The sequence below is a fragment of the Camelus ferus genome, chromosome 14, assembly GCF_009834535.1.
Source record: "Camelus ferus isolate YT-003-E chromosome 14, BCGSAC_Cfer_1.0, whole genome shotgun sequence".
NCBI lineage: Eukaryota > Metazoa > Chordata > Mammalia > Artiodactyla > Camelidae > Camelus > Camelus ferus.
Window position 1 is genome coordinate 3,247,618 of NC_045709.1, and position 122,639 is coordinate 3,370,256.

The 122,639-nt window shown below is 41.0% G+C and overlaps 2 protein-coding genes across 2 annotated transcripts; one reads left to right on the top strand and one right to left on the bottom strand.

The window, feature by feature from the left end:
• Positions 1-45,760: 45,760 nt before the first annotated feature.
• Positions 45,761-71,062, top strand: CNMD (chondromodulin). The gene is given in 8 exon segments (XM_032496034.1): positions 45,761-45,979; positions 46,413-46,454; positions 46,456-46,554; positions 51,620-51,760; positions 58,187-58,300; positions 62,139-62,292; positions 66,243-66,418; positions 69,837-71,062. Coding segments are annotated over 8 exon segments (1,095 nt in total). The 5' UTR covers positions 45,761-45,826; the 3' UTR covers positions 70,053-71,062.
• Positions 71,063-83,747: 12,685 nt separating this feature from the next.
• On the bottom strand, positions 83,748-121,393 carry SUGT1 (SGT1 homolog, MIS12 kinetochore complex assembly cochaperone). Its single transcript, XM_032496035.1, has 13 exons — positions 121,144-121,393; positions 120,985-121,042; positions 114,742-114,832; positions 113,988-114,057; positions 113,202-113,272; positions 110,778-110,831; positions 110,364-110,380; positions 109,542-109,576; positions 107,697-107,793; positions 106,292-106,399; positions 95,230-95,320; positions 91,534-91,715; positions 83,748-84,306 (listed from the first exon to the last, which is right to left on the bottom strand). The coding sequence occupies exons 1-13, from the start codon at positions 121,179-121,181 to the stop codon at positions 84,205-84,207; spliced, it is 1,014 nt and encodes a 337-aa protein (XP_032351926.1). The 5' UTR covers positions 121,182-121,393; the 3' UTR covers positions 83,748-84,204.
• Positions 121,394-122,639: the final 1,246 nt, after the last annotated feature.

Sequence of the window (122,639 nt, forward strand, 5' to 3'; positions counted from 1 at the left end):
GGTTCTAATCTGTAATCTCGTCTTTCCTCTCCTCCCTTCCCCCAACCTTCCTCCCCCTCCTTCTTCTCTCTCCTTCTCAGTATTTTTCGCCCATGTTGACAACAGGCTGGGCACTGTACCTGACACTGGGGATGTAAATGAAGAAGGTTGTTCCTGCCCTTGAGGAACTTACAGCCACTGGGAAAAGAAGACACACAAGAAATTCAAATACAGTGATGGGAAGCACAGAGCACCCCAGAAAAACCCAAGAGAGATGCCCTAGTCAGACAATGAGGTGCAGCACGAGAGAAGGCCCCCAGGGAAGGTGCCAGCCTGAGGGGGCTCTGGAAGGACTAGCCTGCACTCAGTGCTCTAAGCACAGGGCTCCAAGGCTCCGAAGCAGAGGTGCAACCAGGAAGATGCTCGGTGCCCTCAGCCCAACCTCCAAGGCGAGACAGGAGCCAAGCTCAGTCAAAAGCAGCAGTGCCAGACACCCTCATCAGCCTGGCTGAAAAGTTCTAGAAGCAAGCTCCAAGGTGTCTGAAGTGGCAGCCCCACCCTGCAGGAAGGCAAGAGCAGGCGAGGCAGCAGAATCAACCTCCAGACAGCTCCTCTTCCACCTGGAAGGGGTACCTGAAACCTCACCACTGGAATTTCATTCTTTGGACTCTAGAAGACTTGCCTCCTTGTTAAAGGGCAAAGTTGCCTGGAAAGCCCTGGCCTCACGTTAAGTAAGAGAAGGTGCAACCTGAAGAGGTGAGCAGCTGATAGCAGCTTCCTGTGAGGCCCCAGGGAGGTCAAAGATGCCTGGGAAGGTCCTTGGAGGAGAATAGGAAGCAGGGCAGAGTGGATGGAAGCAGGAGTATACCTTTGTGGGGGGGACAGGTAATAGTTCAGTGGGAGACTGTGTGCTTAGCATCACGAGGTCCTGGGTTCAATCCCCAGAACCTCCACTTTAAACAATAAAAAAGAAATATATCTTTGGAAGCCGAACGAAGCCAAGATGGAAAAGAGGCATTTTGTTTTTCTTCTATAATTTCAGGAGGCGTGGGTGGCATTTGTAGTTCTCTCCTTCTCTCCATCTGAAGCGAATGCAGACACTTAGGGCTCACTGCTTCAGCGCACTTCATCCTGCAGACTTTATGCAGTGCCCACAGTGTGCCGGGCTCTGAGCCAGGGGCTGGGGGCTGGGGCAGGAGTAGTTTGTCAGGAGGGCTCCTTCCTGCCCTCTTATCACTTGGTGGGGTTGAAGAGCCCTCACTGGGACCCGGATCAAAGATCCACAGCCATGGAGGATGCCCCACAGACAGGGTCCCTCCAGATGACCTCTCCCAGAGACCACGCCGAGAATGCCCACCAGAGAGGGCTGGACAGCCAGGGGTCCGTCAGCACTCAGCACTTTGTCAATAGCCTCACCTGAAGCCCAGTGCCTACCGGTTAGACAAATAAACCACAGGGGAAATGAACATTATAGCAGCAACCTGCCGAGCCTCTGAATCTGTCACTTAAATGTAGAGCTTTCAGCTATAATTGAACATCCTACTGAGACTATTATGAAGAGGAGGAGGAGGAGGTGTCGAAGTTGTGGCTTAGGAGGGCGGAGGAAAATAAATTTCCCTTCAAAACTAGTCAATAACAATGCCTTTGTGTTAAAAGGATGGAGTGCTGGACCGGTCGCTGCCGAGGGAAACAATACATCCAGGGCACTTAGGAGGTAGCTGAGCCACTGCCCCGGCTGCCGTTATGCTGTGCGAGTCCAGAGGAGAGCTGAGAGCCCCGGAATCTGGAAAAGTACCACTGCATCTGGAAAAACTTGAAAAGAAGCTGCCTGGGAGATGGTTGTAAGCATATTACTACAAGAAATAAAAGAAGAAAAAGAGGGAAGGGAGGAACAGAGGAAGGGAAGAGGGAAAGACGGAAGGAAGGATGCTCCACATCGTAAGTCGTCAGGGAAATGCAAATTAAAACAACAGTGAGATATCACTACACACCTACTGGAATGGCAAAAATTCGGGTCACTGACAACACAAAAAACTGGCGAGGACATGGAGCAATGGGAACTCTCACTCATCGCTGGTGGGACTGCAAAATGGTGCAGCCACTCTGGAAGACATCTTGGTGGTTTCTTACAAAACTGAACACATTCTTCCCATATAATCTGGCAATTGTGCTCCTTGGTGTTTACCCAGAGGAGATGAAAACTTATGTCTACACAGAACCTGCACATGGATGTTTATAGCAAGCTTTATTCATGATTGCCAGAACTTGGAAGCAACAAGATGCCCTTCCATAGGTGAATGGACAATGTGGCCCATGCAGACAATGGAATATATCCAGCACTAAACAGGAATGAGCTGTCAAGCCATGAAAAGGAACAATAAAGACATATGACTAAGTGAAAGAAGCCAATCTGAAAAGGCTACATACTGTATGATTCCAACTACATGACTTTCTGGAAAAGGCAAGCCTATGGAGACAGTAAAAAGAGTAGGGACTGGATGGGAGGGGAGCAATGAAGAGGTGGAACAGAGAGGATTTTCTAAGGCAGTGAAAATACTCTGCCTGGTACCGTAATGATGTCATTATAGATTTGTCCAAATCTCTAGAGCGTACAACACCAAGAGTGAGCCCTAGGGCAAACCAAGGACGTTGGGGGATTATGACGTGTCAATCGAGATGTATCAGTGGTAACAGATGTCCCACCCCGACAGGGGATGTTGATAATGAGGGAGGCTATGCATGTGTGGAAGCAGGAGGTTGATGGAAATCTGTGTACCTTCCTCTTAGTTTAGCTATGAACCTAAAACTGCTCTAAAAAATAAAGCCTTTTTTGAAAAAAAATGGAAGGAAGGGAGGAGAAAAGAAAAACTCTCAATAGAATGGAGCATCAAAAACTCCATTTACAAGCCCTGAGAAGATCACAGTGTAAGGGGATAATTTTGTGAAGATCAAATCCTTTTAGGTTAATCACACCCGGCCTCCGGGGAGTTCAGGGGGGAGCAGGGACGCCTTGCCTTCTAGAATGAGAGAGGCTCGTCAAAGCAGCCCATCCCTCTGGAAAGGCAGTTCAACGTGAAGACAGGAGGCGGCTATGGTGCCTGGATTACTATTATCAGTGGACTGAATTGCCTTTGAGAGATTGTTCTCCTGACTAAGACACATTACACTGAGGGAGTGAATTGTTTCTCCAAATTCCTTCTTTAGAGAAACAGGGCTCCTTAGATTTTAAGAGACCTAGTGAGAGGGTCTGATAGATACCTCAGCAGGCAGGCTCACTGCATCCTAATCTTCACAGAGAACCGATGTGTGCATTAGACGTCTGACCTTGTGAGAAGTCTGACTTTGTGGGAAATTTGTGGTGACTGTCTTCAGAGAGGATCAAACAACATTGTACATTTCACATCAACTTTTCTCCTGGGAGCACCAGGCAAGGGCCACTTTTGTGCCCGTCCAGAGTCACTGCCTTTCAAGGGATGAGATCAGACCCTGAAACCCTTCAAGAATCATGGTCCAGGGGGTGGGAAGGAATAAATTGGGAGTTTGAGATTTGCAGATATTAACTAATGTGTATAAAATAGGTAAACAACAAATTCATACTGTATAGCACAGGGAACTATATTCAATATCTTGTAGTAACCTACAGTGAAAATGAATATAAAAACAAATATATGTATGTTCATGTATGACTGAAGCATTATATTGTACACCAGAAATTGACACAGCATTGTAAACTGACTAGACTTCAATCAAAATATATATATATTTTTTAAAAAAAGGGATCACGGTCCAACCCAAGCCAAGAGGAGTGGTGGCCACCTTCAACCCTCCTGCGAGGAAATCTGAGCGGCTCAGAACACTGCCTCCAGCCATCATGACAGAAATACAACTGTTTGTAGCTTGCACACCACTCAAGTCTTAATTCTCACCTACTATTACACCTCATTGATCCCCTAAGTTGTCAGGGGATGAGGCGTTCCGGAGGCATGAATGTGCCTTGTCATTTCGGCTTACCCCCCTTAAAGCACTGAATCATAAAAGACAAACATGGAGACTGGCTGTCACGCATACTTTCCTGCTGAAATACACAGAGTCCATTTCATACTTGAAATTTTATGATTCAGGCCATCATCTTGAATGAGCATCACATTGTGTGGTTGTAATTCATACGTGGTAGCTAATAAAAAGTTAAAAGTGGTGGTGATGTTTGCCTGTCTGGCTGATGCTTTCATGTAAATAACTTGATTTCTGAGGCATTACATGTGATTAAATTCTTTGCTGTCTGTCTGCTTCCAGCTTATCAGGGTTCATGAAGGAAGCGTTAAAAAGCCCTGGCTTACGTAAGAAGCTCCGTGACAGGGATTAGAGACAGTGTTGGTTGTTAGTTTCTAGCATAGTTCTGACTAAGGAGACCTGAATAAATGCTCTTTTATATAATGATGAAGGTGGCCATGGTAGGGAGGGACAGTAAGTATATATCGGTATATTTCAGTTAAGATGCTTTGGTGTCAGCAACAGAAACCGACTCTGAGTAACTTAAGCCAGAAAAGGATGTATGGAAAGAATTCCTAGTGGGTCCCAGTGTTGAAGTTGGTGCTGAAAAGCCCAGCCCATGAAGGACTGAACCAGGACTGGTCCAGCAAACTCTACATCACAGACATTCCCTGACTCCCTCTAGTCACCTCCAGTGCCTGTGTGCCACCACTCAGGAGCCAGTTCTTGGGAAGAGATGATCTAACTGGCCCATCTGAGGTCATGGATCTATCCCTGTGGCCAAGTGGGTAGAATCCTGTTATTGGCAGCTCCATAAAAACCACAGAGAATGAAGAAGGGGCATTTCCTCCGAAGAAAGGAATGTTGGGTGGACAAAAAGAGACGTCCACTAGAGACAGCTTCACCAACCCGATCACAAAGTTGCACTGTCTAGTGTCTAGTTGCTCCTGGTTTCATATGAGTGTGGCTTCCTGTCCCAAGAGTTTGCCTCTGCCTGTTCTTCCCTGAGAGAGAATGCACCCACTCTGTGCCCTAATCTTGAGTCTGTGAATGGAAGATTTTGCAGATGTGATTAAGGTAACAAACTGTAAAAGGCAGAAATTAGCCTGGATTATCCAGGTGTGCTTAATGTAATCACATGAATCAGGTGAAGCAGAAGGAGAAGTTGGAGAAATTCTAAACATGATTGGGACTCTGTCCCCTGTGGTTGAAGGGGAGAACCACATGGAAAATGTGAGAAGGAATTTAAGCAGCCTCTAGCAAGTTTCTCTTGTAAAGAACAGCCTCTGGCTGACAGTTGGCAAGGACACAGGGACCTCAGTCCTACAACCACAAGGAACTTAATTTAGCCAACAACCTGAATGAGCCTAGAAGTGGGTTCATACCCAGAGCTTCCAAAAAGGAGCTTGCTGATCCCATGTTTCATCACTATTGTACCCGAACTTCTGAGCTACAGAACTACACAATAATAAGTTTGTGTTGTTTTAAGCCACTAAATTTGTGGCTTAAAATCTGGCAGCTATTGAAAATCAATATAGAAGTCATGCAGATGTTTCGCCTACCGCAGCATTCATACCTACAACGTATGACTTTTTTGCTGACTATCTGGGGGTTTAAGCTCTCTGGGCCTATAAAGCTGGCCGTAGTTTTCCATGTTCAGCAATAACAACAGCAAAAAAGAAAAAAAAAAAGCAAAGGATTTATTGAGTACCTATCATGTGTTAGGTAATTTATAGCCATTACAGCATTTAATCTGTGCTATATACACACACACACACATATACATATATATATATACGTACATACATATATATACACACATATATACATATACATACATACATATGTATATATACATTTGTTTACAGATTCTAAAAAACTCTCCATATCATCGCATCCTAGAACATGGGGAGAGTAGTAAGATGCCTGCTTTACTGGAATTTTCTAAGGATTGAATAAGATACAATGAGGCTGTATAACTCACCCAAATTCACACAAATAGTAAGAGATAGACCCCGTTCTGCCTGACCCAAACCCGTGATCTTTCTACCTCAACAGCACCACTGTGAAACCGCCCAAGACAACAGGTAGCTAAACTGACAGCCAGTATCACTTCATGGCCTCAAGATTCTCCAGTGTCTCAGATGCATGGGGCAGTGGGCTGAGAGCCAGAACAGGAGTCTCCTGGCCAGGTCTCCATCCATCTACTGATCTGTGTGGGGCTGAGGAACACATTGAAAGTTGCAGCCAGGTCTCAATTCTCTTTGGTTGTCAGTGTCCCCTCTTTTGGGTCTCCCCATGCACACAGTAATTTCCAGGAACACATGGAGAATTTCTCTCAGCCTCTCTGTAGCACTCTTTCTTTCCAGGATATTCCCCCATTAAATTTCTGGCAGGCCCACTGCTCGCTCCAACCAAAAATGAAATCTCAGGCTAGCAAAATTGATTTTCTTTTTTTGTTCCCAGTGGAGTCCTCCACTTTTGGCCAGCAAAAACACAGGTTCACACACACACACACACACACACACACACCCCAAACGGAGTCTGTCCTTTCTGGAAGCAAAGTTGCACATTTTCATGGGCAGCCCTTCACTTTTACAAGGGCAGTTCTGGCCAGTCTAGCCGGCGGAAGGGCAAGGAAGCAGCTCCAGGCCAGGTGGCCACAGACTCCTGCTGTGCTTCCCCTAAACTCCAGCACTTTTTCAAGAATAAAAGCTTCTCAGTTTGTTGTCTGCTTTGGTCACTTTACAGTGCTTCGAAATGGTTTTTCTGGACAATTTTTCCAGTTTTATGCTTGTTTAGTGGAGAGGAATCACCTGGCACCTGGGCCACCATCGCCAAAAGTCCCTCCAGCAATCTTCTCTCAAGACGTTGCCATGGAGACCCCTGGGGAGAGCAGCGGTGGGAGCCCCGCCTCTAACGCCCCTCCTTTTGCTCCAACCCAGAGCAGCCCCAAAACTGCTCTAAATAGGCAAAGGTCTCTGCCCTTCAGAACCATCTCCCAGAAACTCTTTCTCTTCCCACATTTCCCAGCTCCGCCCTCGGGTAGGCAAAACCGAGTCAGAATTTTACCTCTTGAATTTCTTTCTGTCATATGCATGTTTTCTAATCTCAGAAAACCTTTGAGTCTGGCTGCTGAAGCTGCGGCTCTGACTGTCACTCTGTTTTTCATCGCAGTTAATGAACCATAACTGCCCCCAAATACTTAGGCTTTCAGAATGTTGGGGCCAACGTTCCCACTTGGATATCAATTTACCATCGCATTTATATGAAAGAACAAGAAAGAGCTTTGTGTGGGGTTTTTTTTTTTCTTTTTTCTTTTTTTTCTTATTCAAGCCTCATTCCTTGTAGCTGAGAGCTTAGCTTTGGACCATTTGAGAGATGGGACCAGGATGTTTTAGCCTGCTGCTTTTTATTTTTGTTAAGTTATCCCTATATTACTATATTCCTTTTGGAACTCTCAGAAAATAAAGGAAAACAGCAGCCCCCCAGGGCAAAGACTTGAAAGTCATCTAGTAAGGTGGTGGCGCTATTGCAAAGTGTACACGAATCTAAATGTGATCCAATCATTATTTGTGGGTGAATAAATAATATAAGTCCAACCACTTTTCAAATGCATGAACATCTCCTTTGCAAAGTGCTAGTATGTTTACAGGAGCTATTAAGACTGTCTATCTTCTCTAACTTTGGATTATCTATGTATATATATATAGAGAGAGAGAGAAAGAGAGAGAGAGAGAGAGTCTACAGCTTCTATGTCATACTGGAAGTAGGGGAGGTCTCTGAGATTTATTGATGTTAGAAAGTATTCCTCTCTCTCTCAAAAAGACTGGGAAACACTGCTCCAGGGAAACTGGATCTCAAGCAAAACAGCATCTCTTCCCCCTTTTGGCCTAAAGGGACAATACCAGGGGCCGGGCCGTGTGTCTCTCCACCACCCCCACCGGCGGATCCTCATGACGTTGGCCCGCTGTTGGGTGCGGTGCCCTGGTGGAACAGGCAAAATGCTGTCAGCGTCTACTCTGAGGTCGGCCACTGACTGGCTAAAATATCTGGGGTCTTTCACTTCCTTTTCATGGGCCTCCATCTCCTCATCTATAAAATGATTATCATAAAATACTGGCAAAAACCCTTGCGAGCCCAGCCTTTATTTATTTATTTATTGTTGGGTTTTTTTTGGGGGGGGGGAGTAGTTAGGTTTGTTTGTTTATTTATTTATTTTAATTTAACGGAGATACTGGGGATCGAACCCAGGACCTCATGCATGTTAAGCATGTGCTCTACCTTCCCCCGACTTAGCCATTCTTTGACTTAATGCATTGTAACTCTAGGCACCTTGCACATGTCTTCCTGCTCACAAACTCCAACGCGGCCTTTTACAGATAATTGTATTTCCCAGCTACATGCCAACAACCTCTTCATTTGGCTACTGATCATTAAAAATTTAAAAAGGGTGCAAGTGGCTGACAGCATCAGGCTTAGGTTAAGGAACACACATGGACACTTACCTGTCCCAATAACAGCCACCATTTACCAAGCGCTTGCTATGTGTCAGACACACTGATAAGCACTTTCTGTGCATTAAATTATTTGAGCCACACAACAACCCTCTGAGGTATCCTGTTACTTATCTCCCTTTACAGGTTAAAAAAAAAAAAAAAAACCCAGACCCTTCTCTGGTCTGATTCTGCATCGTCGTTGTATCTTTTAGATCAATCTTCCCCTTGCAGAGAAATAGGAATGTATTTGTTCTTAAAATATAATTCATAAACACATAAGCCATTACCATGTGGGTCTCCATCATGAAGCCCAGCAAGATTCAGGGGAGAAAATGAAAGGCTCATTTAGCTAGTACCATTTAATATTTCCTTCTCTGAGACAAACATTAAGTGTCTGTGTAATTATCCTTAAGTCTCACTGGGAGCAGGGAAGAATTCAGTGGATTCAAAGTTTGCCACCCCTTTTCATTACTTTCTTAAAAGGAGAACACATAAACAGTGGGGAAGGCTTAAACTGGACAAAGTCTTGGCAGCTAGAGGCCTTCAATGATAAGAGACATTGTGACTCTGCTTCTGAGTCAATCAACCCCATCTGTAACCCTTTTGTTAAATGTCTCACCAGTTCCCAAGCCAAAAAAACTGGGCTCACCCTATGTACCCTAAATTAGAGCAAATATAAGCAAACTGATAATGCACAGGGTGGGTGACATCACCATGAAAAGCCATCCTCTATATAGAAGTCTTGTATATATAATATTTGTATGACTATAGATTGGTGCAACTTTGGAAAGCAACATGACAAATCTAAACATCAGTTCTCAGCAAAGCCGCTCCTAAATGTCTAACCCTAGAAAATACATCAATTAAAACAGGAAGAGTCATACAGGCAAACGTCCATTGCAGCATTATCTACAATAGGAAAATACTTGAACCAGTGTAAGTGTACACACACACAAATAGTTTTTCCAATATTCATTGAACACCTCTTGTGTGCCAGACACTATGCTAGACTCCAAGGTGAATATGAGTCTCCTAGAGGATTGTGCCAAACGTAAGGGTATTTTGGCTTGGTTTGGTTTGGTTTGGTTTGGTCTGTTTATTTTGAACAATGTATACATCTCTTTCTGTTTCTCCTGTATATCATGGTGTTGGAAGGTTGGGCACTCCATGGCATCCAGGATCCTGGATGTGATTTGCATTCTGCCAACAAGGAGTGTGTGCATGAGATTTGGGAGGCAGAAGGGAGGTGAGAGAGGACCTCTTATTCTTCCTCCAGCACCAGTAGTGGACACAATGGGCTTTGTCAGATGTAAGTATTTGCAGCAATCAGTGAAACTCTTACTGTTGGGGGAGAATAGGTTCTTGCCTCGCGCAGGAGAGAATTCAAGAGCAAGGCATGGTAAAGTGAAAGCAAGGATATTTAGGGAGATGCACACTCTAGAGATAGAGTGCGGGCCATCTCAGAAGTTGAGAGAGAGAGAGAGAGAGAGAGAGAGTCTTCAAGGTGCAGAGTTGTTAGGTTTTATGTGCTTGGTAATTTCATATGTTAATGAGTAGGATTATTCCAACTACTCTGGAAAAGGGGCAGGGATTTCCAGGAATCAAGCCCTGTTCACTTTTTGGCCTTTTATGGTCAGCCTAGGTACTGTCATGGCAACTGTGGGTGTGCTGTGAAGCTCAAGGTCTACTGGAAGTCAAATCTTCTGCCATCTTGGTTCTAACCAGTTTGTTCTGTCCTCAGTTACTGTGTCATTCCTTCAGTTGTTGTGCCCTGCCCCCTTCCCTCCTATTTCATCACCAATCATCTAGCTAGGTGTTGTGGAGCAGCTGGAACTGAAAGGGAGCAGGACCCTGTACCCCCTCCCCTGCCTCGTTTATAGAAAAGCTGAAGTCTCCCAGGCCTCCGTGAGTCACAGAAGAGCAGTTGATTAAGACAGGCCTGCAGCCATTGGGGGATGGCAACGACTCTGACCAGCAACCTCAACAGTTAACTGAGATTACTCCCCTATTTCCCTTTAAAACTTTCATGGCTGAGCAGAATCTTTAGAGATGGTTTTTTGAGGGGGATGCTCGGTCCACCAGATTGCAGGCATTCTGGTTAAAAGCAGCTTTCCTTTTTGTTCCTAAGGCTGTTGCCCCCAGGATCTTACCCCTGCCCCTCCCTCAAAATAGAAACCAATTACTCTTATCTAAGTCTGAGGAGGCAACTGCAGAGAAGAAACCAGAACTGGCGAAAACCCACTCAGTCCAAGACGGTGGAGGGTTTGACTTTTAGTGGACTTGAGCCTCACTATATGCTCATTGTAATACATTAACATGCTAAATGGCACACCTACCAGCACCATGACAGTTGACAGTTGCCATGACAACCACCGGAAAAGCCCACACCAGGACTGAAAAACTTGAACAAGGACTGACCGGCTCCACCACACCCTGAATGAGGACATGATGGTGGAAGCCTCTCATAAAAGTCTATGTGGCCTGACCTGGGCTGGAGCTGTCCCTACCGCCCGTCTTAGCTGACAGCTCTTCCTCACTCTAGTGCTTTTCTTCCCTTCTCCCTTCTTGAGCACTTTCCTTCCATTTCCCCTTCTGAGCAATAAAGCAGCCATTCACTTTGCCCCTCTACCTCTGCTGTGCGAATTCTTTCACAGCTGGCGGCAAGAACCCACACTTTGGTGGGCTTCCTAATTTAGGGGTCCCTCCATCTGCTAACCATTAGGACCATTAGCAGCATTTTCTTGCATTTTTCTGACCTCTGCCCTGAGCAGTTCTTCCAGACTCTCTGAAGGCCAGCAGTGAATCTGAAAGTCAAGAAAACCCATCCCCCATACCCGCACCCCTGCTGGTGATTCGCCCCTCCAGACTTGGCTTTGTAAGCCTCTAATCCCCTGTGTTTAAATCCCTTTCTGATTAAAATACCTAGAGTAATATATATTTTCCTTGATCCTTAACTTATTGCAGGGAAACTACACTCTAGAACGGCACTCCTCCGTAGAAAAACAGTATTACATGCAAGACACGCGTAATTTGAATTTTTCTAGTAACCATATTTTTTAAAAAGTAAAAATAAACAGGTAAAATCATTTCATAATATATTTTATTTAACCCAATATATCCAAAATATTATCATCTCAATGTGTAATCGATATAAAATATGAATTAGATCATCTACTTTTTGCATGAAGCCTTCAAGATACAGTGTGTTTTTTATATGGAAAGCGCTGTTCAGTTGAGACTAGCCACATTGCAAGCATTTAATAGCTACAAGTGTCCCCTATTTATAACATAGGTCTATGTAAGATACTAGGACCCAAATGAGAGCAGATTATTGTGCCGCTGTTTGAATGAAACTTGGGGCTTGACAGAGGACTGTGTTTCTGCTACCAGGACTGGCTCATCTCCCCACCTGGTCCATCAGGTGTCTGTCAAATGAGATTGGGTTCTCACCCAGGTTGAATCCAAGGCAGCCTTTTGGATGAGGAAGAATGGGAGCTCTGTAAGTGCATCCAAAACAACACAGGAAATTTCACCAGGAAATGAGGGGCCAGGACCGGGGTGCTGGGAGGGCTCTGCCTTGGGCTGGGGGAGGAATGGGGCCGTTCTTGAGCTCTCTGCTGAGACAGCAGACACACTGGCGTGAGCACCTCCAACCTGCCCACTGGGAACGGGTGATATGACAGAGAGAGTCAGCAAGACTTGTCTGAAGAGATGTTGAGCTGGCCATATAAGCCCAGAACAAGAACCTTATTTATAGGCACGTCCAACAGCATGAGCAATAGAAGCTCAGCTGTGGAGGCCGGATCTTGCCAACAGTGAATCTGAATCAGGGAGGGAAAAAAAAAAAAAAAAAAAAGATATCAGGATGGATTCTGGAAAGAGCCACAGTTACCAACGTCAGGCCAAGCCACCACAGGTGCATGTAAACTGTGGAGAGCAACTGATGACCCAGCCCCCAGAAACAGGTTAGAAACCAGGGCGAGTGTGGACGGAGCTGGGTGTGCGTGCCCGCCCTGAGGTTGGGTCGGGCTGTGCCCTGTGGCTGCAGGGAGCTCTTTCTGCCAGTTGCCTTTGCACTGTTTCATCCCAAGAGACCCATGCACAACTTCTGACACATCACAATAATAACTAATAGCTTACTTGTGAGTTCTTACTACGTGCCAGGCACTGTGCAAAGAACTTTGCACACAGGGTCCCGATTTATCCTCCCTAAAGCCCTATGAGGAAAGTACTGTTATTATCCCATTTTACAGATAAGAAAACTGAGGGTCTCAGACCTTTACCTGAGGACATATACTTGTTGAATGCTGACAGTGCAATTCAAGCTTTAAAATATGAACACGGAGCCTTGAGCCAAATCACTACACTCTGGCGCTTTAGTCGGAGTTTGCTGACTTGACTTTAACTGGAAAAGGAAAGATGTGAAGATGGGGCATGGGGTGGTGGTAAACAGCCAAAGCCCAATTTTGCCCAACTCACAAATACTGTGTTCGGGTTGGACCTGGGCAGGGGACAACGAGACGCAGCAAGAGTGACACTGACAACGGGAACTGTGGCAGGCCACCCACGGCAGCACGTTCCAGAAATGACCGTCTGTGCCCACAGCGACCTGGGCTGGGGGGCAGGGCTGGCAAGCGCCGCGCCACTTCGGAGGAAAAGGAGCCCTTCTCAGGTAAGAGAAGGTGCTGTTGCCATGGCGACCACGAAACCTTGGCCCAATCCCCAGGCAGTAGCTGGCGTTTTCAGAAAAAGAAAATGAATCAGAGTCTCTCTGGGCCACTGCAGCCGTCCACAAAGGGACAGTGTCTCTGTCGGACTCGAAGTCTCAACAGATGAACCGCAAAGGCCCGGAGGCTGAGGGGGCGCCCGGGCGGAGGAGAAGCGTCCTTTCATACCTGACAGTACCGCGGCCTCAGCTCAGCACGGATTTGCCAGGGAGCCGCCAGGATAAACACAGCACACCTCTCCCGGGGTCCGCATTCCAGTCGTGGGCCTCCCGCAGCTGCAGTCAGCCTGCACAATGCTGGCTTTTTCCCTACCAGTCAACCCTCGTTTCCCCAACCAAGTGCAGCCCTGGCCTCTTCTCTACACAGCCCCGCTCAGTTCTGCCTGCAGCTCAGAATATCCCTAACAGCCTCCAGTTGAAACGGAAGCCAGTTGTAATTCCTCCCCAGTGATGGTTCCCACCTTCTATAAGAATTCCAGCCAGCATGGGGAGTCAGGATGCTACCACCCTGTTCCCCAGTGGTACCTGTCACCCCCACTGCCCAGGCATATACGTGCACTGTAGACACACGGAGAAGGGTATTCTCAAGTCCTACCCTCAGGAAACCCACCACGGCCACCATGCTATTCCAGGACACGGCCACCACCCAGCTACTATACAAACCAGGCCCTGTGGTGAGGGGCCTGCAAAAGTACTTAACGCCCAGAATGGAAAACAAAACAAAACAAAACAAAAATAAACCAAAAGAAAAAACCAAAACCCAATTAAAAATCCTACCCAAATCCTAAAGCTTCCTGTACCTAAGAAGGGGTCTAAAAGAGTTCACTAATCATCTAGTTAGAACATGTTGACAGTAGGTTTCATAATCCTTTATTTTTACATTTATATTTTAAGTTCATGCAGACATTATTGAAGCATTAAACAGAATTTTAAATAGATGATTTATCTCATTTTTGGATCCCAGTGGGGTAAACTGTTTTCATTTGTCTGCGCTCAACTGCTGTTGCCTTTTAATCTTTCCAGAGAACACTGACTATGGTATCTCATCTGAAGTTTAATTAAGCACACAAGAAGAGTAGGCATTCTTAGCCCCGTTCCATAAAAGAAGCCCAGATGACATCACCAAGGTCAGGAGCTCAGCTGTTCTCTCAAGGTCAAGACCTGAGCACAATCTTAGCAAGTCTAGGGCTCTGTCCAACTTTCCAGAGTAGCGTTTGTATCAGCAGGGCTCCTGTCCTGGACTGAACCGAGGCCTGAATGGATTAGAAAGATAGGTTTCCTTTCATAACCAGTAACAGTGATTGCCTCGAGGAAGGGGAACTTGGTGGCTGGAGCCTGAGGTAAGAGAGACTTCCTTTTCACTGCCTTTGAACTGTGTACCATATGCATGAACCAACTCTTCAGAAAATAACTAACATTTAACTTGAAATGTTAGCTTAAATGTAATTTAAATTTTAAATGTAATTTTAAACTTCCTTTTATAAATCGATTTTATCCTGTCCCCAAATTAATGGAATTGAAACATATGTTGTGAATATTGTGATCCTTAAGTCTGGTTAGAGCCGTGCCTGGAAGGACCCATAGCCAAGCTCAAACAGAAGAGACTGGAACAAGAGATACTGGACTCATAGTGACCCTTCTACACCTGTTAACGAGTCCAAACTCATTGTGTTCGGCCACAGGCCAACAAAATTGGGAGACGAGGTGTTGGGGCAAGGCATAATGACTTTACTCGGAAAGCCAGCAGACCGAGATGATGGGGGACTAATGCCTTAGAAAACTATTTTCTCCAAGTCAAAATTTAGGTTCCTTTTATACTAAAAATGGGAGGGGGTGTGGTTGTTTGTTGTAAACTTCCTGGGGTCAGAATCTTTTGTTCTTGCAGCTGTCCATGTGGGTCAGGTCATGGTGTCCCTGTAAACCTCCAACAAGACAAAGGTTATTTTCTATTCTGCAACTTTTATCTCTATATGAATGGGAAAATGTTATACCCTTAAAGGTCAGAGCCTTGAGAATGGTCTATATTGTATATTTCAGGCTAGAGGCAACATTCTTTTACAAAAGGTGCAGAACAGGAGTGGCTAAGCACAGACAACAGAGCACAGGGTTAGATCAGAGGAACAGATGTAATATGGAGCCAGATTTGTTCTTCCCTATTACATACCTAAAGGGTGCATAGTTCAGTGGAAATTAAATAGCCAGCTCCTGATTATCTGTGTTAGTGAAGGAAAGAAAGTCCTCGGGTAGGTAGTTTAAATGTAAGTGCAGATTAAAAGTTATATTTAATTTATATTCAGCATTGGAATGTGTTTGTACAGTTTGGAATAGGAATCCGTTTCATTCCATGAACCCACAACACTGCAAAGTAAAAAACCCCAAAACTCTGAAATATTGGCTCACTGTCCATATTGCCCCCTCTGTATCTATCAGAATGTGTTTGGCTGCAGGAAACAGAAGATTGACTGAAGCTGACTTAAACAATGAGGAAATTACTGTCTCACAAAATAGAGACCACAGGTCAGAGTCTCATGGTTTGCTGATCTAGAAGCCCCGCAAGGTCATCAAGGTCCCGCCCCTCTGCTCTGCTTTTCTCCGTCGCATCTTCCTCCTCAGGCTCATAGCAATGTGGTGGCAGGACTTCCAGCCATCTTCTCCAGACACGACAAGGTCAAGGGGAGAAAGTGGAACCAGCTTTCCACAGAACAAGGAAACCTCTCCTTGAATATTCTCACCCCAGACATCACCGCAGGCCTCACTTCATCACATGCCATTCCAGAACCAATCACTAGCAGGGGAATAGGATCAATGTAATGGGCTTAGACTAATCAGGGGGAGGAGTGGATGCCGGCCTGTCAAACACAGCATCCAGTGCATATACCATCGTTCTCCTGAGAAAACCCTTCCTGCAGCCACTTTGTGAGAGGCATGATAAGGGAATGGACTGAGGTTTTGGCTCACATTGAGTATCAGTTTACATAGAGACGCCTCCCTCCCACCTCCTTCCTTTTGGATTTACTCCTGCTGAGGAATAGTGAGGAGCTAGCTGCGTATTTTAGTTTCAAGGTCCTACCACCTGTGTGCTATATGTGATAGCAATAAGTATAAACAAAGATAATGCTCACATCACTAAAAGACAACTTAAACTGAGTAAGTGGGAGTTCAGTAAGCCATTAAAAACAAGATTCACCACAAGGAAACACAAGAAGCAGCCAGCTCATGTTCAAGGTGAATGTGTCTCTTAAGATGGATATTGTGTTCATTACTGTCATTTCCAGAAATCTACCTGAGCCAAACATATTTTTCAAGGCTAATGAAATGTGTCAGGTGAAGTGTGTGGGATACAGGTGTCAGGGAAGAGTTTCACTGACTCAAAGGTTCCTTGTGCAGAGGTCTCTCCCTTGGCTACTGCCCTCTCCCCAGCAGCTCAGAAGTGGACACTCAGGGAGCGTTCTCATTAAAGGCATACAATTCCACGGGAGAGGGATGGATTGATGTCACTAACTTGCTGCAATAATAACCACCTCTGCGGCACAAAGCCCCAGTTGGAGGTTGAGAAGAGAATTGCCAACAAGCAATTTGTACGGAGCAGCTAAGAAATAAAATACAGTGTCAGATGGGCCTCTGAAAACCAGTGTGGGATCTGTTCCTTTTTTTTTTTTTTTTTTTCTGGAAAGAAACAGAAGGTACAGCCACTGGCTACATTTATTTTTGGAGCAGGGAGAAAGGGAAAGAAGAGGAATATATAGAGAAAGATGTAGACATATGGATTGATCTGATTCAACCCTGAAGAAAAACACGTATCTCAGCGTGTCAGGGTTAAGAAGGGCCACATACTTGTGACCTTACCATCGGAACCATATGGTTTAGTCTCGGTTTTCCATAGCAGAAAGAGCAAGAATGCTGGGATGGGATCATTCTGGAATCAAAAACTGAAAAATATAAATACCTGATTTCGTCTTACACAGCTACACTGCATTCTAGAGCAGCACTTCTCAAGATTTGCTGTTGTATGAATCCCCTGGGGACCCCAAATGCAGATTCTGACTCAGAAGATCTAGAATGAGGCCAGAGATTCTGCATTTTTAACAAGTTCCCAGGTGATGCTGACGCTACCAGCCTGGGACCCCGTTTTGAGCAGCCAGTTTCTAAGGTATCGATGATAGGACGTCAGGTTTATTGAGTTAACAGTAGGTGTGGTTTTAATGTGGTTTTAAGATGTATAAATGTTAAGACAGGAAGGAACCTTTAAAAAAGTCAGAGAAGACTGTTTAATATCCAGAGTATATAAATAACTCCTGCAACTCAACAACAACAAATTTTAAAATGGGCAAAACTTGAACAGACATTTCTCCGAAAACGACATATAGATGGCCAATAAGCCGTGAAAATATATTGAACATGACTAATCATTCGGAAAATGCAAATCAAAACCACAACGAAACACCACTTCACATGTATTAGGATATGTGTTACCAAAAAAGGAGAAAATATCAAATATCAGCAAGGATGTGGGGAATTGGAACTCTTGAGCTTTGCTCTCAGGAATGTAAAATGGTGCAGCCTCTATGGAAAACATATGGCAGTTCCTCAAAAAATGAAACACAGAGAGAGGATGCTAGGAAAATGGCGAGGTAAGAGTCACCAGGAATTTGTCTCTTCACCTGGACAGCAACTGCACTGGCAGAATCTACCTGATATAACTGTTTTGGAACTCTGGCATCTATTGAAGGCTTGCAGCTTCCAGGGGCAGACTTGGATGGTAAATCGCAGTTCATTTCAGTCCATTTCAGCTTTTAACATAGTAGCAGCTACCTATCCTTCAACCTCCTGCTGCAGACAGCTGTGCATGTGTTTCTGGAGCAGCTTGGGCACAGCTTGCTGGTGTCAGAGTGCACAAATAGGACCCTGTCCTCCAAATATCAGAGATCTGTGCTCTGCTCACTGCTGCTTCTGATCACAGAGGTGCAGATAAAGAGACAGGCAGCCTTTGTTGTTGCACCTCCTTCCACTGTTGTAAGCCCCTCCCCATCCAACTAAAGAGAACAGGGAATTTAAAGGGCCAACACTCTACCCCCACCTCCCTCATTTCTCTCTTTTTCCCTGTTTGGGAGCAGGTCATTCAACACTAGATTGTTCAAAAACAAACTCACATATGGGGAAAATTAGAAAGTAACTCCAGAGAACAGTCAGAAAAGACCTGAAAAGGCCTTTACTTTACACTTCAGGCTGATTCTTCACACAGAGACAGCCGCAATAACACAAAAAACAGTAACAAAGAACAACAAACTCTGGGGAAAGGGGAGAATTTGATTTCTAGACTTACCACATTATTAGGGTCAAATGTCCAGTTTTCAGGGAAAAAAAATCACAATAAATGCAAAGAAACACAAATATATGGCTCATTGAGAGAGAAAAAATTCAACAGAAATTTTCCTGAAACAGACTTGATGACAGATCTGCTAAACAAAGATGTTAAATGTTGCCTTTAAAATGCTCAAAAAACTAATGGCAGATTGTGAAGAAAGTAAAAAAATAAAAATAAAAATAAAAAAGATGTATGAATAAACTAGAAATATCAGAAAATAAATAAAAACCTAAAAAGAAACCAAAAAGAAATTCTGAAGCTGAATAACTCAATAATTAAAATGAAAAATTCACTAGAGCTATTCAAAGGCAGATCTAAGGGGGCAGAAAAACTAGCAAACTTAAGTTTGGACACGAGGCTGAGGAACATAAAGAAAAAAGATTGAAGAAAAGTGAACAGAGCCTAAGGGACAAGTTGAATATCAGCAAGCAGATATACACAGTTTGTACAATATACACATTGTAGAAGTTCCAGAAGGAGAAAAGAGAAAGGGGCAGAGAAAATATGTGAAGAAATAACAACAGAAAATTTCCCAAATTTGATGAAAGACTTGAATATAAACCAACAAGCTCAATGAACTCCCAGTAAGATGAGCTCAAAGAAACCCACATTGAAACACAAAATCAAACTTTCAAAAACAATGAGAGAATCTTGAAAGCAGCAAGTGAAAAGCAAATCATTACAAACAAAGGCTCCTCTATAGAATTATCAGCAGATTTCTTATCAGAAACTTTGCAACTGAGAAGACTGTAGGCTGATATATTCAAAGTGCAAAAAGAAATTTTAAAATTGTCAATCAAGAATCCTATATCAAGCAAAACTGTTCTTCAAAAGTAAAGGAGAAATTAAGACATTCTCAGATAAACAAAAGCTGAGAGAGTGCATTTACCACTAAAACTATCCTGCAAGAAATGTTCAAGGGAGTCTTGCAAGGTGAAATGAAAGGACACTAGAGAGTAACTCAAACTCTGTTAACAAAGGTTTGTAACTACACTTTTTGTTTTCTACATAATTTAATAGGCTGATACATTTAAAGAAATGTATCAACCAATGACTAACAATTACTTTAACTAACAATTTTTTTAACATTTTTGTTTAGTAGATCTGTCATCAAGTCTGTTTCAGGAACAATTTCTGTTGATTTTTTCCCTCTGAATGAGCCATGTATATATGATTTTTTTTGTTGAAAACTAGACATTGGGGGTCCACTTGGGGAGTCAACTGTACCCCATGGCTTCACTGAAAAAGTCTAGCAAATATTTAAACAAGAATAAACACGAATTCTTCTCAAATTTTTCCCCAAATAATTGAAGAAAGGAATATACTTCTTAACTCGTTCTATGAGGCCAGCATTAACCTGATACCAGAAAGCAAAGACCCTACAGAAAAAAATAGAAAACTATAGGCCAATATCCCTTGTGAACATTGATGCAATAATCCTCACAAAATACAGGCAAATCAAATTCAGCAGCATATTATTCAGCCTCAAAAAGGAAGGAAAGCCTGCAATATGCTATGACATGGGTGAACCTTGAGGACATTATGCTAAGTGAAATAAACCAGTCACAAAAAGGCAAAAAATAAAGTATGATTTCACTTATATGAGGTACACAGAGTAGTCAAATGCATAGAGACAAAAAAGTAAGATGGTATTTTCCAAGGGCTAGAGACATGGGGGAGTGTGAAGTTAGTATTTCATGGGTACAGAGTTTCAGTTTAGGAAGATGGAAAACTTGTGGAAATGGATGATGATGACAGTTACACAACAATGTGAATGTACTTAATGCCACTGAACTGTACAACTAAAAGTAGTTAAAATAGTAAATTTTATGTTGTATGTATTTTTACCACAGGGGGAAAAAAGTCAGCCAACTTAACTCCCTGGTTTCATATATGAAGAAAGTAAGATGAAAGATTACTGTAAATGATGAAGCAGAGAGACGCAGCTAGCTGGTGATGGAACCAGATGGAATCCTGCGACCTAACTCCCAACTCCACGGTCTTAACCTCAGAGCTCTGGTTCTGTGCTGTTGGGGAATGATGCACAGATGCAAAATTGGGTAGTGAAGAGAGAAGAGGAAACTTAGATTCTACGCGTAATTCTGCCATTGCTGGCTGTGATGCTTGAGAGGAATCCTTGACTTTCCTGGGATTAGTCCTCTTATCGGTAAAATGTAGAGGTTGAAGACATTCTCATCAGTAAAATGCAGAGATGGTCTTCCAAAATATTTTGCTTGAAATACTGGTCTCAAGAGATATCTGTAGGGGGAAAATATGGTTTTGTAGTCAAATATTTGGGAAATGCTGCAGACTGAATCTTCCTCTTGGATAGTCACACAAAAAAATTAGCATGTTAAAGGCTCTGGAAAGTACTGTAGTAAAGAAATCTGTTCATTTTTCCTTTACCCAGCTATTTTACTTTGGGCTACTTTGAGCTCCCGAAGCAGATGCTGAGATAAGGATTTGAGTGCAAGTAGTTGGTTTGGGAAGTGAAGGGAAACAAACTTAGGAAATTGAGAAGTAAGACAGGGAAGGGATGGCAGGCTTGAAGGATGCATTATTAAGCTAGCTGCTACTGGGGGCAACTGGACCTCAGTCCCACTGGGGAAATTGCAAGAGCCAATGTAGAGCACACATTGTAATAGGGAAGAACAAATCTGGCTCCATATGACATCTGTTCCTTTAGCTCTCACCCTGTGCTGTTTCCTGTGCTTAGTCATGCTGGTTCTACGCCTTCTGTAAAAGAATGGTGCTTATAGCCTGAAATATACAGGCTAGACCATTCTCAAGGCTCTGACCTTTAGAGGTATAATACTTTTCCATTCATATAAAGATAAAAAGTTGCAGAACAGAGAATAACATTTGTCTTGTTGGAGATTTACCTGAACATTGTGATCTGACCTATGTGAACAGCTGCAAGAACAAAGGATTCTGATCCCAAGATGTTTGCAACAACCAACCACACCCTCTCCCCTTTATAGTGTAAAAGAAGTCTGAATTCTGACTTGGGGAAGATGGTTCTCCAGGACATTAGTCCCCCATCTTCTCGGTCTGCCAGCTTTCAGAATAAAGTCATTATTCCTTACCCCAACACCTCGTCTCCTAATTTATTGGCCTGTCGTGCTACGAGCAGAATCAGCTTGGACTTGATATAACGTCTCAGTTACCCTACCTGAGGGGCGAGATTGTTGAGATGTTTATAGACCAACTCTCACCAGTTACAGTTTCAAGACTGCTGGGAGTCAGTCTGTTGTGCTAAAACCAGCCGGGCACCAGCAGACTCTGTGACATTCAGCATTTCCCAAATTTACTTTGCCATAGAACACCTCCTTCCTTATTTCTGAGCACCTAAAATTATCCTACAGAACTCTGGGAAACTGGACATCTTCTCTGATCCCATCTGATTCTAATGTTCTAACGTATTCTGATTTTTAAGTTACTTAAAAATAACTTACGATGCCTGTTCAGAGCTGAGTTACCATCTGGTCCTAAGCGTTGACCCTCTTCTCACATGCTAGGCAAGCCTGGCCTCCTGCGAGGGCCAGTGGAGAGACGGACTCCATCCAGGCTGAACAGCTGGGAAATCTCAGAGATGGGCTCTGCGCTCCTGGTCCCCGTTGTCCCTCCGATGCATGGATGTCTGTTTCTCAGGCTTTCCTCCCAAAGGTGCCTGGAGAAAGCAAGCAATCTCATCCTTTGAAACAGAGTTCTCACCTAGGTTCCCAAGTTTGCATTATTTGATTTTTTTTTTCCAGTAGCAACCTGTCCACCTGAACTATTTACTTGTGTTCAAAAAAAGAACTCTTATCTGAGACTGTGGAAAATCTGAGGTCAGAGATCACTCCCTCAGGTCTAATATCATAACTGTTTGTATCAAAGAAAAGAAGGAAGAAGGACAGATTCTTAACAAAGAAACTTGGTCAATCCCTCCGGACAAATGGGCTGTCTTTAAAGAAACACACTTATAAACAGTCAGCCCATCCAACACCACTGTCAACGTTCAACTTCACAGTCAGGCAGCCTGAAGGCTTGCTCTGGGTGGAAAAAATTACACTGGCCTTGGTTCAAGCCTCCTCACTCTCTTTAGCTGACAAGTCTTAAAAAGAAATCAAGAACCAGAAAGAACTAGAGGTTTGCCCATTTTTTCTTCACATTCAGAGGCTTTACTGCTCCTAGGATTCATCCTAAGTTCTGTTTCCTCCCTGCACAGATATATCAATAATTGTCCAATTATACACACACCTGAATTGTATTTACAAAATGTGAGTGTAAATTACCTGGCAAGTCAATTCACTCAGTTCATCCAAGAGCCTGGGGCCATGCTGAGGGGTGAGGAGAGAACAGAGTAGAAGCTGCGGATCTGCTGTTTCTGTGGGCAAAAAAAGTCAGATGTCGGTTATTTAATGTGTTTCAACCTCATACAAAAATGAATGACACAATGATACAAATGAACTTATTTACAGACCCGAAATAGACTTTCAGACAGAGAAAAAACAAACTATAGTTACCATAGGGAAAAGGGTTAGGTAGGGATAAATTAGGAGTTTGGGATTAACATACACATACTATTATATATAAAATGGGTAAACAACAAGGACCTACTGTATAGCACAGGGAGCTATATTCAATGTCTTGTAATAACCTACAATGGAAAATAATCTGAAAAAGAATATATATATGTATATATATAAATATATGTGTGTGTGTGTGTGTGTATAGGCATATAACAGGATCACCTAAACTAACACAACATTGTAAATCAACTATACTTCAATAAAAATCTTTTTTAAAAATCTAAAAAACAATGGCACAAATGCTGGGTTCAAGGAGTTGATGGTTCAGGAGGAAAGAACCATCATATTGATGTTAAACAACCAAAATGTAAACAACAGCTTAAAAAGGTACAAGCAGTGTGCTGAGGGACTGGGGGGCTGATGGGAGTAACTGGGGAGATGCCCTAAGGAAGCAGAGTTTTTGCCTTTTGTTAAAAAAGAAATTAAACATTACAGAAATATTGAAAAACCATAATGTTCCCCATTAGTCCTCCCCTCCAAAGGTAATTCATGTTACCAATAGTTTTGTGCACTCTAAGCTTTGCTTTTATTTGTTTTTATTCTTTAAGAAAATTTGTTGTTATAACCCATATTGATTTACAACGTGTTTTTCTTTCGCATAACCATACATGGTAAACACCTTCCTGTTCTATTTCAATCTCGTTCTTTTTCAAACTGTGCCCGATACCTCATTGTGAGGAGTTATCATAATTTTGTTCAGTCTCCCCTGTGAATGAACATTTAGGTTGTTCTCACTTGTGTTGGTGTTGAGAGAGAAGGGAACGCCCTCAGATGCAGAGAATTTCAGAGGCAAAGTGTGCAGAGAGCAGCAATCTTTACTGTAGAACCTGAGCCCTGGATGTGCAAAGGCTTCCTCGTGGTATGTGGGCGCAGATGGCTCAAAGGGAATTAAGTTTTCAGTGTCCTCCATTTCCATGCAGACTCTTTCCTAGAATTAATCTGCCTGAGACTGTATCCAAAAATCCTGGCAGTTTTCCTTCCCTACCTCCCCTTTCACAAGCACCTATCTCCCATTTTTAGCTATTACCTTCTACTTCTTCTTGTTACCCATTCCCTAAGTGCATATATTTTCCATGTTGGGGCATGATTTTGCCCAGAGGGGTTTCTTGCCAGACTGCCGTAGTGAGAGCAAGAAAAGGATAGGCTTGTAAATGTCGAGACACCAGGAGAAGCTTTCTGACATCCTGGGTGTGGTGAAAAATAGCCAGATGAGGCTTTTATTCCACTCCATCTGATTGGTGTATCAGAAGGGATCCCAACACACAGTGCGCTATATTCTGTGATCCATGGGAGGTTATCAAAAATGACTTTTTTAATGAATTGTTTAGGCTACATTGTGCCTTGAGAAAAATGGCTCCGTATTCAAAAAAAAATATTTTTCTCATTTTTTAAAAAAGGCAATTTCAGTAGCTAAATATTTGAATGTAGTTAAATATTTATAGATTCACAGCGTTAAATATTCAGGTTACCTCTAGTAGGCAGATGTCTCCCATCCTCCAACACAGCCTCAGAGATTCATGTATCTCTCATTACCTGCTTCTTTAGTTATTCTTCTTAGCCCTTTCAAGCCATCAAATTGCTCCAGCAACCAGGACATTTTTATCAACTCCTGTTAATTAAAAGGCTTGGCTTCCAGTGCTCCGTGCCTAGGGCCAGAATTAGTCTAGAACTATAACCTTCCCTTTAGCTTAGTCCTTCCCCCACCCCATCCCTGTTTCCACCCTCACCATCAGCACCAGCCATCCCTAGCTCCCGCCCTCTGCTACCTTTTCCTTCTGAAACTCTCTTTTCCTCTCCATCTGGAAAAGGCAAAGGCAGCTGCCCTTGTGAGTCTGCTTTGTTCACAGAAGCCAGAAGACACAATGAGGGACTCTCTGAGGACTGTCCTATAAACCTTGTGGTTTGGGTCCAAAGTAATAGGACTGATATTTGGCATCCGCTTAATTACTTTGTATGATCATGTGTGACCCAGATCAGGCCCCTCCCACTCCTTCATCCTTCCTGTTACTCATCTCTCATCCTTTTTTAAAGTTGTCTCTCAGAGAGAAAAAGATGCCATGCCACAATGTGCTGCCCAACACCCAGAGCTGTTGATTCCAAGCCCTGAGGTCCCGGAAACTACCCTGGTTCCTTCCAAATCTCTTCAATTATGCAAACCTATGTCCTTCCTGTAAGTCCCTTTTTAAAAACTAAGCTGATTTGAGCTCAATTTCGGTTCACACACGGCATGCTGTGATTATCATGAACATGGGTGCAAACAGAAACTTCTATTTCTTTATCATCGCACTGTTAGATGATCTCAGGGATCTCAGTTTTAGCTTCCCACAAAATAAGGCGCCTCCAAGATGCACTACACGCCAGGAACGCACAAATGGACCGGGTGCTCACCCACCAGAATCCATGGACATTTTTTGAGTGCCTGATGGAAGTCGCCGCCCTCAGGAGCTTGCTCTCCAAAGAGGGCACTCACCACTGACTCTGGCATCTGTCATAAGAGAGGAACAGGAGACTTGCCATGCTGGTTCAAAATGGGAGCAATGAAAGGCTTTTGTGACGGGGCAGGAAAGGCTTTGTGACGGAGAAGCCATTGTAGCCGGGTCCTGAAGGATGGCTAGAAGGTTCCAGCAGGTGAAGACCATGAGAAAAACGTTCCAGCCAGAGGACTTCAGAAGCAACCAAGGGCAGGGCAAGCTTCCAGAACAGCAAGTACCCCATCTGGCCGAAATACTGGGCGTGTGAGAGTGAACTGAGAAAGAAAAGGCAGGAGGGGAAGGTGGGGCCGCACGATGTCTGGGGTCTGCCCCGCAGAAAGCCAAGGCTGTCCTCTGAATTTAATAGACAATGGGAAGACATCACAAAATGTTTCTGAGCCAGGGAATGACGTGGTCTGAGCACCCTTTCAGAAGATTAATCTGGTAGCATTACGTGGGGTGATTTCAGAGGCAGAGAGAACGGGGGCAGAGAAACTAGAAACTAGTAAGAAGGCAGATGCAATCATCTCAGGCAGGAGGTAAAGAGGAACTGAAAGAGGACGTGGAGACGAGAAGGGAGGAACTGATGGATGGGCAAGACACCGCAGAGGTAGAAAGCTGACAGGATTTGACAACTCAGAGTTTGAAATCCTTCACAAGTATGTGTATCGTTTTTATCTGGTGTTGCTCAAGGTAGTCAAGATTTGCGGGCCATCTGTCATTGATGCTAAGAAGAAAGTCAGATTTTTCTCCCCATGAGAAGCAGGTTGTTGGAATCCCGGAGACCCCAAACTCACAGGACTGTGTAGCAGGGGAACGTGACAGGCGGGCATTACCAGGACCAGTCGCCTACTTAGTACAAGGTATGGACCACATCGGGCTCCTGTACCCCCAGCTCCTCCCTAAATGGAGCACCTGACTAGGTACCAGAGTGATCAAGACGTTCCTGAGTCGTCCGGGGGTCCAGTGGGGCTGCCTTGTACCTGGAGACAAACCTGCTTCAGAGCTCCACCTGAACCAGGCTCAGGGCTCAGGGCTCAGGGCAGAGACAGAGCATGAGCCCTAGGGAACAGGAAGGAGGTCTGTTTGTCACCCTCATCCCCAGCACCCAGCACGGAGGCTGGTAGGTGGTAGAAGCAGAGTAAATAGATGGAGTGATTAATAACTGAATGAATTAAGCTACACAAACAATAGAAAGATCATGGCTTCCAGGGGTTTGGGGAGACAGAGGGAGGGAGGAATGAATAGATGGAGCACAAAGGACTTTTAGGGCAATGAAATTATTCTGTAGGATACTGTAGTGGTGGCTACATGTCATTATGCATTTGTCAAAGCCCATAGAATGTACAACACCAATAGTGAACCCTAATGTAAACTATGGACTTTGGCTGATAATAATGAGCCCATGTTGGTTCATCAGTTCTACCAAATACGCCACACTGATAAGGGATGTTGAGGGTAGGGGAGTATATGTGTATGGGTGGGGAGGGCTATGTGTGGACTCTCTATTTTCTGCTCAATTCTGTTGTGAACCTGAAACTGCTCTAAAAAAATAAAGTCTATTTAAAAAATAAATAAAAATTAAAATAAAACAAATTAAGGATTTCTAAAATGTCCACGCATTCTCCAGAGGCCCCAGCAGCTGCCACTCCTCTCCACCCACCAGCATTGTAGCAGCCCCCTGCTCCTCTCTGAAGCGCCCCAGAAAAACTGAGCTCCCCCTGCTCTGGCCGCAGCCTGAGAAGTGGCACCGTGTGACCCCAGGTCCAGCGGATAGGAGAGGCAGGTGGCAGGTGATGGGGAGGGAGACGGGGACCCAACAGACACACACATCCAACACTCCACCAACCAGGAAGGTTAACAGTGGTTCTCTCAAGAGTAGACAGAGGAACAGAATACATTAAATAATCATTTTTTAATTTAAGTCGGTAAAGCATTTGGGAATATCAACAGCGTGAACCACTCTCGCAGCCAAATAACATCCGAGGCTCCCACCCCAGTGACTGCCTGTGTCTCAACACTTGTTTCCTTCCTTACCGTCTCTCTGTTGCTTCAAGCCATGATTTGATGAATCTCTGCATCGAAAAAAAAAAAAAAACAACTTATTAAAATGATGCTGTCAAACTGTTGTAATTTTACTTCGTCTTGCTTTCAGCTATTTTTTTTTAAAAAAGTTCCCTCCCCAACCCCAGAGCTTTAAGCTGAGAAACAATGCCTGGCGTGGGTCCTTCTGCTTCTTTCTTGCACAAACAAGTGTCTCCTATATATTGGGGTCTACAAAGGTCCAGAGGGCAAAATCTCTTATTGTGCCCTGGTCCTCTGACTACATGAGGGTGATCACTAGCCGTTTTGAGATTAAGAAATTACAGCGATAAGAATTCTGCCACAAACACCTCAGGTCTATACATGATTATATATATATATATATATATATATATATATATATATATATATATATATATCTGTTATTTTTCTAAATATATATTTTAATATATATTAAATATATTTATATATTTATTATATATTATTATAATATATACTATATATTTATACACATATTTAAGCAAAAGGCCTTGACCTCTGTTGGGTTGTGGTCATGCCAATGACCTTGGTCCAGCCGATGAGCTGAATAGAATAAATTCAGGATCCTACTCGATCCTGGACAGTGGAAGGAACAGGGCCTGCCAATCCCTTGCAGGTGGGAGGGGGCCGTTATCAAGGGGTGGTGATGTCCTCCCTGGAGAGTACGTGGTCCCTGGTGAGCCTCAGCCCTTGTCACTGATGAAACTAAAAGTACCCAAAGGTAGGGACCAGCCTCAAAAATAAGCTGGTGAAAGCCCCTCTGGGAAATCATGCCAGCGGATGCTGGGGTAAGAAACAAAAGTTTTGGGAGCCCGGCAAGCAGTCCCGGCCAAGCGAATTGGTGGCAGAATTCAGTGGAATTAAGATAAGGAATCCGCAGTCTGCAGTCACATCCATCTCCTCAAGTCTTGTGTTTCTGTGTTGTTTAGTTGGGATTTATTTCTCCATGCATTTCTTAATATGATTCCTTGGGGCGAAGTCCAACCTCACTTCAGCTGAATGAAGGGAGGAAAGGATGCAGACAAAGCTGGACCAAGTCACCAGCAGGGATCAGGCCACTCCCTAGCGACCCAGAGGATGATGGCCATGAAAGCAGCTCAGATGGAAGCAGGGTGGGGAGAAAAGTGAACCATAAAAGCTGGAGGTTAGAGCCCTGTGCCCCTGCTCTCTCTCACGCAGTCAGTTCCTTGAGTCTCTAGCCTTCATTACCTGCACTGAAGATTACATGAGCTGGGGAGTAGGGAGGGAGGAGTGTTCTGAGCAGGATTTTGCATCCAGACAGATTGAGCTCAAGGACTCAGCTCTGCCATACTTGGCTAAGTGACCTTGGACATGACAGTGAATTTCTCCAAGCTTCAATTCTTTTCATTTGTTAAAAATGAATAACAGTAGTTGCTGGAATTTAATGAGATAATATATGTAAAAGCTGAATGGGATTTTATTGCTCAGTCAACCCATCACCCCACCTCCTCTGGGAAGAGTACCCGTTCTCTTTCAGGGAACTACCTTCCCCCTACACCTTCCCTATGGCATCCACATGGGAGTTACTATCTTTTTACATGACCTTGTCAGCAGTGACTGACCAAGAGGTAATCACTCCTCCCAAGTTATGCCAGGCACAGTAGACAGCCCGTAACTACAGTCATTGGTCCAGGGATGGGCATGTGTCCTAAGCAAGTCATTGGGATGCTCTCAGAGGAACAGGGGGTGCAGATGTTCGAGTCCCTGGCTCCAGTCACCCTGCCCTTCTGTGGTCTGGCTATATGCTAATTTGAATTGTGTTTGTGTCATGTGCAACCAAAAGAATCCCGTATAAGTCGGAAGTGGGGTGTTTAAAGTGACAGACTCTAAAATGTGGACCGGGTTAAGGTCAGTACGGTAGTTTTAACACATGTCTGCATGTTCTCGACCATCCTTCCATCAAGAGATGGAATCTGTTGCCTCCCCGTGACACCAGGCCGGCCTTGATGACTGTCTCAATGGAGAGAATGTGGTGGAAAGAACCACAGAGCTTCTGCCAGTTTCTCTTGGGACACCGGTCCTGGGAGTCTTTCGCTGCCATGTGAGAGGTTCAGATCCCCGAGGCTGCTATATGGAAGACCGCGAGGAGAGTTGTCCGCGGAGCCCTACCAGTTCCAGCCCCGGCGGCGAGAGCCGTCCCAGCCCAGGAAACCCCTGGTGGGATGGCGATGCCTTTGAGGGGACCCCAGCCCCAGCCACTGTCTGAGACCATGGGTCAGGATCGCCTCACTGAGCCCAGTCAGCCCCCAGATTCGTGAGTGAAATAAGTGGTTGTTATTGTTTTAACCACTGTTTGGGGGTGGTTTGTTGCCTGGCAACAGATAAGGAGAACAGCAAATGGAAGGCGGGCAGGATCCTCTCGTTTTGTCACTGGTGGGAAGCAGTGAAGCTGTTTGTTCATCGATTACCTGCCGTGTCTAGGGACTCGGCCCACTGAGACTGCAGCCCTGGGGACTTGGGTAAGCTGAGAAAGAGTAAATGTTCATATTCCCTGTAAATTACAGGATTATACGAAGCTACATCTGGAACTGATGAAAAGGAGCAGACATCACCAAAGATGTGCAATTGTGGAAGGGTGTATAGTAGTTGGACATGAATTTGGAAACTTTCAAACATGTTTGAAATAAGCATGTTTGCAGTTTTGCACAAGATAATTGCATTATATTGTACAAAGCATTTTTGGAAACGTCTCAGAAGGAGTGTGTGTGTGTGTGTGTGTGCGTGCACACGTGCACGTGTGTACACGCACACCCAGGTACTGAACTGCCGGAGCTGTGGACTGTAATCGATCTGTTTTTCTCTTTACCCAGCACTCCTCCTTTCTTCTGAGAACACCCCCCTCTCCCTCCTCGCTTAGAAGGATCAACCCTCCCCCTCCTCCTCCACTATAGGATCTGAAGCTGCATCGCCATCTTCTCAGAATACCCACCTCACTAACATGATTGATCACAAGGTAGAAACTTGGCCCAAGCCGTTCACCCCCAGACCTTTCCCAGCATTGTTCATACTTGAGCCAGGATGGAAATAGTAGGGTTGAAGGGAGAGACCCCTCCTTTCTAGACTTGAATCTGTAAAGGTGTAAGACCAAACCCAACAATGGAAATGATTCTAGCCTCATGACGAATTATGTCAACACAGAGAAAAGAATTAACGACAGACTAGGGAGCCCTGTAGGGTGATGGAATCCCTGCCTTTTCCATCATTTATTTGTATCGGCCAAAAATTCACAGCAAGGCTGTTTGATTCAGTCATCTGCAACCAACAGATCTTCAATGCCATTCCAGGAATGTAGAAAGCAGTCAATAAATGTTTTTCACACTTAGCTATTTTCCACTGCTGTGCTTCTAGCAAGAAGGAGAGAAGTCAACTGTGCATGAGAAAATTGTTCAAGGCCACACTCCACTGGCACTCAGTGAGCCACCAAGTCGGCTCACCTCATCACCCTCCTGGGAGCCCTTAAAAGGTAGGAAGGCCCAGATCCCACCCCAGGGCCCTGCATGAGCATTTTTAGAGATGGGGCCTCAATGCCTGGATATTGTTAAAATTCCATGGGTAGATTTCTGATCACATTAAACACAGGTGTTTATCTCCGCATCCTCTTAAAAACTGATGAAATGACAGCAAAAGAATTAAAGAGCTAAAAATATACAAAAGACAAAAACAAAACAAAAGAGCCAACAGCAGATGAGAACTGTCAGTGACATTCTGCAACATGGAAACTACATGGAGAGTCAAAAACAAAAGCTGAGTCTAAGTGCCGGCTGGGGAAGGCAACCAGAGGCAAGCCTGTTGGAACCCAGGACCTTAGAAAGGCTCAGGAGTTAATAATACTAGGTAGCCCTGAGGGCAGAGGCACAAAGTAGGGCTGCAAAGAGGAGGATGACAGGTTGGGAAGTCCATGTAAGAAGCAGTTTGTGCCCCAGGTGCCTGCCGGGTCCATGCACCCAAGTAACGGCTCTTCCCCTGCCAGGCAGAAGATGAGGTTTGCTCTGGGAGGATTAGCAAGCCAGGGGTGGGAGTCTGGGGCTTAGGCACAGGTAAGGACAAGGTAAGGTGCATTTAAGAAAAGGAGAATTTTTAAAGGATACTGCAGGCTGCAGGAACAGAACCTCCTGCCCCCTTCCCTTCTTGCTCCCCGAATGCTGGAACTAAATTTAAACTCTCAAAACAAGAGTATAGAGAGGATATAGAGAGGATTCCTCCCCGAGAAAACTGACGGACCCAAAGGAAAAAACCCCAGATAAAAACATTTGAGCATCCCCGACAAAAAGCCAAGTACCCATCCATTGACGGCAGCAGCTCATAGCCCTGCCCACGTGCATGGAACTTTTATTTATCTTCTCAGGGCCTCACACTTAAGTCTCAGTGACAGCCAAGGATCCCAGACAAGTGGGGAAAAACAGGAAAAGAGAGACCAAAACCAATATATGGGACAAAGGAACTTGGAAGAAATTAAGATGATGCAAGGAACAGAAGATGACTTCTTTAAAAACTGTAATTCATATTTTCACAGATGTAAGAGAAGGTGTGACATCAGTGAAACTAGAATACAATGCTAGTTTTAAGCATCATTTGAGAACAAGAATAAAAGAAGTGGAAGATATACTTGGGAAAATTTCACAGAAATTGGAATTTTTTAATGGGAAATAAAAAAAGACGAATGATCATTCAAAGGATATTCTGAGAAGTGAAAACATAGGGAAAGAAACTGACCCCAAAAAAGTACAAGAAAAGTTCTTAGAACTAAAGGGTACACATATCCCTTTTATGATGCTGTACAAGGTGGAAAACTCAATCCCAAAACCCAAAAAAACACTGGGTGACTGCTAATCTTATCTTGTAAGATTGTAAGTATCTACAATACTTACATTCACAGGAAGTGCATGCGAATAATGAAACAGCAGTACTTACTGAGGGCTTGCTGTATGCCAGGCACTTGCTGTGTTTTCTGTATCTCGTTTAATTTTCATGGCAACCCTACGAAGTAAACACTATTCTTTTTCCCACTTGCAGATGAAAAACCCGACTCAAATAAGTTAAGTGACTTTGAAAGCTATGATTCAACCCAAGACTGCCTGTCCTTCTGAACATTATGTTCTTCTGCCTCTTGTCTGTTAATGCCAATTGTGTATATGTGCACATGCACACGTGCACACACACACACACACACACAGATCTTTACCTATACCATCTCTTGCTCTCATTACTTGGGTAGCTGCTAACAAGTCTTATTATTTGCTTTGGGGGGGGTTGTTATCTTACTTTTCAAAAAGACTCAGTCTTTTGTGTCAATTTACATTCTCAATTTTTAACTGAATTGGCCACGTTCTGTGTTTCATTGGGGAGAAATGTGAAAAATAGAGCAGTCCTTGGGTTTGGCATATCAGTTCAGATGGCCTTTTAACCTCCCAGTCATTCTTTGGAAGTCAAAAATCCTCTAGAAAGGAAACATCTTTTTTGTTCTGTTTGCTGAGGAAGGACTTTGCAGGGACAGAGGAGATTGCCAGTGCTGGTGTCTCACATTCCCTGTGAAATGCAAAGGCCAGCTTGGGAGCCAATATTGATAGATCTTGGCTTAGGCATAAGACCGCCTTTTACCAGGGAAATGTTTTATTTGAAATTGCAAAGATAATGGCAACAGGGTCTGTCTTTGGATTTTTTTTCTAAAGAAAGAATATATATTCAGCTGGGCTGAGCCAACCCTCTCCGAATAAAGGCAATGACAAACTTTCAAGATATGTTGGCTCTTATGTGAACACTATCCTACATTGGCACTGAAAAGCATGGAAAAGCTCATAAAATACCTCAAAGTCTACATGCTTGCACAGCAAGAAGAGGACTTTCTTCAGAAGATACACTTTTATGCAATTTCTTATGTTCCATCTGTCCATCAAGGTGTGCCTGTTTCCTCCCTCTCTGCAAAGATTCTGCATAACCAATGTCCAACTTCTAGCAGAGGTCACCTCTTCTGATTCTTTATATATATATATATATATATATATATACACACACACATACATACATATACATATATATGTGTGTGTGTATATATATAATACTTTTTAAAAAATGGAGATACTGGAGATTGAACCCAAGACCTCATGCATGCTAAGCACGTGCTCTACCACTGAGCTACACCCAACCCCCATCTCTTCTGAGTCTTAAAGGATGAAAAGAGCAGTGAGAAAATTAGGGTTGGCTCTGGGCCAATATGTGCCTGCTGTATACTGCTGAAGCAGACAATTAGATTAGAAAACAGGGAACAGAACTACCAAAAGGAGAAAAGGCGGATACAATGGATGGGCCAACCTTCAAGAGTGGGTTGTCCCGTGAAGTATAGAAAACAACTCCTTGGTAACACAAGAACTTTATTTTCTTAAGCCACCAAATTATGATTATGCTATTGACTACATAAGGGATTATTAGAATCTTGGAAATCACCCATAGATCAAATTAAACAAATGGCAACATTCAACGAGGAATAGAAATCATTCAATCACTCCCCAATAGACAACATCCAAGGCTTTTCACTCAGATATCTTTAAATTAAGTTTTCTAAGTTGCTGAACCAGTATTTTGCCACTTATCCAGGTTTTTCACATTATTTCATTTTGAAATTTAAGATAACTTTATGGAGTGGGTAGACCTGAGATTACTCTCCCCATTTACAAAGAAGAAAACTAAGGTTCAGGAAAGCTAAGAGATTTGCCCAAGTTTCCACCATTAGCAAGAATAATAGCTAAATTAGTATAGTCCTTTACAAGACCCCCAAACATTTGCAAATACATCATATTCCGTGGAATACTCTTAACACTTCTGTGAGAATAATGTTACCAGTAGGCTCATTTCTCAGAGGTAAACTGAGGCTCTAAGGGGTGAGAAGGTTTTCACAGTTGCTCACATTGGTCCATATAAAACCCACATCTCAAATTCGAAATCTCATCCTCTTTCCGCTTGAGTTCAAACCCAGCTCTATTGACTACAAATCCACTGCACTTTCTGCTAAGCCATATGCCCTTGAAGAAGATGGAGAAATAAGTCCACTTTCTCCTTGACTAGCAATTGTGGATCCAGATATTTTGAGAGCCTTAGCATCCTTGGGCTCTATGTTCACTCTTGCAGCTCAGGGCATATTGGAGCAATAGTCTACTCAGCTGTCAATTTAAACTGATTTACAAATGGAAGATGCCTAGGATTGTAGAAGTCTTAATACGCCTTCGTATAACACAGTATTTGGCATTTTAGATTCAGCTAAGGAAGTCCATGGCTGTAGAATAGCTAAGTGTGTCTTGGGACGCCATCACTAAGCCCTGGACCAGACCAATGTACTTGAAATGAAAAGGGGTAAGTAACATAATTTCAAAAACATCATACTCCAGTGGTCATCTACAAAATACTCAGTTGTCCTGTGTACCCTAGATACCTCTTCTTCAGACTAGTCTAAATTGGGGTCCAGTAGGGAAACAAGAGTGCATCTATGAACAAAGCCCAAAGGTTATTAGTCTTAAATTGGCATTCTGTCACTTCCCTTAGTTTCTCATTCAGAGTTAACTTTATTTTAGCATCGATTTGGGTGTCTTATCTAATTTCATTTTTCAAGCAAAATTTAAAGACTGCCATTTCCACACACTTGCACCCCAGGAGAAACAGCTTTGGTGACAACTTTTTTTATTAAAGTTCCTCATGACCGAACAATAGCACTTCATTCATCTGAATTGCAAGACAAGGTTGTCAGAAAATCTGTAAGCCGTCTCCACCCAAATCCCCCAAGTGCTGTGAATAGCGCCTCTGTCCTACTTCTTTGCACAAAACTGGGCTCAGTGGGTTTCATAAAACCAATCCTGAGATGCCATAAATGCCCAGTGGGTTTTGTGTTGACTCGGAAAATACCGTATGCCATATTTAATCTTTTCGTGCAATGTGGTCCTTCGTTCTGTTTCCACTTTCCTGAAATATTAGAAGTTTCTTGTGTGCTCAGGGTCCATGTTGAGGAATCAAATTGACTGACTGCTTTTATAAGTTTTATACAAAATAATAAGTACTACTTTCCTTTCAACATTTTTACTTTCCTAAACAAAGTGAAGGCAAGGTGGGAAAAGGAAAACTTAATATTGGGTTGCAATATCCTCAGTTTTTCTATTTTAGCTTATCGAGGACTTGTATAACTATGAAAAGAGTCTTTGAATTAAAGCTGAATCTCGGTGTCAATGGAAATCTTGGTCCCAAGAGAACTGCTGGGGATTCAACACAGAAAGTAGTTCACATGACATAGGTAGCTGGCACAAGTCTGAGAAGCCTTAGTGACTAGGAAAGCTCCTCTTTGAATTGCAGCGTGAAAGGCTGATCCAGGCTGCAGACAGGATCTTGACTTAAGAAAGGTAGGGCAGGCACCCACAGCGAGTCTCAGATTACGCATGTGATTTTTTTGCAATTGAGAAAAAAGTTTGGAGCCTTTTGACTGCGCACATTTGATTTTTGGTACAGGTGCTTCCAGGAGAGGCCAGATTTTCGCCATCTGTAAATTGGCAGCAACTCCCAGCTTTGTGTTGTAGTCTGTGTTAGTAGCAGTTTTCTGTTGCTCATGCACTTGGTATGGTCCTTTAAATCCGTATGGAAAACTCACTTCTCTTATGCTTCCGGGTGCGTAAGCCCACCAGCTTGCTACTGTGTCTCTGTCGTGTGTCTGCATTTAATTTAGCACCTACTACATGCCTGCTCCCCTCCGTGGGCACAGCCACCTTCAGGGATAGTTTTTGTGTGTTTTTTTTTTAATGCTTATTTTTTATTGTAGTGGAATCAATTTACAATGTTAGTTTCAAGTGTACAGCAAAGCGATTCAGTTATACATATGCGTATGTACATGTATATTCAGATTCTTTTCCATTACAGCTCATTGTAATGGAATGAGCTCATTGTAATGGAACTGTATTCAATTACAAGAAATTGAATATAGATCCCCGTGCTAGACAGTGGGTCTTTGTTGTTTATCTATTATATATATAGTAATGTGTATCTATTAATCTCAAGCTCCTCAGGGATAGGTTCTGATGTCCCAGTTTCACAATGAGCAAAGAGAGGTTCAGACAGATCAGAAGGAACTCAGACACAGTCACAAAGCTTGTCAGTGGGAGAACGGGGATTTGCCCCCAGGGCTCCCTGACTGCCAAGCCTGGTCTGTCCATTCCAGTGCACTGTTTCCTTAAGGATGTGACAGGTCTGCATGGAGCAAGTGCAGGCCTGTGAACAACCAAGGGCCTCGGCCACGTGCGTATAAAGATCACATGGATGATGAGTGAGGCTCTTGGCTTCAGCAAGTCTTCGAGATCATCTAGTCCAAACTTCCACCCCAATCAGCAATTACCTGTAGAGCAGTCCAGGTAAACGGTTCCCCAGCTTGTACTTGAGTTGTTTTCAAATGGGGAAGAAAAAAAAAGGTGGTAAATGGCTGTGGTTACGATCACATTGACGTATATAAATATTCACCCAGTGTTTGAGTTTCTGCAGCAACGTTCTATTTGGGAACAATTGTGCAAACAGCCGTGCTCAGGTGGGATCAGAGTATTCCCACCAGCAGAGTCAGGCCCCCGGGAGAGACCCAGCAGTGAGGTGTAATCAGGAACTGCTGTTCTTGTTGCTGTTTATATGCCTGCCTGGGACGGACGATCTTGAGAAAGTGGTCCCCCAAAGGGCAGAACAGCATCCTTTTGAAACTGCACAAATGACATGAAAAACAAGACAAGTTCAAAGAGCAGAGGAATCCCACACAGTCCCACCAGCCGAATTAATCACCTGTTTTCATTCTCCTGGTTTTCTGCTAGTCCTTGCCACATGTTAGCACGATTTTTAGAGTCATAATGAGGTATACGTGCAATTTGCTATTCCGCTTTTTCTGCTTCACATTATATCATGAGCATTTTCTGTTGCTACACAGCCTGCCTGATTATAATTTTTAGTGACTGCGTGGTAGTCCATCAAACTGACACACATAATCCACTTAACTACTCACTCTTCAGTTGTTTCTAGTTTTTCTTTATCTAAATTACTCCACAATGATCATCTTCACTTTTATTGACTTTTCCTCCTTCTTTTGGATTCTCTCCTTAGAGTCAAAAATGATATGCTCGACTCACAGATATAGTGGTGACAAGGTGGGGGGGAGTGAGGCTGTAAAGGGGTGAAGGAGAGGGAGATACAAACTGCTGGGTGTAAGATAGGCTCAGGGATGTATTGTACAACACGGGGAATATTGCCAATATTTTGTAATAACTGTAAATGGAAAGTAACCTTTAAAATTATATAAGAATAAAAAAATGTAATGAAAACAAATTGATCTGCTGTTTAAAAAATAAAGTCAGTGCAAAGGGATTCTGTGTTGAATTTTGTGACATACAACAGATCCCAGTCCTTAGCAGAATTTACATCAGGTGTGGTTTTTTTCCACATAGTATTTAGGTGTCTAATCACTTTGTATTGTAGACAGATAAAATGCTGCTCTCAATGAGTTTACTTTTCTAAAAGAAAGTACAAAGTTTTTTTTTTTTTTTTTGGAAAAAAGGAGTAAAACAATTTTTAACTCTTCGCCCTGAAGAAGGGTTTTTTAAAAAATCTTTTTTATCTTTCTCTTTTTCAAGTCTGTTTTATGATGTTCTCCACAATGTGGTACTCAGGAAAGGGCCCTGGGCTAGCGAGTCAGAGGAGAGTCCTGGTCATTGCTAGGTGGTCATTGGGAGTCACTTGATCCAGCCAAGCCTCAGTTTATCTGTCTGCAAAATGGGGGTGATGATGGCTGTCCTGCCTATTCCTTCAAGAGTCACTAATTCTGTCATGGGGGTCCCACCCTTCTGATCTCATCCGGACCTAATTACTTCCCAAAGACCCTACTTCTAAATACCATTATATGGGGGTGCTGAGCTTCAACATAGGAACCTGGTGGCAGGGAGGGGCACACAATATTCAATTCATAGCAAAGCATGGGAGAACAGAGCACTAAGAGAAATGGACCCAAATGGGAGGCTGATGGGATGCAGAGCACCAAGAACAAGGAGATGTCTGTAGACGGTGACTGAGACTGGGAATCCTGGCCACTTTCTCGAGCTGAACAGCTTGAACAGATCACTGACTTTGCTCCACCACAATTGCCTCCTCTAAAATGAAGACTCATCTGTTCATTCGCCAGATATTTTACTGTGTAGTTACCATGTGCAAGTGTTGGGGATAAAAAGGTGGACAAGACAGGCCCAGTCCCTGCCCTTGGGAAGCGTACATGCCCTAGGGAAGCACACCTCCCCACGGGAAGGTGACTGTCCCGTGGGGTCGCTCTGAGTAGTGCATGGTGTAACCTACATGGCCTGGTGTTCTAGAGCTGTTAGCAGCTGTCATCATCTGTCCCACCACTTTTCCCTGGGTTGGTCCTGTTAAGACACTGTACGAATAGAACAAATGAATAGAAATCAGGGGCGTTAACCCAGAGGTCCATTCATCCGTCGCCTCTGTCTTTGCTGCTGTGGATAGAACTTCCAGGGTCACCACCGCACTGTTCGTGTCACTAGGTAGCCAATACCTGAGCCGCTTAACCATCCTCTGGGCTCCCTTCTCCAGTGAGTCCAGAAGGGCATTGCTTATTTAGGAAATGACATGTTCCGGGTTATTAATACATTCTAAATATTAAAATTTCAGTTGCAGCACTGGGAAAATCATGGCAGGATTATCATTTAGGGAGGCCAGGTGGCTAATGAATGCTCGGTGCCCGGGAGTATCTTGATTCCTCTGCCCCTCTCTCCCAATTAACAAAAGCGCTGATGATCTCGGGGCCGTTTCTGGCCAGCTGGGATAAATCAGCCCGCTGGCAGCTGCCCAAGTGATGTATTTTAAGGGCACAGGCCATGTGGCTCTCTATTGCAAAGCAATTGGGGTCACTGTGTTTGCATATGGATTAACTTGCTGTGCAGGGAGCCTACCCACTTACAGTGCCCACTGTGGGTTGCCACGCAGTCGCTCCTCAGCAATGACAAAGAAGGAGGCAGGCCGAAAGACCCTTCAGGATGCCCCACCTTCATTTCTCTCCATCCCTGTTTTCATTCCTTTCAGCAAAGAGAATTCCATTGGCTTCGTCCGTCTAGTTTCACAGCCCCTGTTCTTAGAAGGGATTTCCCACCATTGATGGAAAAATATCTCTGGATGAGAATGGATGGAGGATGTAAAGAACCATATGGATGGGACCTGAAACTTATCAGCTCAGCTCATTTTCCTTAGTGATTCCAAGGCAAGGTACGTTAAAGTTATAGTCATTTTAAATAAACTGTTAATTGGATGAGCTGTTCCCTGGGGGGAATCCCAGGGCAAATCACAGTGAATGGGCTCAGGTGGTAATTGCTCTGTTGTAAGCAGGGTCTAAAAGCTCCTGAATATTCTGTCTCCGTTCTCCTGAGCAATTATATGCGACACAGAGGAGAGGACTAACTTACTCCCTATTCAACCGCTCAATAAACATTGTTACCAGTGACCTACCATGTTCGACACACAACGCTAAGCATTGGAAGGGTCCAAAGATGTACGAGATAGTTCCCGGCAGGCCAGGAGCTTGCTACCTTATAAGAAGGATGAGGAATTCACAAAATAACTGCAACCCAAGGTCGTATAGTTTAGGTGCCAATTGCTCTGTGGTCCTTGTGATCTGTGATCATAGGTCCTGGATTTCCTGGGCTAGTCACACTTCATTTTCTACGTCAGTATCCTCATAAATCACTGAAGTACTCCAGTAGGCAGCATTCAAACCACATTTCTCAGACTACCTTTCTTATCTGGGAGCAAGGCAAAAATCCTCTGTCAAGCCACAAGTTCTAGTTTTTCGCTAAAAATGATGGTCCCCGAACACAGGCGTAGCTCCTACCATAAGGTGAGTGACCAACCATTCATAATCCTGCAAAGGCAATTAACAAGGAGCAGGAGGCTTTCCAGCAAGGGTTTCTGAACTATGACTTGGCAAATGTTCTCCATGGTCCTCACACAGCTTCTCTTCTCATTAATTAATTAACTATGCATCTAGACAATGGATACACGGGGAATAAGACCCAGTCCTGATCCCCCAGAAGCTTTCACAACATTCTTTGTGTGTGTGCGTGCGTGGTTGGGGAACAGACAGATAACTCAGCAAGGAGGCAACTGGAGAGACGGCCAGAGCCTCATTTTGCTTTAAAGGAGGTTGGAATGAGAGCCATTGCTGGGTTCTAAGCAGAGGCGTGAGGGGATGTGGGTTGCACTTTAGAGAAGTTGATCTCACTGGGCGTGTAAGGAGGTTGAAGGGGGCACGGTGGAAGGGAGGCAGGCAGACACTGAGGGCCTTCTGACATCATCATCCCAGGGATTCCTGCCACATAAAGCTCCGTCAAGGGGGAGTTTCAGTTCCGGAGAGTGGAAAGGTGAGATGGAGCCAACAAGCCAAGAAATAGCCACCTAGAGGGGTGCAGCGGCGGGCTCCAGCTCCAATTACTCATACATGGTTCCATATCTGTACACTCTTAACGCTTTCTGTACACTCTGGCCTCCACATGAGGAGAAGGAGGCAGCTTAGGGATGAGTAGTTAAAGGTAACTTGAAAATGAACCTATGTGCACCGACAAAAATTAAATAGGCTCAGAACTGGTTAAACTAAAGGGAAGAAATTCTTCTTTGGTAATCCCAAAAGGCAGATAATAAATTAACCTCTGGTAGTAAGCATTGGAACGCAACTTTCTTTTATTCTTCCAGCATACCTGCCATCTATGCAATGTTTTTTTTTAATAGACTTTATTTTTTTAGAGCAGTTTCAGGTTTACAGCAGAATTGAGCAGGAAATACATGCCATGTTTTTTTATTTTGCCAATATACAAAAATTCCCTGCACGAACTCCAAATTGGCTGGACAGCAGAAAGTAGGGAAAAAAAAGCAAACAGAACCCATGAGGCAGGTCACTAGCATGAGCGTAGAGGGACTCTGGAATAAGGCACAGAGAGTTAACTGCCTGTGACAGCCGTGCAAAGATACCCCCTCGGCCCCCCTAATTGTGAACATCAGTGTCGCCATTAGAAAGTTCTAGAGAGGTGCCAGCTGCCTGAGGCAACTGTGTGTTAGTGACACCATGGAATCCCCTCTTTTTTCCCTCCATTTTTATTGAGAAATAATTAACATACGTCAGTGTATAAGTTTATGGCGAATAGTCTACGGCCATACCACCCTGAAAGCGCCCGATCTCGTCTGATCTCGGAAGCTAAGCAGGGTCAGGCCTGGTTAGTTCTTGGATGGGAGTTTATGGTGAATAATATGATGGTCTGATTTACATGTATTGTGAAATGATTACCACCATAGGTTGAGCCAACATCCATCTTCTGATACAGATGCAATATAAAAAAACAGAAGAAAAGGAAAAGAGGAAAAAACCATTCCTCCTTGTGAAGAGAATTCTTAGGATTTACTCTCTTAGCTTTTCTATATACCATATACCAGTGTTAGCCATAGTCATCACATCACACCCCTGGTATTTATTTATCATGTAAGTGGAAGTTTGTACGTTTTGACCACCTTCCTCCAATTCTCCCTCCTTCATCCTCTGCCTCTAGTAACCACAAAGCTGATCTCTTTTTCTATTTTTGTTTTTTTGTTTGTTTTGTTTTCTTTTAGATTCTGCATATGACAGCATACAGTATTTGTCTTTCTCTGATGACTTATTTCACTTAGCATAATGCCTTCAAGGTTGATTCACATTGTCAGAAATGGTAGAATTTCCCCTTTTATGGCTGAATAATATTCCATTGTATATACATACCACATTTTCTTTATCCATTCATCCATTGATGAAACTTAGGTTGCTTCCATATGATGCCTATTGTAAATAAGGCTGCAATGAACATGGTGATGTAGATATTTTTTGAGTCAGTATTTTTGTTTCCTTTTAGAATCTCCTCTTTTATCTTTAACCACTTGCCCCTAAGCTGCCACCTTTTCCTCACCTAAATGCCAGAGTGTACAGAAAGTGGTAGTGATAGAAAACTTGTATAAAAGTCGCTACAACAATAGTGCTAATCTAGGATCTCTGCATAACTCCTCCATCCCTCTCCTGGAAGAGGGAGGCTCTGCATGCATTCCCTGGAGACAAGAAGCTGTTTCTGGTTCTCCACTGTCCATTCCAGGACTTGGTCTCACCCTCTTGGAACAAAGTCTTTGCTTCTGATGTTAGTGCATCCATTCACACCATTTTTACTCCCTCACCCCTGGCTAGGGAGTTCCATGCAGAACATTCTCCCACTTTCCTTAACAATTTCTGCAACTCCCTCCTAGTATTTCTTTCTATCACATCCCTACCATGCCTACTGCAACTTTAAAATCACTCCAACCTCAATATCCTTAACTGCTAGAATTGTCATCATCTCCAACCCTCTATGTTACCAACTCCACACTTCAGACCACATTTCTATGCAGAACCAATCCATCTCTAAGATCTCATCTTCTGTGTTCTCCCTCTCTGATTATCACCTCCATAGCTCTTCCCTCTCCTGCCCCATCAGGCCATCACCATCCCCCAACTCCTTCTCTAATCTCCAAGTTCATCAGCCCCTCCCCACTTCAAGGACCTCCCTTTCCAGCCCACACCCTAGAATCACTTAGCCCCTGACCGCCTGCCTTTCCCAAGACCATCTTCAATACCCAATTATGATGGTTAATTTTCTTGAGTTTTATTGAAGTGTAATTGACATGTATAATTGTAAGATATTTAAAGTGTATATTGTGGTGATTCAATATATGTATACATTGGGAAAGGATTTCCCCCTGTCTAGTTGATTAACACCTTGAAATGGTTAATTTTATGTGTCACCTGGACTGAGCTAAAGGATGCCTAGATGGCTGGTAAAACATTTCTAGGTAACTGGGAGCGTTTGGGGGGGAAGAGATTAGCATTTGACTTGGTAGACTAGGTCAAGAAGCTCTGCCCTTAACAATGTGGGTGGGCACTTTTCAGTCCATTGAGGATTTGAATAGAACAAAAAGGTGGAGGGAGGGTGAATTCACTCTCTCCACTTGAGCTGGGACACCCATCTTCTCCTGCCCTCAAATATCTGCACTCCTGATTCTCTGGTCTTCAGGACTTACATCACCTGCTCTCCTGGACCTCCAATTTTTGGATGGAAGATCGTGGGACTTCCCAGACTCCATAATCATGTGAATCAACCCTCTGTAATAAACCTCTTTCTCTATATCTACATATATCCTATTGGTTCTGTGTCTCTGGAGAACCCAGACTAATACACCCAGTCACTCCCAGCATCATCCAGTGCCCTCTATCCTGCTCTGAGTTTGTTCCCAGCCGATGGCATCTTGCCATCTTCACATTCTCCAACTCCAAATGGTCACGACTTCTGGAAAGCCCATATTGTATTTCTCATACAACTGCTATCAACTTCTCCCACACACAGAAGCCCAGTTTGGCTTCATCCTTTTAAATGCCTTCTAAGATCCATCTGTGAAGATGTACTATAAATTCTCTGCTGTGGACACTAAAGATGTTTCTAGCCCTTTGTTCTAACAAACATGCTGCAATGAATATCCTTGCATATATAGGACTTTTTCAGCCTTGTGAGTGCATCTGTGGGATAAATCCACAGAAATGAAATTATGCTTTGCATTTTGGAATTAAATGGCTCTCCATAAAAGTTGTACTCATTCATCCACCCACAGAGATGTAGGGGAGGGCCTCGTTTGCCCTCACTCTCTCCAACAGATTGTTTGAATACATGTTTTTATTTTTCCTAGACTGACAGGTGAAAAAGAATACTTTTAATTTGCACTTCTTTTTATGAATGTGGTCGAGCACTTTTCTGATGTTCAAGAGCCGTATGAACTTCTCCTGTGGATTCTCTGTTCCTGTCCTTTACCTATTTTTCTCTCTCTCAAAGCTCTTCCTCCCAACTGCCTCGTCTCCCGGGGGCCCCTCCCACCCCCCTCCAGCCCTCCTAGGTCTGAAACCTCAGTCTCCCTAGCCCAGCACCTGCTAGGTCCTACAGATTCTTCTGCACAAGTCTCTGTTAATCTTCCACTCCTTCCCAGCCCCACTGTCATCATATTTGTCACCAAGTGCTCCTTCTCATCAGCAACCCCTCCTAACCGAACACTTCCTTCTGCTACAGCCCTGCCCAGCCATCCAACCTCTGCTCAGGAAACCTCAGCCCCCCCCCCCGCGCCCCCGCCCTTACTCCTCAACGGGGGACTTTGCACAAATTTAGAACCCAATATCAGTTAATAAAGTCTGAATCCAAATGAGATACCATGCTGTCCGAGTGCTGGCTGATGGCATTTCCAAAAGTAAAACAAAAACAAAAACAAAACACAACTCTCTTTTATTCTGCTTTGCATATATATATATATATATTTTTTTTTTTTTAACTATTCCTTTGGACGTATCAGTGGCTTTGATGTATGTGTGTTAGTCAACCAGAACGTACTTTTATTCTGGTCTCCCCAACTCCTCCTCTCCAGCCCCTCTGCTTAGCTTTCAGTTTTCCTGCAGCTCTACCTTTCTGCCAAGGCTTCTATTGTAACAGATGACAAGGGCCCATCTCTAAGACTCTTCCACGTTCTCGTCCCGGCGCCATCCAGCAGTGCTAGACCGGTGTAAACCCTGGCAAATTTTGGCCAGTGTCCCCTGTCCACCTGCACGAGCCTGCTCTCCTGTGTCTTGTTCTACCAGGCCCTAAAACACACATACAAAGACACTGCAGGCAATGAGCCTCCAGCCGGGCGTTGCAGCAGAGCCCTCTGACATCCTAAGAGATCCCTGGATGGTGGAAAGAGTCTGGCAATTTAGCATTTCTTGGGGTCGTAGGAGTCAGCATTCCTGTTCTACCCACCCTCCCCCACCCCACCCCCACCATGACACACTCAGGTTTACCAGGATATTTGGGGGGGACCAGTAGGCAGGAGAGAGCGAGAAGAGGGGGCATCCGGAATGCGGGGAGAGCTCACTGCGGCTCCAGGCAGGGAGAGGGAAGCGAGGAGAGAGGTGAGGCGCTGGAAGGGGTGGGGACCGCTGGGCTGGCCCAGGCGGGACGGGGCACGGTGTGAGTGCGCGCGCGCGTGTGCGCCGCGTTGAAATGCCCAGCACGTCGGGGCAGCAGGACAGAGCCCAGGGCGTGCGCGGAGCCTCCCAGTGTCCCACTCCTGCGGCTGCAGCCATGACGGAGAACTCGGACAAAGTGCCCATCGCCCTGGTGGGGCCCGACGACGTCGAGTTTTGCAGCCCCCCGGTGAGTGCCGCCCGGGAGCCCCAGACACGCGGGGCCTGAGTTTCCCGTGGGTGTCCGGATCCCCTGGCCCGTGTCCGCAATTTGTGCCACCGAACTTGGGAGCTGGGAGCAAATTTGGGCGCCCAAATGTGGTTGTGGGGTGGCGCCCCACTCGTGCGCGTGTGCAAGGGTGCTGCATCACCAGACAAGTGTGAACGAGGGGATGGAAAGGGAGTGCGGAGAGGACGTCGGGTGGCCGGCGGAGGAAAAAGATCCGCGGGGCGATGGTTCTGCACCGCGAAAAGTTTGCTCAGCGCACATCCAAGCCTGAGGAGGGAGAGCTGCGAGAAGGGGCGCTGGGAGTAGGTGGGCTAGCTCTTCCTCCCCCACCCCACCCCCGATACCCCGGGGCGCTGCGCGCGCACGTGACCGTCCCTCTCCGGCCCGCCCGCAGGCGTACGCTACTGTGTCCGTGAAGCCCTCCAGCCCCGCGCGGCCTGCTCAAGGTAGGAGCTGTGGTCCTCATTTCGGGGGCGGTGCTGCTGCTCTTCGGAGCCATCGGGGCCTTCTACTTCTGGAAGGGGAGCGACAATCACGTAAGTCCAGGGAGCGGCGTGCGGGGTGCGGACCTGAGTCGGGGTGCGCAGGACGGGGAGGGGCGCGGGGCCTGGGGGCGCGCGGGGTGGCGGGGTCCTCGTGGTCACTCGCGTGTTTCCCCCCTAGGTGGCGCCAGAGAGGCCCTCTCGCCCCAGTTAAATGCTTTCCCCTGGAGCATCCCCAAGCACCTTCTCCCTTCTTCCTATCCAACTCCACGACGCCGCTTTCCACTCACAGGCAACTTTGTCAGAGCTTCAAGGGAGGATGTTAAAACAGAGTAGCGGGGAAATGCAGTGGACGGTTCCAGGAAGGCCCTTTTTTGCCCACTGCAGCCTGGTATCTCCACTAATCGGTTGTGTGTCCCTGGGTAAAGCGCGTCCCCGGGTAAAGCGCGTCCCCTCTGGCCTCGCTTGACTTATTCTTAGGGAAGAAATGAAACTGCTAAGAAAGGCTGTGAATTTAAGAACCTGGGACCAAGATAGTGGAGGAATATTCAAATCTCGTAGTTGGGGGACGAATTTGATCTCTCGGGACTTTTTTCTCTCTCTCTCCCTCTCTCTTTCCCACCCTTTAATGCACCCTTCTCTCTTGCTTTAAGGGGAAAAAAAGGTCTAATTAGTCTAACTTACTTAAAGATGGCAGATCTCTTTAAAAATCAGTTCTGGCCCGGTCACATGTGATTTAATGGTAAATTTTTCACTAATGCTGTCCCATTTTCTTTGTATGCAGCTGTTTATTTTAAAGCTAGGTTGGCTCTCAAGGAGTATAAAAAGTGCTGCTAACCTGACTGGGCAGAATTCCAGGGTGTTCGCTAAATACTTTGAATTTTGTTCACCTCGGCAAAGGGGGCATTTTATCTTCATGCCCGTTGCCAGGCCTGGTATAAGCTTATTTCAACTAATGGCAAAGAATTCCATCTCCAGGGTGCACACAAAGGGCTGTTTCTTAATCACTACCCTGGGAAGATCTGTGACTGCTGCCCCCGTCCCCCACTCCCCACCTCCCCCAGGAAATTCAAAGCCTGAGCGAATTCCAGTACTTAGAGAAAATGGTGCTGAAAGCAATTCAGCCATTTTACACATCACATCTTCTGCAGTCACTGCATAATTTGTATTTTTAACTCAAATGCCTGATGTAGATAAGCGTGCCATTTAGCTCTGAGTCTGTTTCAGAGACTATATCAGATTTACAAAGATCAGAATTTTGTGTATATTTGAAAAGTGCCTTAATGTATTTGTATTTTAAATATAGAAGCTGCCAGATGCTCCTATTTGAATGCAGCATATCTGAACATGAGAAGGATTTCAATATCTCCATCTCCATTAATAGCAGGGTTTAGATTGTCATCCCTCGGGAAATTGTATGGTATTCGAATGTAAATGCTATCTTTTAGAGGACAAAACTTCAATGGTATGGGTCCTTTGGGGATAAAAATAGCTTTTCTTTTTTTTTTTTTTTTTTGATGGAGATTTTGGTCATGATATATATTAAAATGAATACGATTTGGCATTTAATTATTCAGGGCCAACACAGCTAACTGACAAGCTTCTAGAACAAGAGATTGAAAGATCATCCTGAATGAGCAGGGCCTCCTTTTCCCATAGCTTTTACTTTACTGCAAGATGGTTAGTTGTCTGGTTCAAGAGAGCAGTATTAAATCCTAAGAGTACAGAGGAATAGTGGATCACATTTTATTGCCAACAATGGAAGTTACCGCTATTTCCTATACAGACGGGAGAATGAAGAAAATCGTGGTCTTTTTTTTTTTTAACTTCCCAAATATCCCATGCTGATTTATATTACTTGAGTCTGAAAAACAAATCACAAAATACTAAATAGAGTAAATTTGGCACCAGCAATGCATAGCACATACACAGTCCTGCTCTCCCTGAATACAAATCTAAATAGCCTAAACAAAACATAATCAAGAAAGGTAAGTCTCTGTCAAAAAGAAAGACATCCCCAACCAAATGGACTAACCAGTCTTTGGGGATTACCTCTGCCTCTGCTCCTCTATGTTGGTTTATGGAGGAGAGCCAGCAGTAATTTACCTCCTGTTCCTTTCATATGGGCAAATCCCCTTAGGACAGGTTTACTCAAAATCAGCTCAGGGACTGTGAGGCACTGGAGTGCTAATAATCAGGGGACAAGTGACTGGGCTCAAATATTGAGGCCATGTTTCATCCACATTATTGTAAATGGAACAAGGCATTGAAATATGGGAAATTCTCACCAACGTGAGGTAACTGACAAGCCTACCCTGTGGGATGAGGGGATGAGATCATTGCTTGGGGCCTTTATTCTCAGCTTGAGTTTTCTAGACGTTGTCCCAAACATGATGTAATTATTTTATGAACCTAGGCTTTATTAGAAACTCATTAGCAAGTATCCTTGGCTGTAAAAGGCACCATATTGAGCAGAATTTTGGCACATAATAAACTTTTTTGTGCTAGGATAGAAATAGCCTTAGGTGCTAACAGCTCCATCAGTTTAGAGCAGATAATGTGATTACTGCTCCACCAACCCAGCCTCCTTCTGAGCTCAGGGCCCAGTACTTTAGAAATAACTTCTGACTTTATACCACCACCACCACCACCACCATCACTACCACCACCACCCAGTCACTTCAGGGGGGCACAAACCTCTCACTGCTGCCCCATGCAGACTGGGTACCACTTATAAGAGACGGACTGAAGCTACATTACAAAGGATGCAATACCCATGCCTAGTTAGGGAGCTTTTGTTGGGAGGAAGGTGGCAGGGGGAGGGGATGGAGGGGATGGAGGGGAGGGAAGGAGAATGTGGAGCAAAGTGAAATTAAGCCATAATTCTAGTGTTACAATCTTGTCTCCTTAAGATCTGCGAAGAGGGAGGGGAGCTCAGTGGTAGAGTGCATGCATGCTTAGCATGCATGAAGTCCTGGGTTCAGTCCCCAGTACCAACGTTAAAAAAAAAAAAACCTGCTAAGAATTTGGAAACAGTTAATTTCTTAAATTTGGGATTGTTTTAGTAGTGAAAGCTTATGTGCAATGCTTTAAAAAAGAGAGAGAGAGAGAGAGCCTTTTGTCTCATGAGTGAAGGAAGGACACTCATGCCAGCAGAAACTCACACGGGCGCTGTCCGCTGTGCTCCCGCTGGCAGCCAGAATTAACTCAGGTGAATAGTGGCTGCTCAGAGAGCACAGGGACAGACGGAACAGAGCACGCTTTCTAAGCCTGACCCGCAGAAAGCGCGGGCGCAGCCAAAGGAAACAGGTTTCCCCAAACTGGCTGATGGTTAGGACCACCTGAGGTGCAAAGTGAAAGCAGATTGGCGGGCTCTGCTCCTACTCCCCTAAATCAGGACCCCTAGCAGCGGTTCTTGTGATCAGGTGAGCTGGGGAGACAGCACTGCAGGGATCGAAGTTCATCAGAAGGAGGGAGGGCTGGGCGCTGGGAGGTGGCTGCGCTGCACGCTGGGATTTTCTCTTCCGCTGAACGAAGGCTGTTGCTTGAAAGGGTCCTGGCTAGTAACCCCGTTTCTCCATCTCTGCTGCTAAAATAAAGTAGTGCTCTGTGGGTCTTGTAATAACGAGTTTTCTGCAAGTAATGATCCAGTAAAAGCAGATACTTTCCCCAGTGTTTGTGCAGCAGTCAGCCATTCTCTATAATGAGGGGGAAAATCACACTGGAATTGAATCTGAGTTCTTTGCAGTTCTGACCTGCTGACCTGACACCAAGTAGCAAGGGTTTTTCATCAGTTCCCATTCCTTCCCTTCTAAAGATTGTATGTCTTATCTATCACATTAGAGATATATTATATATCATATATAAGATATCCACATACATATGCCGCTAAGTCAGAGAAAGAAAGAAGAAAAGGGACCCACTCACTACCCCACAACGCAGAGAAGGTTCCAGCAGAGAAGCAGCGCACTGAACAAGAGCAGTGTGTGAATTATTCTTTAAACTGATGTCCTAACAAGATGTCTAAACCAAGAAAGCCCCTGATCATTGAATTTAGCGGTAAACTTTTAAAAAAATTTTCTCATGGTGGAATTTTAAACGAGACTTTTACTCAGAAATCCAACACATAAATCAGGTAAGAAGCAGAGCTGCTCTGGTTAAATGGCAGGTGAGGGGGGGCCCGAGATGGGGAGAGGGGTGTGTAAAGGAGCCTTACCGTCCCCTCTGCTCTGCTCACCTCACCTCTGGGCCACCTCTGTGAAGCCCCAGAGCTCTAAGGACAAATGAAAACCACCTCTGAAGGTCCCACTTCATCATTTTACACTCAAGGCAACTCCCAAGACCCAGAGGTGAGTGGTGTGGCCACTTGTTTTTCTGACTCCTAGACCAATGCTCTTGTAGGATGCCAAGTCTCCCTCCCTTCTCTGCACACATCTGATAACAAAATGCCTTAAGATACCATATGCCTGTCCCATAGGGTCGTTAAAATGAGTTCCTCTTATTTTGAGCTGAAACAGATGTGTGCATTGACCGTGCTCTCTATAAATGCCATCGGGCATACCTTGGTCCTATCTGCAGTCCTGACCGTACACCACACTCCATGTCGAATCTTGACCAAAGGATTTAAAAAACAAAAAAGCCTTCAGACTTGCTCAGTGAACAGCACGGTTAACTGTCTGCCTCCTCAATTTCCATTTATCCATTAGTGGGTCTCAACTCGGGCTGCACAGTAGAATCAACCTTTAGAAAAAAGAAAGATCTATGCCCAGGCCCCACCCCCACAGGTTCTGGCTGGATGGGTCCAGTCGGGGAAGCCCAGGCGTAGTAACTGGCGATTCTTCTCAGCCGCCTCTATACACAGCCAGGATTGCGAATCACTGAGCTATTTGAATTAGTTCAGAGACTATCAAAGCTTTTACTTTTAAGATATTTTTAAAGAAATCACTGTGTTAAGTGATTGATGTATGAATGAAGTCCTTACAGATAAATGCCTTACTATTAAGGGTGATTCAGTGTATCTCTGATAAATATGAAAGCTCCCTTATATATTGCAGGCCTAAAGATAAACCCTGAATTGCTCTAAAAGGGAAGCGCCACTAACTCTTCTGTTCACTTCCAGATTTACAATGTCCATTACACCGTGAGTATCAATGGGAAATTACAAGATGGGTCAATGGAAATAGATGCGGGGAACAACTTGGAGACCTTTACAATGGGAAGCGGAGCTGAAGAAGCAATTGAAGTTAATGATTTCCAGAACGTAAGTATATTTCATGCATTTAGGGAGTTTAACCAGGCAAGCCTGGGAGACTTCTAATCTGGGCAGAAGGAACACCTCTCACACACATCCGAATGGTAACTGTTCTTTGTGGTCTTTAAGGCGCTCAGAGTGCCACCGAGCCCCATGCACTGTGCAGCACGTTCTCTCTAAGAAAGGACCACTCATCATCCCTTTACATTTGCAAACTGCAAAAACACCACCTTCGCACTGAACAGAACACGTACTTGGAACACGTTCTTGGAACTCTGCAAAGTCTCGGCAGAAAGACTTGCAAGAGCTGTTTCTTCCCAAGCAGCTTTCTTAACACAGTGAATAAAACGCTCAAGCTACCCAAGAGTGTTGCAGGGTCTGAAATTGGCACTTGTCAGAGAGGAAGGAAACTTTATTGCCCTAATGATCTCATCCACAACGGGTGGGATCTACACTTTCCTCAATTCTTCAGATTTCCCGTTTAATCCAGAAAACGAGCATGGAGCAATTCCCCCACTGTATTGTATGCTTTCTAACCACGGTCTGTTTACAGATGAAACATTCACGTCTCCTTTGAAAAGGGCAAACATGTTTGTTTTCAAAAATTCAATTTACAGGCAATTGGAGACATTAAGTCATGCATTTGTGCTTCAGTGTACATCTGCAAACCAAAGCGTCACTCCAGGCCTCCTTTCCTGATAGCCAACATAAAATATCTTCTTCTCTTTCGTGTTCTAGGGTGAGACAGCAGCATCAGTATTTGTGTTCTCCGGTTAAATCTGTAGATGGAGTAGGTGAGACTTCATAATGAAAAAAGGCTCTTGAAAATAATGTCTCTTCTGATAGTTTATTGGCCTACAAACATCTCATCGACCCGTCTTCCTCTGATTGATGAGAAAAACTAGAGATGCTTTTCATTGGAATGAAAGCACTCCCCTTGTTGATACCCAAACACACTTCACAAGCCCTTTTGAATACCAAACAGATGCTAACCTTAGAGCCGGGCTGATGTTAGACATTATTTGATGATGACAAGGACTGTCTGTGTGGCTCTGCCCTGGGGCCAGACTCGGCAGCCCTGTGTGTGCCCAGCTGCATTCCGCTTAGTCATAGCTTTGCAAATGATTCTGGTCAAAGCACAAGGATAATTTCTCTGGACCTATTAAAGGCTTTTACTGCAAGACCCGGGACAAGGTAAAAAGCACTTTTACTTTGCACTGCTCAATATAAAATGATAAAATATGACTCCCACACACGCATCATTCAATCCAGAACAAAACTGAATACCTAGAAAGTGCCACAGTATCAAGACATGCAAAGGCAGCTTCACGGATAAATCAGGAAAGATCCGTCTCTCTCAAGATGAGCGTGTATCAGGCATCTCCTTCGAAAATATTTTAATCCCAAACCTATATTTCTGTTTTATAATCCTGTGGTTCTAATAAGAGTATTGATTGTGTTTTGTTCTCAGAGGCCAACGGGGCCGCAAATATTTTATAAACTGATCAATTCTCTTTGATAGCATCCACATTTCTCTGAGTCAGAACTGGTGAGTAGAACATTTTTGTGATGGATAGAACCTGTTACGGGTTTAAATAAGCCTGGACTCTTGAAAACACATGAATCAGCCATTAGGGTACCTGTACTGCTTTCTCCTGTGTTGTAAACTGTCAGTCAAATTCAGGAAGCGTTTACTGGGGCAGGCTGTGTCCGAGGGAAGGTACTAAGCGTGGAGGATGCGAAGATGACTGACACCTGCTCCCTCCTTCAGGGACCTTACAGTCCGGTCCAGGAGGCAGGCACCCGCACAGAAGTGCCTTCAGGCCAGGCTGGGAAATGCACTGCCACGGAGCTATGAATAGAGCCATGGAGCCATCGTGGAGGAGGCCGCTGCTGCAGATCAGAGGGTAGAACAGGTTTTACAGAGGTGGTGACAGTTGAATCAAGTGGAGAGTGATTAGGATTTTGACTGGCAGAGAAGCAGTGCCAGGGCTTTCCGGGCCCAGGGAAGACCTGTGCACAGGTGTGGCGGAAGTTCTAAATAGCCCTGAAGGTGGGGAGGGGAAGGGGAGAAGATGGGATGCAGGTAGGGCCAGAGCAGGAGAGGTTCTGAATTGTAAGGGAATGGCCTTCCCTGCCAGCCCCAAGAATGTGGTAGAGCTGATAGAAAAAGAACCTCCTGAGATGGAATTAGCACTGAACCAAGAGTCTACACAGTTAAAGGAAGAATGATTCAGGCCACTTGTTAAAGGAGGCAAGGCAGACTTTATTCAGGGGAGGCTTCTGCTGTGGGGTTTTGTATTAGGGGAGAGAGACTGGGCTCAACTCTGAAGACACCAAGGGAAAGTGGGGAGTTCTAGCCAAGGAGCAGAGTAGGGGTGTTGGTGGATGGAAAATGACTGAGAGGTAGAGTAGCTCTTTGCTAAACTGAACTAACAGGATGTTCATGGGCAGGTAAGGTGGATCAGATACGGAGGATGGGCAGACCAAGACTGCCTCTTGCTCAAGCTGGAATAAACGGGCCCAGACAGAGCCCAAAGTTGGAGCCTAGTAAAAAGAAGACTTGGAAAAGCCTGACTAGAGTTAGGTCCAGGAGAGTCTTCATGCCCTGAGAAGTACAGAAACCAGGCCTGTTCATCATGTATGAGTTACATTCTAGAGAGCTGTATCCTCAGTAGCATCCTCAGTGCTGTTGGTTTAAGCCAACCCTCTCAGGCCTAATGACCCATTTCTATAACTGAAATCTTGGCTAGAAATTAAGATGGAATAAACTGGTGGGTAGATGCCGATTTTCACTCTACAATTCTTTTGACTTTGGGTATATTTGAAGCATTTTAATTTAAAAAGTTGGAAGGGAAAAAAAAAAAAAGAACAGCACAGTGTACCTGGTAGCTAAGTAGTTTATTGATTTCAAGAATCAATATGGCCACCAAACTGTAACAAAGGAAAAATAAAGTGGAAGTACTTTATATAGTAAATTTGGACTTGGGCCTGATGCATGTGAAAATGTCACAAAGTCATATGTTTGCTCTGATAGTTGACACACTGCCTGTGTCACTGGCTAAAATGCAGACTGACCTAAGTGCGTGTTGATAAATACCAGGTAATTTTCTCAAAGAGAGAACAAAAGTACCATTTCTGCTCCATTTTCACAGTAATTCCATTCCCCGGAAATGTGCTGTACATAAAGACTATGCTGAAACTCCCTTTGTGTTTATATGTGAAGCAGTGTGAGGTTCTAGGCATAGATGCTTCCGATCAGGTTTTCCACCCAGGACCCTTGGGTGGGTTCATTCCTCAGGGCTTCCCCACCGAGAGCGGGGACCCAGCATCCCTGGGCCAGGCCCAACAGAGGCCTGGAGAGCCCCCAGTCTTTGTGACAATAAAAAAAACTCCCTCAAAGGTTTCTAAAGCGCCTCCCCTAGGGGAAGGACCCTTTGCCCTCCTTGGAAAGTTCTGGCTTAAGTCACAGAAATATATGAGATCCCCTAGAAGAAAAAAGAAATGTGTGGCTCAAAGGAAATTATCTGACTCAATAATAGAATGTTAATCATTGGACTCCTCACCCATTACCTTTGTGAGCAAATTTCTTCATTATCACCAGCTGCTAAGCCTTCTTTGTTTGCAAAAACAGGAAGTTTGCTTAGCTTTCTTGTGCTTTTTCCTTCCCTTTGTTTAATCTCGTAATGTATCTGGCTGCTTGATAAGGGTTTGTAGCTAGACTTCGTGGTTAATACGTGTGAATTCCTTCCCGCAGGACCCATCCCTGCTGGGTTTCAGTTCTCTTTGCAGCGTGTGGTGTAGACCATCAGAACTAACTCAGTACTAGACTCCCGTTCAGGGCTGTGAATCCTTCAATAACATCAACTCTCTCCCTGGGGATATGGTAATGGTTGTATGGTGTTTCCTCCTGGCAGCTCACCTTCAGAGGATGTGAGGGCTTGAAGTTGAGAGCATATCACATGGAGGGGCAGTCATCCTCCCCTGCCTTTTGTTTTTCAAACCATATGCCCTAGATTTACAAGTAAAAGAAGAATGGCAGACCTTTGGCAGATAACATGGTAGACAGCAGTGGTTCTCAAAGTGTGCTCCCTAGGCCACCAGCAGTAGCGTCACCTGTGGACTTGTTAGAAGTGCACAGGTTAGTCTCCACTCCAGACCTACTGAACCAGCAACTCTGTGGGGAGGGGCCCAACGCTGTTTTATTTAACAGTCCTCCAGGTGATTGTGATGCAAGGGAAAGTGTGTGAGCAACCGGCGCAGAAGAAACTTGGGTCCAGAGGCTGTGTCTTAATCCCTTGGGGCTGTTGTAACAAATTACCATGGACTGAGAAACCACAGAAATTTGTTTCTCATGGTTATGGAGGCTGGAAGATCCAAGACTAAAGTGCCAGCAAGTTGGGAGTCTAGTGAGGGCACTGCTTTCTGGCTCACAGACAGCCGCCTTCTCACTGCGTCCCCACGTGGCAGAAGAAGGAGGGAGTCTCTGGGGTCTCTTTTATAAGGGCACGAATCCTGTTGATGGGGGCTGCATCCTCCTGACCTCATCACTTCCCAAAGGCCCACCTCCAGGTACCATCACATGGGGGTTAGGTTTCAACCTATGAATCTTGGGGGGACACAAACATTTGGTCTATAGCAGGCTGTTTCAGCCATTTAAAACCTTTGTTACCCTGAAGAAGTTTCTTTCTTGCTAAACTGGTGGCCCTCAACCCTGGCTATAAACACATGAGGAGCTTTTAAGCATACCAGTGCCTTGGCACTGCCCCAGGCCAGTGAAATGGGAATCTCTGAGGAGAGGCCCAGGCAGCTGTGTTTTTAAAAATCTCTCCAGGTGGATGCGGTGCAGAGTCGAGACCCTCTGCAGTAAGCCTGGTGTTCTTCTTCTGTAAAGCAGGGATCACACCCCAGCCTGTCTCCCAGCCAGTCTCCAGGTGAGAGGTGATGCTGGGAGAGAGAATTAAATGCGTTACATGTGTATGTGGCCAATCACACCACACGGCAAGTAAAGAGGAGCTTTAAGAAGGATCCTTTCCTTCTCTGATCTCCCATCAGTCACCCACCCGCTTTCATAGGGCTCCTGGGCTCTGAGAGTATGTACGGTGTAACTTTCCATGAATGTCCTCAAGTGTGACTTATATTTAACTTCGTTCTTCATTTAGGAGGGTTGAATCCTCAGCCAGGGCTCCTAGATTTTTTTTTGTAATTTAATTTTATTGGGGGGGGGAGATAATTAGGTTTCTTTTCTTTAATGGAGGTACTAGGGATTGAACCCAGGACCTTATGCTTGCTAAGCATGCTCTCTACCACTGAGCTATACCCTCCTCCTTGAGATTTCTAAATGCTTTTCTTCCTCCCAGTCCTTGGTGTTGATGCTGGAACAAGTTCTATATCTTCCTGACATTTGTCTCAACTCAACAAAAGATTGGTGAGTTGAGATGTTCAGATTTGTGCTGGTGTCTACATCATTATGGTATAAAATCTGTAGACCTTTAATACTTTTTTTGGCTACTCACTAGTCACAAAATTAACCAGCAGAGTGAAAGTAAACACGCCTGGGTCAGAATGTACTGTTAACGTCTGATGCGCTCCGCAGGCAGAATCAGTGCCGAGCTGTCAGCCAAAACTGGAGCCTGGCGGCTGAGACTTCCCTTGAGGCTAGTCCCTAGGCAGATGAGGAGACACTGTTTATATCTCACAAGGGACAAAAACAAAACATCCAAGTCCCTGGATAAGGTCTAGGAGCAAAATTCAGCTCCCAGGGTTGTTGAAAGCTACAGTTTACTCTGGGCTTAGCAACTTAAGAAAAATATGAACTCAGGCAATTAATTAATTAGACCAGCATCTTTTGAGAACCTTTGTGAGATTGCCAAAGAAAAACAAAAAACAAAAGAGAAAAAATTCAGACCGATCTCAAGCTTATAATTGAGTAGAGAGGTGACATTCACAAGGAGCTACCATTCTGGCACTGAGAACTAAGTACCAAGTGAGGGGTGAAGTTAGGAGAGCTTTCAGGAAGTCAGAGGAAGGGGAGCCCACTTAGCCTGGGGTGGTCAGAGAAAGCTGCGTAGAAAAGATAGCATTTCATCTGAGCTTGTAGGATAGATGGAGCAGGTAACATACTTGGTCTCAGCTCAGTGCCAGCCCCTGGCAGAGACCTCCCCAATCACACTGTCTAAATACCATTCCCTGTCATTCCCATCTCATACTCTGCTTTATTTTTCTCCATAGCACTCAACACCACCTGACTTTATCTCTGTTTTTTATTTTTGGTAAATAACGCTAAAAGGTAAGCAACGTGAGGGCAGAAACCCCGTCCGTTTTGTTCATCCCTGTGCTCAGTACCTGGAACAGTGCCTAACTCCCAGTAGATACTCAATACACCAACTCAGTGAATGGATGGATAGATGAATGGAATAAACTTTTATTTCCTAGGGCATCACAGGAATCCGTTTTGCTGGAGGGGAGAAGTGCTACATCAAAGCGCAGGTGAAGGCTCGTGTTCCTGAGGTGGGCACCGTGGCCAAGCAGAGCATCTCCTCTGAGCTGGTGGGTACCGGCCTGCTCCCGACAGCAGGCATTGGGCAGACGTTGTGTGACGTCTCTGGCTCCTGGATAGGTTCATGACCAGAACCTAAGCTCTCTTTCTCCTTTGACAAAGGAACTCAACTATTTTGGTCCTGCTCGTTGGTTCCAGGTGATCATGCATACATGATGTAATTAGATGTTTTGGAAAACCATGTCTTAAAGTGCATAGAGGGGCTTTGTTTTTACATGGCCCTTATTTGCCTGATGTTAGGGAACTCTTTGATCAATAATTAAGACAACCTAAAAGACTTCACATGTTAGAATCTTCATTAAAGGGGCTAGCCTCAGGACCATTCAGACTGGGAATTCCTCCTGAAAATTCCCGACAGCTGATCCCTCAGCCTCTGCAGCAACAGGCTTTCCTGTGTGTCCCACAACTTCGTGGGAGGGAGTTCTAACTGTTTTGCCCTACATTGGGGTGAGGTGGCTCCCCCTACAATTTCTTCCTCTTGGTTCAAGTTCAGCCTAAAGAGGCCATTCAACATATACTGAATTCTTTTTCTGTGTGTCAGACTTGTGAGGTTCCTTAAACATAACTCATCCATTTTTTAAATTGAAGTATAGTCAGTTTACAACATGTCAGTTTATGGTGTACAGCATGTTTCAGTCATACACATACATACATATATTCATTTTCATATTCTTTTCCATTATAAGTTACTATAAGATATTGAATATAGTTCCCTGTGCTATATAGAAGAAACTTGTTTATTGTGTGTATATATATATATATATATATATAGTAGTTAATATTTGCAAATCTCAAACTCCCAATTTATCCCTTCCCATCCCCTTTCTGCCTGGTAACATAAGTTTATTTATTATGTCTGTGAGTCTGTTTGTTTTGTAGATAAGTTCATTAGTGTCTTCTTTTTTTCTTTTTTTAGAATCCATATTTGAGTGATATCAAATGGTATTTTTCTTTCTCTTTCTGGCTTAATTTACTTACAATAATAATCTCAAGGTCCATCCATGTTGCTGCAAATGGCACTGTGTTATTATTTTTTATGGCTGAGTAGTATTCCATTGTATAAATATACCACAGCTTCTTTATCCAGTCATCTGTCAATGGACATTTAGGTTGCTTCCATGTCTTGGCTATTGTATACAGTGCTGCTATGAACATTGGGGTGCATGGATCTTTTCCTATGAAATCTCTGCCTCTACCCTTGGTCCCAGCACGTACGAGATACTGTGTGTACTTCCCAAGAAAGGGAAGTCTGCTCCTGCAATTAAGCCTCACTGGCCTTCAAAACCAGATGTCCTGTGGTCTCCTCCTCCCAATGCCACAACCCTGGGCTGGGGAGACTGATGTGGGGCTCAGAACTCTCATTCCTATGGGAGGGGCTCTGCAATTCAATTATTTTCCAGCCTACGGGTCACCAAACTAGGAACATGGGGCCTAATTACATCATGACCACTCCCCTCCTACTGTTCTGCTGTGGTTTCCTCTTCGTGTTTCCATCTGAAGATGATCTTTCTTGGTAGGATCCAGTCTTTTTTTTTTTTCCAGCGTTTGTTCAGCAGTCAGTTGTGCTTTTGTCGTAGTCGTGAGAGGAGGTGAACTCGTGGTCCTGCTACTCTGCCATTATTGACCAGAAATCCCTTTTAAAAAAAAATTTTTTAACAATGTTTTTCCCCCTAATTTGTAACAACAGTTTGGCATTGTAGAAAATTTGGGAATAGAGAAGAAAATCACCCACAATTGCATAATCCATGGAAAGCTAATATTATTGTTTTGGTAAACTGTCTTCATGTTCAAGTGTGTGTGATATTTTTTCATAATGGAACTTATACTGCTGCACATTCTTATTATTTTCATTTACCATTAGGTCTCCCAAAATGTAGATTATAATGGATGTGTTGTATGTTGTCATATGATTATGATTTTAAATTTATATGAATGAAAATTTTTAATTATAATCACCATATGATTATAATTTTACAAGTCTTTTGTTCTTGAATGCAGGTATGTTCCATCAAAAGAATTTTTTTTTTTTGAATACAGAAATAATTCACTGGGGTGAATAGTTTTGTGTTTAAATCTTGGTCTGTCTCTGATTCTTTTCTTAGGCCATGGAGGTGAATTATTTTTCCTGTGTTTTAGTTGTTTATAGGAAGCTTGGTGGGCAAAACCAAATTCAGACCATATGTGTGAATTAGGAATGTGTTTGGTTGTCAGTAGCAGAAAATTCCACTGAGAGTGACTAAAACAAATAAGGATTTGTTTTCCTCCATGACACAGAATATGGGAGTAGGCAGCCGCAGGTATTGGGTCAGTGGCCAGCATCTTTCATTTTTTTGGCCTCTCCTTCCAGCTCTAAACATCAACCATGCATTCAGGTAAGGAAGGCAGGAAGACGCTGAGCAGTGTCAGCTGTGGTTTACCTTTACTGGGGAAAAGCAGAGGCTTCTTAGCCCCTCAACACACCTCAGCGTGGACAGTGTTGTCTAGAACTGGTCACAGGGGTGCCCCCTAGCTGCCGGGGAGTCTGCAAAAGCTGGTGTCTCTTGGGGCTGGCACACTGCTGTCGCAAACAAAAGCAGGATTGTGTTGCAAGGAAAGGAGGGGATGAAAGGGATGGGGTGGGCAGCAGAAAGTGTGTTCCTCATACTTTTTATTTAACACTCGTAGCTTGTAGGACACACGTATATGCATTCTGCCTCTCGCCCCACTCTGTCCCCGCACACTTCAGATTATGATGGGATAGATTTATGCACCACTAGGTTTCATACATTTTTCATCAGTTTTGTATAACTTTGAAAAGCTACTATACCCAGAGAGCATGCACTTCCTGGATGGAGCCATTTAATGTAAGGTAAATAACTGGGTTACGTCAATGCGAGCTGCCTCCAGTAACTTTAAGTTGTTTTAATGCAGACAGAAGCCTGAGGGAGAAGGCATAAATGAAATGCTGCTTTTACCTAAAAATAAGGAGAAAACATTTTAATTTCTCCAGCCGATTGCAGACTAATAAATACATGAAAGGAACAAGCCGGTAAAATAAATTTGTCTCCTGGGTTATCAAACCATTCTCAGCATCTCGCCATAGAAGAGAATTCACAGTTTACCTTTGAAATCTCAGTGGCGTGCTTGATGCAAAGAACATCTGAAATGTGTTTTGTTATAGCTGGGAAATGTAGAAATGGTTTATGTTAAGTAATGCTTTGAACTGAAGACATTAAAGAACCAATTGCTTTTTCCATTGTTGTTCAGAAGCGGCAGAACAAGCGCCCAGAGGACTTTCCCTGCAGATGAAGGGTTCCTTGTCTAGCCTTTATCGGATTCCAGAGTCCATTCAGTTGCTTTTCCTCAAAACCATCTTTGATCAAAGACATCAGATTAACCTAAATCTCAAAGTTGATATCAAGTAATTTTCACTTCCACTCAGGACACTCATATCCACACATCTGAGTTTTCCAAAGGTGGGGTGACGGGAGGGGTGCAGAATATTGTGAAGGGAGCTGCAAAGAGATTAGAAGCTTAGAGTGTGTGTGTATGTGTGTGTGCCCGCGCGCGCATGTGTGTGCACGCATGTGTGCGTACACATCCAGAATTCTCAGTAAGTCTTTCCCTCTAGTATCTCTTATTATCTTAAAAAAAGACAGCTGTATTGTAGTATAATTTCTGTACAGTAAACTACACATATTTCAGAGGTACAATTTGATGAATTTTGATGGATGAATATCATTAAGTTTTCATAGGGCAAAATAATGTTTTACCAACACATGAGTTTCAATTTGCAGCCTGTTCCACTGTCCTCTCTGCTCACTGTGTTTCATTTTCACTTACTTACAGGAAGGCAAGATCATGCCAGTCAAATACGAAGAAAATTCTCTTATCTGGGTGGCTGTAGACCAGCCTGTGAAGGACAACAGCTTCTTGAGTTCTAAAGTCTTAGAACTCTGCGGTCACCTTCCTATTTTCTGGCTTAAACCAACCTATCCAAAAGGTAACATTTTCAATTCTCTTAACACTGCTTGGAATTCTCCCTGGGGTTCCCGGGAGCCCCTGCGCAGGTCTGAGTACGTGACAAGGAGGAGAAATCCGGGTGCATGTCGCAGTGTCTCAGGAATTGGCCTGAGAGAGCAAAGAGGAGGAAGAATGTCACAGGGCAGGGCCTGAGCATCGGGGTGACAGGAAGCAGGTGGGGTGGCAGCTCACCTGGGCATCACCTGCGGGTTTTATTTATGACACGCCCACTTCTTTCCGCTCTGCCCCAATCTCAGTTGTTTGCACTTGGCAATTTTACAATTTTTTTTCATCCTAAGAGAGAGACTCAAGGGACCAAGAAGCTGTCATACTGCCAAATCTTTATTCTGTTCAAACCTTGAATTATGTGACAGCCAGAGGCGGCTGTGGGCATAGACTGAGATTCCTCAAGGTCAAGGCTCAGTATCAGCTTGCATGTCTGGGGAAAGTCAATGAAAGACCTCTGGGGGTCAGAGCTAGGTCGGAGCCCACCTGTGAGCTGCTTCCAGGTGGGGAAGGGCAGGGGCCCTCTGCATGCCAGGCTCTTTCCCCGGATTTCGGATTCCGGCTGTCCCCAGGGCTACCCTCTTGATTTCCACCACAGTCACCCCACTGGCCTCCCAGAGGCCTACTTCGTAGCTCCGGCTCAAGCGCTGGGGGGTGGTAGGGAGGCCTCTCTCCTGGCACAGCTGAGACAGGCTATGTTTTCTGAAAGATTCTGTTGAACACCGAGCGAGAGCAGCAGGGAAGTAAAGAAAATCCAGGGATTAACACCGCCAGACTCAGGAGCGGGGAACGGGCAGGTATTGTTTAAGGGCTGCAGAGTTTCAGTTTTGCAAGATGAAAAGCTGGAGACAGATGATGGTGATGGTTGCACAATAATGTGAATGTACTTAATGCCGCTTAACTGTATGCTTAAAAATGATTAAAATGGTAAGTTGTAGATTTGTTTTTACCACAATTTGAAGAGGAAAAACAGAAACAAAAACACCAGGCTTAGAAAGTCCAGGCTTCTGATTCAACCGTGGCTAACTTATTCCTACAGTTCATAAGTTTTATTCAGCTCCAAAGCTTGAATAAGATGGATATGGAGGGTATTTTTCAGCCCAGGGCCAAGTAAATATGATGCAGTTGATAAGCCTCTGGCAGTGGCTGCCTGGAAGAGGGGGTTGAGAGAATTCTGAGGTCACATGAGGCTCAGTAAGAAAGAATCCTCTGTGCAGTGACTGTCATGACTCCAAGGGGTTAGAGCTGGGGCTGCCAAATGGACCATCGCTTTTGCCATCCGGGGACTTGCCCAGTGGGCGGTCACAACTCAGTTCTCTGGCCATTTACCAAGTTCTGGCTTTCAGTTCTCCCCTTGCCCGCACATGGAATGGACCTGGCTTTCCACCACCAGGGACATCTTCTCCAATACCTTGTCACCTTTCCCAGTCAAGGATAAAAGTCTCCAGGTGGATGGATCTAGCTCAGTGGGAAAGCGTATGCTTAGCATACATGAGGTCCTGGGTTCCATCCCCAATACTTCCATTAAAAAATTAAATAAAAATAAAAGCAGTTAATTTTTTTCTTAAAGGGTAAAAATCTTCAACTCTGTTAACAGGCAGAGCTCTCCCTAATCACTTTCTGTTTGAGGACAAGCCTCTTACCCGGAGTTTGTGCGTTCATGCATTCATTCAGCAAACATTTATTGACACATTATTACCTGTCATTGACTTGTTCTAGGCGCCTGGAAGGCACTGATGAACAGAAGAGATGAGAATCCATGCCCCCAGGGAGCTTTACAGTGGAGCTGGAGAGATAGTACATATACACTCAACTAAAATAAGAAATTGTGTGGTATGATCCAGGGTGCTATGGAAGAAGAGCAGAGCAGGGCAAGGGGCCTGGGGTGGGTTTGGGAAGACAGGGCTATTGGCCATGCTAGGATGACTGAGAAAGTGAGTCCCTTCACCCTCTGGGAAAGAGCTTGTCTCCTACATCTAAGGTGTGGCTTGGTCCCTCACAGCCCAACAGCGTGACCACATCGTAAGTATTCAGTGATGCATCTTTAAGTATTAATTAGGGCATCTGAAGTATTCAGTCATCACACCATCCATCCACGAATTACACATATTACATACAACATCAGAAAGGGGAAACCAGCTAAATGTCCCCAGATTTGAAAAGGATTAAATAAATGTTGGCATAGTCATAGGATGGAATATCATAGACATTAAAAGTGAGGAACTTCTTTCCAATCTCTCATAAATGCAGTCACATTTTACAATAAAGTCAGCAAAATAAAACCTCTCTGAGGATGCCTGGCTCCCTGCCACCTAATTCTAATAAAAGCCTCCCAGCTCCAGGGTCCAGCAGCCCTTGGATTTTACAGTGGCAGGTGATCAGTGTCGCATAGCTGTATATTAGAGATGCTGGGAATGACAAGGTCAGAGGAAACGGGGGCAGGGCGGGGGCAGCGGGAGCTCATGTCTGCTGAGCTCGGGCTGCGTGCCAGGCACCGCACTGTATTAGAGCTTGACATTTTGTCCTTGTTTAATCTTCACCAACAACTGTCCAGGTAACTAGTAATATTCCCCTTTTATCGATGAGGAAACCAAGGTTCGCAGAGATTGAAATCACTCTCCCAGGGTCATTGTTAGTGAAAAGGAGTGGAGTTGAGATTTGAATCTAGGGCTCCCTAATGCCTTTCCAGCCCCGCCTCAGAAACCGAGAAGCTCTCTGGGGAAGCAACCCATGGCTGGAAGGCACATCTCTGTTCTCACAGACGATATAGCATTGTCATCACCTAATTTGAGAGCCTGTTAGATGCCAAACACTATCCTAAAACCCTTAGACTCAAATTCTTACTAACTCTGTCTCTACCCTGTGAATTAGAAACTATTAGCCCCATTTTACAGAAGAAGAAACTGAGACTCAGAGAGATGCTAAAGCCCACATGTGTGGTATTCTCTCCGCTCTTGTCACTGGGCAGCCCTAGGTCTCTCTGCAGGACCCATGAGGCAGCGTGGTGAACTTGGGCACTGGGTGGGAAGCTGGAGAAGTTCACATTCAGCCCTCATTTCGACCCCCATTCTGGGATCTTGGCCGAGTCCCTTGGTCTTCCTGAGCCTTGTGGCCCTTATGTACAAAAGTATCTGCTTATTCTATCGCATAGAAGTTTTAGAAGAATCAATCAAGATAATAATAAATCCTTTGAAAGCTGCAGGCTTTATATATGTAGAGTAAATCCATTAGGAATGCATAGGGCTCCAAGGAGCAGAATAGCTGATCAGCTGTGGTTTCTGCAACTACAGGCTGACTTTTTTCGTATAGATAGAAATCTGGAGGTAGGTTTCCGGCACCATCAGCTACTCGATGACATCATCAAGTCTCTTTCTAGCTTACCATTTGCTACCCGCGGCGCGCTGGCTTGTCAATCTTGTGCCTTTCACTTCTGGTCACGTAAGCCAGAGATCACATCTACATTTCAGAAGGACAGAGCAGGCAGAGGAAGGTGTATCTGTCCCCTTTTACCAAGAAAGCAAAAGCTTTCCCAGAAACCTCACTGGCAAATCCTGTTTATGTCTCATCTGGCCACTCCTAATTGCAAGGGAGGCTAGGGAAGTATGTGCTATTCTCCTTTCTCAGCCCCTAAGTAAAGGCAGGCAAAGGAAAAGGGAATTGAGAATGGACTTCGTCTGCCTCAAATCTTACAATGTCTGCCTCAGTTAGTGTTATAAACCAAATTCTTCTTATCTGTATGTTTAACTACTAACCCAAGACTCTGAAACGTGCTTTAATTTTACAAAACCTGTCAGTACGAATTTAAATAGGATCTAGTCATAGGTGTGTTTTAAAGCCTTTTCTTCTGTTTTTCACCCCGATAAACACAATTTCCTTGTCTATTCAAAGAAAGGAGTTAATTTACAGCAATCTTTTGGGGGGTAGGAGGGACAGAAATCCAGAGAGGAAAAAGAGAATTGGAAAGAAAAATTGTTACGACGACCACAAGAAGACTGCGCAGTGGACCACGGGGCAACCCAGGCGCTGGAAGACCGAATAACGAAACCAGACCCGGCGTTCAGGAGGATTCAGGCCCCTTCAATCCGGACAACCCTTACCACGTGGGTACCGCGCTCTCATGACTGGCTCAGATGAGTGCATTAAACTCAGCCCTAAAGTACTGGCGTTTCTGCTTGAGATGTCAGACAGGCATGTAGTATTTAACTGAGACTTTTACTCAATTATTTTAAAAAATACCTCTTAATTTATTGGTTGCAGGGTTTGTAACTGAGGGTCAGAACACTTAAGCATTGCTTCTGTAGTGTAAAATCCTGATTGGCTGTTTTCCCTACTTGAAGTTGTTTTCCAGGCTCTCCTTTATTTTAGAGTCCCAGGCAGATCTACACAGACACATTCCTATCAGGAATTTGATTATGTAAAAATGTTTCCAAGAGTGTGCCCTGCAGGCAAACACACAGAATGAAAGTACTGTCTTTCCCCGTTATATCCACTTTATTCATCCATCCAACAGACGTTTTTGCTGAGGACCTGCCCTTTCCCAGGCCCTGTGCACACAGACAGACCAGAGGGGCCTCTGCCCTCGGGGGCGCTCCGTCCAGTCGGGGACAGACTCATGCGCAGTCGAACACTTTAGATGGAAACCCTGAGAACTGGTGTTTGTAGGGATGACGCTAACATGCTAAAAGCTTCTCAAATCTTCAGCAACAGTTTACCGTTACTCTACTTTGCAGGGAGTGAGAATAGAAAAATAAGTATTTATGTGTAACTAGTGTTTTAGTTGAAAAAAATGACACAGGCATGTATTTTTTAAAAAACAATATAAAAGGGTGTACAATGAAAAGTGAGGTTCCCGCCTACTGCAGACACCCTTCCCTGAGCAGCCTGGTAACAATGGCTGTTTGCCCAGTTTCTTTGCCCAAGTGTACACACACACACACACAGATTTTTAACACAAAAGAGCAGACATAACTTCTATACTTCGCTTTCTTTCCGGTTTCATTTTGGAAATTTTTCTGACTCTATGTGGATCCACCTCATTCATTTTAATGGTGACACTGTATTCCATTGTGTGGATAAATGTACAGAAACTTAACCAGTTCTGCTTTGGTGGCCATGTAAATTATTTTCCTATCTTTGGCTGTTACAAATACTGTTTATAGGCTACGCCTTGTACATGCCTCAGGGTATGGGAAGGAGTAAAAGAGGTAATGCAGGTGAAGCTTGGAGCACAGTGCTCGGCACACAGCAGGCATCAGCTATCTCCAGTTGGCTGTCAGTCTGACCTGCACCTCCCTCCTGCACACTGTAGGGCTTTAGCACATTCTGACGCCCGGGTCTGCTGGGCCAAAGTAGATGAGAATTTTACGTCTCAGTGGAGGCCACCAAATTGTCTCCAAGGAATTACACCAGCTACATGTCTTCAAGTGGTAATGAAAAGCCTAATTTACTATCAAACTTTTTAAAAGTCTTGGGTATAAAACTATCTCCTGGTTGTTTTATCTCGCAGTCTTTAATTACATGTAACGTTGAGCATCTTTTCACACGCAGAGAAGTCATTTGTACCTTTTCTTTTCCTAGGTAGCCTATTCAGTCCTATATTGTTTCGTGTATTGCACATAGGTTTCCTAGTTTATCATTTGAAACTAGTATATTTTAGAAAGATTCAGAGAAAAAAGTATTTTTTTAAGTAACCCAAGGCTTATCAGGAAATTCAGGACACCACGGTACTTCATTCCCAAAAGCTCCAAGAGTAATAAAGAAAATCTGAACAGGCAGAAAATTTAATACCCTTTATTCCCCAGGTAGCTGGGTATCTGTGTCTGGTTCCAGGGACGAGGGCATCAGCCCCTTTACAGAAGGGCAGATGTGACTCTGCCCTGCTTCCAGACTTGAGTGGTCCGTATTCTGGAAAAAATTCCACTTATGCCAGTTTTTTCCTTTGTTACGTGTTGATGTTTAAGCAAGAACACCTCCCCGTGATCTCAGACCTTCACATATCCCTTTAAGGAAATATCTCAGGGTGAGAACCTGAGATTTCTCCCAGCTTCTTTATCCTAACAAACTTCTCTTGAACCCTCGAGGAAATGCCTCAATCAACAGGCTTTTTGACTTTTCCTTCCTGGAGGAGCCAGCTCCAATTAATGAGGCGGTTTTCATTTTTACTGTCCCAGACACAGACACACCTACTTCGAGAGATAAGGGAAAAATGGAAAGTCTGAGGGTTTTTTGTTGTTTTTTTTTAATGGTGTTAAGAGAGTAAGGCAAATATTTTGACAACAAAATCTGAACACAGGCTGTATCTGGAATTGTAGTTCTGTTGGGTGTGATAATGGCATTGTGGTGTGGGAACATATTTTATCCTGGAGATATATTCTAATGTTTTTATGGATGAAATGTCACCATGCCTTCAAGGTTCTTTAAATTTACTTCAGAATTTAATTTAAAATATTTAAGCAAAAAAAAAATCAAATTTGACACATTGTCAATTCTAGATGTTCAGTACACAATTTTCTCCACTTTTCAGTATGTTTGAAATTTTTCATAATAGAAAGCACCCCCCCACCCCCAAAAAAGTCGAATACTTTTTTTTATACACCAGAAAAGGTAGTGGGGTTGCTTAAGTTCACTTTGCTCAAGCCTAGCCTGTTTGGTACCACATCTCCCCAGGTTCAGTTCCTCCAGGAAAGAGGCTTAAATTGAATACAGAATTTACATGAATGATAAGGGCTGTTTGCCCATGTGATTCAATGCCATATTAAAGAGGATACAGAATCTATACCCCTAGCAATCCACGAAAAGGCAGAAATTACGTAAATTTGGCAGGGGTAACTGGAACTTTCTTCCAGTTCCGTGATCTCTCCAGCAGTGGAAATGGAGTTCTGCAGGTGACTTTTACTTCATCAATACGGTTTTGTACTTATGTAACTGTAATTATGACACACAGAAACTAGAAGGTCAAGTTGAAGGTCGTGAATTTTTACACGTTATTTGGTGTCTTTTCCTGAGTGTTACAGACCCTTATGTTGAAATAAGGGCAGAAGGTAAATGACTTGACAGTGTTCTCAGCCAGTGCAAGTGGAATAGCAGGCTGTCGTTAGCCTGGACCGATGAGTTCCAAACTATGCTCCCCAGAGCCTTGGAAGCCATTACTACATGAAGGCACCAGGGTGCCTCGGCAGTGGCAAAAATGCTACTTTTGAATCATGCTTCCTTTTTATTTTCCTATTGAAAACAAGTTGAGTCACTGTTGAGTGGTAACCATGGCTCATTAAAGGTATGGAGAAACTTCACATTAGAAAAACGAACAAAAAACTCTTCTTGCCAGTGACAGCTTAGGTAGGTGGAAGTTCCTTGATATTCGGAGAATTTCTGAACTGTAAGGTTTTAAGACTGAAAACTTGAAGAAAATTATGCTGATTTCTTATAGCAGTGAAACACTCGGGATCCTATTTAAAAATGTGTATGCTTATAAACCTCTCATTATGAAGGAAACACATGTAATTCTCTTTCATTTCACAGCAGCAGGAAGGGGAAAGCATGACATTCGACCCTAGGCTGGATCATGAAGGAATCTGCTGTATAGAATGTAGGCGGAGCTACACCCACTGCCAGAAGATCTGTGAGCCCCTGGGCGGTTACTATCCGTGGCCTTACAATTATCAAGGTTGCCGTTCCGCCTGCAGAGTTGTCATGCCTTGTAGCTGGTGGGTGGCCCGCATCTTGGGCATGGTGTGAAATCACTTCGTATACCAAGGGCTGTAAAGTAAGAATTAACTCCAGAGACAACCAAAGTTTGAGGCTTCTTGTTGCTGAAGGGACCACAAAGTACTTTTTACTCCATCTGAGGAATGTTATTCGAGACACTTAGAATATTTTTCAACTGCTTTACAGAACTTAATCCAGAATTGCAAATAGATTGAAAGGGTAGTTTAAGTCTAAAATATCATAATTCTTATTACTTGCTATTTTTTTTATCTGCTTTTCTTTGCCAGTAAGTCCTGCTTATAAGACTCATTTACCAAGCTATTTTGAAATAACCATGAAAAATTACAATTTGTCAAAGATCTCGGCTGTATACTTGAGTTCCTTTTAATCAAGTCATTGACTAACACAATTAAGTTGTTTTCTGTTGTTCTTTGTACAGAATTCCTGTTGTTCTGAACCTTTATTGTTCTTTCCCTTTCTTGCAAATGTGCTCCCAGTTTCCAGATTAAAAACACAGACAAAAAAGGAAAACAAGACATATAATGGAATCTACCTGGGAGTAAACATTATAAACTTCAGTGTGGGAGCGCATGGGAAATTCATTACCTATAGGATGTGCCAGCATGTGATTAACAGGTGGCTGCCGTGTTAAGAGTCACCCACAACCAAGGAAAAGAGCATTAGGATATATGAAGGAAAATGTAGTCGAAGATGAAATCAGACTTGTGGGGAAGGACTTGCACTGATACGTTGAAAACCAGGTCTTCACACCCTTTCAATCTGGTCGTGGTAAGTGGTCACTGTCACTGGGCATGAAGCACATCATGATTTCTTCCTTTGTAGTACAAGTCAGGCTGTTGATGTGTGTCCAATTACCACTAAGTTACCCACCTAGTAATAGGGCTGACAGTGCTGCTTGACAGATGCAGCTGAGGAGGAATGGTTTATTTATTTATAATGACGTAAAGTGTCTCAGGAACAAGGACTGTCTTTAGAAACTGAAATTTTAGATCAGGAAGATGAGCAGTATTTCATATTTTTGACATTCTAGTTTTGAATCTCATAGTTTAAGAGATTAAGAACTTTCCTCAGGAAAACAAGTTTCCCAAACAATACAAAGATTCGGAGATTAAAGGTCTTGATACCATGATACTCCCAGTCTAAATATATCTTACTACTGTATATCTAGTGTTGCCAATTTTAAGTCTGTCAAGTCATACAGAATTTTAAAAATCTGGTTATTAGACAAATACACTTATGCCTGCATTTAATGGAATATACAACAATCTAGGTCTTTGGAGAAAAAAGGGATGAAGGAAAGACACACATTGAATTATATGTTATGGTCACACTGTTCTCAGGCAGCAGCAACAGTTACAAATGTTACATGTTTAGTCTTTAAAATGGTTGTCACTATAAAAAGTGCCAATGGTTCTGCACACCATCTCCCCCTCATCATCCAGGAACCTGTACTTGGTTCTGGAAAGAAATACAAAGGAAAAAAAAAAATTGAGTCAGTGATCCCACTGCAGAAGAGCTTGTGGTCTCATGAGACAGACGGCAAATCAGGATTCAGTAAACCAAAGGCCTGGACAAAGGAGCACTGGGCTTCTTGGAGAAAGAGAATGCCTTCAGTGGGTCTTCCAAGGATGAGCAGGAGTTGGCCAGGTGGTGACAGAGGAAAGGCATTCCAGGCAGAGGGAACAGTTCACGTAGAGGTGTGAAGCTGCGTGGTGCAAGCAGGCAAACAGCATTCAGGCTGAGGTAGGCAGTAACAAGATGGAGATGTAGGCAGAAGCCGTATCTTACTTACACTGCTTGTTAACCTTGAATTTATTTGGTGGATAAGGAATAGGAAACCAGCGAAAGGATTCAGGTACGGATGGGGCAGGTTAAGTTTCTATTTTGGACAGATCATCTGGGTAGTTTCCATGTGAGAACTGGGGAGGTGCCAGACTTAGCAAGGAGGTGGGGGTGTCATGAGGGAAAGAAGGCTGCCTCTTGAAAAGGTGCTCCCTGTTCAAAGCACCATAACGCAATGAAATCTAGGAGATGGATGATTTATTTCATAATAGATAATGGAATTATGCTGTTATGAAAAGTCACTCAAAATAATCAATGGAAGTAAAAAAAAAAAAAAAAAAAAAAGTCACTCAATACCCAAAAAAGTCAACTAACCACGGGAAAAAAACTGATGTTTTAGGGGCAGAGGGGAAACAAGTTTGGATTGAATATAGAAATGAAAGAGAGGCTCAAACTGTGTTCAAGGATGAAAACTAAAGGTCTACTTTGAAAGAGAAGAAGAATCAAGAGTACAAAGAACATCTGGTAAATGAAGACAGGAGAAGGCAGAATACAAACTTCTCACAAACTAGCACTAATCCCTAGGGGGCCGTTAAGCAGGCCAGTCTGAAAGCTGCAAATGCTGCTGTTTGCTGTGCTGAATCGTGACTTGCCCTTTAATTCTTGGTGGTGTTACAAACCAGTCCTTCACAGGTTCGTTTTCACGGTTCTAGGGTCCCAGTGTGACTGAGCAGTCTCAGATGTCAGCACACAGAGAAAATGAGGAAGTGGTATTGCTGGGTTTTCATTTGTGTAAGTGGTCTACGTTACACTAACATATCTCATTGAAATATGCCAACGAACTTCCATTGCAATTTTAAAAGCTTGTTTAACCTTATCCTTATACCTCCTTCCCACCACCACATCAAATAACTGTTGACACTAAAAAAGTAAAGTTATTCAGAATAATCACTTAATCCACTCAATAGTTATTCTTACACCAGATTTTATTATACTTCGAAATACAAGCTACATTTTTACAAAATAGAAATTCCTCCTGTGAGTGGAATAATTTTTATTTCTGTATAAGCTGAATATGCTGACTTGTTTTATGAACATCTATTTTATAGAAATGGTCACAATTTTTTTTTAAGTTAGCTGATTTACTGAGGGGGAAGGAGGGAGCTGACAAAAATCTCCATGCATGATAGTCCTAGTAGCTATGCAAACAAGGGTGAAGGTGAGGGTCAATGATGCAAACTTGAGCAAAGGCATTTTACAGGCGGAGTGGGTTTTGGTGTTTATAAAAGAAAGCTGAACTCCCTTTGAAGGGCTTCTGTACATATATATGCATGCTCACATTTCATATGCATATAGAGGCTTCACTCTGAAAAAGCCCAGTATAATAGAATCAAATTTACAAAACAGGTTAAGTTAGTGTTGACTGACTTTTAACAATAAAGGGACTCACCACAGGTTTTATTTAAACTGCTTACGTTCAAAAGTAATCAACTTACATACAACGTGTAGGTACTTACTGCGTAAAGGCAAGCACACCTGGACACACACTTACGCACACACTTACACACGTACAACACAACCTGACAAACAGCTGATGCTGCTGTCCATGGTGTTTGGTTTACTGACCCTTTACCACATCTTAATAGTTTTAAAATCAAATATACAGGAGTCAGTCTTTATCAGGGTATATGTTGTTATCACAGAGTGATAAAAATCAGTTATGGGACTAGAAACAGTATACCCACAAAGCTATAAAGAAGTCCTCGGGTTAAAACACCAAATTATTTTAAAACCATTTGTTTTAAGAGGTATTCCCCACTAAGTTCTTTCTATGAGTTTACTAATAACCTTACAGATGGCATAAGTCATATTCCTGTTCTCCAGCTCCTTTACAAAAATTCTCTTCATATCAAATATCTATAATTGAATCAACCTCATTTTTCTCACGATATGGCTAAAAAAATTTTAATAGCAATGAGATAATTTGGAAGAAATAACTTCTATATGCTTTTTCTTAAAACTAGCATTATATTTGCAATTTTAATTGCGATGACTTAAAAAAGACCTGGAATAAACTTATCAAGCATAAAATTCTCTCTATAATGCTTTTAAAGGCAAGTGGTTTCTTTTCAATTAAAACTATATTCCTGCCTATTAAATACTAAGGTAACTGTACAACTATGTAGTGAAAAAGATCTCCACTCCATAAAGATCTCCCTAACACACATTCTACTCGACCTAATCAACCAGCACTGTAATTTTTAATATGCACTTAGCACCGATGGGTAGTCAGGCCAACACTGGAGACTATTCCAGCTGCTAAAGAAGAAAAGGGGGCCTCATTATAACCCAGTGCTACGACAGTCCACGTACACTCCGTGAATACTGAGTATCCTAGTATTCTCTGCTCAATTCTAGTCGCATCTCAGCAATGATAGACTAGCGGGTTGTCCAAATAGTCTCAATTTGTTTCACTTTGAACGACCTTCTGTCATCATGTGCAGTACCATGTGGTCATATGGATTCAATGACTTGTATCATAATGACCCTAAGGTTCTGATGACAGAGGAAAAATCATCACTAAGTATCTCTCCTCTGCCCTTACATCTAGGTAAGAGGGAAATAAATTCTTCAAAAGAACGAGACCCCAAGTAGTTTTTCACTTTTTTCTAAATTCTGGAAATAAGACCTCAGAGATGATTAGTGACCAAAATCTCACTTTTTAATTCTCGCTCTCCTGTACTCCTTGAAATCAATGTTTTTTTAAGGGCAATGCCCAGGTCATTATGAACACAGATTTACTGGGTCCTATACCAAACCTACTGATTCCACATCTCAGGAGGGAACCAGAGAAAGCCTACATTTAAAAAAACAAGCTTCCTGGGTGAGGGCCATTCACCATCAAGTTTGAGAATCACTATCTTACACATTATTACAGAGTTTCTTCCTAATGCTGTCATTTTTAGTCATCTGATATTTGGGACAACTATCAGAAGATCAATACAACATTAGGTTAAGGTGAGTTAAATTCTTGTTCTTTTACCAACTATCTATGTGAGTTATATTAAAGAGCTCTTATGAAGAAAAAGTATGAGTGCTCTGGAAAAACTGCACTTGTAAAACCAAAGGATTAGACTAGACAGTATTCAAGATTCATTCTAGTTCGAAAATTCTAATTTTATTCTTTGTTTCATCTCATGTTGACAGGGGATGGAATGCAAATATATGTTCAAGGTAGTAGCAGGTACCAAGGCTACTTCTAGTCTTGGCAGACGGCCCACAAAGACATGCCTGCTGATCTGACTTAACAATTCTATTCTATGTAAAATCCTATTCCACACTTACTCTTAAGTCCCTGTTCACAACCAGTCATTCTAATTAATCCAATTTTGTCTCAATATCTAGTCTGCTGTAACTGTACTTATATTCCAGAACAGGAAATAGCTTTGCTAAACAAAGATTACACTAAAATGTTAAATATTATCTGTAATTTAATGTGTAAAGAGGAAAGAATAAAAATAAAGTATACATTTCAATAAAATACTGAAACTAAGGGCTCTGCATATACCAAGTCATACAGTGTAACACGAATTCACTTACGTCAGTAGTATCAGGTGTGCAGAGTAAAACTCCACTGCAACCTCTGTTAGACTTGTAAAGTAAAATTCAACTGCATGCACATTTGATAACATTTCGACAGCACTGAAGACAACAGAATTTTATATTAAACTGGGGCAAGCCCTGGCCTCGGGTGCCATCATCTCCCCTCATTACCTGCAAGGCCCTAAAGATCTAGGTCCCTATTACCTCCACTCAGCCAGTCTGAACCCTTGGCTCGCTCTGCCCCAGGCCCCCAGCCTTCCCAGCATCCTGCAAACACTCAGGCCCACTCCTACACTGAGGCCTTCACATCGCTGTTCCTTCTGCCTGTGGTGCTTTTTCTCAGGTCTCTCCATGACTCCCTCCTTAGCTTCCTTCAAGTCTATACTCATGCTCACTGGGCTCTCAATTGATCTAGCTCAAATTTCAACCCACCTGCTGTCCCCCTTTGAACATTTAGTTTTCTTCCTTAGCACTTAACATCATCTAATACACGTTCTGCTTATTTCCCCCATAAACTAGGCTGCATAAATGCAGGCAGTCTGTTCACCAGTGTATCCCTAGTGCCTACAACAGTGTCTGGCAAACACCTGGCACTCAACGGTGATGAATGAATGGGTGTATCATGAACTGTGTATTTTTCACTTATCTACATTATTCTATCTATTATTCTATTACCTATACTAAAGTGAAAACCCATTCCCAGAAAAAAAAAAGTGTATGGCTTTTGACAGACCTCAAGAGTATTAATATTGTTAAAAAATAAATAAATAAAAGTATGCAGCCATCACCAAAGAGGTTCATATAATATTCGATGTCTCAACATTTCTTTGGGGGTTTTCCAGAAAAAAATGTACTAATAAGCAGTTCAAATTTTTGCCTCCAGAAGTTGGTATGCTTATAAATGCAACTGCATGACTCACTCTTGGTTTGCAGAACTGTCCATTTGCACAAAACAATTCCTGGCTTTGTAAAACTTGCCTCCTTTATGCTACACCCAAGTTTCCTGGGCTCAAAATTTCTTCTCAAAGGATGACTAACCTAATTAGAAAATAAAATTTAGTCCCTTTTTTAAGGAAACACATACATTTTGATTTTAAAACAATGAGAGGTGGGGAATCTGAAAATTAAATAGCAAAACAAAAAGTACTTGAACATCACATGGGTTTTGATTAATTATATAATTGCCATTCCCTCTAGTAATGTAAATAACAAAGAACAAATCAGATTTAGCTCTCATGACCAGGGGCTAAAAATCTACTTAAAAATTACTATTCTATCTATACTGATGAATAAATGATCAATTCCAAGGGCATGATATTAGAAACAAAGTACAGTTTTAGAAACTATTTAGTTTGGTGTAAAATAAGTTCCAATACTTGACTATCTACTATGTGAAAGGCACTGTGCTCTGCATCAAAGATCCAAAATGAAGTAAATAATGTAACAAAACAAAGTAGGACACAGAGAGTAAAACAGAGACCATGCAACTAACCTTAAACCAGTGAAAGAGACTCTGAGAGGGGCCTTAACAGAAGCATCAAGGAGGCACCTCCACATCACAGCTGGGGTGGCAGTGCATTCCTGTGGAGGGTATGGAATGGGGGATTTCACAAGAGTACTCCAGTTGGGGACACAAAGGATGAAGAGAGGAAAATAAGGACATTCTTCTCTAAGACCATCTACCAAATTCTGAGGGCTTATTCTCTGTGCACCAGGTACTACAGATACAAAATCGGAAGCCAGCCGCTGCCACCCTCCCTAAAGAAACTCAGTCAAATGAGGGAAGAAATGAGTCAACTGCACAGACTCGATAAAGACTAAACCAAACCCTCAAATGTGCTCATGAGACACTGTGGTTTTGGTTGGTCTCTATCAAAGCGATCTAATGAGTACCTCAACCATAAGCAAATAACCCAATCCAATTGCTTCAAAGTCAGCCATTGACAGAATAGCACAAGATTAAACAGCTTTCCTGGAGGTGGCATACAAGCTCAGTTTTAATACATCAGTAGGACACTGAAGCTTTCCAGGTGAGGTGGAAGAAGGAAAAATAAAATATGGGATATTCAGGCAGAGCAGAGGTCTGCAAACTAAAACCAAGAACATACAATAGAGTCCTTATGTGGCACAGAAAGCCTAAAATATTCACTATATCGCCCACTACAGAAAAAGTATGCGAACCCCTAACGAGATTATTCTTGTGTGGTTGGAGCTTAGGTACGCAGTGAAGCAGTGACAGACAAGGCTAAAAAAATTGGTTGAGGCTGAATTATGAAAGCCCTTGAATAGCAGCCAGAAGTCAGATCTGTTACCCTCCTTTTAGGAATTCCACTACTCAGCAGCATTGAGAAAAAAATTAAGGACTTTACACTAAGTGACATTTATGGTCACATACTTTTGAGCCAGGACTTGGTTAGACCCTCACAGTCCTGACAGGTGGTTATCACCCAGTGTTAGAGATGACAAAAAGTTCAGAAGGGTTAAGTCACGTGCCCTCAAAACACACCATTAATTCAAAACTGGGATTCTAAGATTCCAGATTCACCTGTTAGTATCTTTTCTGCTATATAACAGTTGCCTCTGTGGTAGAGCCAAAAGAAATCTATCATTTTGCAACCAACAAACAGCAAAATAGTTAAGTAGTAATGCCAAGCTTGGCATTATGTTCAATTGCTTCGCATATTTCATGGCCACTAAGTTAAGCTAGCTAATTTATGAAAGTGTTCATTTGCTGTCAATTAGATCACAGAAAGGTCGATGCTAGAGCAGAAATGACTGACAAAAAGTGGTAGCTGGCGGAGAACCCCAAACTTGAGTCCACAGTATTAGTGTATACATGCAAAGGCCTGCACATACTTTTTGCTCCCCACTGTTTGGGGAAGGGAGGCGAGGAACAGACTGATGAACTAATTCTTGCAAAGAACTATCAGCTTTGTTGAAGTAACAGGACAGAATTTGTGGTGTAAAAGCGCACCTTGTTTTTATAAACCCTAATAGTTTTACTCTGTTTTGAGACTTAAAGTGGAATTAAAATCAGATTACTTCTGAAAGGGAGTCCCTTAACAATTCTACACGTTTGTATGCTGTCACCACTATACTTCATGGTTCTTTATAAAGTACTACTGACACTCACATATTTGAGTACTTTTAAAGTAAATTAAAATAACTACTCATTCAAAATAAAAACTTTTCTGTGAACTCATGCCCATTATAGATTTTAAAAATTATGCTAAAAAATATTTAACTAGTTGATACACTTTCTTCAGACAGAATCTTGAATCTTAAATGGACTGAACATCAAACAAAAGGCTGACTATAGGATTCAAACCTCTCAGACTAAATGCACATAAACCTGATGCTATCAGTAACATTAAGTACTGTTCTTAGCACTTTACATTTACATATACAGGTACGTATAACTCAAAAACCTTGGAGCCAGATGTGTTTCTAAATTCAGAATTTTAAATTTTACAATGCAATATAGACATACCATCTATTTTGTAACAGCCACAGCAGGATCTGTCATAGCATTCTGTTATTAAACAAATTAACATTTCTGTAGCAAAATATATGACCTATTTGTACTGTATGTTTAGGACAGTTTTGTTTTTTCTTTTTTGTACCACTGAGTCATACACAAATTTAGTTTTTAGAGCCTTCTGGATTAGGCTAAATAATGGTAGAACTATATTAACTCATTCAACTCATAAGAGCCCGTAAGATGAATATTATCATCCCAATTTCATAGACAGGAATACTGAGGCACAGGGACATTAAGTACCTGCCCACTGTCACAAAGCTAGTAAGCAGTGTAGCCAGGATTTAATCCCAAGCAGGTGATCTTCAGAGTCCGTGCACTTAACCACTATGTAATATTGCCTTTTAATGCACTTAGACATCCAGCAAATGGTATGTATAAGAGTTTACTATTATTTAGAGCTTTTGTAGTTGCACTGAAGGCACTGAAGATTATTTTCCTAACTTCTTTTTGATAAACTAAAAATTGCTTGGGGCCAACAGTAGTTTTTGAAACATCTTTTTGTATAACTGAATCCTATAAACATAAGCAAAAATAGAATCAATGAGATATGTATGAGACGTCTCAATGCAAAATAAGAATTAAAAATTCAAATGTGAAGGCACAGCAAAGGTAACATTTAGAAGACTCCAAACAAGCCAAAATTTAGAATATGCATAAAATGCTAACATGATTGGAACAAAGGAACTAACCTGAATCACTCCAATCTCATTGAAGAAATCAGTGATACACTGATCCTAGTATCTAGGTAGGAAAAAATCTTGAGAAAATCTTAGCATTTGAACAATGAAAACTATTTGAGAGCTTGCAAGTTTAAAGAACAAGAATTTGATTGGCATGATGTGCCAATCTTCTTCCACCTGTAACAATGTATCTTGTTCCTCTGCAATTATTTGGATTTGAGAAAAACAAAACCTTCAACACAAGTCAATGCTACCTGCTTATACTACCTTCTGTAAGAGGCAAGAGATTTGGATTTTTAATAAGCTTTCCTACTTAAGAAATAATAATATTCTGCTCCTTAGAAATAGACTTCCCAGCTCATGTACAAGAAGAATTAAAAAATTCAACTTGCTCATTCTTTGCTTCATTGTCACAGGTGATTTATTAATAAAAAATCATTCAATGTCCACCCAATTCATTCACAGTTGTTAAAAGCATGGGAACTTAAGTCTGACAGACCTCAGTTCAAATCCCAGCTCCATCACTTTTCATTGGAATGAATGGGGCAAAGAACTTAACCTGGGCCTCATTCTTCTGGTATGTAATGAATGACACAATACTATCACTACTTCACAAGGCTGTCATAATGAGGTAGTCCATAGAAAGCACTAGTACAGAACAGCCACCACTGTTGTTGCCCACGTGGGTTAGCAATGCATATGATTTTAGCTGATTTGAGGGGTACATATACTGAGGTAGGAAGAGAGACCAAGAGTTAAATTAATTTCAGAAGCAAATCACAGGAGTGGCTCTAAAAATAACACTTTTGAGTAAATCAGTATCTCTAATTTACCCACAAGTGCCCAAACGTTTCCAAAATAAAAACTCTTGGTGTGTGTAAAATGATCTTACAATAGAATGTGCATAGCTGGAGACAAAGGAAACCAGGGCAATGTGGACGATCCCTCTTATTTAAAATTATGTATGACTCTCTTCCTGGCACAGAAACCATTATTTTGTCCTTTTAGCTTTTATTATTTCCTCTTCTTGGTTCTTCCAAGGCAGAGATAACTGATATCCATGTTCTTATGGGCTAAGATAGCAGGTAAGAGTGTAAAGGTAAACTGCTTTACAGCTAGCAGGTTAGAAAGAAAAGTAGTAGCTCTAAGAAAAAACAGTCGCAACACCCAGAAATATTCTACCTATTTTTTGGAAACGTCAGTGATAGCGGCAAATCAAAGAGATGCACACAAATCTGGACAAGGAAGACTCAAAGTGCACCAAGCAGATCAGATGTCAACTAATAGGCAGTAATACTGCTCTGGGTCAGTGACATCTCTCTCAAATCAGTGATCTAATCTGATATGTAGATAACTGGGGAAGGAGAAAAGGAAAGTAAAATGAGAAAAAATAGCCAAAAAAATTTAAGTATTGCACTAAATTAAAATTTCTATCAAAATTATTCATGATAGCATAGTGACATACTTTCACTTTAAATATTTATTTGAAATTTATCTAGAAAATTTATCTAGGACAGATCAATTATTTTCTCCCTGTCCTACATAGTTAGCCTGCTAAAAAAATACAAGTTTTTCCAGACTCAGGGAGACAACAGCAATGCTGATTCAATGTTCTGCAGCCAGTGAATATCACAAACCAAAGGAATGAAATATTGGTGGGGAAAAGAAAAAACAAAACAAAACTGCAGTTATAAGTGCAAACCATCCTTTCTCTCCACTCCATATAAAGATAAAGAAAACAGATTTTTTTTTAAAGTGGCCAGTAACTGCCTGTATGTTGAAGACTGAACTTGCTAGTTAGTAAGCAACTCTAAATGGGTTAGGACACATGACAGAAAATTATCAAAATTAACCCTGATGTTTCAAACCTGTGATAGAGCCATCTAAAGATATCACTTTACTTTATAGAATTCAAAGATTATCCCATTCAATATTCTTTGAAGACAGTAGAATTCTGGGAAGTTATCAAGGTGTAAATAATTATAGAAATCAGGAGAAAAGATAAAGAATCTAAGATTAAGAAAAAAATGATACATAAAAATAGATTTTAAAAAAGTTTCCTCTGTATAGCACAGGAAACTGTTCAATATCTTGTAATAACCTTTAGTGAAAAAAATATGAAAATGAATATATATGTATGTATATGCATGAATGGGAAATTATGCTGTATACCAGAAATTGACCCATTGTAACTGACTGTACTTCATTAAAAAGGAAAAGAAAAGTGAATTCAAAGACTAAACCTCAAAAAGGAAAATAAATACTAAGAGAAAAAAATGTACATTCTGAAAAACACAGAAAGGTATCTAGAGCACTAAGAAAACTGAAATTTGAAAAGTGAAAATGGGAGTTTAGAAAGAAAATGAAACCAATTAATAGCTATTATTAATTGAACTAGCAGAGAACAAGGATAAATTTAAGAGGCTTAAAATGAAGTTTTTTAACTTTCTGGAGGCTTATCAATTTTCATTACCTAGGATGGTGAAGTGGTACTTGAGGGCAAGCAGCCTAACCTACTTCTCAAAGTTCCCTTCTTTACCCATAAATCTATTGCATTTAGACCAGGTAACGTTATATAACAGTCATGAATGTTAAGAACACCACTGGCCCAGCAAAATCCTGAATCCCACATTCTTTATGCAAATCTAGCCAACTGGATAAACACACTTTAGATAATGTATCCTTTGATACAAAAACTAATACCAGAACTTTTTTAAAACTTCAGCTTCTATTATAGTAGTATCATTCTTAAAGGAAAAAAAAAGTTGCTTTTAAGTGGCAAAAATGTTTCCTTATTTAGAATCATGGACTTTAAGCTTTAAGACCCTATAGATTATTTATAGATAAAGGAACAAAGACCTAAGAAGGCTGTAAGCCTGTTGAAGATTATAAAGCTCATGGGTGGCAGAGAGAGAGACCTGACGGAGCCAGCAGTCCTGTCTGCTGTGGTGCCATATGCCCACCGCATCATCTCTGTAGCAAGAGGCTCCTACCCCTAAGGATTCAACAGTACTGAGAAAATTTAACATACAGAATCACTATCTTGATTCCTAAGGAGAAAATTTTAGAGATTCATACATACAAGAACTTAATTTTGCCTTTTCCTTTCAGTGTCCAAGAACAAAAAGCAGCCTGTAGCGTAGCAGACAGAAGGCCAAGTGAAAACGCCCTCATGCCTGAACAAGCTATAACAGCAGCTCTGGCGTCACCCCACCTCTTTCTCCTTATGAACCCCCTTGATTTCATGTCAGATGACTAGAAGGGGCTGAATTCTCACTCTTTTTTTGGAGGCTGGTTTGCCTCCCATTTACCCGATCCTCAGGTAAATCTCTACATGAGGGTACAAAGTACTGCCTTGCCACAAAATGTTAGCGAGACCAATCTCTAGGGCATTATGGTTCAGAAATTATGATGAGAAAATGAAACAGACCCACAGGCCATCCATGGCCTATGCTTTGTAACAGCTTAGACTGCCAAGAATTTTAATCATAGAACACTTTTTTTTCCCCTACCTCAAAACTGTATTTATAATAAGTTCACCATTCAACCATTCCATAATTCCTTCATGAATGTTAATTTTCTCTCTCTGCTAGATAATAAACTCTCTGAAGTTAATGATCATGTCTTTTAGTTTTTGTATTCCCATGGTATCTATTTATTCTAGAAAGGGAATAGATACTAAATATATACATATTAATTTAATTCCTCAGCAGCTGCCCTAAACCACTGAAACCAAAGTAATCATGTGGATGTGAGAAGAGAGATTTTCTAATAAAGAAAAAAATAATACACAAAAACCAAAGCAAACCGCTAGTGCTGTCACTTCAGGAATCCTGCTGCGGCAAAAGCAGCAAGAAGTGGAGTCGGGCTTTCCTAAATTACCGTTTGCCCCAGCTTCACAAAATAGCCTTCAGTGTAAATCTGCAGCATGATGAACTCGGGTGTCAATGTTTTATACAGGAATTTGAAAGATAAGGACCAAAATTCTCAGTGCAATTACAAATACTTCCCATAAAAAGAATCAAATGGGAATTTCCTGTGATAAATAATTTTCAAAGAGTTCATTAAAAACTTAAGAAAAAGGTAAATAAACCAAACTTCTTATAGAAAAATTGTATTTACAACTCCATTCAAAAGCAGTTTTTAAAAGCAAACAATATAACACTGAAATTGAAAAATCTATGCTCACTCAAAGTTGCCAAGTCTAATAAATTATTAACAGAATACTGCATCAAAAATAAGGCAATGACCCAAGATAACCCATTAACAATTTCTCCACTCCCACAACTAGGTAGAATTAATCTATCTAGAAGCAAATGATACTTCATTCCATTTCAGCATGTCTTAAATCCTTAAGGACAGAAGTGATAAAATATGATCTTCATTCTTCATTAGACTCTTAGAACACTTGAAGGAAAATAATTTCTAAAGCACAAAGAGGTAAAGAGGTATAATCTTTCAAAAAGATGTCAGTGTTCAAAATTCAAGAATGCAATATTAATACACAATGGGCATTAGGTGAATATATGCAATACGTGATAGCAAATTAATTTATTTAGTACTTTTTCCATTCCATATCATCAGGAGGATTGATTTCAACTTTCCTTTTACCTACATCAGACCAGTTGGTACTCAAAACTGTACCACCAGACTCCATCTGCAATAAGAAAGAAAAATAGATTAATTCTTGGACCATAAAATCAAAACAATATTTTTCTTAAAACGTTCCAAGAATAGAGTCCCAAATATAAGCTCTGTTTGGCTCAATATACACAAGACAATATTCTGATTTAATCTTAGGCTTTCCAGGTAAGTTACTATGTTTTGTAAAATCTGAAAAGGAACCTCTAGTTAGGTAGGGGCATCACGTCCACATACACTGTCATATAAAGCACCATGTCTCCCTCTGCTAATCAGCATAAAGGTATATGTAGATGAAAATAAAACTGTCTCCCAAAGAAAATGGTAACGTAATCTCTTTTGCTGAGGACTGTAAAGACTAGGCAAAGAAACTCTTTCTAGTTGAACAGAACTTTTAAGAGCTCCTCTCTGTGTCAAATGCATGCAAGTGTATGGTGGAATTATTTTTAAATCAAGGTACACACACACAGATACACATAGTCAGTGTCTCAGTAAAGAACTGGTTATTTACTACCTACTGAATATAACACCTACCAACAGCCCTAGATGTTCATAAATACATTAAAAAAATTAAGTTTGGGGTATTTATTATCTTAATGCAATAAATATTCACTGATTTGGATCATAGCAAAGATGATTAAAATCTAAGTATTTAAAAATAATCAGCTGTGTCATTGGTAAAATATAAAGTTACATGCCCTACTGTTACACCGGCACCTCAAAGTAACCCTGTTGCCCCACACTCTCTGCCAAGCGCCCTTTGCATGGGGTGCTCTTCTCCATCACAGTTCTTTTTATGTCTTTAGTTATCCTCCAAACATGACATGCCACCATCTCTCTGTGGCCTTCTTTGACCCTAGTCAGCACCCTATCTACTCTTGTAGGATCTGTCATCTGTGTGAGTGTTAATATAACATGTATCACAGTGCACTGTTAAAATTTTTAGGATCTGCCTCCTTATCCCTGCTTCCCACTCTTGGCTCCAAACTAAAGCTAGGAGCTCCTAAAACGCAAGGAGCATATTTTACAAATACTTACATCCTAGATCTAAGTGCAGCAGCGTGGTACACAGTAGGCATCAAATAAAAAACTGAATACAATGAGACAAGTCTATATAATAAACTACTCCTAAGAGAACTGAAGGAAACAGATTTCATCTATAATTTGATCATATTTGCTAACGACATTTATATTCTCGTCTCTTCTTACGGACTACAGTGCAACGGAGCATTTCCCTCTGATTATTTTGTACATGTTGGCTTTTGGTCTCAATAAGACTGAGAGGTCACAGATGAGATAAGAGTCTTTTTTTTTTGTACAGGCATACCTCGTTTCATTGTGCTTCATTTTATTTTGCTTTGCAGATACTGCATATTTTACAAATTGAAGGTTTGTGGCAACCCTGCATCGAATGACAATACTGATGTCATTTTTCTAACATCATTTGCTCACTTTGTGTCTCTGTGTTGCATTTTGATAATTCTCACACTATTTCAAACTTTTTCATTGTTATTATATTTGTTATAGGGATCTGTGATCAGTGATTTTTGATATTACTACTGCAAAAAGACTACAACTTGCTAAAAACTCAGGTGATTAAGTTAGTATATTTTAGCAATGAAGGATTTTTAAATTAAGGTACAATCATTTTTTCTTAAGACAAAGTCACTGCAACGTAACAGACTAAAGTACAGTGTAAACATAACTTTTATATGCACGGGGAAACTAGCAAAGTATGACTCAAGCGATATTGCAGTGTTCGCTTTATGATGGCGCTCTAGCACCGAACCCGCAGCTCCCTGAAGTATGCCTGTATTCCCAGAAGGACAGCAGCCAGCCCTTGTTATGTTCTAGGTTGATGTTGCCAAACAGATGGCTTATTTTATGGGTGTACATGGTTCAATTATAATTAGAAAAGTTTCTATATGAAAATGGATACAGACTCTATAATCTATCTTTGAAATTTCATACACTATTTTGTTCAGCAAGCTCTTTAAGGTCAATACTGAAAGTGACTCCTCCTGCTGGAGGCATTGAGTAAATGCACTTCTTCCTACTATTCCCACTAAGTACAACTAAAAACCTTCAATGTTGTATAAATAACAAACATGAGACTCTAAAAGGTGAAGAGAGGAAGACAAATCAGTGAGGGAACTTTGGACTCAAGGAACAACACTGGTGAATTTTTCAGGTTTTCTTTTTGCTTCATTTTTCCTTGAGTTGGAACTGAAGAAGCTGAAAATGCCAAAGGGAACAACAAAAAAAGAACAACAAAGGCCTGAGTGAAGAGCCTAGACTTCCGCCAGTGCTAGGTTATCACGAGTCAGCCTCCTCTGTTGCCTGTGGCGTCAGTGGAAACCACACAGGGAGCTGGAACTCCTCCCCATTCCCAGCAGTTAATGAGAAGATATCCTGGCGTGTCTATGGAGGTGGAGTGGGGTACCTGGATTCCTACCTCCACCTGGCAATAATGAGGCAGTGACTGCTTCCTCTGCCGGAGTGGTTGTCAGAGAAAGTGACCTAAGATGGAGGGTTTAAATAATAACCACAGTCTCACAGCATAACATGAAATTGTACAGGTTTCAACTGAATATCATTTGGCACTGATGAAAAACACAAAGATTATATTTTTAAAAAGACAAGACAAACAACAGATGCTAATATAGAGAAGAGAGAGAAGCTAAAATTATATGACAAATTTTTAAAGCAGTCATGGTAAAAATGCTTTCATAAGAACCATGAACTATCTTGAAACAAATGAAAAATAGAAAACCTCAGCAAAGAAAGAGAAGACATAAACAAGAGTCAAAGAAAGTTTTATAACTGAAAAATACAACTGAAATAAAAAGGTCAGTGAATGGGCTCAAGAGCAAAAGACAGAGAACAGAGAAAAGAATCAGTGAATTGGAAAACAGAACAAGGCAAATCACCTACTCTGAACGACAGACAGAAAATAGAGATAAAATGAAGAGAGTCTCAGGGATGTGTCGTACTATAACAAAATACCTAACATTTGTGTCATCAGGTTCCAGGAAGAAGAAAACAAAGAAGGCAGGTCTGAAAAAAGCACTCAATGATATAATGAATGAAAATATCCCAAATTTGGCAAGAGACATAAACCTACAGATTCAAGAAACTGAGCAAATCCCAATCAGTATAAACCCAAAAAGACTCCTGCCAAGACAGAATCTGTCATAGATCCACCCTGAAAGAATGCCCAAAGAAAGTTCTCTAAACAGAAAACAACAAAAAATGAAACCCTGAAAGTCAGAAAGAAAGGAAGGTAACAATATGGGTAAATACAATAGAGTCTGCTTTTCCCCTTAAGTTTTCTAAATTATGTTTGATGGTTGAGTGAAAATTATCACAGTATATGGTGTGATTTCTAAATGTATGTAGAGGAAATATTTAAGAAAATTATATTATAAATGAGAAAGGGTAATGAGACATAAAGGGAGATAAGGTTTCCATACAGCACTCAAACTGTGAAAAAAAAAAATGACACCAGTAAGACCATCATAAACTATGTGTAATATAGCTAGTATAAAATCTACAGCAACCACTAAAAATGCTATGCAGAGAAGATATACTAAAAAATACTATAGATAAATCAAGATGAAATTCTAAAAAATGTTCAAGGACCCATAGGAAAGCAGGAAAAACAAAAAGAGAAACAAAACACAGAACAAATAGAAAACAAAAAATTAAGTGATGGACTTAAGTCCTAACATACCAAAAATTACATTAAATTTAAGTAGTCCAAATACATCAATTAAAAGACAGAGACAGGCAGAGCAGATTAAAAAAACATGACCCAACAACGTGCTGTATTAAAGAAAGCCACTTTAAATATGACTTAGGCAGGTTGAAAGTAAAAGGATGGAACATAATACATCATGCAAAAATTAACCAAAAGACATAGAATCATCTATATTAATATCAAAGCAAAGAAAATTACCAGAGCTAGACAATGACATTATATAGTGATACAAAGGCCAATCCACCATGAAAACATAGCAATCCTAAATGCATATGCACCAAACAACAAAGCAGTAAAATATGTGAAGCAAAAATTGACAGAACTTAAAGAAGAAATTGATAAACCCACAAATACAGCTGGAGACCTTCTCTCAACAATCAATAGAACAGTACGGCAGAAAATCAGCATGAATATAAAAATTCAACTGAAATCAAAAACATATACTGAACTGAATAAAAATGAAAATATAACATCAAAATTTATGGCAGATAGCTAAAATTCTTCTGAGAGGATTTATAGCATAAGTGCATTTAACAGTAAAGAGAAAAAGGGTCAAATCAATAATCTAAGCTCACATCTGAAGAACCTATTAAAAAAATAGCAAAATTAACCAAAGCAAGCATAAGGAAGAAAATAATTAACACATAATCTGAATAGTCCTATAAGCTATTAGGATAAAGAAATTCATAATTTAAAATCTCCCAAAAGAGAAATATCCAGGTCCATATGGCTTCAGTGGTTTAAAGAATCTTTAAAGACAAATTAACACCAATTCTACACAATTCCTTTCCCCACAAAAAAAAGATGGAGCACTTTCCCAATTCATTCTACGAAGTATTACCCTGAAACCAAAACCAAAGACAGTATCAAAAAAGAATACTACAGACCCCTCATTAATAGAGACACAAAAATGCTTTTTAAAGTATCTGAAAATAGAATTGAGCAATATATAAAAAGAATTATACACTACGACCAAGTGGAGTTTATCCTAGGGATGCAAGGCTGGTTCAATAGTAGAAATCAATCATATTAATCACATAAAATCACCACTTTAATGGGTTAAAGGAAAAAAAAAATCACTGAGTCATATTAATCAATGCAGAAAAAGCATTTGACAAGTTGAGTCATTCATCATAAAAATCTCAGAAAAACAGAAATTAGAGCAAAACTTTAACTCGATGAAGCATCTACAAAAAACTTATAGCTAACATTAAGACTAAATGGTTTTTCCCTTAAGAGGGGAACAAGGCATGGATGTCCACTCTCACTAATCTTACTCAACATAGAGCTGGAAGTTCTTGCCAAGGCAATATATCAAGAAAAGGAGATAAAAGGCATGCATAATGGAAAGGAAGAAATTAAATTGTCCCTATTTGAAGATATGATTGTCTACATAGAAAATCACAGGGAATCTACCAAAAAATTTCCTATAACTAGTAAGTGAGTTCAACAAGGTCACAGAATATAAAATAAACATTAAAAAAAAACTGTATTTCTAGATACTAGCAACAAGTACATGGATACCAAAATTAAATACATAATACCATTTACAATCACTCAAAAAAAGCACTAAATACTTAGGTATATCTAGTAAAATATGTGCTAGATTTATATGTTGAAAACTACACAACACTGATGAAAGAAATCAAAGATCTAAGTAAGTGGAGCTGGAAGATACAACACAGTAAAGAGGTTAATCTCTCCAAACTGATAACACAGTTTAATGCAATTCCTAACAGGATGTTTTCCCACGTTAGACAAAATACTCTAAAATTTATATGGAAAGGCAAAGAAATCAGAATATCTAAAACAACTTTGAAAATGAAGAATAAGAAGCAGTTCCTCAAAGCTATCTGGAAGGCTGTCTCCCAAGCAACAGTCCTCAGTAAGGTCTTCAAATAAAACTCAGACACAGACACACACACAGAAAATGAAGAATAAAGGAGGAACGAATCTGCCCAACCTCAAGACTTAAAGAGCTACAGTCATTGAGACAGAGGGATCAACATGCAGAACAATGGAATAGGAAACCTAGAAATACACTGACACAAATATGCTCAAGTGAATTTTTAGAAAGATGAAAGGCAATTCAATGGAGGAAAGATAGCCTCTCAACTGAACATACTTTGGCCAAAAAAAAGAACCTCAACCTACATCTCACCTTTTATATAAAAACTGACTCAAAATGGATCATACGTATTTAAATGTAGTAAGTAAAACTATACAACTTTTATTAAAAGGAAAAACACAGATGAAAATCCGTGAGATCTAGGACTAGGCAAAGAGTTCTGAGACTTGACACCAAAAGCATAATCCATAAAAGGAAAAATTAATAAACTGGATTCCATCAGAATTAAATGCTTTGGCTTTGCAAGATTGTTAAGAAAAGGAAAAGAAAAGCTAAGGACTGGGAGAAAATATTTGCAGACTACAAATCTGATAGGCTTGCCAGAGTAGTGGTTGCCAGGCACTAAGGAAGGGCAGGAATGAAGGGTGTGGGTATGGCTATAAAATAACAACAATGAGGGAGTGTTGTAGGAACAGAAATGTTTCGTATCTTAACTGTCAATATCATTGTTGCGATATTGTACTACAATTCTGCAAGATCTTTCCACTGGGGAAAACTATACAGGATATAAGGGATCTCTCTGTATTACTTCTTCCAACTGCATGTTGAGTCTCCAATTATCTCAAAATACGAAGTTTAATTAAAAAAAATTTTAAGGCAACAGTAATAAGCAGTCATGATCAGTTACCACATGGTAACTTATGCAAACTATCTAAGCCTCAAACACACTCATTACCTATTTATTTATTTTAATTATTAAATATTAACTTGGCTTTTCTACTGTAAATGTAAATGCTTTAAAAGAAGACAGTGATGTTTCCAGAGCTACTGATAAAAATGATTACATCTTCAAGCAAAATCTACATAGTTCCACAGTGCTGACTTGTCTTAAAATCTCAGAACTTAAGAATTCAGGTGGTATTCATGCCCTGACAAAAAGCCAGAATTTTCTTAACCAACAGAGAAATTACTAACAAACCAATGAATAATTAATGTGCACCTTCGACTTGCCACACACTGCTCTGGAAGGTTCCCTTCCATATTCTTCATCTCTGACACTGCGATTGCACACGACTCTAGAAGGTATGCACTGGAAGCTCACCCAGCTACTGTGACAAGTCCAACTGGAATAATTCCGTGTCACCCACTGTGACCTTGGTTAAGTCTCCTAAGTTCTAACTCACTGATACAAAAATTTATTTGGAATATATTACTTGTTTCTCACCACCACAAGTTTCCAACTTCCTCAATAATCACTCTAAGTTTAGAGCAAGAAGAAATGTTCAGACAAAGCCTGTTCAAAAGGGTTTTCCAACTACAGCATTTGGTCTCCAATTACATACTCATCACTCTTTCTTTTTCTAATTTCTGAAATTCACTATTACAGTAGATTTTCTTAAAGTTTATGTTCTTACAAATGATTTGTTCATGGCACGTTTCACTTCATCAGAACCATCTGAATAGATCTGCTGAAATAATTTGTTTAAAGCTGCATCTCCCTCCAACTTCTCATTCTTTTCTTCTTCTTTGATCTCACCAACCAGTTTATCCCAATTTCTTGTATAATGAGATGATGATGGATATAGATTCTTTACATCTATGGAGTAAAAAAAGACAGAAATGATTAATCAAGCATTGATTATGTCAAGAACACGGTAAACATTGTGACCATGAATATACAACATCTTAGCAAATAGTTTTAAGTCAATGAATTTCATGTTTGTAATAAATGTCTTTCTGATTTATACATCGATAATTAAGAAAACTGAATCATTATGAAATTAGCATCATGTAAAATCTGGAAATTTGTAAATCTGTAAAATTTGAGCAAAATAACTCAAAGTGTAAACTTCTGGTACATTATGTAAAATTAGATTAAAAACCAGATCCTTCATGTTAATAGTAAAAGAAACTGAGTGAGAAGCATACAGGAACTTCTATGTTTACAGAAAAGTTGCAAAGATAGTACTAAAAATTCTAAAAATAGTAACTTTTTAAAAAAGATGCTTCATTCAGAAATTTCTCTAAACAATTTTTTTCTGGTCAGGATGGCAGAATAGTAGGACCACAAGCTCACCTCCTCTCATGAACACATCAAAACCACAACTGACTGCTAAACAACCATCGACAAAAAAGACTGGAATCTGCCAAAAAAGATCTTCTAAACAAATTTTTAATAAATGCTAAATATCTGGCTTCTTCTGAGGTGCTTACATTTTTCAGAGTAGAAATAAACTAAAAATAATGGCATGCCATTTGACAGTAAGTTAAGACTTCATCCTCTCCCCAAGATAAAAATACTAGATTACTTCAATAGGAGATAACAATAAAGAATTCTTGAATGTTGAAAAATACTACTTGAGATGATCTAGAGTTCAATGTCCACGTCACGCCAATGTCCACATCACGCACACACAGAAAATAGTAACATTTGTAGGGCACACTAGGATAAATAAAGGCTGCTTGCAGCCAGGAAGGCAACCAGCCCAGGGGCTCAGGGCACTGCCAAGGCTGCCCCAAAGACCAAAGGAATCAAGATCTTGGCACACAAATAATTAAAAATTACTCAGGTTACCTGAGAACTAAAAGCAGTTTTGTTCACTATTTAATGGAAATATAATGTAAGCCACAAACGTGAGTTACATATATAATTTAAAAATTTCTAGTAGCCGTATTACTAAAAGAATCAGGTGAAATGCATCCTAATATTTTATTTAGCCTAATATATCCAAAATAGTATTTCAACATGAAATCAAAATAATATTAAGATATTGTATATTCTTTTTTTATCCTAAATCTTCAAAATCTGGTGTGTATTTTACGTTTAGAGCACATCTCAATCCAGACTAGTTATATTCCACGTGGTCAGCAGGTACACGTGGCTAGCAGCTACTACACTGGACAGTAACAGCTATGGAGCTTTTTAAAAAAAAGATTCAAAATGTCCCTACAAATATATTAGGACACATTAATGCTAGTCTCAGTGCCCCTCTTTCACTACTGCCTCTCCATATATCCCTTTTCTCAAAATAGTTGAGAAATTACTGATTGCTCATTCTGTTCTTCCATCCTTTCTTCTCACCTGTAGACCAACTCTCTCCCTGCCCATCCCCCCTCCCCAACAAAACAAAACCACAACACACCACAGTTTTATTCAGGACAAGAATATTGTTTTCCAAATTTTATCTACCCTTCCTCTACCAGTAATCTCCCCTATCTTCTATACATTTTCACTAGTAGTCAAGAAAACAAAAAAACGCATGCCATGGTAAATTAAGAACCTAGGAAACGTAGGTTTAATTAATCCTAGTGCTGATCCCCAGATGGGAGCACAGTTTTAATCTCCATTTTACAGATAAGAGAGCTGGCCCACACAGGTTAAGCAACCTGCCCTTATCTGCAGTCTCCAGCTTGCAGTACACAAAAATCTGACAGGCACATTAACTCCTTACAAAAAACGTTACAGGTCAGAAGGAACAGCATCTTGAATACCCAAGGTACTGCGTTTAGAAAAAAACTGTAACTATAACACTAAAAAATCTTTATATTTAATATAAGAAAAACATTAACACCTGCACACAGCAGATGAACTACTGAGGAATGGGTAACCTAACTTTCTTGTTCATTCACTGCAATACTGAGTAACTGCAAAGATACTCATGTTGGCAGAAACTTTCCACTGTTAGAAAATGCAGCAACAAGCAGTATCACAGAAGGACCAGACCCGGACTCTGAAGACCTAGGTTTAGTCCTAGACAATGAAAACTGCTAGGTAAGCTTAAGTATGTTGCTTAACCTTTCTGTGCCTGTAATACAGGAAGAACAATACTACTATATAGGGCTGTACTCAGAATTAGGTGAGATACTACATTTAAAGTATTTGTTTCAAAAAACATTTTGAGCTATATAGTTTATATATACATACACACATACATATACATACATATATATATAAAATCTCTGGGAGTCAGCCCCAAGAGGAGCACGTAACATCTTTACTCTATCTTTCACAAGTGGGAAGCATAAACTGAACTAGCTTATATACCAGCTTGAAATATTTCCATTCTTAAAAATTATCTGCAGGTGTCAATCCCCTGGTCTTGCTAATTACACTGTATGTTAGTTACCATATTACCACACAGGAAAGCTGGGTGAAGGGCACACGGGAAGTCTATTATTTCTGCAACCTCTGTGAGAATCTAAAATTATTTAAAAATAAAATTTAAAAATGAATGATCTGTTGGCTAACTTAGTGTTTTCGAAAAGGTGCCACAAGGAAATATAGTTTTCTGTTATAGAAGAAAGTAGTGAAAAATCTAAAAGTAGCTGAAATGCAAATTTACCTCGTTTCAGTCAGAGCATTATCTCTAATCAAAAGGAATCAGAGCATTATCTCTAATCAAAAGGAATCTTCTATCCATTCATTAATGAGACCATTGTTGTAAAATACAGTCTTAGATTATAGTTCTAAGATCATTCTACAGACTAATCATTCCATTAGAAAAACACCTATCTGCCTATTGCATATGCTTAGAACTGACCCCAACATAAAACAGTCGGCCCCTTAAAGGGTTAAGCAGCCATCCTAGCTTTCTACTCTACTTCTAGGCTTGCCTTAGGCTTTCAATGAGCTGTCTGCCTCCACCTCTTAGTAATACAGTGAAATGGGCCAGATACTTTTCTCTGTGAAACCCCGAAATTCCAGGAAGTTAGAGGTGACAATACTAGATGAAACAAAAAGGAATAAATAAAAGGGAAGAGGAGGAAAAGTATCAGCAGAGTAAACTACTAATTCACTTAAAATACAAAAAGCAGCACTAGGAAAGGCCAACACACAAAAACAAACAATCCCAACTAATGTCATAAACTGACACAGTAAACAATACACCTCAATCCCCTCTGGGCTTGTGCTGCCATTCATTTGTATGCTTACAAGTTAGAACCTTCATAAGAAAGGCTACTTGGTATTCATTACAGAGAAACAGCATTACACCCAATGTATCTTATCTTGGGAACATAAATAATGAAAGTAGAAAGAATGCTCATGACTATTTAATTTCAACTATATAACACAGTATGAATGTAAAGCTCATCAAGGCCAGAAAACAAACCTGCTATGAACTGTTTTGGGTGAGGCACATCTCCTTGCCCCTCTAGCTTTTCCCATCTCACAGCCTCTGGCTTTTTCATTTTAATTTCAATCTGGAAGAAACACCAAATAAAATTCATGTTCAATGTAAAATACACAAAACAGTGGAAAAATGCCATTTCCTTAAGTCATCAACATTTTATAAGAATTAGTAGTGTCCTTGAGACAGTTTCCTCAAATTATCCAAAGTTTAATTTGAAGAACTTTGAAACATTCTGTTTCTACTTAAAAGTCACCCTTCAAAACAACATACAGGGGACTATATTTAATATCTTACAGTAAACTATAATGAAAAAGAATATGAAATGGAATATATGTATGTACATGTATGACTGAAACATTATGCTGTGCACCAGAAATTAACATAACATTGTAAACTGACTCTACACTTCAATAAAAAAATATATATACATACACACTATGAACTACAATCATGAGTAGTCTTGAAATCCATATGCTTTTTTCCGCCTAAAGCAGTGTTCTCAACCAGGGGTGATTCTGTCCTCCCTGGGGACATTTGGTAATGACTTGAGATACTGCTGGGTCATCACAACTGAGAGGTGAGGAGAGGCTTAGGGGTGCTGTTAGATATCCTACAACATGCAAGGTAACTCCCCGTGACAAAGAATTATCCAGCCCAAAATATTAACAGTACCCACAACTGAGAAACCCTGTTCTGAAGGAAATACTGTATTTGCATGTACACTGACCTGTTTTAGAGTAGAGAAATTCATTCCATTGTACAAAAATAATACAAGTGAAACTGAAGGCAGTCAACAGTTAGATCCCTTAAACTATAACTTGCTTAATAAATAGTATCCTGTCACCTGCTTTCACTGACTAAGCTTGCTTTAATTGTTCTTGCAAACTGCATACCCTCCAAGTTTCACATAGCTTGGACAATATATCACAAGACTCCTCTAACTACTCCCTAGACATGAAACGTCTCTGACGTATGGGTCGTCATAGTGATGGTAACTGCTTTTCAGGAATATGGAGCTAGTTTTGCCAAGCTCAAACTGGTTAAGACCATTGACAACTCAACTGGGCCTCCTCGAGAGTCTCATGGATGACTTTTTGACATAAGAGGCCCCAAAACTCCACCCTTAGATCATGCTAATGTCGCCATTTTCTGAACGTGCGAACCATGAAAAAGCTTGTAACTCACATATGCCTGCGCAGAGCCCCAATTACTTCACTTTTCCTGCCTCCTACCGTCATTCCCCACACCTCAGACCACCTTGCTACTTCATCCCATAAATAACCCAAGCCCCTGGCCTCTGCAGAGGCAGATCTGAGATATGTTCTCCTGCCTCCTCATTTGGCTGCCTCATGAATAAACCCTTTCTCTTTTGCAAACCTTGGTGCCTCACTGTTTGGCTTGCTGTGTGTTGGGTAAATGAACCTGGTTTGATAACCAAAGTAATGTTAACATTTTTACAATCATTCATTCTATAATTATTAAACACCTACTGTGCACAAGGTGTAGTCTTCAGGGATGCGAGGGATTTTTAAAATATTAAGTGTCCTTGACCATTCAGTAGTATGTGAGATACCTGGAGAAAGTTACTCAACAGGCAAAAAGCTCAGGAGAGATCTCACCTGGCTGTGAGCAGGAAAGGTTTCAGGCACCCTGAAGAGCAATAACTGGAAACCTTTCTACCACCTGCATTTAGGGAAAGAATCCTTAAAAATCTGCATTTAAAAATACTTAAATGAAACCCTAACAGAATCTGCCAATATTTTCAGTCAGATATGAAGTGATGGCATGGAAGGGTTGTGGTCTGAGTACTTCCTTCAGGTGCATACAAATGTAACAAAAAAAAGTCTTTATGGAAGCAAAACATGAAACAAATCTCACTGGAAAAGGGGCAAAAGATTAGTATTTTTAATATAATTTACATGCTTAAATTCTACATAAATAAAAACAGGATCTCCAGAATTCCCTAAAATGAACTATGATAAATTTTTATAAAGTAGAATACTACCAATATTTTCTCATACACAGTATTAACTGAGAGTACTCTGGTAATTTTAAGTTGTCACTGCCAGGATATTTATCAAAAAGAGACAGAAATGTAATAGCTGGCAATGACACAGCAACAGTTACTGAAAAGGACTATTAACTTTATGCTGAATTTAAAACTACATCTTGCTCCTTTAACTTTCACCTCATCTAGAATGCAGACCTCACAAACAGTGTGTACATCAACACCATCCTTAACTAACCTCAGCCACAGGGCACCCTACTTCATACCTCAAATCCCGTGCTAAGCACCGTCTAAAAAAGTGCCTTGTTTCACCTGAAGAGCAGCACGCACTAGCTCTCACATCTACTGAAAACCACTATAACCTATGAACAAATAGATCTTTATAAAGCCAAAATCAAAGCTCTAAGTTAATAACCTGTTTCAACTGAGACACGGTGACCTGAACTTGAAATTATACTTAATCCATTCATTAAAAGAGCTGCACATAATAAACCATTTAAAGCAGCTTTTTTTTTAAAGTTAAAAGGGGAGGAGACTAATTTTCCATGAATTACTTTTTACACCTACTTCACTTTTAATGTTTATATATGCTTTTGAAAATGATTCTGACAGATACTTCTCGAATTATACCAGTCCAATTTCAGATATTTTTATTATGACCATTAATCAGCTATTCTATTTTCATTTTATTCAAAAATAATTTAAAAGTTCACTTTGAATGCTTCTCTCACATGCACAGGGAAGGCTTTCAATGTGCCGTAATATTCCAAAGCAGTATTCACAGACTACTACTAAGAATCCCGGCTGTGCTGGATTGTCAGTTCTCAACATTATGTGTGCTACCGCTCACTTCCAAGGTCTCCTGTGCACAGCAGGGAGTTTAATTTCTTCCAATGGAAGGAACTTTGGATTTAAAGAGAAGCCATTACTCCTACAGGGTCATGGCCCCCATATATCACCTTCTTAAAAGAGGTAAGCAAGTGCCCACTTACTATGGGGATCCATGGGGAAGGAATCTTTCCCACAGACTAGAGAGCTATGCAGTTTACCAGTAAACTTTTTTTCCTGGAAAACGTGAGACCCAACTGTTTCAAGGCTACAGTCATTAAATAAGTGTCCCCTCAACTTTGGAATGTAGCTTTCCCAACATTCTCCCACTCAGCTCTCTGCACATCTAACTGCTGCATTGAAACCCTTTGTCCAATATTAGAATAGCTCATTCAGTCTTCTTGAGGCCAGACTGCACATCTATTATCTTTATTTTTTACAGTCAAATCGTTTCATAGTTTTTAAATGCAGAAGATGGTCATAAATGAAGAGGAACTGAATAATCTTCTCCAAAGTTCTAATAGCTCAGTACAAGTATACTCTGAGCCAGGCACTGTGCCTGTGCATAAGTTCACCACCTCTATTCTTCTTGAAGAAATCAATCAGAAGAGATATTCCCATAAACAAAAAAATTCCAGTATACATTATCTGTAGTGACAGACCTAAGTTTTGGGAAATCTAATTATCTGGAAGGAAGTATGCCAAAATGTCATTGGTAATGAGACTGAGTGATTACTTTCTCAGCTCCCTTATATGTTTCCAAATTTTCTATGATATACATTTATTACTTTCATAACCTCAATAAAAATCTAAATAATCAGGATTAAAAAATAACAGAGAGAAGCAAGATGGAGGAGTAGAAGGACGCTTGTAGCTCACCCTCACCCACAAATACACCAAAACTCACATCTATGGACCTACTCAGCCAACCAGAGCACCTGCCAAACTCCGACAGAACACTGCCCTCTTCGAAAGACAAAGACGCCAAAAATCTGGTAGGAGTAAAGGAAAAATGAAAGAAGAAAAATCAAAACAGTGAGGGACCGGTCCCGCGGGGAGGGAGCGACAAAGGAGAACTGGCGCTCATTCGCTGGGTCTCCCCTCTCCAATGGAGAGGCCAACGGAACGGAGAGGGAGCCTCTGAGGCTCAGATCTGCCCCGAGCACCCCTTGACCGACAGAACTGAATTAAATGGGCACAAAGGGTCTCCGCGACACCCAGCCCGACATGCGAGCCGGCAGCTGGGGCCAGGACAGGCCGCCTGAGCCAGGCAGAGGACTGGAATGGCTGCACTGAGGCAGCGCCGGGGGACTGCAGGGTGCTGCGTGCCATGACTGGGAGGGGATACGGAGCAGAACCACCTCAGTCCCTCATAAATTGCAAAAAAAGCAAAGCAACACGGCTGGTGTGCCCTGGGGGGAGGGGCGCCAAAGCCTTTGTCTCCTCAGACCCACGCCACCATTACTGGCGCTTCTTGTGAGGACAGAGGCGGGGCGCAGCCACAGCCGCCATCTCCTCCTGTGTGCAGCGCCCAGGTAGGGGGCGGGGCTGAGACCTGAATCCACACCCCAGGGCTCTGCAACCTCCTAGGCAGGACTGAGACTTGTTTACAGCTCCAGGCAGATAGGATCTTTCTGCACTGGCACCTCAGAGAACTCATGCTGCCAAGACAAACAAGGAGCTGAGATTTGGCACAGAGTAGGGGCGGGGCTGTTCCACAGTATTCCCCGAGACCGCCTTTGGAGCACCAACCCAAGGCAGAGAGGGCAGCGGCACAGAGCAGCTGAGCAACCGGCGCTGGGAGAGGGCGGGTGGCCAACCGCCTTCCTGGCAGGAAGGCAGCACCTGACCACAGTGCTGGGAGGGGGCGCGATCCGCCCACCTGCCTCACCCGGGCGCAGCATCTGACTGCAGCATTGGGAGGGGGAGTGACCCACCTGCCCACCGGGTAAGAGCTCAGCACCTGACCCAGTGTTGGGAGGGGGCACGATCTGCTAGCTGACAACCACTGGGAGCAACACAGACGACGGCACCAACACAGGGCCTCTGGAAACAGCAAGCTGAGTTCCCGGAACAGGGCGAAGACACAAAGAACTCTCAGTAAAATCATTAAGAGCACACCATCTCCAGGAGAACTAGATAACTGATACTCCTTAAGCGACAGTGCCAGAGAGATATGAGAAACATGAATAAGCAGAAGAACCAATCCCAATTAAAAGATCAAGAGAAATCCCCTGAAAGCATGATCAAGGAAATAGACATTGACGGCCTACTAGATCAAGATTTCAAAAAAGGAGTGATCAAAGCACTGAAGGAACTAAAAGAAAGTGTTTAGAGATATAAAATATGTCAAAAATGAAATAGAAGCTATAAAGAAGAACCAAGTAGAAATCGTAAACTCATTGGCTGAGATGAGAGCTGACCTAAAGGCTGTACAAAGCAGGCTAGATAATGCAGAGGAACAAATAAGTGACCTAGAAGACAGGACAACAGAAAGCACCCAATCAGAACAGCTGAGAGAAAAACAAGTAAAAAACAATGAAAACAATATAAGGGACCTATGGGATAATATAAAGAATGCGAATCTACACATAATAGGGGTTCCAGAAGGGGAAGAAAGAACAAAGGGGATTAAAAAGGTATTGGAAGAAATCATGACTGAAAACTTCCCAAACCTAAAGGAAATAGATATCCAAGTACAGGAAGCTCAGAGGGTCCCAAATAGGAAGAACCCAAACAGACTCACACCAAGACATATCATAATCAAGATGGCCAGAGTCAAGGATAAATAATCCTAAAGGCAGCAAGAGAACAACAAAGAGTAAGTTACAAGGGAACCCCCATAAGGCTCTCAGCTGATTTCTCTACACAAACACTACAGGCCAGAAGGGAGAGGTAAGATATACTCAAAGTCCTGAATGAAAAAAAGATGCAGCCTAGGATACTCTATCCAGCAAGGCTATCCTTTAGAATAGAAAGAGAGATAAAGATCTTCACAGACAAGCAAAAACTAAAAGAGTTTAGCAACACTAAACCCATGCTAAAAGAAATATTGACAGGTCTACTCTAAATAGAAAAGAAGCAGGATGCTACAAAAATGAGAAACTCATAACTAGAAAGGAGATAACTGCCATGAGTTACAAAAAGAATAAATTCAAAATTGTAAAAGAAGACATCTAAATCATTAAGAGTGGGAGAGGGAAGCAAGGAAAGCCACTGTGGAAAACAGTATGGAGATTCATCAAAAGACTAGGAATAGACTTACCATATGACCCAGGAATCCAGCTCCTGGGCATAAATCCAGAAGGAACCCTACTTCAAAATGACACCTGCACCCCAATGTTCATAGCAGCACTATTTACAACAGCCAAGACATGGAAACAGCCTAAATGTCCATCAACAAATGACTGAATAAAGAAGATGTGATATATTTATACAATGGAATACTATTCAGCCACAAAAACTGACATTTGCAGCAACATGGATGTTCCTGGAGAATGTCATTCTAAGTGAAGTAAGCCAGAAAGAGAAAGAGAAAGAAAAATACCATATGAGATCGCTCATATGAGGAATCTAAAAAAACAAAACAAAACATAAATACAAAACAGAAACAGACTCACAGACGTAGAACACAAACTTGTGGTTGCCAAGGGGGGGGAGGGTGGGAAGGGACAGACTGGGATTTTAAAATTGTAGAATAGATAAACAAGATTATACTGTATAGCACAGGGAAATATACACAAGATCTCATGGTAGCTCATAGTGAAAAAAAAATATGACAATGAATATATATATGTTCATGTATAACTGAAAAATTGCGCTCTACACTAGAATTTGACACAACATTGTAAAATGACTATTACTCGATAAAAAATGTAAAAAAAAAGAAATAGAAATAACATTTATTGAGTACTTATTACATACCCTATGTACTAAGTGCTTCATATATATCCTCTCACTTAACAGAAAAACCCTTTAAGAGAAGAAAAGCATACATATTTTAGAGATGACAGAGCCAAGAAATAGAATAACTTGCTGGAAGGGTCTTTTACTGCTAGAAGTTTTACTCATTTTATAACCTCAGAAATAAGTAGAGGCTGAGAACAAGTCAAAAACAATCAGTTGTGTAATTTTAGAAAGAAAAGAGTCACAAACGGGTGTCACTTGTTGGATGTATGACTAATCTCACTGAGCTTCAGTTTCTCCTGTGAAATGGAATTAAGAGGGAAGGGCTACCTCTCTTAGGGTTATGAGGATTAAATGAAACCACGCATGAAAAAAACACAGCATATGTGGGCTGTTATCAATACCTTCATCATTTTTACAATTAGCTAAAAAATCTGAGCAAATTATTTCACATCTATGGGTTCAGTTTCCATATCTGTAAAAAGGTAATAACAATACCTACACCATGCTATAAACGTGAGGATTACATGGGATAACACACAGCAATCAAAACAGTTACTACAACTTTCCAAAGGTCAAACAATACGTCACTGGCTAAACAAGCTACAGTAAATGTATGTGATGAGGTATTTGCTATAAAACATTTAAGGGCATGAAAAAATATCCATAATGCATTGCTAAGTCTAACAAGACAGGTACAGATAGCATGGACAGTAAAATCCTTTTCTTTCAAAAAATATGAATATACATAACAGAAAAGGAGGCAAGAATACACTCCAAGACTTACAATCTGTGAATATCAGCAACTAGTCAGTTATTTAAAAAAAAACCAAAAAACTATTACCACCACCCCTATATCAAAAAACATAACAAACCAATAATCCAAACCCCTCCCCAACATCTGTGTGTTTACAAAAGCCAAAGCATCCTGCCCAGACACCTCCAACCCCATGATGTTATAATTAGGATTCTTCTATGAATATTAAGAAAAGAAATTCTCTCTGAAATTCTTGAATTTTAGTGGGTTAATAAGGGAGAAGGGAGCTATTTGTCTCTAAGACACATATTTTTATTTCCCACAATTCCAGTTAAAAGTCTTCACATTTTATATTGATGTAATACAGAAAAATTACTTCGACTTAAAACAGGAACACAGTATTTCCACAAGGGTAAATTTACTCCAAAGGATTTTGAGAATTCTAATTTTTTCTTAGAGGGAGTGAATATTAATCTTTAAAATGAATATTTCACAACATAGCTGTTACTGAAGTTATAATTCTGTGACTGTGATGAGAGAATATTGTCATGAAATTAACAACATGTAACAAAAGAAACATTACAGTTTCTTAATAAAGAAAATGGATTAATACGCAGATATGAAAGTTAGTATTCAGTAGAAGATAGAAGTAAGTATCACAGTTACTGAAAAAACATGAATTCTGACCAGTATAACTGAAAAATTGTGCTCTACACTGGAAATTGACACAACATTGTAAACTGACTATAACCCAATTAAAACAACAACAACAACAACAACAACAACAACAACAACATGAATTCTGACCAGGAAAAACAGATACTACATTGTGAAATATTTAGTTAAGAAATGTTGTTTCTATAATTTAAGGGTCTTATCTCTATTTTCATTGGAAACTATATTTCACTTGAATTAGTAACATTTAACCAATGGTTATATGTAAATATGCAACATTCGTTCAACCTTGAAAGTGGGGAAGAAAACAGGATTCTCAAAAAGCAAAGAAACAGCCCTTTTAAACGACAGATTTTACAGACTCTCTCATTTCAAGTAGATTTTCTAGCAAAATGCACTCCTTTTTCAATCCACATAAATGATTCAAGACACCTGCATACATATGAAAAGCAAATTACTATTTCTCCCTTTTAGTGGCATTACTAAATAAGCCTCAGTAACTCAGAGAAAGATTTTATTTTCAGTATTCTAACACTGTCTCCCTCTGCTGTACCAAAAAAGGATTCAAAACTTTCACATTTCCCTTAAGATATAATTAAGTACAATTCTTTCCATTTGTTTCCTGTAAAACACAGCTTAAAAACTGGTAGTTTAACAAAGTAATATATATTACTTTGGGCTAGGACAAGAAAAATAATCATTCTCCAGGAATACATCCTTCAAATCTAAATTCTTTAATCCAGAACTTAGAAAAACCTACACAAAGAATTTAAGTAAAGTTCTGCTTTATGGAAGTAAATGTATTCCTTTTGGGCCAGGTTGAACAATTTAGTAACTTGTGAACTTGGGGAAACCACTTAAAAGTCCATAAGCCTCAGCTTCTTTTTACTTATAAAACTAAGAATGAAAATATTAACACTCTACCACCTTCAGAAGGCTATCAGAATTCAATTTAAATCCATTCTCTGAACAATCACTCAGCACCAATTCACTACACACAGTGCACAGTGCTAGGCTGCCAAATTGAACAAATGGAAACTATTCATACTTGAAAATTATTCACCGCTTTTAAAGTTAACTGGGCATCCTGTACTTTATCCAGCAACCCTGCCTGGAGCACATACAGAGACACAAATATGACATGCTTCTTATCCTCAAAAGACTTACTAAAAGCGAGGGAAATAAAACATATATAAACAAACTACTATACAGGGAAGGAAAGTGGTTATGTAGCATTTAAAAAAGGAGAAAGGGGCAAAAAAGGCGAATTGGGAATACAGTAAGAAGGGCTGGGGAATGGTCAGAATCAACAAGCACTCACAAAATTCAAAGGAGGATGAAGAGCAAGATATGACAATGTTTAGGTTCATCCTCGATTCCAGCCACACAGAACTGTGTGTTCACCAAACACACTCTTCTTCCATTATACGAGGTGGCTCAGTAACACAGGTTTTAAAGTTATTCGCCACCTATTCACACAAATCAGTTTACATTTAAATTACTTCCAAAAGACAGGCATTAACAACTTCTCACTAGAAAGATGCCAAACTCATAATTTTCTGACTTGATTCCCTCTAAAATCTGGCTATAGTTTTGTTCTTGATTACTTTACCCAGTATTATTTTATTAAACAAACTACACTGTGTGGATGGGGCCAGTAAGACTAAAATGTTCCTAAGATATTATCCTTTTTCTCAATTCCTATTGTCCAAGCAACTGTTTCCTATCTCTGCCTCCTAAGTAAATAGTTTTGTACTCGGTACTCTTCAAATAGATAAATGGATGGACCATTTTTAGCTCGATGCAGAAGCTACTGCTTCTTTCCTTTGCATTTCCTGCTCTCCCCTCTGCAGATGTCCCCTTCTTCCTGCAGGTCCAGCTACCACACTTCAGGACACAAGCCAACCCTGATTCTATGATAGGAAAATTCACACAATTAGACTCTATAGTTAAATAACATACTATGTCGTAGGGAATGTGTATAAAAAAGGTGTAGTATTGACACAACACTGTAAAATGATTATAAATCAATAAAAAATGTTTAAAAAAAAAGGTGCAGTAATGGGAAAAAATCTATTTGTATCATTCTTTTTTAAGATAACTCATTGTATTCATCATACAATCTTACAGATGAAAGGACTTCAGAGCTCACAGTCCATTTCATTTTTGACAATTTTGTCCTATAAATCATGTGTGACTAGTCTAAATTCACAGGGCAAGCAAAGAACCAGTCAGATTTTTCTGATTTTCAGTTCAGCATTTTTCCTACCAAATTACACTTCTACCTACTCCTACTACATCTTTTGATTGGTAGGTGATATATTCCCTGATTTTTAATTCTATTGCATGTTTTACTTCTTTTTGAAAATATAAAATCTAGAAGTTAATAGTTACTCAAACTGTAATTTACATTATTCATTAACCCTCCCATAACAAAGTAATCTAAAATTCAGCTTAACTGAAAAACAGAAGAACAGATTCAGCAGTTCGTATTTTTACTGCATAAGGAAGTATAAGAAGAGTATTTGTACATCAACACAGGTCAAACTGACAAGTTCAAGTCATGAGACGCTGTCAACAAACGTTAAAAAAGACGCTGATCATTACATCTTTTGTGAAAATCTCTTTACTGAGAAGTATTACACCTATCTTAATAAGCATACAAACTCTGCTGAGGTTAAGCAGATTCTTATACTCCTTTGTCCTAGAATTTGAAGAGGTGGAAAAACTATTATCCAAAAATCACTGCTCTTAAAGATATGTGGCTGAAAGGATCTATTAAGTTTATAATCACAGGGATAATCAGTTGACCAAGCTTTCTATATTTTGAAAAGATTACTACTGACAGCCCTTTTCCATTGTCTTACCTTTGTTGAAAGCACTTTAAATGTGCTCTGTTCCGGTATTACAGGATGAAGAAGTGTCAGCTTCAGATTGTAATCCTCTCCAGAAGGAAGTTTCACCACAGCAGACAACTAATGAACACAAAATTAGGAGCACTTTTTAAAAATTTATTTAACGAAGGGTAGAACACTTGAACTGAATCTTATTACAGAACTTCAATCTGCTGATAATTTTTAAAACATAACATGGAATATCAGACTTAAGAATCTAAAAATGATCCTTTTAAAAAAATTTGGTATCCTTCACATGAATTCTCATATACATAATTGAACAGCAGAATGGTGTATTTTTCATAACACATATTTAAGATTTAAATCTTAAGGAAACTCAAAAAAGTACAACAGCAAAATGATACAGTATGTAAAAAAAGAATTCATGTGCAAAACATCTGGTTTTACCACAAACTCGCTTAAACATCTATCACAAGGCTTCCTACTAAGTGCTAAGAAATCAAGTTATTAAAAGTCATACTCCTCTTATTTCACTGATTTCTGTTCTTACTTTTATAATTTCCTATCATATGTTTAAATCGCTATTCTTTCTTCTATCTTCCTCATATAAAGTACTAAAAAATTTGACTTCAAGCTTTCTTGAATGGTTATATATACGTTAAAATCTTAAAATTTCCTTCTAAACAACTGTATCAATCGAATTTTACTGAGTTGTATCATCATCATTATACTTTTAAAAATATTTCCCATTTCCATTTTTTCTTTGATGTTTGAGTTGAGTGGTACTAATTAATTTAGTCATATGAGGTTCTTTTTATTTTAAATTCTGTAGCTTATTTTTATCTTACATCTACTGATTTTTCATCTTTTAAATGTATCATCAGCAGTAAACTGAACAATAAACCAAATTTAAAGTCTAATGCCAGCATTTGTGATAGAATTTCAATATTCTTCTCCTCAAAGTGAAATTCACATGAATAAAATGTACTAAAGCCCTTAATCCAAAAAAAAAAAATCATACTCATTTAATATGGTTAGCAAATTCTAAGATGTGTAAGTTACAACATGTAAGCAGACCTTTTTCATGAGGTTACCACACAAATGTAACCAAATCACGTATCTTACTAATTATCTTTTATATCTATCAACCAAGTTCTGCTTTGAATTCCAAATTTAAAAAAAAAAGAACACAATGCATATTTAGCTATAACCTGCAGGATACATATCCTTGTCTCAAAACTTAAAATGATTCAAATTAAAAAGCAATGCTTTAGATTTTCATCAGCATTTTCCACATTTTCTCAGGAAAACATGATATATAACTGATAGGCTGCTATAGATTATTCTGCAATATATATTTACATTTACAAATAAAAGTATTTAATCTCAACAAAAAATAATTCAACACTGTAATGACCTCTTTTTCTGAAAATTCCACATTTACATCATTCTTCTGAACATTCTTGATCATAAGTGTAATGATTACTTGAGATTCTGTTTGATACCAGTCATACCTATTAAAAAAGAAAAAGAAAACTTAGAACTAATTTTCTTCAAGTTGTTGCTTCTTTGTTTTGTCAAGATAAAAACAATAATCTGATGAACAACAAGAGCTCCACCTTGAGGAACAAAATAGTAGAGCAGCTGCTGATTCTCAGAAACAATCTGATGTAACTAATTTCACGATACGTACTAACGGAAGACAAAAGGCAGATGATGCCCCAAACCCCTCCAGTGGATTTAAATACTTACATGATTTTCTAGGTTCTGACCTATCTCTAACACTGCTGTGCTTAAGCTGACATTAAAGATAAAATCTGAGGGAGGATATATATAGCTCAGTGGTAGAGTGTATGTTTAACATGCATGCTTAAGGTCCTGGTTTCAATTCCCAGCACCATTGGAAAAAAAAAACCCCAACCAATCAATCAATAAACCCAGTTAACCCCCCCAAAAAAGATTTTAAAAAAAGAAAAAAAATTTTTAAAAGATAAAATTTATTCTCAACAGGTTAACAGTTCCAATACACCATCAGTAGCTTTACACTCTCATTTCAACCTAATGCTGAGAAGTAAAACTTCTATCCCTATTTTACAAATGAAAACAGTGTAAGCTTAGAAGGGCGAAGCAATCGGCAAGTCAGGAGCAGGTGTTATTACACTTCCCTGACCCAACACTCCAGGATCTCTTTATTGAAACTGGGGGGTAAACAGCCCTGCGCACAGGGAGCAGAAGTAAGTGAGCAAAAATTAAAATAACTGAACTCATTCTGCCAGACACAACATTGAATAGCGTCTTCTTTCAGTCTCAAAGTATGTGGAAAGATTAGTGTGGCTAGATATTCTAATTATGTGTATCTTTCCCTCTAAAAGCTCTAAAAATGTAGGAATCCTCACTTTCAAATTAGACCAGATTATAAACCCCATGACAGCAGATCTATGTATCTATACTGCCACTATTACATTGCCAGGACTAAACACAGTGCCTGATACATGGAATGCTTATTAAATCAATGTTGGATTATTTTATGCTCCAAACACCCTAATTATTATTTAAGTTTATGTGTTCTATCCCTGCCACCAAACTAAAGTAGCTAGTTACTTGGAGAGTTATCCTGTATCTCCCCAGGAAGAACATGAATAAATTGTTTTAACATTTCCAAGCCACTTTAGGTAATTATGTCAAAAGCATCTCATCTTTAAAAGTCTCACAGTTTCCCTTTGAAATTCAGTGAGGATGCAAAGTTCAAGATCAATGACTTTTCTTTCTGTTATAGTCCCAGGAATACAATGGCTAATGAACAACTAAAAATAAAATCAAATACTTTGCTAGATACTTATTCATGATTGTAACTGCTGCCCTCAGCAAGTGACTTTCAACTCATGCAGAATTATTCTATGAAAAATTTACTCCAACTATAAAAGGCAGGTAGACTTACAATTCTATCAAGTTTACTACTGATTTATTTACCTATGTACTAACAACAACTTAAATGGAAAAGGCTTTCCTTAATACATGGAAAGGTGACACAATATGGAAAAAGGTGAAACAAGTTTTAAGATGGCAAGTGATTAATTTTAACCTTAATATGATCTCTAATCCAAATCAGTAAATGGCCTTATAATTAGTTTTTCAAGGCTATAACATTTTTTTAAAAGCTAAGAAATACTTAAATCACAAGTAAGGACCTGCTTACTATTAAATGACAAGGTTTTTTCCCTTGAGGCATATTTACTAGGCATAATGAAAAAGAAACACTTACTTGATTTTTGACTGATGTGTCCTCTGGGAAGAAGACTGATTTTGACAAGTTGAAATAGAAAGATTTTTACAAGTTAGTTTAGTAACTATATGTTAAAAATGCATGCAGTATTAATTTACCCAGTGCTATGGTTACTTTGATATGAAATAACTACATGAAAACTTTCTACAAAGCATGGCATCCGTAATTGTTAAATAATATGTATCTTCACAAAAATTAGAATAGTCAGCATTTAAAATTTTTTGAGTTTCAATTTTAAAAAGATTTTTCTTTTAAAACAAAAGCATAAAAACACAGAAAATTTCCTGAAGATATGACTGGAAAAGGTTACACATAAAATGTTCAGTTTCAAGATTCTGTAACTCTCTAAACCGAAAATAACTAACATTTAAAAAACCGTTTTTAAGAATGCAGTATAACCGTTAACAATGGCATCAGACAGACTGCTCTGGAACAACATACAAGGGAATATTTCCGTGGTGCCTTCCTGATACAACTCTCTTACTCTGCTTATGGCCTCTCTGCAACAAACATTGCCCACTGCCCGATGAGAAAACGAAGTGACTCTCAACCAATCCATGCTTCTCCAAACTACAGGTGTGCCAGTTAAGACTATAAATCTAAAGAATTTGCCCTGGGTCACTGGTGGACTCTAAGATACCCCTAAATGAAAGGAAAGAGACGGCATTTTGAGGAAAAATAGAAGTAAAACTGCCCTAGAGAGATAACGAACTGAGAAAAGGCTCATTCTGAGTCCTGTCTCAAATATATTCAGTAATAATATAATTAAGTTAAAACAAAGGATAAAAACTTTGGACTTACCACTTCGGACTGTGATCCTATTAAAAACATAAAAAGGAAACATTTTCAGATAACAGTATATGTACAGGCAAAGCTATACACATGATTTCTATGGCACAAACATACTGATTAAACAAACCAATTCTCCATACACACCTATTAAGAGAAAGTAGTTTAACTCTGCAACCTGGAGTCACTTTAGACACCTTAGTAATTTCTTACCAGTAATACCATTGTAAAACAAATCCACCCAAAACTCCCTTTCAACATACCAACTAGGCAAAAATCAAAACACCTTTGGAAATCTCAATCTAAGGGAACATGCATTACTTAAATTATAAGGTATGAAGTTCAAAACAAATTATTTTAAATCAAAAAAATGTCAAATACTACTTCTTTTTAAATGGAAAGACCATGGGAAACTTACATACTTACCTTCCTGAGCTTCCTGACACCTTTTAATCCAGACAACGAAATCAGCATCTGCACCTAGAAAGAACAGACTGTAACGTCCCTCAACCGCACAACCTAACATATTCACTCAACAAATAATTACTGAATACCTACTGTGTTCCAAACATTGTTTTAGGCACTGGGAATTCAGCAGTGAATTAGACAGACAAAAATATCTGTCCTAACAGATCTTATAGCAATCCTAATGTTACAGCTATTAATATTATTAGGTTTACTACTTAGTCGTTCATTCTGAAGCATTCTGATTTTTTAAAAATCAATTTTAACCACAGTCAATCTTACTGGTTCCTAGATACAGATAGTCTACATTTTCCCTCACTCCTCTACTTTTAAAAGGGCTTCCTCTGGCACAACAAAATCAGACCTGAATCAGACTCCCAGTACGCCATCAGCTAGGGTGGGGTTGAGGCCTGGTAACCAGCAACTGGGTTGAGGCCCAGAAGCCACCTGCCTGCTCTCCAATGAGCAACCCATCCTGCCTACTATTTTCCCAGCGGCTTTACTTGTTACCATGCCTTTCAACACCAATATCAAGAAGCATCTTTACACTTTGCAGAATTTTGTCGTATCTCCAAGTTTGAAAACATACAGATGGTGAACTATGTATTTACAGATAGCAATGTAAACATGTACATAAGCAAACTACTCATTTCTGAAGACTCAAAACATTGACAATTACCTACATAGTAAAAAGGTCTAATACAACGCTAAGAAAAATGATTAAAAGTTATCTAAATAAAAGTTTACTAATTCAAGCTAACTGCAGGTAACATTATTTTTTAAAAAAAGTATAGAAATTTAGACTTTCTTAAAATGAAATTTTCTAATTCATTAATTTACAAACAAAACTCAATTATATAGGCCTTGATACACACATTCATTCTAATGGAGAACAATTACATCAAAATCTTAAACCAAGCTTCCTATTATACAAAGGGGAAAAAAAAAGTAATATTCTGAATTATAAATTTTTAACCCTGTCAAAATGGAAGCTGAACAGTTTAATATAAGTTTCTCCTGGAATTAAAAAACAAATCTGACTTTAAACTAAATATCCTCATCAGCAATTTTACCAAAGAGCAGACACCCCTCTTCTGAGGCTACCTCTGAAACAATTCTAGGATAAAAGTCAATGGCATTATAATAAAATATTACTCAAGGAAGGAATTTAGGCAGGGAACTTTCTGCTGCTCTAAAAAGATAAGAAAAAGGGCTCAGAAATCTAAAGATAAAATGACTCATGTCTCATCAGGGTTTTTAAATATGTATGTATCAAGGCTCTCGATAACTGGACTCTTTAGAATTTGCATGAAGTATAGACATGCTGGCTTAGAAACTGAATAGCCACATAACTTACATACCACACTTGGGATAACCAAGTCTGAGAATAACTCCTATGGCCTAGATCTCTTCTTTCCTAATTTGTAGGTTCCATTTGCAAAGCTGGGTTTGTCACCCTTTCTCAAGTAGGCATACAGCAGAAAAGCAAATATTCAAAGTAGGATATATTTTAAAATACAGTCATACAATACTTTTGGTATGAGGGCTTCTCAACCTCAGCACTACTGACATTTTGGACCAGACACTTCCTTGTTGTGGGGGACGGTCCTGTGCACTGCAAGCATCCCTGGCCTCTACTCACTAGATGTCAGTAGTACATCCCCCCTCTCCCCACCAATCATGATCATCCAAAATCTCTGCAGACACTGCCAAATGTCCCCCATGGAGCAAAAGCATTCCCACTGCTTTAGAGAACTGTGGTAACATTCTATCATAAAATGAAGATAAAATGATTATGTAGTCTATAATTACCAAAGAGATTACTTACAACCTTTTAGTATTTTGCAGATTTTTTGATACTCAGCTCTTACAATTTCTATATCCTGCACAGAGACATCCATACTGCTGTGATAATTTTCATGTTTCTCTCAAAAAGACACTAGAAACTCACAATACTCTCAAAGCTCCATGTTTCTTCTATACCCTATCATACTTTACCCAGACTTACACTTCATGTCCCAATAAAAATCTGTGTTGTAAGCAATCTGAATAATAACTTAAACAGACTTCTGAATGTAAGAGCAAGTTAAACTCTCACTTGTCCATTAGAAAAAAATAAAGCCAGCCTAAGTACTTGGAGCACACTAAGTATTACACAGTTTTTTGCTTCTAACGATAAAGTTTAAATGCTAAGGAAAGGCCAATTTAATCAATTTTTAAGTAAACTCAAATTGTGCAATCAATACAAAATGTTATTAAGAGGAGGAAAAAAAGGTGTTGAGTTTCTGTAATTAACTTGAGATTATGCTAACAAAATTCAGCTATGATACTTAAGACATACAAATATAATAGATTAGTTTACTAACAGATAACTCCAGTACTTACCATCTAATTTCTGTCCTTCTGTAAAAGTTTCTAGAGCAACAGCATAGTTTTTTTCATGGTATTCACATATCCTGCATGAGCATATTAAAAACAAATACCACACACACACATGAGATCATGTAAAATTGCCTTCTTTCTAAATAAAAAAAAAAACCTAGTACTCTCTACTGTTGCAAAAAAGAATTTAAGTATATGTTAATAAGCCGAGAGAGTCTCTACAGATGTTTAACTGTAACATCTAGTATAATTCCCATTAAAATCCCACTTTGGAACTCATTTCAGAAGGAATTTCTTGATTTTAATTGTATATATTTGCTTTTTTCAAAATAGTTATACTATGGAATTAAACTTCTGACTTAAAGCATAAACTCACACTTATCAACAAAAACAAGCTGGGATATAAAATACACAGATACAGAGTCTTCATGGCATTAAATGTAGCCTGCCCAGCTTGGTTGAGGAATACATGTTCTCTAGTCAGTTCAATACAGTTCATTGTTTCAATTCCAAACGATGAAACAAAAAAGGGACCGGAAATGCATCAGTTTCATCTATACCTTGCAGTCACTTTAATCATCACTGCTTTAAACATACTAAGTATATACCTCCTATCACACACTGTAGTTAGTACAGAAGTCTAAAATGTATTAAAATGGAATTTTATCTCAGCTACAAAATGTACCAAAATAGAATTTACTATTTATATAAAGCTGACAATTAATTCACTCAACAAACTAAACACCTACTATCCACAGTCCAGACCCAACAAGAGCAGTTACTGCATACCCCTTTCTCAGCATAGCAGTGGAACTATTTGGATTAAGTTCAAGAGATTTCTTTGCATCAGCAACAGCATCTGTATATGAAAAAAAAAGTGTTTTTTAGTCAGTTACTTATGGATTCCAACAAGTATTACACACAAAATTTGAGTCAATCTTAGATTAAGCTTCCAAGCTGGTGAAATGGACAAATGATTTTAAATTAAGAAAATCTATACAACTGAATTAAACATTACCTTCATACCTTCCTAATGACATAGTATTTAGCTTCCTTCTTAAAGCTCTTCAGACAACAAATAAAGCTCTGCATCACAAAGTTCATCTTTTCTCATTAACATCATTTATGTAATTTGACTCAAGGTATTTAATTTTTCCCTGTTCAGATTACCTATCCAGAATAATTTAAATTACAGAAGTAATACAGAAATACATTCTTTTTGTAAAAAAAAAAAATACAAACAAGGGAATTCTTTTAAATACTCTCTAAAACAGTAAATGTGATGCTATTCTTTGTCAACATATCCAACAACCATGAACTAAATCTGTATAAATTCTACACCCACTGAAAAAAGGACACCCATAAAATTTAAATGGGTGATGCTCAACATGATGTTTGTCACATTTCAGCTACTTTACCTTGTATGAAAGACCAAGTTAAAAATCCTGGAAGATGATCTCTATTTTATTCAATTCATTGTATCTTGAGCAAAATTTGTAAATAACTTAGAAGTAGAGACAATATACTTTGTAAGAAAAGTTACCAGGGTAATTCCCAAGAAGAATGTGACAATAAGCTCTTTGACAGTAATACTGCGCATCATCTGGTTTCTGTTCCAAAGCCTTAGTCAGCTCCTACAAATACAAACATGCCGAGTGTCAGTAAATACTACTTAAAAGCCATTGAATTCTAATTAAACATGATTTTAAATCAAATAACCTAGTATCATAAGCTATTTGGAAGATCTAACAGGGAAACAAGCTTGGAGCTTTTCTTTCCAAGATGATCAATATCCCCCCCTTCTCCTCCCTTCTCCCCTCAAAAGCCCACAATCTAATGTAATATTTATGTAAAGTACTTAGCAGTTCCTGGCCTATAGCAGAAACTCAATAAATGGTAATCATCATCACCTCATTTATTCTGAAGTTTAGTTGAAATATTATACACTAACCATCACTGATTTTTCTCCTTCTAATTTGGAGAAGGTTCAAAGATCATGCAGAATTTGAGGTGCCTAGAAAATGTGAAGCTGTCCAATTAAAATAAAAAAACAACTGGAAGTTAAATTTAGAGCTCAGGGAGGTTAATGGAACCAATAAATACATAATCAAGCTTACATGGCCCTCTCCTCTCCTCCATCAATGGCCTAAGAATCTACAACATTCTGTCAAAAGCCAGATACAATAGCTCAGAGTTAACAAGTGTCAACTGATCAAGAGTTAACAGAGAGATCAAAACTTCTGCCACTCTAGGCAGTCACAGTATGTAAGTGGTAGCTAGAAAAATAATGATGCAAGAAGAGAGAGCACGATTAGTGAGGCTAAGGACAAATGCAGGCTAACAGGAAGACTTTGATTTCTACCCACTGCCCACACACGCTAAGGATTTGGTAGTTTTCTTAACAGGTAAAATTACTTCAATAGTCACATGTGTGTCATTGACTTCACTTGAATCTCATAGTGTGGTTCTCACAAAGCAATACTATACACTTAGTAATCATATGCCTAAAATCCAATATACTTAAAATCCAAACCACTTTTTACCATCTTCTGCCCTGTCACCAAGATCTAATGAAAATCAGATGGCAGAGATGGATTCAAGTACAGGTCTGTCAGACTCCAAATCGAATTTTAACTGCTACACTGCCTCGTTGTAAAATTTCTTTACTCCAAGTTTCTTTCACACACCACCTAATATTTGTATTAATACAATGGTATCTAATATTTTGAAATTCCCAAGCTAAAAAAACCATCTTGCACTAAACTTTCAATTTTGAAAACATGATAGCTTCTTACGTATACTCAAATATATCTTAAAACCAAATTTCCAGTATCTCCTCAGTAAAAACAGGTATATTATGGGTCAAAAAGGCTGTTATAGATTATAATATTATCTTGATCATCAATTAAAAAAGTATTTTTAAACACATATTATGGAACAAACATAGGCCAGACACTGGCGGTTCAAAGATGAATAGAATATTCCTTAAAGACTCAGGAATAAACTTCGGAATTTCAAACAACCAACTTGCAAATAACCTTTAAAAACACAAACCAACTGCTGATTAAGGAGAACCGTTATGGTGATTCAGTTAAATAAACTAAGCAACTGACTTATTAGGCTGCTAATAAAAAGTTACCCAAAAACCACTCAAAACAAACTGACACATCAACTTGTAAGTCATGAATAGAACAAAATAATGAATTTATTTTGAATGAAGAATATACAACATAATAAAAAAAAAAAGGGAAGTTAATTATTTGTGGCTGTCTTGACTACATCTGACTTGTGGTATGTTTTCAGCATTCTACTGTTTCTGGGACAACAGATGCTGGCCGCTAGAGGACAAAGGGACTAAAGGGAAGTATCTCAAAAGGCAAGGACTTCAGTGCCAACATTTGAATCATAGCAGAAAAAAGCTATTTACTGCAAACTTACACAAAACATATCCAAAGATATAGTACTTCTCACATAAAATGAGTTGTGTTACAGTCAAGCAATTTATAGTTCTCAGAAGTCAAGAAACCTGATGAACTGTAAACTATAATTGCACTGAAATCTTTACCAAGACAATCGTAAAGGAAGTACCCTGATAACACAGAACAAAAGGGGGGAAACTCCTTTTTAAGGCATTAAAATCATTTAAGACTTGGATTTTAGAACATTAGTTTCCAAATTTTTTTTAAGTTTTAGGCTCTTTTAAAATGCTTCCTAAAAATGGTAACTTGTTAAGATTAAAAGCAAAAGCAGACCGCTCAGGCTGACCTAATGTTTGAAGGCCTTTAGATCTGGGTATCTCAACCTGACTCCACTTTCCATTTTCCTCTAGCCACAGCTAATCCCCAGTCATGGGTAAGTAAGAATATCAAGCTGTCTCCCTTCCTGAACTACCAAGCACTGCCAGAGAAAAACCACATAACCATGCAGAACTGGTACGTTTTATGCTAACCAGCTCCACTCTCAACAAAGCTATCCATGGCCAACTACTTCAAAGTCAGCTCCCAAACCTTTAATTATATTCTACACTCCCAATCCTCCTCCAGAAGATGACCTTGATGCCTTGGACCCAGAGATTTGTCACTTCTAAACTCTAAACCTTGAGTAAGTTAATCTCTTTAGCTTCAGCCTCCCTGTTAGTAAAATACACCTCAGTTGTTCCAAGAATTATCGTAGGAGTGATTTAACACATCTGAGTGCCTGCCACATCCCAGGGACTACACTGAGAACATGGTGATAAACAGATACACAAAACCCCTGCTCTCTTGAAGCTTACAGTGGGGCCCAATTCAGACAGGGTAGTCAGAGAAGACAGCTTCCTTGAAAAGGTGACACTTCACATGAAATCTAAAGTGATGAACACTTCCAAGTAAAACAAGAGATAGGTCAACAGATAGTACATTTTAGGCAAAAGTCCAAAGGCCCTGCACCAGGATTGAGCTCGACATGTCTCAGTAACAGAAAGAGAGCCAGTATGGCTAGAATCTAGAAAGCAAAGAATCTACAAGATGCCTACCTCAGGGGCCTCACCCTTGTACCTTACATTACTTATCTGCATAATGACCCTTCAAGTGGTCCTAGTTAGTCCCATTTTTCAGACAGGAAACCTGATTCAGAAGAATGATACTAGGAACTTACACAACTGTCCTGAAACCAGGACATGGACCTAAGCAGTCTGATTTCAGAGCCCATGCTCTTAACCACCACTCATACTGGGCCTCAAAAGACTCTCATAATCCACATGAATGTTTTCTCTCTCTACTACATTAAGACTTCCTCTCTAAAGTTTTTATGACTTCCCCCATTAGTCTCTACTCTGCTGTGTTCTTTAGTGTACTTTATACACCATTCCACTACAGTATTTGTATTTTAATGATCTGTTGACTTGTCTGTCTCTTCTCTAGACTGCAAACTCCCTCACTGCAGTGTTTTACCTCTGGATCGCTAGCTCCCAGTACAGATTTGCCATTAATGTACATCGTTTAATGAATGAAAGATGTAATCAACTTGATATCGACATTTTCTCTTTATTCCTAGTTGGAATATAGAGACTTATATAAAAGACTTACATAAAAATGTGACATTTTAACTGATGTAATACCAAGTGACCTCAATTTCAAAACAGCTACTATAAAACCAACCCCTGGGAAAACCTAGGGGGAAACAGACACTTCTCAAGATTCTGGCACTACTCATTATTACCAATTATTTAGTAATTAACATTTACCTGTTTACCTCTGTGAGAAAGTCGTCTCAAATTTTAAAAAGAACACTTCCTCTTAATATAGGCTCGTCCTTATTATGATCATTCTCCTCACTCCCAGTCTTTGATTCAGGTCTACAGCAGGCCTTGAGAATCTGCATTTCTAACAAATTTCCAGGTGCTGCTGCTACAGTTGGTCTGGGCATCACACTTCTAAAAACCACTGTCCTAAAGCACTAGACTAAGAGTCAGGAAACACATGTCCTGAGGCCCCTATTCTGCCTCTAACTGGCTGTATACATCTCTATGACAAATCATTTGGATTTCTTTGGGTCTGTTTTTCTATTCTGTAAAATAGAAGGGTAAGAAGTACTGGTCTGGTGGGGAAAGGTATAGCTCAAGTGGTAGAGTGCATGCTTGGCATGCATGAGGTCCTGGGTTCAATCACCAGTACCTCCTCTAAAAATAAATAATAAACCTAATCACCCCACCCTCCCCCCCACCAAAAGAAGTACTGGTCTACAGGAGTCATATGTACTATTAGAAAATCTGGGGTGGGGCCTAAGAATTCACATTTTTAATGAGTTCTGAAGTGATGCTGATGCTGCTGGTCCAAGAGCCACACTTAAAGGACGAGTACACTAAAACTAACCACACGCCTACACTGTGCAATTCCACACCTAGAAAGAAAAACAAATGCACTCCCAAAAGAAAGAAAATGCACATGTTCACCAATATACATATACGAGAAAATTCACAGTGATTTTATTGATACTAGCTAACAATTGGAAATATCCCAAATGTCCACTGTTAGAACAGATACATTGTGCTATATTTACACAGTGGAATACTACACAGCAATGAAAAAGAATTATCACTTCACACAATTTATGGATGTATTTCACATAATGTTTAAAGCACGACAGTCTATGTGAGTATCTAGTGTATGATACTGTTTATATAAAGTCCAAGAACAAACAAAACTAACTGATGTACTGATGGAGTTCAGAACAGGATTATCTGGTGGGTAAGGGGAATACTGACTAGGAAGAAGCCTGAGAAAGCCTTGAGGATGGAAGTATTCCATATTTTAATGGGTGTTATATATACATGTAAAACTTAAAGTTCATCAGCTGCGGACTTGTGTTACACATCACACTTCAATAAATAATTATAAAAGCAAAATGAGATGTAAAGTGAAATCAAATGCATTACATTAACATCCTTTAAAAGCAACTATTATGTGAACTGGATTTCCAAAGGAGGCATAGGGCTTAAGAGAACCATGACTAACGTACATTCTGAAAATTAACAGCTATCTAGCTGACACAAGGAATTGTGGAGAAAAATTCTCAGCGCATCCTGTAACATTATTCTAATACTGATTCCCAAAAGCATCACTAGGAAACACTACAGCACAACTGAGTAATCAACCACTTAATCTGAAGGCCTTCATATCCAGACCCAAAAAACATACTCCATCCTGAAAGGCCCTAAGGGACCTAGGCCCTGGTCTCCCCCCATCTCATCTTTTACTCCTCTTTCACCCCACTCTAGCCAAATGGGCTTTCTTGCTGCTCCTCGTGTAGGTCGACTTCATTTCTACCTCAGATCTTGATCCTAGCTCCTCTTCCTGCATGAAATCAACTTTCCTCAGAGCTTCCGAGCTCATTCCCTCATGCCTCTACTCAAATGTCACCTCCTCCAAGAGACTCTACTGACCATGTAGCAGATTTCTTTCAGAAGTCACAGCTAGGAAAAAGGTTCTCTTGCTCTGAATTGCTAACCTTACCTGTGTTAGATTATAACAACGAAACAAGGCTCCTCTTTTTTATGCTTTAAAGCAAGAAACCCCTGGCTAAATTTTTTGATCCGCTGCATCATGGATTCTTAGTTTGGGCTCTTTTTATTACTTAATTATTTTTGCTTTCCTTTATAGATTTACAGCCTTTCACTGCACACAAAGTAACTTGTAAGTAAGCTGAATAGAAAAATAAGAATTTAACCCATAGCAATCAGTGCCTTGCACACAGCAACTCCCAGGAAATTGTTTTGAGCCATAAACAAATGAATAATGAATGGTGACAGGACATCTGGAAATTTTCAGGCACACACGGGAAAAGGTTTTTGTCCCAATAGTGTGAGTTCACACTGGCATTCAGCACAGAGCCTGGCACATAAAAATGGCAAGGATGGTTGTCAAAAGAAAAACCAAATTAACAAACATCAAGCCTAGATTTCACTTTTTGTTCTAGCCACAAACGCCATTTAAAACAAACAAAACCAACCAACCCTTTCAGGCCAACTATGAATGTCATCTATATCCTCGAGAGAGGTTTTACTACGGAGTTGCAAAGATGCAGGAACGGTCTAGGAGTGTGAGGGGGCAAGAACAGGGGTCTGGCCTAACGGGGCCGCCGTGGGACAGAGCAAAGGAGAGGCGGAAGCTGTCAATATTAGGGCTGAGACACAGGAAAAGCAGCAGCCCGGGTCCTAAGACAGCCTGGGAAGAGGCGGGGTCGGCCTGAAGCCGCGGCGGCCGCCTTCCCCAAAGGAGAGTGAAGGAGGCTGGACGGGCTTGCTCACCTCTAACGCCGCCTGGGGGTCCTCGTCGATCAGAGCATCTGAGAAGCTCCGGAAAAACCTGCCGGGGAAACAACGACTTCAGCAGAGCTCACTAACCCAGGAAAGTGGGGGGCGGGGGCAGATACAAATAAATACCAAAGAGAAAGGGAAAACACGCACCTCTGGGCTGTCGCAGGTCCCGCTGCAGCCGCCGCCATCCCTAATAGTCACTGCTACCGCTGCTGGAGCTGCTCCTTCCGAGGTTACTAGCTCTGCCGCCGCCCAAGAGGGAAACTTCTGGAGAAACACCAACCGAGCTTTCGTCCTAAGTAGCCAACGAGCAGCTACGCAGCGTGCAGCGGGGGGAGGGGAAGCGAAGCGCGGGCGCGGGGCGGGCCGGGACCGTGGAGGACACAGTCTCCCGGCCCGCCCCCTGGCCCTTGACCGGCGCTCGCAGGCCCCGCCCCCCGCAGCCATGGTTACGGAGGCCGCGGCGGTTCATGCTCGCCCTCCCCCTGTGCGCGTCTGCGCTTCAGGAGTGATAGCTCGAAAGGACCTTGGTACCGTCCTGTTACCCTCAGGAACGTGTGGCGTTTGGGGACATTTGTATGTCTGTTAATGACACAAGGCACATCGAGCTCCAGTTTCCCTACGGCTCTCATCATGGGTCCCGGAGGCAGCCAAGCCTTTCGTGGCCCGTGCCGTCATTCGCGGCTACATGTTCTTTTCCGGAAGCCATTTCCGGATGGCGCGTCGATGCCGGGATCTTGGTGCTGGGAAACCTAAGGGTCTCAGACTCACCGGAAGTCGTTCTGTCTTTGCAGAGACTACAGTGGAGGAACACTTTTGGTTCCGGTGCGGCTATTCTGTTCCGTTCTCCAGAACTCCCCAGGCCCAGGCTTTCTTCCTAGTTGGCTTCACAGACTGAGAGGAAAAACGTGCTCCATCAGACGGCACTGAAGGGTGGAAGGTGGCCTGAAGTTGTCTGAGTGCTGCTTTTCTTTACCTGGGCGGTGGAAAATAAAGCGCCGTTTGATCTGTGCAATTCAGATAGAAGAAGCTTCCAGCAAGTTCCACGGGATGGAGAGTGGGGGAAACAGGAAGGACTGAGAGTGAGCGGCTGTCAGTAGAGATAAACAAGTAACAGAACTTGAGGGTCTGCTATATCCAAAATCTAAACTTGAGTCCTGGGATTCAGTGGTGTTAATGCCCTCCAGAAATTCAAGCCAATTTTGTTGAAAGTGCTAAAATGAAAATAGGACTAGTCAAGAAGGGACACTTAGCTGAATGTAGGTTACAGGGATGGAATTCTCAAATGTGTTGTACCTGCTTCTCAGTATCGAAGATGGATTAGAACCAGTGAAGGAAATGGAAGAAACAATTCAGGCATAAAATAGGACTAATGTTAGTGATAATGTGAACTCTAGAATTGGTAGAGCCAAAATTCAAGCTAGAAGCAGACTGAGTGGAGAGATAGGTAAATAGCAGGTCATAAAGGGCTAGGTGAGGTCAGCTGAGAAGTTTGGATGTGATATTCTTAGTGATGCTAACCCGTTAATAGGATTTTTACTCAAAAAAAAGGCAATAACGGTCAAATTTATAATTTTAAATGTTATTCTCTCTGTGCTATGGAAGAATGATTAAAGGGAAAAGAACAGTTTTTAGGAGACAACTGC

What these genes read in the sequence shown, in the direction of transcription:
- SUGT1 (XM_032496035.1), bottom strand. Translation starts at nt 121,181, where the DNA reads ATGGCGGCGGCTGCAGCGGGACCTGCGACAGCCCAGAG. An exon ending in ACCCCCAGGCGGCGTTAGAG is followed by an intron (nt 114,833 to 120,984) that starts GTGAGCAAGCCC and finishes TTGTATTTGTAG; the next exon opens with GAGCTGACTAAGGCTTTGGA. An exon ending in GTGCCATGAACAAATCATTT is followed by an intron (nt 84,307 to 91,533) that starts GTAAGAACATAA and finishes TTCTTATTGCAG; the next exon opens with ATGGAGTCTGGTGGTACAGT.